This window comes from Caloenas nicobarica, chromosome 1 (assembly GCF_036013445.1).
Source record: "Caloenas nicobarica isolate bCalNic1 chromosome 1, bCalNic1.hap1, whole genome shotgun sequence".
NCBI lineage: Eukaryota > Metazoa > Chordata > Aves > Columbiformes > Columbidae > Caloenas > Caloenas nicobarica.
In genome coordinates, this window is record NC_088245.1 from 126,904,668 (window position 1) to 127,048,846 (window position 144,179).

Sequence of the window (144,179 nt, forward strand, 5' to 3'; positions counted from 1 at the left end):
AATGTCCTCAAAATATCACTTGAACAGAGAGAAGAGACAATAATGATTAATATCTGGTTGTCCAGACTATTTCACTGTAGCTTCTTCAGTATTTTCTCGAGTGGTCTTACCTCTATTGGCTTAGGTTAAAGTATTGAAAATGTTTCAGATGTGCAAGTTATTACTTCTGCTAAAGGAAAATTGAGTCTGTTATTTGAAGGCTCCTTCCTATGACTTTTTTACCAGTCATTAAAGAAAAATACAGGCAAAAGAACATAAAGAAAAATACTTATGAATATAGCTCCAGAATACAAAACTGAGTCTAAATACTTGAATGAACAGAATTAGATGTTATGATCTCATTTTTTAGCTGTATGTGGATTTCTCTATAATAAACAGTCTATCAAACTATATTCAAACTGTCTTTTTTTACAAGCATTATGATATGGACTTTTTTCAAAATGATTGGGCTAGCACTGCAACATAATAAAGTGCAGAAATATGTGCAGATTATCAAAGACTTTTCATAACTGGGCATAAATAGGGCTTTTGGAGAAAGTAAATGGTGTCACAACCATGTCAGAATTTACTGATCTGTCTCTTAATTTTTATCTAAAAATCAATTTTATAGACAATAAGAAAATCCTTGCAGCATACATTTGTAGTAGTATATGCACTATCCTAGTGAGAAAAGCCAGCCTCTAGTCTTGCAGTAGGATAGTATCAGAAGTATTATTTGATTTTCCAGAAGCGCCTCTGTATATCATCCCTTGATGTCTAAATATAACATAGCCATTTATGGTATTGCACACTTTTTCCAGGAGATACTTTTCCTTCAGGGAACTCTCTCTGACATTATAAAGCAATGATGGATTAACCTTCTTCCATAGTGTTTCTGCAAGTAGCAGACAATGTGGTTTCAAATATGGAGAACTGGTATTATCCAACCACCCCCTTCTTTTCAGTATGAGGAAAATTTGGTTTTGCTTTTTTTATGAAGAGTTGCATAATAAGAGTGAAAAGGAGAAGAACAGTATTTGTGTGAATGCAAAGCAGGCACACAAAATATTAGATTTTCACTGAACTCTTCCAGTGAAATGATGCATGACAAAGGGGTACTCACATTTTAGTTTGTGGTCAAGGTTCTTAAATGCCATGGCTTTGGCAATTTCTTTAAATAGGGCTGTATACACATCCTACATTTCAGATAGCAGTCGGTCACTTTTTGAAATTTGAAGGGAAGGAGGAGGTTATTACTCTACCATTTCTTCTTGCTTTTTCTGTCATACCTCTTTTCTTTTTCTTATTTTGCTATGGAAGTGAAGAGAAAGCGAGCTAGAAGAAAAACAATTAAAATGGACCAATACATAGCTAGCACAGAAGACTTTGAGCCAGCACTGTGCCCTTGTGGCCAAGAAGGCCAATGGCATCCTGGGGTGTATTAGAAGGGGGGTGGTTAGTAGGTCCAGAGAGGTTCTCCTTCCCCTCTACTCTGCCCTGGTGAGACCTCATCTGGAATATTGTGTCCAGTTCTGGGCCCCTCAGTTCAAGAAGGACAGGGAACTGCTGGAGAGAGTCCAGCGCAGGGCCACAAAGATGATGAAGGGAGTGGAGCATCTCCCTTATGAGGAAAGGCTGAGGGAGCTGGGTCTCTTTAGCTTGGAGAAGAGGAGACTGAGGGGTGACCTCATTAATGTTTATAAATATATAAAGGGTGAGTGTCACGAGGATGGAGCTAGGCTCTTCTCGGTGACAACCAACAGTAAGACAAGGGGTAATGGGTCCAAGCTGGAACACAAGAGGTTTCACTTAAATGTGAGAAGAAACTTCTTCTCAGTGAGGGTGACAGAACACTGGAACAGGCTGCCCAGGGGGGTTGTGGATTCTCCTTCTCTGGAGACATTCAAAACCCGCCTGGACGCCTTCCTGTGTAACCTCACCTAAGTTTTCCTGCTCTGGCAGGGGGATTGGACTAGATGATCTTTTGAGGTCCCTTCCAATCCCTAACATTCTGTGATTCTGTGATTCTGTGATTCTGTGACTTGGTAACTCATTTTGTGTGAGTATTTGCCTCCCCAAAATGTTCACAAAGATTAGATTAAAACTAATTTTACAAAACTATGAAAAGTTGGCGCTCTTAGTTCTATCTGCTATGGTGGGGAGTATTGATATTATGAACTTGCTCCAGACGCTGACTTTTCATTCCTGTGTTTTTCTCAACCCATTTTGGAGGGGTTTGACATACATTCTTTAACAGTCCACTGCAATCAAATATGCAGATCTGTTCAGAAGAGAAGGAAGAGTGCAACTTGTGTGACATATTGTTATGTTCTTCCAGTCCTGGTACCCTCCTCTCTGAGTGATTCACTTTCATTAAAAGAGGAAAGTGAGATTCAAGTGGGTGAGATGATGTGGAGCTTCAAGGCAGCAATGTCCACATCTGTTTACACATTCTCTTCAAAGGTCTAGTGTGGAGACACACTGGAAATCTTAAAAAGGCGTGAATGAACCTATGAACTCATTTCTCAGGCCCTAGAGATGTGCAGTAACTCTTAGCATGCTCCAGATCTCCACCAGCAGAATCACTGGTGTCCATGTGGATGAGCGCCATGTAATAGCACTGGGCGAACCTCAACAGCATCCCAGACCAGAGCTCCTGTCAACAGCAAAGCTGCTAAGACAGCCAGGTCAGCAAATTAGTGCCTGTGAGTGCCTAACTATTACTTATTTACATGACTGAAAATGTAAAGTTCCCAAAGCTTTTTAAAAAGCTACAGAAAGAGAAAGAGCATTTCTAGACACTTGTTTGATAGTAGTCAGGAAGGGAAAGGAAGTTTCCTTATGCAACAAGGATTTATTTTATTTCTTTTCTTTATTTGCTCACATTATTTTTAAGACAGCCCCATAACTGGGACTGTTACACAAAGCAAAACTATACAAGGCCACCACAACACAAATAAAAATACTAAGGCAGTCAGAGAAAATTACTTTTTAATCTGATTACTTTCTTTTTCCTCTGCTGGGTCAGGTTGTCACTATAATTCTGTTTCTCCCTTTCTCTGTCTCAAAAAAAGGGCTTTGCTGGTCACATATGATAGGATCATCAAACTAGTGAAAAATAATTATGTGAACTTATGCTATCTGCTGATAAATTTTACTTGAACCTGAAGTGTTCCTTAAACAACTTCAGAAAGTCAGTAGGCACTGGGTACAGATAGGTCAAGAAATCTTTAATAAGAGCTTAATAAATCATTGTTAGCTCATAGATGAGGCTTGATCTCAGACAAAAATCTTCTTCCCTTCAAGTAGATTATTTCATGCTGGTCCAACAACACTTCAGTGAAAACCTGCTCTTCCACTTCTTAGGTGTGCTTCCATCCTAAAAGCAAGGCCATGTTGAAAATGTAAATTTTCTTTTCAAGTTCTGCCATTAGCACTTCTCAAGTGAAGCAGTTCCAGTGAAAAACCATCATGTTTGACCTCACAGCCTCGCTATGCAGACTCATCAGTACTCGAGAAAGAGAGGGATTGATTTTAAACTTACAGGTAACAAGTACTTGAAAGCAGAACTGAATGCTGATTTGAAGCTTCCAATTTAGTTTCCTAAAAAGACAAACTTTAAGCGAATGCCAACTGGCTTGCAGGATTTGCTGATAAAATCTATAAATCACTGATTAGAAATATTAAGGTTGGGGTTTTTTGTTATTTATCTCTGCACCTCATACTCAGAAATTTTCATGTTCTATCTATTTGGGAAAGATGAAATATCATTGTCCCATGTAAAAAATGATGAAGAGATGTTATAGAGCCTCACTTCTCTCTTGTACCTCCCACTCCCAGTCCAATAAATAGAGTGGGGGGGAAGTGTGATAATCACATCAAATGCCATAAATTTGAAAAGAAAAAAAAGGAATTTATGAAGAGGGATTGTTGACCCTAATGTGAAACCATGTGCATCTAAGGCAATTTGCAAACCTGGAACAAGCAAACACAAGGATCAGTTGAGTGCCATTTAAAATACAACCACCTGGTTTTACATTGCCCAATATGGTGCCATTTGCTTTGGCTTTTGTTTTCCCAGCCTTTAAGTAGCTCATGTGTTCTGCTTGAATTGTCTAGAGTTCTTGTTTTACTTCCTCTTCCATCAAGAGCTTTTAATTTAGGTCATTTCGTATAGCTTGTACTGAAAAAGAAAGATACTAGGAAATGAAATGCTTTGTTGCTGTAGGCTAGTGTTTGCTGTGTGATCTTTTCTGAAATCAGTGCCGTAATTATTATTTGTGGTATCATGCCGTGTTCCAGAAATGAATGTGTTTTAAGGCTTAGCTGTCTGTATGACGGTGGCATAAGTGAGTATCAGGCACTGTGTTTTTTTATGCCTTAACGTGAATGCAACAGAAGGGTAATGAGTATAAGCAGAGAAGAAAAGACTCAGATCTGAGGCTGCAGCATTATAGTGTTTCTTCTTTATTCCTTTTTCCTTCTGAATCGCTGTGGCAGAAGTTATAGCACCAGCAGATACTCACACAGCTATATAGCCTATGAAAGGCCAAGCTGTAGGCTAGACAAAATTTTGCATGTGGTCATAATGAGAAATAAAGATTAGTGGCTTAATGTCAAGTCTGCGCAAATCTCTCTTTGGTAAAGAAATAATTTGGCTGTTTAGAGATTTAGTCTGCTTAGCAATAAAGAGAAACTGATAAATAGGCATTACTATTTTATTCTCTGCACCAAAAATGGCACATAGGGAAAGCAATGCTAAGTACCCTCCTGCTGTTCCTCTAATGTCTCCTCAGAAATAATTTCTTTCACTTCTTTCTTTCTTTCTTTCCTTCTTTCTTTCCTTCTTTCCTTCTTTTCTTTCTTTTCTTTCTTTTCTCTCTTTTCCTTTCTTTCTTCCTTCCTTCCTTTCTCTTTCTCTTTCTTTCTTTCTTTCTTTCTTTCCTTCTTTCTTTCTTTCTCTTTCCTTCTTTCTTTCCTTCTTTCCTTCTTTCTTTCCTTCTTTCCTTCTTTCTTTCCTTCTTTCCTTCTTTCCTTTCTTTTCTCTCTTTTCCTTCCTTCCTTCCTTCCTTCCTTCCTTCCTTCCTTCCTTCCTTCCTTCCTTCCTTCCTTCCTTCCTTCCTTCCTTCCTTCCTTCCTTCCTTCTCTTCTCATTCTTTCTCCTACTGCCCTTCCTTACCCCTGTGCGATTATAATTTTCTACTGTTCTGCCTTTCTGTTACAGCAGCCACCCATGGGCTCTAATTGGTAGTGGGACCTCCCGTGCTGGGCACAACATGAATAGTGAAGAGCACTGACAAAGCAGCCCTTGCACTGAGAAACTTCCAGTGTGTAGAACTATCTGTTCTCTATTTCTGTTCTTGACTTCATTCACTTCTTTAAAAGTGGTGGGCTGTTAAGGATACGTGAGATGAGTTTAGCCCCATATCAGCTATAAGAGATTTTGGAAATTTCAAATATGCTTCTGGAACTCTCCTATGAACACAAGAGCAGAAGTAGCCTTTTTGAGCAGCCTTCATTTTACAGGAAATAATCATAACAATAAATCATTTTCTGCATCTTCTCTCATACACATTACCTTTTCTAGGCTGTCTTCCCCATTTTTCTTTCTGTCTGATATGGCTATAAACTTTCAAGGTATGGTTGGCATGATTGCCTAGGAGGCTGTGGGAGGTGCTTTGCTTATATAGCATGGAACAGATACTTGCTAGTAATAAAGTTCATGGCATCATCCATGGTCAAAAAGATCTAGCTTGATGATTTTCTCAAAAACCAAAGGAAGAAACAGTTGAAAACAGATTTTGCTACAGCGTGCTTTTTAAAATATGTATTCAGGCATTGGTAAGTACATGTGGAAAGCAAGTGTGGTCAAAAGAATAATTTTTTCATTCTGCAACTCTACAAGGTAAAGTCAGAGGGGAAAGCCACTCATCTCAAAGGGAAGTTCACACGGGAAGTGTCCTTATGTATTATATATCTCTCTGCATTCAGCCTGTGGTATCTCAGACACATAAAGCAGCACAAAGGCCTCATTCAGCCAATAGTTAAGAAAGCAAATAAAAATCAAATTATCAAAATAACTTCTAGTTGTGCCTGATGCCTCAGCTGACAGAACAGGATTCCCGTCATGGCTGGTTCTGGACCATTATGTGGCAAAGTACGAGGACCCACAGACATACCCACAATGACTCCGGTCAGCATTTGTAACACCATTGACCTGGTAGCCACGGGGAATTTTCTGGAGATGCTATGGTCAGGTCGGTCACACAGTAAGGGTTTTTTTGGACCACTTTCTGCTGGCTGGGCTCTGCCCAGCTGGCACACATGCCAAAGCTCCTGGCTGAGCTTGCCATGAGGCAGCCTCACCTTTGGCTGGGAATAGCCAGGACTCCTCTTAGGCAGGGATCACAGCAGAAGCAGATGAAAGTGTGCTTATTTAACATTACCTTTTGCTTCCCTTTTCTTATGACCAGCCCCTTCCACCTGAATGACCTTCTTGCCACAGTAGATCAGACAGACACCCTTATGCCAAGGCATCTGCCCACCCACACAAGAGCTTCGCTTGGCCAGGGCTGTTAGCTTCTGTAGAGCTTCTTGCCCTCCCCTCTCAGCTGTGTGTGCACCAAAGATGTTGGCTCTTTCAGATTTGCTCTTTTTCCAAATAATCAAACTAACATTAAAGTCACTTGCATAAAATGTCACACAGAATTGAAGAGATTTGACCACTGCAAAGCAAGTGAACAAAACGAAGACACAGCAAGTGAACAAAATGAAGGGGCAGGCATAGAGGAGAAGAAGATATGGCAATAATACGAATGTGTTAATCAGCAAGAATAGGTATGGGCATAAAGTGACTCTCCTTCCACCTTGCACAAGGTAAAATCTCCTTGGAGCCATGCTTTCACACTGCTGAGGGACCAGCTCATGCCTGCCTTGATCTAAGGTTAGTGACATTCAGTTCCACGCTATTAAGTAGGATCTTTTAAGATATTTTAATATTTTAGCTCTTGCATTTCCTAGATATTTCTTAAATTTCCTGTAGCAGAGTTAATGAGGAGGTCAAGAGATTTAATGTTTAGGTGCAAAATGCTGACTTTCCTCCCAGAATCACAGAATCACAGAATGTTAGGGATTGGAAGGGACCTCAAAAGATCATCTAGTCCAATCCCCCTGCCAGAGCAGGAACACCTAGGTGAGGTTACACAGGAATGTGTCCAGGCGGGTTTTGAATGTTTCCAGAGAAGGAGACTCCACAACCCCCCTGGGCAGCCTGTTCCAGTGTTCCGTCACCCTCACTGAGAAGAAGTTTCTTCTCAAATTTAAGTGGAACCTCCTGTGTTCCAGCTTGAACCCATTACCCCTTGTCCTATCATTGGTTGTCACCGAGAAGAGCCTAGCTCCATCCTCGTGACACTCACCCTTTATATATTTATAAACATTAATGAGGTCACCCCTCAGTCTCCTCTTCTCCAAGCTAAAGAGACCCAGCTCCCTCAGCCTTTCCTCATAAGGGAGATGCTCCACTCCCTTCATCATCTTTGTTGCCCTGCGCTGGACTCTCTCCAGCAGTTCCCTGTCCTTCTTGAACTGAGGGGCCCAGAACCAGACACAATATTCCAGATGAGGTCTCACCAGGGCAGAGTAGAGGGGAAGCAGAACCTCTCTTGACCTACTAACCACCCTGCTTCTAATGCACCCCAGGATGCCATTGGCCTTCTTGGCCACAAGGGCACAGTGCTGGCTCATGGTCATCCTGCTGTCCACCAGGACCCCCAGGTCCCTTTCCCCTACACTGCTCTCTAATAGGTCATTCCCCAACCTATACTGGAACCTGAGGTTGTTCCTGCCCAGATGTAAGACTCTGCATTTTCTCTTGTTATATTTCATTACATTTTTCCCCGCCCAACTCTCCAGCCTGTCCAGATCTCGCTGGATGGCAGCACAGCCCACTGGCGTGTCAGCCACTCCTCCGAGCTTGGTGTCATCAGCAAACTTGCTGACAGTGCACTCAATTCCCTCATCCAAGTCGTTGATGAATATATTGAATAATATTGGTCCCAGTACTGACCCTTGAGGCACTCCACTAGATACAGGCCTCCAACCAGACTCCGCTCCATTGACCACGACTCTTTGGCTTCTTTCCTTCCTCCCACATCTCCTAATGCTCACAGTAGAGTGATTGGCACAGTTTACTTTGTAGAGAGGGCTACTTTCCAGTGATAAGGAGAGATTAGCCAATGGCAATGATCTGGGACCTTCTAGGATCAGTGGCAGGATCAAAATATAATGTTGTGAGAGATGCATGACACAATTCTTAAAAAGTAGATATGGCCCTTAATGACTATATCAGATTCATCAGTAATGCCATGGAGGCCAGTGATGTAAAAAAAAAAGAGAAAAATATATTTGTAAATTACATCTTATTTTGGAAAAGGCATCAATATTCAACACTCTTGTGTTACAAGGTCTGTGGTAAAGTTTGTGCCACACTAGAAATTTAGTCAACTTTGCAACTTTCCTCAGTCACAATCAGTTTGGGGACAAGGGGTGTGAGAGTAGGTTTGAAAGCAAAAGTCATTGTCGCATTTACTACCTGACTGATATGCAGATTAATTCCAGTAAACATAGCAAGGCTGTGGGAGAAGACATGAAGTCAGGTATGACTAATCTGTATGTCTAGAGGTAATAACTTGTCCCTAGTTAGAGGAGCATGCTTTATACAATCCTGCTTATGTGGTGATTCTACATCCACCATTACGATTTACTGTTGTTGTTATTATTATTATACTTTTCTACGTCTGGAAACATACCTGGCACCTTATACTGTTAAACCCGCAAGTTGCTGCTTCTTGCTAATTCAACTGTGAAACACAAAGCAATAATATGAGTGATATAAAAATTATATTATATTTTCTATAATCTATTTATATGGAAGAATATAAATCTTCACATACAACATTCTGCTCTGATCCTTCAAAAGACAATGAGGATCCCTAGCCAGAGGAAGATGCTTGCATTAATCAAATAGTAGAAAGAGATAATTTTGAAGATTTACTAATTTAACAGTCTAATTTGGTTATTTTTGAAGTGAGAAAAAGGAAACAAGGCATTTAAAATGGAAGTAAGAATGGAATTCATAGCTCCTGAATTGCTTAATATAGCTTTTAGATGTTTTTAATGAGCTGGCACCTTTGGGGATGTGGCCCTTGTCTTCCTTCTTTCCCTCACATCGCCCACATCCACAGAAGCTGATTTTTCCCTGACAGCTGAGGCCCTTCCTTGCATAACAGCCATGCCTGAGTGCGGTGCAGGCCTGGAGCCTGGCCCAGCAGAGGCATGGAAGGAGAAGAAAGGGCAGGAGCCATTTACTCGCCACTCTCATAAGCTGGGAAGTTCAGAAGCAAATGCAGCACACAAAACTTTTGTGTAGATGGGCAGCACCAAGCCAGTTACTCTAGTTTTCCCATCTGTGGGATACCAAACATTTTGGTGCCTATTCATTGACAAATTGCTGAATGGAAGAGCTGGAAAAAATGCCTTTTAAAAATGAAATGGTGCTACCCGCATTCAGATGTTTGCAGCTGTGAACATTCCAGCAAATGGGTTTGTAAGTGGGAACAGTCACTGCAGCATTACAATTATACGCTGTTATAGAAAATATCCATGAAAACGATGTTTGAATTAATAAATATCATTAAGAAGTCAAAGAATTACACTTATCAAATACATAAAGAGCAAAGAGGATACTCATCCAGTCTAGACCAAGCACTGTATGCCTTGATGCTGCATTCTAGTCTCTATGGCCACAAATGTGCACCAAAGTGGTTTCAGTAGTGAGATCCAGCACAACTGATTGAATTTTGATTGTAAGAGAGTCACAAGACACTGCTTATAAACTGTCTGAGGGAAACCTGAATAATGAACAAATTCAAGCAAGTAGCATGCTGCTCTTAGGAAAATGAACCTTTGCTTCCAAGCTAAGGTACCCTCATGGCCAATGTTGCTTTCCATTGGCTCTGCAGAATAAAAAAAAAAGAACGAGTGGAGCATAGATGTTAATTAGTTATATTACTCCATGTAATGGAGGGTAGTGAGTTACTGGAACAGGCTGCCCAGAGAAGCTGTGGGTGCCCCATCCCTGGAAGTGTTCAAGGCCAGGCTGGATGGGGCTTCGAGCAACCTGGTCTAGTGGAAGGTGTCCCTGCCCATGGCAGGGGGATTGGAACTAGATGATCTTTAAGGTCCCTTCTAATCCAAACCATTCTATGATTCTATGTGATGTTTACAGTACATTATGAATAGCTTTTTTTATTTTACAGACATCAGTATTTCTAAAACAATATGAGGGCTCTTTCCTTTATCATGTTTTTGTATCCTTCTACATTGTCTCCCCTATTGTAACTCCAGGAAAATTGTCACTGATTTCAGTACAAGTCTCAGTGAGATCCTCCACATTCGGCTTTTGTAACTTAGGGTTTAATCTGTGCTCTTAGAAATAAATATGTTCATTTGCCCTTCATGTGGTTACCCTCACAGACTGAAAGTTGCAAGTAATTTTGAACTTACCATAAGTAAATGCATTTAACAATATGATTACCAAGCTGTTAAATCTGAAATACTAGAACCTGAAATTTTAGAACATATGCATGACTCCTAGCCTTGTCTACACTAGAAATAAAATGCATGTTACTTTATACTAATATGATGCCCAAAGATGCTGCAGGCTTCTGGTGTCGTAACTGTGTGAAAAGTGTATTATCTGCCTGTTCAGTTGCAAAAATGCAACATATTAATGCTGTATTGGATCATTTACCATTTTATTGCTTCCTTCAGTGATGAAGAAGTGTCAGGGTTGGTTTGTTTGTTTGTTGTTGGGCATAGTCATGCATGCAAACTAACTGAGAAAACAGGTTATCATAAAATTGTATAACAAGTATATGACCCACTCTGAGCTACCAATTTGGAAGCACCTCTGGCATCCTGATGTGATCGCACCTGAGCCACCTTTTCAAGTCCTAATCAAGAGTCCCATGCACTAAGGATGCAGTCCCACTCTGAAGGAAGAGAAAAAAGGGCAGCTGATAAATGTAGCTGGCCCTGTCTCTGCTTCCAGCTGTACTCCAGTCCCAGAGTCTTACCTGGCTTGGCATGACTGATACAGAAAAAAAAAAAAGGTCCTCACTTCTGAGGAATGTAGCAGGAGTGCTACAGCTGTACAAAGAAAGCAAACATTATGAATGTAGTTGACTTCAACAAAATGATAGTTCTGTCCTTCTTTGTAAAGCTCCCTGTGGTGCTAGGATGAAAATTGTGAAACACCCTACAAAAAATGGCTAGAGTGTCACTGATGCCTCTGGCCTATGCTCTGTTCTCACCTGGTGCTTCATTTTGAGATACTGAAAATCAAATCCTGCACACACACTAGCATCTGGTTCAATGTACAGTAAGGGAAGGGTTAGTTTAATTGCTGTTCAAATCCCTTACAGTAGAACTTTGTCATATTTCTCAGTGAAATTGGTCCGGCTCTGCCCAGGCTAACCACATAGCTGGGCACCCAGGGTACTGTGCTGGTTTGACTGAAAACGTGTTAATTTTCTTCCTGCAGTTAGAAACCTTTCTTTTTCCTAGCTAGCATGGTTGCTGTTCGCATTTAGTATGAGAACAAGAAGTTAACAACCTGGGTCAGAGTTAATGTTTAGTTGTTGTTATCTGGGAGCCAAGGACTTTTCTGAGCTCTCTGCCCACAGGTGTGAGGCGGCTGGAAGAGGGGCATAGATGGGGCAGAGCTTGACTGACATCCAGACTGATCAATAAGAATATTCCATGCCATTAGTGTCATGCTTCATATTTAAGGAGAGTTGGGTTTTTCTAGCCGGGGAGACAGAGAACCCGTTCCGATTTCTGCTCCGTTTCTGTTCGGGAATTCCTTTAATTTGGCCTTCTGCCATCCTGCCATTTTGCAGAGGCCTCTGGGCCTTTCTGCCTTTTTCTCTTTTCACTCTCAGGAATCAGCTGTTTGGGACCAGGTGCTGCTGCCTGTGACTGGCTGCTCGGTGTGGACAGAGGTCATGAGGAATTGCATTGAATATCTTTTATTCTGTATTCCATTTTCCATTTTATATATAGTAGTAGTAGTGGCATATGAGTATTATTTTGTTATTTTATTAAACTCTGTTTATCTCAGTCCATGAGTTTCTCCCTTCCCTTTTGATTCTCTCCCGTATTTGGAGGTGGCTGGGGGACAATAAGCAAGCAGCTATTGTGTTTGCAATTGCTAGTTCGGGTTAAACCCCAACAAGGGGCAAGAGTCTGTGATGCCTGAAGTTACTAAATATGATGCAGTTCAAGTGTAAGCAGACATTTTTATTTGCTGATTGGTTCAGTCAAGGTGCCACATTCTGTCTTAATTAACGTTCATTCACACTACACTGGTATATCTGTAATATCTTTATAGCATATATGAGCTGATAACTGCTCTTAAAAGTAGCTGTGTTTGAAGGGCAATATTTGCCTATAAGAAGAAATAGCCTGGAAATCATGCTGAAGTAGCCTCTCAAAGTAAAGGAAGCAAAAGTTTTAAAATATTTATGTTATGTTATTTTAGTCGCGAATCATAAACATACAAGCAACAATACTGTACTCTCCCCAGTGTCCTGCTACTTGCCCAGTTATGACAGCCCTTCACTAGGGACTGCGCAGGGTGTGTACAGTGAAGTGATTTCTTACAAAAAGGTATATTATTATGGTTTTTAGGTTCATTAGGCAGCATGTGACTTTGAAGTGTAGGAAAAAGTTAAACTGAAGAAGTGTCTGCAATAGAAGCAGTAGAATGGTTCCCATAGGGTGCATTGCAATAATGAAATGTCAGAATACGTTATTCCTGTCTGTCCTTATTCAGTTAAGCTAGTCGATTTAGTGGTTTTAAGGTAAAGCTTGTAGGCCTGGTCCAGCTTTATGCGCTCATAAGGTAGAAAAGAGCATGAAGGGCACTCTTTCTACCATGGCTATTACAAAGCCTTCCTAGTCTCAATCACAAAGTCTTAAAAAATAACCCCAAGATCACAATAATTTCAGCTGAACCGATGCCTACAAGTGATGCCAGTTCAGAGTGTCAGCAACTGCCCTCAGAGATGGGGCTCAGACCAAGACGTCGGCTGTCCCACCTGGGGCACCCTTAGTGCACGGGGCTCCTTCTGCACCAGCCTGAGATCTGCAGCCCCTGCCCGCAGGCCCAGCGAGAAGGTGGTGGTGTAGGAGGTGCAGATGGTCCGTCTTGGGCAAGCAGCACCACACTCTGACTACAGCAGAGCGGCATTACCTTGTCTTTCTAATGCCTCCTATTTCTTTTCAACCCCTAAACCTCCCTGATATGTATGGGAGTTAAAAGGGTATGACCACGCTGAAAAAAAGCCATTCTCAAAAGTTACGCTGACAGGGGTGTTAAAAATACAATGCAAATAGGCTGAACACAGAGAAGCAAAATGAATGAGGCTGAGAGTTAGTATTTTTATTTTTTAACGACTCACTCCTAGAGAGTTACGTTACAAACAAGCCCAAGTTTGATTCAAGGATGGGCAGACCCATAAGCTCTTCTCCCAAGGCATTAGTTGCAGATCACTTCCCTTTGAATGCACCCAGAGGCACATTTTATAGGGACAGACCAGCAGGGCTCTGGCACTCTTCTTCTTTGATGGCTGGGTTCTACAGTCTTTACTCATCCCAGTAGTCCTGGTGATGGATCAGGGCTTTAAACATTTTCTTTCAGCTAAAGATTCATTTGGCACCTAAAAAACACATTGAATGATTTATGTATGCCCTTCTCTTCACATCTTAAGGGTAGCAAGTGCACGAAGTTATCCAGGGCCTCTTTGAGAGCATCTTATTAGCATGAGTGTGTAATATTAAGTATAGTTTTAACTTTGATGGACTTGCATCATTAGCATTTACTGGAATTTTATAAGCACTTTATCAGCTCATATACAGGAGGGTGACAGGGCCTTCTTACACCCAGATCGATATTTTCAACTCACTATTTCCCATGATTTTGTGTCACTCACTGACCTTGTAAGCACAAGTAATGTACAGACTCCTCAACTGTGAAGAACAAACAATGTGTCAACAGTTTCAGCAGGAAAGAGGTGTTTTTGTTGGACAGTTCGTTTCTTTCACTCTATGAAATATAAACTGTTCAGCTTGGCAGATTTGGATTTGCAATCAGAAACAAAAGAGAAGACAGAAAAAAAGCTCACACATGGTAGTAGGCAATGCATTTGGGTTAAAAAGCAGGTGGGGGTGGCAGGAAGCCTTAGATTTCTTTCATTTTATGGCTTTTTTATTCTTTACTGCAGGGTTCAAGGCAAGCAGGGGATATCAAAAGCTGTATTTTGTTTTCTTATAGTAAATTTTAACAATAAGAATCTGGAAAGTACCACAGAGCAACATGTGGCTTCAGAAAATCCTGTATTGGAAGTAGCAGCTGAAAAGACTCACCTGGCAGCTGGAGTTATGAGAAGCGGGCTGGAAGGATTAGTCCATTTCTGAGATGAGGCACAAAACAATTTCACCTTTTAACCTTCCTTCCCCTTCCTCTTCTTTCAGTGAAGAATAATGAAGCAGATAGAAGGAGGCAGAGAAAGGAGATTGATAGCATTTTTTTTAATTGCTCTTGGAACCAGATAGAAGAGAGTGAGCACTGCAAGTACATACTTTCTATGCTTTGCTATATTTGCTCCCTGGTTTTCAAGCAGACAGTACTGCACATGATTTCTATCAGAATTCATGTGACAGGAATAAATGCAGCTGTGGCAAGTAATGACAAGGCTTGTGCTGCACAGCCATTCTTTCCCAGGTCCATGCTTATATTAGCTAGTCCTCTCTTTTCACCAAGGCCTTTTTGTTCCGTAATTCGTGTGACTACATGAAATGTACAGCCTTATATTTTTTCTTAATTAGATAAACAAGGGCTTTTTTTCAGGGTGATATTTGATGTGTGGATAGTGGAGACAGAAAACCAGAAGGTGAATAAAAAAAATGATAAATTTATTTTATTTTTAAACTCTTACATTCTTGTGGAGATATGTTTATGATGCCTAAATAGTTTGGTTGGCAGAAGCAAGAAAACTCCAATGATTTTGAATTCTAGTCTATTGGCTTTAGCTTTACTTTGCAAATACTCTTTACTTTCCAGGCGCAATCTATATGGCAAAAGATTGCAGGACTGAATCATGACCTGATGTGTGTGGTACGATCTGTTATTTCAGATGGAAATGTACACAGGGGAATTGTGGAGGGAGCAAGATTCTTTGGGAGGCATTTTCTCTGTCAGTTCTATATAGGACGGTGATTAAAAGCCAGGCTGAACCATGTGGACTCTCCAGGCAGGAGCCGTCCCCTCCACTCTCATGGCTAACACTTTAAAATGAAGGTGCCAGCCTTCATTTTCTAGTTATTGACCTCCTGAGAAGTGGCTGATGCTGACCCATATCATCCTAGGGCCCCATCCAGACACTGAATCCGCTCTAGTGAATATTGCACCCTCCATTTCTGGCCTCATCAACAAGTTCTTCCTTTTCCCTCCCCAGTCCTTCCTCAGTTTTAGTCCCAGGCTCCTTCCATGCCAGTCTTTCCCCCCCTTCAGTTCTGACTTTGTGGGTCATCAGCCAGGTGAGAGTGTTGCTGGGACCAGAGTGGGGATTGCTGAGAGCACAGGGCAAACTCTCATGTAGCATCCAAGTTGCAGTGGAGAGTTTTGTGCAGCCCTTGAAGTAACTACACTAGGCCGTAATCCACATCAGATGGAACAAACAGAGATTAACAGCTGCCAGATACTCTGATGAGCAATACGAACTGAAGTTTCCAAATGCGCATAATTTGGCCAAATTTGGGTAAGACTTTGGAGGGGACAACCCACAGTGTATGAATCTTTCTCGCCACATTTGAACTTGTAGCTCTAAAAATACTACAACTGTCACATATGGTATTCTATAGGAAATTTGTAGTATAAACCAGGCAACATGTTTGTTTTTAATCTCTGAGTGATTCTAAATGATCAGGTGTAGGGAACAGGTAGACAGCACAGCGTGTTTCAGCCCAGGATGTTTAAATACGCCAATACTGTGGTGCGATATTAGCTTATACGTAAAAATCTACCTACCTCTGATACCCAGACTACTGAATTAAAGTTCTTTACTTAATTACAAACTTTATCTACAGGGTCTTTCTGCAGATAAAAAGTATTAATGTTTAGGAAGCTAATGAGGTGGGATCCATCTGTTCATCTGTCAAGGAGTTGGGCATTGAATCTCAGTCGAGGGAGAAACAGGGAGACAGGCATCCTCTAGCAGTATGTCGTGTCTCCACAGCCAGCATCTCAGTCATGTGGAGTAAATCATCCTTGAGCACTGCCTGTCTCTGTCAACTGACCACAGCAGGAATCTAGGCAGTGGCTACAGTTAGACATCTAATGTGCAAGTATCTGAAATAAGATAAATCCTGTCAGAGGAAGCTTTCTATTGACAAATCGGAGTTGGAACTGGCACTGTAATACATTCTGGCTTTTCATCTAAGCTTATAACACTTTGACTCTCAGTCTCATAACTAACCATAGTAAAACCCAAAGCAGATTTTAAGAGGAGAGTGGAAGAGGCAGCCTCGCTGTAGCAGAAGAAGCTTGATACCATCTTGTGTAATGATAAACCCAAGCCAAGATCTGTATGAGTCCTGATGGTTTGGCAGGAGAAAGTGTGGAGAGGATGTAGAGGCCTGTTTTTTCACTCTTCCACTGAAGAAGCTAGTATGGCTGAACCAACAGGAGATGTTACAGCTTTCTCTTGATATAGGGCCAAAGCAAATTACAATTCCTCAAGCAAGTGAGAAAGCAAGAAAAGAAGTTTAGGATTAGATCCAAGAAGATAGTCACCACCCTTCCCACACAGCTGTCACTGTGCAAAAAGTGTTGGTATGTAGGACTTCAGGGTTCAGGTGTAGTCAGGATGCTAAAATGAAAAAGACCCTTTAGGATGACACATATTCTGGGTGAACTATAATATCCAATTTCTCAAAAGACTCATTTTTGTACTTTGGGTTTTGGTCTATTTTTTAAGTTCAAAGCATTATGAAAGAACATTAATTGAGTCCAGAATACTTAATCTCTGCAGGACGGTATATGAGTCATGTTTATTTCCAGCTATGAGAAGCTCCGTCTCACTATGACCAAAGATCAAGTGGTCTCAAATGTACTGCAGGGAATACAATCTTATTCCAAGATTTTTTGATAGGTTAGATTAAAACTCTTTTAATCTGTAATATTTTTTGCATGTTTGAACACTCCCAAAGACCATGAAGAGGGTTCTTGCCTTCTAGTTTTCTTTATTCAGATTTCAAAAGAGATTGAACTCCAAGTAGAACAGATCTACGAAGGTTTGTGTTAGAGCCTTCAGAAAAATCAGCCCCACATTTATGTCATGTATTGTAATGGGCAGTGATTCGGCTAACATTTAGCAGAATAGTTATTTCCTTTAGATTAGTTATAATTCGAGAATTACAGGCCATCAGCCATTGATTGCTCATGTGTGACAGGCTGAATGTCTTGTTGATGTTTAGTGGCAGACAGTGTCTTCAATAGTAAAACACGATGATATCAACATTACTGTGATACAGTTAACTGAGCTGAGCACTTAAGCATCACAAAATAGAATCGAGAGCACACAGTTTTCACTAGACTAAGGTCAATTATCACTAATAATCTTTCCTAGAGGTTTAAGTGTTATAAATTGTTTCATAAGGATCCTAGGCTTTGAATCAGAAACATCCAGTATTACTAGTATAAATTATACCCTTGCTGCAGTAGTAACACTAAGTAAGGTAGATGGAGTGGCTGGAGTATGGGAGATGTACCTTCACTATCCCCCACTGCCTCTGCGGGGCAATCTCGAAAGGAATATAACATTGGCCGTGCTCTGAGACTGCAACAGAGAGAAAGTTCCCCATAGTTCTAATGATTTTTCTCCTCTTCTCTTGAGGACCTGAGGAAAATGTTGAAAAGTAGAGGGCTTTTGTCCTTCCTGAGAATCTCCCCTGCATTCAAACAGATCATTTTAATTCTTCCCTAAGAAGGAAGGAAATAGTAGTGAGTACTAGTTAGCTCTTTTGCTCGGTGTATGCATCACTAGAATCACAGAATCATAGAATGTCCTGAGTTGGAAGGGACCCACAAGGATCATCGAGTCCAACTCCTGTCCCTGCATGTGACAACCCCACAGGTCACACCATGTGTCTGAGGCCTTGTCCAGTCTCTTCTTGAACACTGTCAGGCTTGGGGCCGTGACACCTCCCTGGGGAGCCTGTTCCAGTGCTCCACCACCCTCTGGGGGAAGAACCTTTTCCTCATGTCCAACCTAAACCTCCCCTGGCACATCTTCCTGCCATTCCCTCGGGTTCTGTCCCTGGTCACCAGAGAGAAGAGCTCAGCGCCTGCCCCTCCTGCTCCCCTTGTGAGGAAGCTGGAGCCGCGTGAGGTCTCCCCTCAGTCTTCTCTTCTCCAGGCTGAACAAACCAAGTGACTTTAGCCGCTCCTCATGTGGCTTCCTCTAACTTCCCTTCATCTGACTGGGTATTGGTAGGTTATGTTTTCTTGAGGTTTTTTTTTATATACATATTAAGTTCTTCTGAATTCCCAGATTCTGCTTTATTTTGTAGACCAGACTGGTTCATCTTTTCCCTGCTATGCTATCGCAGACCATGTCTAAATTGATTGTTTTGAATTTTGAACAGCATTACACTTAAAGCGTATGAACTTAACACTTTCTTTTATAATTCGTGTTACCGTTTTGCAAAGAAATACAGAATTTTGAAGGCAAGTGGTGTGACTCCCCTTGTAGTTTTACATGGAAGGGAAGGTTTACAATATCCTCCATTCACATCATTAACACAGTAATATTAGAGGTAATTATCAGGAAGGTTGGTCAAGTTCTGGAAGCAGGCAACCATGGTAGAATAGAGGACCATGTGTTACAGTTTGGTTCTTTCTTGTTTAAAAATAGCTAGTGTGTCTCAACATTATGCTGCAACTTGTTGTACAGACACTTCCTTTGACATCTGAACCTCCATGCTAGATTTCCATATCTCAAAATCAAATACAGTAAGCCTGTGTTTCCTTATAGATTTTAGAATTTAGTTCTAATCTACAAAATCTAGAAAAGGTTGCCATCTTAACACAAGATAATAGGATGCATTAATAAAGCAGCGAATAGGATGCTTTGTCATACAAGATGGAACAGACTTTTGGTTGTTTGGCAGGGTTTATTTGATTTTCAATTGAATATTGGAAGTTGTGGGGTAAGAAACTGTATTTTTTTCTAGGTTGGTTTTAAAAGAAGAATTACAGGGAAAAAGAATGTTAAAAGTAATTAATCTAGAACTATTAGTCTTACATGTAATTCCTGGAGTTTCAGAACTGAAACCAAGAGCAGCAAGTCCAGATAAGGTGATTTAATATAATGAATTCAAAATATCATTATTTCCTCTCTGGATTACAGCTCTATACTTCAGCAGATTAATAGGAAATATATAACTGAAATTAATCTCAAACTATTAAAAATGGATTATGAACTTCTACATCCAGTGAACTGTATTTTTCACATTTTAATCTGACTTGCATTTTAGTGAAAGCCTGGAGTCTTTTGCAATTTGCTAGATGTCAAGGGATTTGGAACAGTAAGTATACAAGTAATCTTTTGGACTCTTCATCTCCTTTCTTATGACAATTAATAAATTTATTATGTTTTGATTTCTATTCCATGAGGGAATTTGATAATCCAAATGAATAGTGATTCTTTTCTTATTTTTGACCAGTCAAGGAACATTAATCGAAACTATTCAGAATCTCTTAACCTGCAGCAGCAATGAGCATTTTCTTCATAATGAGTCAGTGGACATGAGCACATTTCCCCATGACAGCACATGTATGGGTATTTTGGCAGGACTGAGGTTTGCATGGTTCTAATTCTGTGAAAGATGCCATTCTAGATATGGAAAAAATTTGAAACAGATTCTGAACTTTCAACCCAACACATGCAAAAATAATAGGACAGGGAAGAACATAAGTTTCCCATCTTTCCTATTGAAATTTCTTTAGCCCCAGTGTTGTGGAGGATGTTTTTGATTACTCTTCTTACCTTGTTTCGCAGGCTGCCGTTGTAGACTCTAGTTACGAACAGAAAGCCTGAACAGGTGATTTTTGTACAAAACACCTATCAGGAGCTAATGTGGTTCGATGTTTATGTAGATTGCATTTGCTGCAAATTTTGAAAGAGCACCGAGCAAACAATTTCATTTTAGAGAGTGTGTCGAGAAGACAAGCTTGGAAGTTACAAACTCTGGATTCTGTTTCTAGATCTGTTATTGATTTTGTTTATTATCTCAGTCATGTAATACTTGGTGCTTCCATTTTTCTGCATACTTACTTGAGATATTAAAGCATAACTCAGAAAGGTAGTAAAAGGTTAGAATACTTTTGAGATCTCTGCCTAGAAGGTGCTGAAAAACTTGTAGTTATTGTTAAGGCCCACTGTCCTATTCATGTTTCATTACTAAGATGCTATGAAAAGTCATATAGATGGTGTTCTTAGGGACATGGTTTAGTACTAGAGGGAGGTTATGGTTGGACTTGATGATCTTGAGGGTCTCTTCCAAGTGAAATGATTCTATGATAAATTCCCATCTGTTCTTTTGTGGTCTAACAATCTGTTGTTATGGTGGAGGTACATAATAATTGGTTTGAATCTGTAGGGATGTATTTACCATTGTGCAGTTGCCATTTCAGTCTCTGAGTGATTAATGAGAAAAAGCAGGAAGAGCACCTACACTATTTTCTACCTGTGGTGCATGCACTACCATCCATGTGTGGAAAAGGGCACCATGCTGAGCTCTCAAAATAATAGTGCATCATATGTGTTTGTAATGTGGAAGCCGTTAGGCATTTCCCTCTCCAAGGCAGCGTGTTCCATGCCAAGCACACAATGAGTAAACAAACAAAGCATGAGTGTGACTCTGCAATAAAATTATGCAGTGTTCCCACAAGTGAATTTCTCTATGTTATAGGCCTGACCTGTGTGGAGAAATGTAGTGCAATGTAACAAATTATCTCTTTCTGTTTACATGTTTAGGCTTTTCTTAATGATATTCATCATAGAATCATCACAGAATGGTTTGGGTTGGAAGGGACTTTCAAAGGTCATTTAGGTCCAACCCCCATGCAATGAGCAGAGACACCTTCCACTAGACCAGGTTGCTCAAATCCCCATCCATCCTGCCCTTGAACACTTCCAGGGATGGGGCATCCACAGCTGCTCTGGGTGCCTCACCATCCTCATGGTGAAGAATTTCTTCCTTATATCTAGTCTAAATTTACCTTCTTTCAGTTTACAGCCATTACTCCTTGTCCTATCACTACATGCTCTTGTCAAAAGTCCCCTCCAGCTTTCTCGTAGGCACATTTAGCTACTCGAAAGCTGCTATAAGGTCTGCCTGGAGCCTTCTCTTGTACAAGCTGAACAACCCCAGATCTCTCAGTCTGTCTTCATAGTAGAGGTGTTCTACCCCTCTAATCATCTTTGTGGCCCTCCTCTGAACTCACTCCAATAGGTCCAAGTCCTTAGCTTGCAGACCTATGAGCCGAACACAGTACTGCAGGTGGGGTCTCATGAGAGTGGAGTAGAGGAGGAGAATCACCTCCCTTGACCTGCTGGTCACACTTCTTTTGATGCAGCCCAGGATACAGTTGTCTTTCTGGACTGCTTGTGCACATTGTCGGATCGTGTCGAGCTTTGCATCAACCAACACCCCCAAGTCCTGTTCCTTGGGGCTGCTCTCGATCCATTCTCTGCCCAGCCTTTATTTGTGCTTGGGATTGCCTTGACCCACGTGAAGGTCCTTGCATTTGACCTTATTGAAGTTCATGAAGTTCACACAGGCCTGCCTCTCAAGCCTGTCACAGTCCTTCTGGATGGCATCCCTATCCTCCACCATGCTGACCACACCAAACAGCTTGGTGTCATCAGCAAACCTGTTGATGGTGCACTCAGTGCCACTGTCTGTCTCACTAACAAAGATGTTAAACAGCATCGGTCCCAATACCGACTCCTGAGGACCACCACCTGTCACTGGTCTCCACTCTCCATTGAGCTGTTGACCACAACTGTTTGAGTGTGACCATCCAGCCAATCTCTTATCCAGTGAGTGGTCCATCTGTCAAATCCATGTCTCTCTAATTTAGAAACAATGATGTTGTGTGGGAAATTGTCAAATTCTTTGCACAAGTCCAGGTAGATGATGACAATTCTTGTGGTTGCTTTTCTCACTCAGATATCTACGCTCCACTGTGTTTTTCATCCAGCTGAAGTTACACATCATTGACTGCAAGTTTGCTATTAGGTCTTTTACTACATGGATGCTTCTCACTTTATTAACAAACCCATTGCAGCATCAGCTTCCAGACAATACTCTGCCCACACAAAGTCTTCCCTTTAATCTGTGATATACTTATTTGATTCATGGAAAGACTAATACACAAAGTTAGAAATTGCTGAGCTATTGAAATGTGCCCTATGAAAAAGTTTGCCTTGTCTCCAGGGAACTATAAATCTGTGGGGAAGGGAGAAGTTATTCCATACAGGGTTTAGGCCTTATGAAGATTAATATTCTAATAAGAGATGGCTGTCTATATAATCACAACTGTTCTGAAGGAGATTTTGCTTTCTTTATGTGTCTCTGCCTTACTGTCTAGAAGGTTTTTATTGAGGAATAATTTTCAGTGTTGGTTTTAGTTGGGGGAAATGGGATTCCTCTAGCATTGCTCTGCAGCAGTGATCCCAGGCCCTGCTCTGCGGTCACCACACACGTATGTGAGCACACACATCTCAGTGATGAGGCACAAACTTCTGTTCACATGCTTCATAGCTGAGATGTTATATTCCTCTTTACATGTGCAGTGTTTGCATGATATATCCAGAATGAGTACACTTACTAAGAGACTGAAAAACAGCCTAGCTGGAATTTCCCTACACAGTATGTATTATTCTCAGAGGGACCACTTTTTTCCATATTTATGGTTTCAACAGTTCAGTGGCGAAGAAAATTTTTTGCAAATCTTCTTTAGCTTTGAAATGTGACTCTGACCAAAAATTGCTTTTAACATAGAACTTTTGTTCAGAAAGTTGACCCTAGGCCTACACTGTCAGGGGTCTGCCTGGGTCACTGACTCCCTGGGGACCAGGGTACTGGGAATGGCGGGGGCTGCCCTGGGATGTCAGGGACTGTCCCACTGCCCCAGCCAGCAGCAGGGCAGCTGGAGGGCATGGAGCTTCCTCAGAAGGAGCAATCACTTTGTAATCATTGCACTATGACTCAGTTTTCTGCATTTCGTGTCCTTTGGAAAAGTTTTGAAGAGATTTTTTTGAAGAGATTTTACTCCCACTAAAAATAGAATTACAGTGCTTTTTTCAGTGTTGTTATTCTCATGATTCTCCTTTTGGCACATGCTGATACTGTATTTGATACGACAACAGCTCTGTGATAAAAGAAGTTAATATTAGCCCTAAAATTGCATTTCTTTAGCAGCGTACCACACAGCTCAGGGATCACGCTAAAGCCATAGTGGGCAGAACTCTAGCTGGAGGAAATTGTCATAGCTCCTCTGACTGACAACTAACTCAAACTGAAAACTTGATTCTCAAGTTTTAGAAAAAAATGGAAAAAAAAAAATCCATCAGCTCTCTTCCTCTGTAGAAACATGCTAATGTACTGTTCATCTCTGCTAGTAGTGACTTACGGTCTTTTATGGATATTCTGCCTGTCCATCTTACTATTAAAGAAAGATGCTGGAAGGCTTTCAGACCTATTTGGAGCCAGATGTTACAAATAATGGATCTTTGATGTGTTTTCTTAGTTTGTTTTTTGGTATTATACTACAACTGGAGGTCTCTCTGCTTAGCACTCTGCCAACAAGAGGGAGGCAATATTTATATTTTACTCGCACAGCTGGAAAACCAAAGCATAGGAAGATTCAGTGAGGTCCCCAAAGCCTCCAGAATGGGGGAAAAACAGATAGGAAATCCAAATCTGCATCCAAGACTAGTACTTCAAGAACTCAGAGGCAAGAGAACAGCATGTTGTTACAGTAAGGACAAGCATTTTCTTCTTCCCAACCCCCTTTTTCACAATTATGGGAGAATCAAGTGAAGAAAATTATTGGAATGGCTTCTGAATTATGCCAGGGCACTGAGCAGCTGTAATAAAACAAACCAGAACGTTTGTGGTCTGATAGCCTAATTTAGATAGCTACAAGGATTTGTGTGTGGCTGTCCTGTGCTGTCAGGAAAAGGGAAAGTTTTCATATATCCTAGTCTGTGACCCATAAAATACAAAAACATAATGCATTAGAAAAGGATTACGGCATGCTGTCAGAATTGAACTGGCTATTAAAAGTAATTTTGAAATAAGCATTGTACAATCTTTGTGATTCATAGAAATAAGTGGAGTAAAGATCTTAAAAAATACTTCTGTGGGAACATTAGAAATTCAGCTCTAATCCTTCTGGGCTCCATCAATGACTTGAAACAGCCAAAAGTGTATTTAGCAGTGTGCGTTTTCACTGCTTTTAAGCCAATCAAATAAAATATACTGAAGTTCAATTAGCAACATTATTTTGTTATTGCTTTGTCATTGACAGTGTTTTGCACTACCCAGTGGCTGCTCAAAAAAAATTCTTCCTTGAGTCTTGGAATAAGACCTTCCCATGCCACAGGGGCTTGACTCTGCTATTTGTCAGATCCAACACCCTCCTTTGTCCTCAGCATCAGAGACTGCACAACTGGATCCAAGCAATGGGATCGATTACACATATTTCTGAAAAGCCCTGAAATGAAAGAAACCCTGTTTATTTCAGAGTGTTTACCAGAGCGGGGAGCTGAAGAACAGGACCCTGTTAGGGCAGACACCTTTCTCAACATACTTCTAAGTCGTTTACTCTGTCAACAGTTCATTTTGTTCTACTAAAACAACAACTTCCTAGAAAATAAAAAGATCTGGTTGCCAAAGAAAGCAGCAGTTAATGGGGAAATTCATGGTGAGAAGAGCAAACTCATCCCATTTTTCATTGTGGAAGGTTCTCATTTTAAAACCATAAAATGCAGTGCATAGCTTTGGGAAAACATAAGATCCATATTGGATTTGTCTGCCTGGAAGCATTGTTAGCTATTAGAAACTGATTTTATCATTATTTTTTTTCTCATAATTGTTGTTTCTGCCATGGCGAGAGCTTTACTCCTGTTTTTTTGAAAATATTCTGATGCTATAAAAGAAATCAAGCAGCATTAGGAAATTCACACTCTCATTGATTTTAAAGCACATGGTCTATAAGCTTCAACAGATAATTTCAGAAGTGTTCTTCAGTAATTTAAATTCAGGGACAGAGACAGAAAAACTTCGAGGAAAGCATGATGGTTTCTTGAGAATTGACCCATCGAGAAAGAAAAAAATGTTATATCTATGATAATACTCATCACTTCTACTTGTTGTTGGACAGGTAATGCATTCTTGCTGTCATATACTTTCAAAACAATAGTTCAAATACGATATGTGTTCATATACTTCTACTATTTAGAACAAGATCCTGACACTTTTTTCTTGCATTAAGTATGCTCTTAGTCTGTGGATTCCCCACGAATTCAAGTAAACGCTTGAGGAATAAAGTCTGAGTGTGACTGAAGGTAGCAGAATCAGGATTATACTTTTTGAAAAGCAAAACCAAAATATTCCAGATCTTTCAGATAACTACCCCGTGCATGGGAGCTTATTATAGGTATATACCACAAAGTGATACTAATTCCTTAGTAGGAACATTGTCTTTAACCCATACCAGAAAAATGTGGTATATCTGTTATGTCTCTTTGAAGCTGTGAGACAGCACACCAGCTTAGACACACAGATTTCTTAAAAAAAACTTCTTAGGACATTATAAAGATTGTTAATAAAGGGTGTATATGGAGGTAATGTGTTTAGGCTTGTGCAGCTTGCCTGAATAGACATTATTCTGTATTTTGGTCAAGAAATGAGAATGGTTCAAAATCAGCTTGGTCTTCACTAAAGGGATCTAAACTGGCTTAAGTGATGAAAAAGGACATGCCATGGGGTTGCTGGCTCTCTGTCGCTGGCCTTGGTTTTGTGCTATTTACCATTTGAAGTGTGACCTGTAAGTCTCTATAAAATCATTGCTAACAAAGTTTTCAGTGAGCACGAGTGCTAGGACAGCAGCCAAGAGTGGAAAGGATGAAGTCACTGGCTCAGAGCCGTCCTGGTAAGCGGGAGACAAGCCAGCAAAACACCTTCCCGTCCATTTGACATAGTGCAGCCACACGCCTGGGAGCGGGGGCTGGAGGTCACGCTCCAGCAGGAGGCCATGGTCAGCAGAATGTGCAATCACGCGACTGAAGTAGCCAGCGCAATCTCTGACTGTATCATTGGCCATAGAGAGGAGTAGGAGATACACATGATTTTTGGGTTTTGCTTTAATGCTGTGTGGGAACAGTGCAAGAATGGTGAGGAGGATAATTGTAAATACGCTCAAGCGACTGCAGCTGGAGTGTAGAAAACCACATAAATCACGAGTAGAACCTCTGTGCCTAGATAACAGGCCCGTGAAAAAAGTTGTAAAGGCACCTTATCATACATCCTGGAGAGTACTGCAGGCAAAGGTCAAAGCAGTGGGGTAAACTGTGCCTGCATGAATCCTTATATACAGGCTGAAATGAGCAGGCTCATTGATCTTCACCAAGGGCTGAATTCTGCAGCGCCTGTGTCTCCGCTTGTGTGACCTCTGACCGGGAGCTTAAGTGCTGTTTCAGAGATTCCCTGGTCAGAGAGGTAACAAAATTCAGTCTGCCCTTTGCGTCGCATCTGTGGCTTGTGGTTGTTCCTGCAACTGGTCTGTGTTGCCTCATTCAGATGCCCAGTTTTGGTATCAATGATATCCGCAAATCTGAGGTGGTTCTTCCTGATTAGAAGAAAAAAAAATAAAGCGCCACACTTTACAGTTACAAAGCCAAATACCTTGGGAGTTTTTTAGATTTAAAATAGGAAAAGCAATGGGTAACTTAAATACCCTCAGTCAGTTCCTACACGGGGAAGAAGCGGGCATGCAGGGCCATCAAGGTGGCATGGTGCCGTGCCCTCCTTCTCCAGCCATGCCCCATCAGGGCAAGCCCAGCCTGGCTGGGTCACCAGTGTCCCCCAGGGCAGAACTGACAAACTAACAGCAAACGAAGATGGATATTTTCCATGGCGGGGCATTTGCAATGGCTAGCAACATTCCCAACTTTCTTTCTAAAATATATGGTGTGCTGACACAGGGAACTGTGCAGGAGAACCTCACTCAGGATCAGACTGAGAGCAGAGTGGAATGAGGTGCCACATGCAGAATATAAACCACATAAGGAACAAAACTGTGCTTCAGGCAAGCCACAGTCTTTCTGCAGCCGCATCTGATACTGACTTCTCACAGCAGCCTGTATGGCGGTTCTGGTTTCTTGCTCACTAAATAAAATTTGGCTGCTGACACAGGCTTCCTTTTAAAGTGCAGCAACATTACCTGGGCATTTGAGGTGCGATTGCCAACAGGCTACTTGGGCACTGGCACAGCAACATTCCTTCCACGCGGCGGTGGTAGACACAAACTCTTGCTTCTCCTTTGCATTCAACTTCAGTGAGCCAAAAATAACACAGAATTAATTATATCACATGATAATCCCTGTGCCCCAAATTGAGCTCACCACCTGCAATGTTTGGACAACAAATGCTGTTGATAACCTTTCTGTCTAAACATGTGACAAGAAGATCTGCTTCTATTGGCAACATTTTTCTGTAAGTGAAAATGAAATCTTAAAACTCTTGTCAGTAAAAAACCCTCAGATAGGAAAGTCTGTCCTATCTCTTGTTCCATATGGGTCATTGTAACCCATCTCACTAGAGGTGCCAGGCACTCTGTGGCTGGTTCTGGTTGTTTACTGGATCATTTTGTAATTACTTTCAAGAGAATTCTGCAAAATAAGACAGAAGGACCCTTAGAAATTAACCCAAAGATTAAATGAAAATACAGGGTATGTACGTCTTCTGTGGGAGCTGATTTACGACAAGTTGTGGACAGGTTCCAGAAATGTGAATCTGATGTTTTAGGTTTCTTAATGGCTACAGCAGAAGAGCATTAAGAGCAGACACAAGCCGTATGTCTGGTCTTTACCTCAACAACACTTCAGTCACAGAGACACAGTCATGGTTGCAGAGACACTCCTCCTCTCCCTCTCTCTCTCTCTGTCTTTCTCTTGCTTACCACTGAATGTTTCCACAGGGGATGTAGCTATAATACTAGGGTCCAACACACCTAATGCAGCCCTGTGTGGAGAGGTCTGACAGCTCCTAGAAAGGTTTGTTTCCATTTTTTCTGTGCTCTCCTCTTTCCATTGACGCAGGCAACGTAGAGTCCCGCTCAGATGGCATGAGGAACCCCTCTGGGGCCATCTAGCTGACAAGAACTGCGATGAAGACAAGGAGCAGTGTGCCAGCCACATCATCTGTGGGCACATCGCATCTACTAATTTACCCATAACATGAGAGCAAGTTGTCAGTTAAATAAGGTGCTCAATAAGGTACGGAATAACAGATTACTCTCTCAGTTTTAACTGCAAGGATGAACAACAGGTTGAAAGGAGGAGAGTGAGGATAGACTTGCTGATGGACAGAGAACTCCAGGCCATTGTCCTCCAGGTCTTTGGTCACCTCTGCTCACTGAATGTCAGATCCTTGAAATCCCTTTGAATACATGGGCCCCAAGAAGCTTGTGAGAGAGCCACAAAATGAGATCACATCCTCTGTTTTCCAGTCTAGGCCCTGCTCAAAAGGCTTCTGGTTAGGGGCTAGATGTTGCAGGGAGCAGAAGTGGAACGTCCTCTGAAAGTATGTTTTTACCAGTAGCCTGTTGGTTGTGCTCTGCCCACTGCAGTGCTGTGGCTTGGTCTGGCCTCTCCTACCTGTGTGCTACCAGAGACTGCTGCTCCTGAAGTCCTAAAGTCTTCCTTTAAGTCTACTTGAGATCTTCATTGTAGGTGTAAAACTAGACCATGCGTTGAAGGGAAAAGTGAGGTTTTCTTACCTCAGTTAGTCTCAGAAAAATAAAGTTACAAGGACCAAGTCGCATGGCTTTTATCAGTAGCTCTTTCTCCTGTATTTCCACTTCAAAAATAGCAGAGAGAATGGAAGTATACAGGTGAAAAAAACCCAAATTTTCTGACTGCTAGAAGCTCTACTGAATATCTGATGGAATATCAAAGAGTTTGAAAGGTGACGTTTTCTATGTTTTTCACCATTGTCCTTAAATTCTGCCTGATTTGTACCTTGGTTTATATCTCCATGAAGAAGAAAAGACCATTAGCTAAGTTCATCATGAGAGACTATCTTTCAGCATTTGAGATGAGTTAATTAACATGAATTGAGAACATATATTACTTTCTACTGACAGCACACCCTGGAATATATAAAATCAGAAATAACATGGGGGTTTTTTTGTTGAGAGACAGCCTAATGGTTGTTTATTTCAAATTCTTAAGTGAAATGCTAGCAGTGTAGAAATTTTAACAGAACCTTGCTGAGTTATACAGAACATGAGGTGCTGAAATTAAATAGGTGCAAACAAAAGCAAAACAAAATTGTGTTGAAACACTATTTTGTTGTAATAGCTCATTTTCTTGTCTCTCCTGCAGCCATGGTTTCATTAGTTCTGTAGTGAAAAGAATCATCCAGTCCAGGCAGGATCCGAATCCCTAATGACAGGCAAGATGAAAGGAAAAAACCTAAGTGACCTTAATATATAAGGCAGCCTACCTTTGGTCCAGTCTTGGAGAGCATCCCAAATGTAAATAAAGAATTATGCAGAACTGCAAGAGAATATTTCTTCTGACTTAGAGCCAACATCCCTTTCATCATCCCATAGCTCTTAAATATGCAGCTTTTTAAAATTATTTTTCCTTTTTCTGAAGCATTACATTGTCAATGCAACATGTTGCTTTTGGTGATAATCTCCAAACAACAACACATTTACTTCTGCAGTGTCAGGTAAAGGAAATTTTCCAGGTCATATTTTTGTACGTTGGATGACTACTAAGGTATCAATGTATTAATTAAAGCGATATCTCCATATCATACCTGACAAATTATTAGTGATGTGACAAGGAAGAGAAGTGTCAGAGGGGAGCTACCATTTTGTGATTCATCATATTCCTGGCTTTCCCTCTGCTTTATATGGATCCTACTGCACATAGCTGCTATTGTGTTGTTACCGATGCATTTTTCACACAGGCTGTAATCTCAGTCTTTGCTTGCAGTAGCAAACATTGTATTTCTATATTTCTGCATTGTTTCAGAGGTCAGGAGACTGCAGATTTACATGCCTTGCTCTGTTACACAAAGCATGCATATTCACTAGAAAAAAAAAAAGTCAACAAAAAAGAAGAGACTGTCTTGTAACTCTTATGCCGATAAAAGAAGCTGAATTCTTTTACATTAATTACACCAGTATTCAATGATGAGAAGTCTCCATGGCAACCTTATTGTCATACAGCACGCATAAAGCTCCAAGTATCCTATGAAACTACTATTTACCTTTTTAAAATACTGAAGGGCAGGGGAGAAGACATATTAAGGTGTGCTTCAGTAAACATCAATACATAGCTGTGTCCATAAATAACCAGAACAAATCTGAGGTCTTTACTGGTGGGATTTTTTTACATCAGTCTTAGCATGTACAAAACCTTTATTCGTGATAGTGCTCTTTTGGATCTTCATGAGGACTCCAAAGTCAGTAATGTCCTTACATGAGGACCTTCCACATTCTTCTCATTAACTGCCTCTCAGATTATCACTGTAAAGGGAGAATAGCTGTTGTAGGACCCTATTATACACTATAGCAGGGAGTATATCTACTGGGACAGAGAACTTAGCAGAGGTGAGTCCGAGCAGAAGACAAAACATGGCCACTTCCTTTCTCCAAAAGCTTTTAGCAGCATCATTTTTGTTGTTTCTTTTTTGTATATACTGGCAAATTAAGACCTGATATCAGAATAGGGCAAATTGACAGAAGCTGCACTAAAGAATCAAATTCATAAATGCACAGACAAATATGACACTGAGGAACATCACAAGTCATGCCGCACAACTCCGCATGGGTCCTCTGAAGTGGATTGAGTGGGCTGAGCACACAGACAAGCATCACAGGCTCATGGTCTACTTCATCTCCAGAAGGCTTTCAGCAAGATTTCCTTCTCCTCCCCAGGCAGAAAGCTCTTCAAGAGACTCAGTTGCTGCAGACAAAAAGGAAGAAGTCCCCTCATGGGTTAGTACTTTACTGAAAGGCAAGAAACAAACAGTAGGAACGATTGATATTTTTGCAAAGGGGAAAAGGTTGCAGAAATTGGTGCTAGGACGTATGCTATCTAACATATCCCTAAATGACCTAAACATGAGTAGATGGTGCAGTGTCAATTTGCAGGTGATACTAGATTTTTCAGAGCGATGGTCAAAAGAAAATTAAAAAGTTGACTGTGACAGGCTGCAGAATGTTCTTAGAAGAGTGATGGATGAATAAAACAGCATATGGATTTCACGGTTTGTGAGGTGATTCACAAGAGGAAAAACAACCCTCACTTTGCATACAGAATGATGGGCTCTGAACTAGCAATTACCATTCAGAAAAGAGGTCTTGGAATTATAATAAATAGTTCTGCGAAAATGTCAGCTCAAAGCTTGGCAGTGGTCAAAAAAGCAAATAGAACAGAGAATAAAAGAACAAATATCATTGGGCTGCTGTATAGATCTAGATGGTAGCTGCATCCTCAGTAGGCTACATAACCTTCATCCCTTATCTCAAGAGAATACAGTACTATTAGAAAAGATGCAGCAAAAGGTAACACAGATGGTTAAGGTGTGGAGCTTCCATACAAGAAGAGATTAAGCAGGCTAGAACCCTTCAGTCTGGAAGATTAATGACCTTTATGATACCTGTAAAGTTATGATAATGCAGAGGTAAATAAAAGATGATTATTCACTGCTTCCCAGTATAAGGACAAAGGGGCATCAAATGAATCATAAAAACAACAGGCTCAAAGCAAACAAAAGGAGAGACCTTCTTATACAATGCATAGCTCAGGTGTGGAATCCTTTACCGCTGGAGGCTGTGAGCACCATAAGCTTTCTCAGGGGTTCAACAAGAAATTCAGACACATTCATGCAAAAATGGTCCTTCAAGAATAATCAAACAAAACAAGTCTGAGTCTCAGACTGAAGAAGCACTGCAGTGTAGTTTTGTCTTTTTCTTATGCTCCACCTTATGCATCACTTCTTAGTCACCGTCAAGAGACATAGTACTGAATAAAGCAGACGTCCTCCCTGCCCTGGACTAGGCATTCTTATGTTAAACTATTATTTGACCACATTAGAAGTGGGATAATACACACATCCAGCAAGATTTCCTCGGTAGCACAAGTCTGTGCTTTGTATACAGACTGCTAGGCCATCCCTGAGTTTTGTATATGCTTGTTCTTAAGATATACCAGCCTTCCCTAAAGAGTCTTGACCCTTGAGTGACAAATCCAGCCTGTTGCCTTTCTGACCATTGAAGGATATTCCTGAGCTCCTGATGCAATTCTTGACCAAAACAAGGAAAATTCTTCCCTTTCAATTTCAAATTCTCAACAGATCACTTGCAAGCAGAGAAGCCAATCCTCCATCCATTGCCTCTAACCAGCTACTGTCAGTGTCATACATGCCGTTTCACAGCAAACTCTCGGGAAAAAATAGTCAAAACCCAGCTGCAAATATAGTCCCTGTATTGTCTAAATGCATCTGAGACTTGGCACGATCTAGATTTGGACCAGAACAGGGATTAAAAACTCTTAATGTATGCTTTCCCAATGATGGTGGAAAGCTATTTTCATCATTCTGAGCTTCTGTGCAGGAACTCACACCCTGGTTTATGCAGTACTGTAGTTTTCCATCAGCAAAATGACATATGCCCAAGGGTGTGCTCTTAAACAGAGAAATGTACTGAATTCTTAGGGAGGATGGCAAGCTGCATTCTGCGATTATGGGTTGCTACAAGAATAATTTCTTTCTCTCTCCTTTCAGCATCTGTATTAAGTCACAGTATGGGCTCCAAGTGCTAAAGTGTGAAAAACTTTTGTTATTTCTCATCTGTATAGCCAATTTCAAAGTATGGACTGGGTGGGTTGACTGTAAAATGAGTGAAAAGCTGTCAAGAGCATTGGGCTCACATTTTAGTACTTGGAGGTTCAAAATCTAGTTAACAGCTGATCACTGTCAGCATTCCTCAGGGTTGAGTACTGGCCCCACGTATTCGACATTTCTACCTGTGACCTTGGTGATGTGACAGAATTCGACCTTGTGGATAACAGCAAACCAAGGGTAAGTGGTTGACAAAGCAGAGGGGAGAGCTGCATGCAGAGAGACCTCAACAGGCTGGAGAAACAGGCTGAAGAAGGCCGCCTGAAGTTCAACAAAGACAAAGACAGTCTTTCACCTGGGACTGAACAACCCTGTGAAGCAGCACGGGCTGAGAACTGACTGGTCAGGAGGCAACTTTGCGGAGGAGGAGCTGGGGGTGATGGTGGCTGACAGATCGAACATGAGCAGCAAGTGCATCCATGCAGCAAGGCAGGACCACCACAGACTGGGCTGAGTTAGAAAGCGTATAACCAGCAGGTCAAGAGAAGTGATGCTTCTCCTCTATGTAGGTCTTTTAAGACTTCAGCTGTAGGACTGGCAAGAGAAACACCGGCTCACTGGGGCAAGTCTGGGAACAGACTTCTAGAACAACAAGGGGCTGGTGCAGTTATGTGCCAGGAGAGGCTGAGGGAGCTTGGTTTGTTCAGGCTGGAGAAGAGATGGCTTCAGATTGCCTTCCTCAGCTATCTTCTGGGGTTTATAGAAGATACAGACTCATAATGGCTGGAGGTGCACAGCAAAAGGACAGGATGCAATGTTCACAAGTCACAAAGAGGGAAATACCAACCATAATGTAAAAAGATCACAATTATGGTGTTTACACACTGGCTCAGGTTGCCCAGTGAATTTTCAGAACATCCATCCTTGGAAATGTTCAGAACATGACTGTACAAAGCCTGACCAATCTGATCCAACTTTGAAGTTATCCCTGCTTGGAGCAGGGTGTTGAATTAGTCTTGCAGTACCTAGTTGTCCTGGGATGCAAAGGGTGCAGAGCATTTCTCTAGCATATTCAAGGAGAATTGGGTGCACCTGATTGTGTGTGCTGAACAGGTTGGTGTGGAGCTGTGCAGAGCATCTGGAAGGACTGTCTCTTCAAGGTCTCTCTTGATGTCTACCACGCCCCACAGAACATAAATACCTCGCAGCTGGCAGGCCCATGTATTCTCTGCAGCACAATTTGTCCTGCAAGGAGGGAAATTACTACACAGCTGTTGGCATTTTAAAGATGTGAGGGGAGTTTCTTTCTCACCTGTCAATATTTATAGCTGGACCACTATCTGGAGAGAGACTGGAAAAGTGTTACTTTAATGCTTTATTGTCTGATAAATCTTTTTCATGTATTTATTTTTAATGTAGATATTCTAGTAGGCAAAAATACCTTATTTTGCCATTTTTCTGGTTTTGGGTTTCTTTTAATTATTGTTCTCTCATGTTTGAGTAGAAACTAACAATTCTTACCTTTCATTCTGGAGACTAGGAAGGCTCCATCTTGGGTAAATACATATTTATTCATACTTAATAGAGCAAAATTACTCCCACTGGAGCTATTAGTCTATCAGCTAAGTATGTAATTAAGCCTTTTTAAAGCATATTATGTACTCAGCAGACCAGAATGACAATACAGAAGTTACTCTAGTCTATCTGGTAAATAGGCAATTATACCTATTATTCAAATTTTTATTTACCATTTAAGAGAGTCATTCAAGTCTATGACATTTTCTACAGACAGTACTCTTATTCATCTCTGTATGTAACAGCGTTTCATTTATTCAGCTGAACTGAACATATATTTTGAGTCGTTAGTGTGGTGTGCATGGAGAAATAAATATCATCCAACATGTCATGAAAGTCATGGACATAAAATATTGCATCAAGGGTGCATCACTTACCTTCTGCTTGTTGCTACCTCTCTTGGGGTTTCACCAAGCTTCCCAAATCCCTACCATGAAACATATAATAGGATTTTGAGTGTCATTAAAATCTGCCACAAAAATAAGATGCCTTAACATGAGAATGGTATATAAATATATGGTATTCCTGTCCTGACTAATGACAGGATAAACATGCAATACAGCTAATAGGAACTGGATTGTGAAAGTTTTACACTATAGGAAAAGGACCATCCCAGCTTTTCCATTTGTTTTTCAGGAAAGCTCATGGAAGCTTTTATGAATTAAGCTCATACTTCTTCAGCAAATACTCCCACACGTTTTCTTCCCTTGAAGTAAACTAACATTAAGGACAGGTTTAAGCACCCTGCTTAAGCAGGTGCTCAGTTTACATCAGTTTTGAAAACAACAACGCTGAAGAGCGATCTCTTTTAAATAATTTCTAGAGACTTCTAAAATGTTTTTACTATACTTTTGTGTGTTACGTAATTTAAATTGCCTTAAAATGCCACTTAAATAGTGTAATATTCTATAAAATATATAGGACCTCCACTGTAAACAGATCAGTCAATGAGCAGGGATCTGCAAAAGTAAACAATCTGGTAAAATTACAACTTTTAGGTGTTGATCCAGCAATGCTTATAAGCACAAGCTTATCTTTTCCAAACAGGTAGTCCCATTCATACCAGTGGAAGTAATGAGACCATCCCTAGAAATATAAAAAATGAGGGGTTTTTTATCTTTTAAGTTTTGTACAGAGGAAGAGTATGCCTGAATTTATGAATGTCCAGATTCATCATACCCTAGATACCTGTAAATGGCTTATAAAAATTAGACAAGCCATTTACTGTCAGGAGTAAGAAAAGCAGTTATTTTTGACAAACATGTGAAATACTGTTGCAGATTATTAATATTGCCATCTTCCAGCACAACCAACTGCATTTTTACAGGGATTTTCAAAAGGCTTTTGTGGAACATAGGATTTAGGCAAGAAGCATTTCTGCAACTAAGAGGATGATGGTGGTGGTCTTTGTTGTAGACCTTGAAGAAGAGACTGAGTAGGAATCCCTGGGCTCGAAGTAATGTTTCTTTTTTTCTTTACTTAACAGAGAGGATGACAATAAAAAAGCAGCTCTTGTAGGAAACAGACCTTTAAAATCCAAGCCTATTAAAATCTGTTAAATGACCTCTGTTCTTGAAAATGTGGATGATGCTGATTCTCTTTCTTCCTCCAAATAACAAATGACCTTGGATATATTCAGCCACGTTCCAGCCTTCAGACATGGATGCTACCATGAACCATGCATTCACTTGCACAGCATATTAGTAAAGACTTCTATTGTCCGTGTATAATAATGGAACAAACAATAAGAAAAGTTTTAAAAGCCTCATTTTTACATGCTCTGTTGGCAGTAGGTAACTAAGATTTTTCTTTTCTGAATTTTGGTTATGGTGTTTCTTACTATAGCACAAGTTCATCAGCAATCTTTGTGTTATCAAAAATTCCTTCTTTCTTTTACTGTCATGCTAGCAACGCTAAAAGTGTTATACATTAAAATTTCTTACTTATTGATTTATTGTACCTATAGAACTTGAGCCATAAGATATAGCTTACCTTCTATTGCAGATTCTCCTGATGGTTTTCAATCTACCCTACAAAACAATAGTGAACTAAGTGCTGTGTAGGTAGCTCTTATTGTCCAATTTAATTTATGGTTTGATAAACAAGGAATACAAAGGTTAGGGAGCTCACAGAGGAAATCCTTGCCACAATAACTCTTATTTTTTGCTTTCAGCCCTCTCTTCCTGTTATTCTTTCCATTTCTCATTGTGGCTTCCAAAAAGTAATTGGGTTTTGATCCTGTGGTTCAACACCTCTTCAGTTTATGAGTTTGCATTTATGCTTTCTTGCAGTTTGTACTTTCTGCAAGCTTTGTGCATGAACACCATGAACCAGACTCTTATTTGCTGTAGACTGGTGGACTGCTCAGTTTTCAGTGGCTTTCCTGCAGTTCACAACAGGAGAGGCTCTAACCATGAATTCCGAACATAAATGGCATGTTTCAAATATCTTTCATGAATTTAGTGGTGTTTTTTTTTTTTTTAATCTGAATGCTAAAGTAGGATTTACCTAATCCTGAAGAACACTGTGTTTTTATGGGCATTTTCCATTTTTTTTTTAATTACCTCAAGTGCCATCATGCCCTGTAAGGACATCTCTGTCAAATAGGAGTTAGAATATCACTGTTTCCTGAAGAGGTCACTCCTTGACTGCTTGTCATATGGGCACAGATATTATTGACCAATAGTATTGCCTTTAGGAAGCCAAACCAGTACTTCCTTTGAGAGTTATGGTTATGAACACATACGTATTATATGCGCCAGCTTCTTTTTTAATGCTTTAGTAAAACCGCACGTGGCCAGCTGGTGTAATAAAGCGATTATAATTAAGATGTCAACTTTTTTTTATAGGTAGAAATATTTTCTGTTCTGAACAGAGAAAATATCAATCATTGTTTGATAACTGTGCACAAATCCTAATTTTCATTGACAATCACTTTGTTGTAACTAATGACATGAAAACTTAAGCACAGAATGTGAAATATCTTTGAGATTACTCATATTCACTGCTACTTTTTTTTTTAATCAGTGTTGCATTACTAGCTGAGTATACAAGCAAAAGTAAGAGGACTTTGGAGAAGATTTTCAAGAGAGGAATTGATTAAAAATTACCTTTCATAGTTTCAGTTTTCCAGCTGATTTCCCTGAAGTGAGCCTCGCTGGTCAACAACCACTTACAGTTATTACCTCTGATCACCATAAACAGGTGAATGGAATTCTAAACTTGTGCTTTATCACAGGAATGTCTGACAGGGAGAGAAATAATTACAATGTAGAAGGCTGATATCTTAGACAGACTGGCACTCTAGATAGAACAAAGGAAATGAGTAAGGAAAAGCTCATTGTATATGTTGGACCTTGTATAGACATCTGGCCCCATTTTGTTCCCAAAATATCACCTAGACAGAAAAGTTAAAAAAAAAAAAAAAGAAGCAATGGTTAACTCAGAGCAGTTTCTCAGTCCTCCTCACCAGGCGACCCCACCAGTTCCCAAGCCGGAACATGAGAAGGGGGTACCAGGAGCGTTAACGGGAGTGCGGGTGCTCAGTGAGGTGGCTTCTTTTGGAGGTAGATGTGGTATGTGGTGTTTGCAGGACCGAGTGCAGTTACAGCTGTCCCTATTGACATAATGCCACTGGTTTTCATGGGAATTGCCCCAAGCTGGTAGGAGATTCTCAGCAGCATTCCTGTTAGTGACATGACTGCATTGGTGAGCTCTTAGTAAAACCCCATACCCACCACGTTTGGCACATGGAGAAGCTAGGTGCCTCTGAGTTGCAGAGACACAATTTTCCAACAGAACAGATTTTTAGTCACTCAGTACCAACACATGGATACAGAGTTTTCCCTATGCCACTTCCTCTTCCGCCTCCCACCTTCCTGGGGCCCAAAATAAGTGTTCACAAGAGTGATGCTTTCATGACAAAGTGAGGGCCAAGTCCTGTGCTGCAACAGTTTTCACAAACTGACCCATTCTGGTATCTAAATGGGGTCTTCAGAAAGAATGTCCCTACAAGGGTGGGCTGAAGTCCTTGATAAAATGTTTTCCCTACTTCATCCAGTGCATATGGATTAATACAGGAGGGAAGAGCTCACTTTTTCCCTACCCTTTATAAAAAATAGTTACTATTGTATACCAGGTAATCCATTGCATGACCCATTATAACAGGTTAATTCTGGATAGATGCAATTATTAATAAATCTAAAGGTACATGGAGATGTCTTCTCTTCTGATTGAGTTAGAAATCTCTTGGCTTAACTCCTACAATCCATTTTACCAAGTCTTTCATCACTCTGAAAAGATAATCTTTTCAGTTCCAAAATGGAATGTATATGGCTTGATTGTAATGGCTCCCGTTATTATTATATGCCTGTGCTGTTCCAGCCCTTTGCTTTTCAGTTCCACGTCTTGTGTCACCACATGACAAACTCTGCAGAATACAATTAACAGCTGTTGTGCTGCTGGCAAGGGTGACATTGCATGCAAGCTGCCTCCCAATTCAAAAGAAAAACCTTAAAAAAATGGTAAAAGATTGAAAACCATCCACCCACAAAGTTAAGGCATACAATGAAAAGTGGGTCACTGCTTGAAAAAAGATCACCTGAACTGTTATGGTAGCTGGTCATGAAATCTCTAGAAAATGTTTTTTCTCTTCAAAAATTATTCCTCAAACAAAAGCCTCCCAGCCTTGATCTCTGTAGGAGAGAGCAAGTCTTTCAAAGACCCAAGTGTCTGGGAAGAATAAAGATGGATTTGTCACTTGTTAGATCTGTTGTTGTTAATGCTATTTTGTATTTGTGTTAACAGCTCCTTGATTCCAGTAAGACCTCCTTATGGCTAGAAGTCATTATGAGATGTCTGTGGGACGTTTCTCAGAAGGGTGAGCTTTTATCTTCCACTTATTAGTCCTTGGCACTTAATTCTTAATCCCCGTACTTCTTCTCTGTCTCTAGCCCCAGGACTTGAAGACTGTCAGATCTCAGGGTCTGGGAGGAATAAGGGCCAGAACACGGTGCCACCATGGAAGAGCGTGGAGAGCAGCTCTGAATACTGCACTTTCCTCCCCTGAATCCAGTGCCTGCTATGGACGTTGCCTCTTAGCCTTGTCCAGAAGCACTGGTTCTCCACAACAAGCTTCTTGTGCGGCTGGTGTACCCAAAGGCCAGACAGCCAAGAACCAAACCAAACAGCTCTGGTTTTCTGTGCTGGCCGCTACAGAGGAGACTTACCACTACGCAGACTTCTGAAATCCTGCTGTAACATCCTGTGACGCTTGGAAGTGAGGGGCAAGGCTTGGGGTTACCCACTGTCTTAGCTAACAGAGCAACAACAACATTATAAGAGGATGGCATTAGGCGGTATCCTTTGTCCTCTTTCTGAAACATCCAACCATTCTTCAGTTAGGACATGGGTGTTATGTATGAACTTCAGGTTCACTAAACTTCTGAATAGTTGGGTATTTTTGTCTGCTTGCTTATCACAACCCAGGCTCATTGTCCATTTATATATTTACATATACGTGTGTGTGTGCGTGCGTGTGTGCATATGTATGCATGTAAAAATATTTGTATATACACACATGTATACTATACATATATATATGCATATATGTGTGCATTTATTGTATTACTAGGAAGAACAACATGTTTATAGCTTTTAGATGGGGTTACACAATCTCTGCATTTTGAACCAGAGCAGAGTTCTTGAAACAGCTTTTTTCATTTATTTATGTAGCCAGAGTGTGAAGGCCAGATATGGCCAGTTTTGTCTTAGCTTTTTCACCAGAATCTGTTGATGAAACTAGTCTATCTAGTATTTCTAGTTCTATGACTGCACTTGAAGGAGGAGCTTGGGATCATTTAGATTCAAATCTTGACTCCGTCACTAACTTCTCAGAGTGGATTAGAAAAGCCATGTAGCGTCTCTGTTTCCTCACAGACCAGGGAGCAGAACACCACTGTAAGAATACTGACAACATTGTTATTCTAACATCCTCTGCTTCATGAGGTTTGATAGAAAGACACTCACATAGAGCATTGAAAATAGGAGACCTAAATTGTTCAGCTGAGGTTTTTTGGGAAGTTGAAAAACATCTAGCAATTGTGAGGATGTGTTTTTTCCCCATAGCTTATTAATACAAATCACTTGTTTCCATTGACAGTTCTGGTGAACTAGCAAGCTGCCAAGGTGGTGATGAGCGTACAGCTTGAATAGTAATTCCAGCACCACTGGCCATGATGATTAGGAACATTGCTGAATATAGATGGTGCTGCCTTGACCCTTCTGTCTGCCTCCAACTTGAATGAGTTCTGCCCAGCTCCAAAACAATTGTCATCTTCTTTAACTGGAAAGTTTAGAATATTTTGGTTTGTTTTTCAATGAAAGCACACTGACACTTCTGAAAGCATCCTAATCTAAGACAGAGAAATAGCCAAAGATTTGCTTCCACATTCTGAAATTGCTCAAGGAAAAACAACTGCATTCTGACCAGAGTAATTAAAATACTGAAGCTAACAAAAGTGTCCACCTTCAGAAATGTGGCTTTGAGCCCTTTCAGAGTTGCAGAATTGTGATTATGGTAACTGAGTTTCTTTCTCTTCTCCATCTCACCAGCTCCTCATTTACCACTACTGTCCTCCATATCAATTTATGTGAGAATTTGATGAGTAGACAATACAGGCCAAAAGAATTTTGAAAGGCAAGGTGTTGAGTCCAGCTAGTAGGGACTAGGTTCTTTCTTGCGTGAGAGTTTAATAAAATAATGTTATCAAATACCACTCTCCTGTTTCAGTCCTGGGATACTGATGGGCGTGGCCAGGGCCCATTAGCATGGGGTATCTGCTGGACTAGTGACATTCCACCACTTCCATGAACAGCATGTCAGACTGCCATCCCTTCAGACTGACAATGTCTGTATTCCCTTAGGCTTCCAGAGCAAAAATCAGGCTTTCTCCAATGTAATGGTTCCTGTCAAGTCATGCAATGTTGACAAGCACTGGCAGCCACATATATTATGTTGCAACTATGAGGATTAAAAGGGTATTATACAAAAGATGACCCTTTAAAAATAGCAAATAGCTATCTTTGCCCAAGCAACTATTTAAGAACATGGCACTACAGAAGACTACCTGTTTCAACTCTTACAACTAGGATGCAACTAGGAAAGCTGAGGCCTCCTTAGAGTTAAATGTGGCAAGAGGGGTCAAGGACAACAGGAAGAGGTTCTTCAAATACATGGCAGATAAAACTAACACCAGAGGCAATGTAGGCCCACTGATGAATGGGGTGGGTGCCCTGGTGACAGGAGATACAGAGAAGGCAGAGTTACTGAATGCCTTCTTTGTCTCTGTCTACTCTGCCGGAGGCTGTCCTGAGGAGCCCCATACCCCTGAGGCCCCAGAGGAAGGCAGGGCAATGGAGGAGTCTGCCTCAGTTGATGAGGACTGGGTTAGGGAGCAATTAAGCAATCTGGACATCCATAAATCCATGGGTCCAAATGGGATGCACCCGCGGGTGCTGAGGGAGCTGGCTGAAGTCATTGCTGGACCACTCTCCATCATCTTTGCCAAGTCTTGGGAAACAGGAGAGGTGCCTGAGGACTGGAAGAAAGCAAATGTCACTCCAGTCTTCAAAAAGGGCAAGAAGGAGGACCTGGGCAACTACAGACCGGTCAGCCTCACCTCCATCCCTGGGAAAGTGATGGAACACCTTATCCTTGGTGCCATCTTAAGACATATCAAGGATAAGAGGGTCATTAGGGGCAGTCAACGTGGCTTCACCAAGTGGAAGTCGTGCTTGACCAACCTCATAGACTTTTATGAGGACATAACGAGGTGGACAGATGATGACAGAGCAGTGGATGTGGTCTACCTTAACTTCGGTAAAGCGTTTGACACCGTCTCCCACAGCATCCTCACGGCTAAACTGAGGAAGTGTGGACTGGACGATTGGGTAGTGAGGTGGACGGCAAACTGGCTGAAGGAAAGAAGCCAGAGAGTCGTGGTCAATGGAGCGGAGTCTGGTTGGAGGCCTGTATCTAGTGGAGTGCCTCAAGGGTCAGTACTGGGACCAGTATAATTCAATATATTCATCAACGACTTGGATGAGGGAATTGAGTGTACTATCAGCAAGTTTGCTGATGACACCAAGCTGGGAGGAGTGGCTGACACACCAGAAGGCTGTGCTGCCATCCAGCGAGATCTGGACAGGCTGGAGAGTTGGGCAGGGAAAAATTTAATGAAATATAACAAGAGAAAATGCAGAGTCTTGCATCTGGGCAGGAACAACCTCAGGTTCCAGTACAGGTTGGGGAATGACCTGTTAGAGAGCAGTGCAGGGGAAAGGGACCTGGGGGTCCTGGTGGACAGCAGGATGACCATGAGCCAGCACTGTGCCCTTGCGGCCAAGAAGGCCAATGGCATCCTGGGGTGTATTAGAAGGGGGGTGGTTAGTAGGTCAAGAGAGGTTCTGCTTCCTCTCTACTCTGCCCTGGTGAGACCTCATCTGGAATATTGTGTCCAGTTCTGGGCCCCTCAGTTCAAGAAGGACAGGGAACTGCTGGAGAGAGTCCAGTGCAGAGCCACGAAGATGATGAAGGGAATGGAGCATTTCCCTTATGAGGAAAGGCTGAGGGAGCTGGGTCTCTTTAGCTTGGAGAAGAGGAGACTGAGGGGTGACCTCATTAATGTTTATAAATATAGAAAGGGTGGGTGTCACAAGGATGGAGCCAGGCTCTTCTCGCTGACAACCAACAGTAAGACAAGGGGTAATGGGTTCAAGCTGGGACACAGGAGGTTCCACTTAAATTTGAGAAGAAACTTCTTCTCAGTGAGGGTGACAGAACACTGGAACAGTCTGCCCAGGGAGGTTGTGGAGTCTCCTTCTCTGGAGACATTCAAAACCCACCTGGATGCCTCCCTGTGTAACCTCACCTAGGTGTTCCTGCTCTGGCAGGGGGATTGGACTAGATGATCTTTTGAGGTCCCTTCCAATCCCTAACATTCTGTGATTCTGTGATTCTGTGAACTGTAGGCCAGGGATGAAAGGATCAGCAGAATAACTATTTCCTCTCTCCTAAATACAAGCTACAATTCCTACGCAGTGTGTTCCTCTGCATTTGCCACCAATCTTAGCTGTTTTCTGCTACTTGCTATTTCACCTTTATTCAAGTAAGTGTATTAATGTGTAATCCAGTTTATGAACAGACTGAAATGAATCATTTGCACTCTGGTGTTTGTTTCTATAAAATGTTTTCCTATATAGATCTGTTTAGCAATGAAGAAAAGTAAATTTAGTGATACTTTTCCCAAAGACAAAGTTCTCTGTAGGTCACAAATACCAGCCATGCATCAGTAATTACAACAGACACTGGTATGGGAACTTGAGGCTACTCACCCCATGTGCTGGATGCTGCAGGGAAAGGTGACATTTGACTGTTTGCACTGTACATTTTGCATGGAAAAATAATTTCAGTAGGTTCACTATATGAGGAGGGAAAAAACCCCAAACTCAGAGACCTTCTACAGCTGCCTCACAAGGGGAGCAGGAGGGGCAGGCGCTGAGCTCTTCTCTCTGGTCACCAGTGACAGAACTCGAGGGAATGGCAGGAAGATGTGCCAGGGGAGTTTAGGTTGGACATGAGGAAAAGGTTCTTCCCCCAGAGGGTGGTGGAGCACTGGAACAGGCTCCCCAGGGAGGTGTCACGGCCCCAAGCCTGACAGTGTTCAAGAAGAGACTGGACAAGGCCCTCAGACACATGGTGTGAACTGTGGGGTTGTCCTGTGCAGGGACAGGAGTTGGACTCGATGATCCTTGTGGGTCCCTTCTAACTCGGGACATTCTATGATTCTATCCACCCCTTCATTCTGCTCTTATCACAGGTGCCACATAACAAAGACAAAATGAGATAAATACATTATGTGTGGGAAAACAGAAGATAGAGTGGAGTTTGTAAGAGAAAATGTAACATACCAGACAGAGCTGTTCTTTGGACTTGAATGCATCCTTCACCAGCACTGCCGATCCAATGAAACTTTCATCTACCCGTCCCCAACATAAGCTTTTAAAATCCCACTCAGCAATGAATGGTGGAGGCATCATGACTATGATCTAAATTATTCTGTTTAGGTTTTTTAAAAAAGTTCTTTTTGGAGTAGAAAATTGAAGAACACCAGGTTCATTGTTTCTTAAGTATTCATCTGATTCTCATAAGTAGTTCTTTAATGTTAGCCACTGACATGTCTTCAGAGGTCTTGCTTTGCTTGCATTGAGTGTGACAGAGGCAAACGCTTCCTATGAAGTTTGGAGCACAGTAAAATATACTTGTAAACAATCAACTTTATTAAGAAGAATATATTACTTAGACTTTTATTAATATATTTCTACAAGTATTTTATATAATTCAAAAATTCCAGGCCAAATTCTTAGGTGTGGTATTTCTGAATCAATGTGAGAGAGAGCTTTAAGTCATATTCATGGTTCCCTGAATCCTGGGCTGCTGGATTTTTCCTATGGCACAAAACTAAGTATTGGAATAATACTAAATCTTAGCTGCTGGTAATAGCCCTTGACAAACTATGGGGATTTATTGCTTTCTGGGGTACACCACTTTTTCTGGCACTGACATAATCTGCTACAGAGCTCTCCGTAGTATTTCAATGCTTTCCAACATAACTGAAAGTCTGACTGATCATTTAAAATGCTCTGTAGAAAGAATGTGAAAAATAACAGTGACCAGGACATTGAGACCACATTTTCACTTGGTAATCTCCAGCTTCTTGCTCACCCCCTTACATACCTTCCTCGCTGACTGTCATTCTACAAAAGGATGCTGTTTACAAAAACTTATCATTGTCCCCTAAAACCACATGCAGGATAAAATTTTCAGAATAAACCCCCTGAAATTTAATAGTTAAAAAAAAAGAAGTTTATTAGTCAGATGATAAGATAGCTCTCAATACCCTTTAGTTTGATAGTTAACTCACTTTGACCACGGATTTTATGTCATGAGTATTGAATGGCTAATGCTTCATTTCAAAAGGAAATAAAAGTCTAGTCTAGATTAAGTTCTTATATTTCTGATTTTGAGGAACACAGATATTTAAGAAAGACTATTTAATCATTCAGATTCTGAATTCTCACATTGAATTACGAAATAAAAATGATTGTTTGGGAGGGAGTCTGGAAGAGAAAAAACATCAGTGCCTAAACCCAAGACTGCTGTGGTTAGTGAATTTTCTGCAGGTGTTGTTTCTGTTTGCTAGGCTTCACCAAGCACTACTGATCAGTTTTGTTAAATAAATGTTTAATTAAGGAAACTAATAACGCACACAAGTGCCTGTATTTTTAAATGGCGTTTATCAAGTCTGAATGAAATTCAGCCTTTCAGCAGATGCCTACTGTCAGCATAGGTTTATAAATCACTTTCTGGTGCTCTACCAGAAAGGATACAGCATTTTTTAGACACTCCCTGCTCTTAGTAGAAATAATGCTAAAAGTGTTCCACTATTTCCCTTCGTGTTGGCAAATGCATGAAGATGGTTATGAACAGGGAAATTTCTGACTTGCAAATAACTAAAAAACATCCACCTACCTTCTTGTCTGCTGCCTTGAGCTTTTCTGTAGGCAAAATGTAGGTAAAGATTTCAGTAGCTTTCACACAAGTTTACAAAAGTAACGTATTTCTACCTGCAGAAGTATTCTATTCTGTAGAATATAACAGCTATACTGCAGAGATTACATCTACCTTGAGATAGCAGATATAACTGAGGGGGCTGTAAGATATGTTGTTTGCTGCCTAGGAATAATGGCATTCCTGCACTGTGCTTTTTGTGAGCTTTATACGGCAACACGCAGGAGTGCTCAGTACATTCCTCATGTGACAGAGACCGACAGTCTGTGCAGAGAAGAACAAGACTGTCTCACAGCCTCCTAGCAGCTCTATGATAAATTCTCCAGTGTCAAAGACAGTGGCAATGAGAAACCCCAAAGGAGATAATAAAGTGGCTTGTGTGGAGATAAGTACCAATGTAATCATAGACAACGTTTTGGAAAAAGAAAGCAAGCATGTGGGGTTTTTTTTTGTGTGTGTGTGTTATAGTCATTAATAGTGTACGTGTAACTATATGCCAATAATACAATAGCCCTAATGTGTGCTAATGGAGTGGTCAGGAAAAGACGTGGCACTCTGTCAAAGGAGGACAGAGTCTGACACTGGAAATCCATTTTAAATATTGCACTTAGTATTCAGGCCATCCTCAGAAAAAGATTTAGCAGAAAGAGCATCCCAAAGTGGCAATGAACTGATTAGAAGTGCAAAAAGAAATTCATTTAAAGGAGCAGAAAAGATTAAGTCTTTTTGACCAGCAATAAGTAAAGGGAGATTGGAGGGAATCAGAAATTAAAAGCGTGGTCCAGCTAACAGTGGAGTTGTTGGGAAGCCTTTCATTAACCTCAGCAGAGGTCAGAGTATGCCCTCTGTCAGCTAATTCTGCTTGTTCTTTCATGGTGAAGGAAAAGAGGAGATACTAAACGAAATGTATAATGAAATTATATTTGCCGTCTAAAGTACGGTGTATCTTCTTCACTCCCTACCACTGGACATCGACACAAGGAACCTACAGGAAAATAAGAGTGAGGTTCACACTTCTCCCAGGTACCAGAGCAGATACAGCCACTGCTCCTGCCTGAGAACCACACATCCGAATCTTGCAGAGCCAGGAGAAGATGGTGCTCAGAGGTGGCTAATGCTCAAAAGATGAGACTACTCCTCAATGCCATTACAGGACAACATGGGGCAGAGCTGAACAGACATCCTTCCAAGCCTCCCCTCTTTCCAGAACCAGGGGTTTGCCCCACTCAGCTGCTCCTGTGCTGCTGCAAATTACGTCCAGGCTCTTCTGGAGATGCTCTGAAGTTGGTTGGCTGGTTACATGCCAGAAAACATGTAGAAAATGTATCATTCCTCATCTTGAGCCAGTTAGCAGCTTGAGTTCAACAACAGACACCTTTAGTACGTACATAAGAGATCCTGTTAACTGTTTTGAAGTGATTTCTCTGGAGGTAATCTAGAGGTAAAGAAATTTAGATGCTTGCCCTAAGCATGTGTCTTTTTCTCTATTAAGTTTCCTCTAGCGCTCTATGCATGATAATTACTGTTTCTAAACTGCTAATTAAACTTCTGGAGACAGAGATGCCTGATTATAGTGAGTTTCAAAACACTAATGCACTGGGAACGAGATTTTATCCCTTGAACTGTGACTGAAGAGTAGCACTTCAGGGCTTGTACACTTAACATAATTTTATCAATCCTGCATGCTTTTCAAAAACATCTTTCGAAAAACATTTCTGATAAGATATGATTTTCCCATCAAATGGTGCCGATATGGAGATTTCTAAGGAGCATCATTGTGGCCAGGACCCTAGCTCTGATCTTTTGTTGTTCTTTGCTATGAAGTAGCCTTCCTTTAAAATCTCTTTCTGAGAACAAGAAATAGCTTTGGTTCCAGAAGGTCCTTACTCTACCCCAGCACAAGCAGATGATACCACCCTGCCATCATTGTACCTCTTCTCAGCCTTCTACACATGCCCTCCATGATGCTGGGAGCAGTGGAAAGAGGACAGAGACATTTCTCTTTCTCAGATGGACCTTTCAATCGTTTGTCCAAAGGACAGTACTTGGGAAGTAATTAGGGCTGAGGAGTGTTAGAGAGGTTCAAAGGACTTGTCTCTTGCTGACAGAAAAAAACTAACAGCTACAGAAGGTCTATAAGGTTGCTGTACGCAAATCAGTACTGAAGGCAAACGTGCTATGCTGGATTACAGCTACTGGGCAATTTTACTCGACATTTTTGGGAAATACTGAAATATGACTTGCCAAGAGAGCTATGAAGGGGAGGGGACTGCAAGGGAAGGAATCAACAACAAAAACGGAAGAACAGAAAATAAATACCAACAAAAGGCTTTTCTAAGACAGGCTGGCAAGGTGATTGAAGATGATTAACTAAAATTAAAAACCTGGAGATGTCAGAGTTTCTGGAAGCTGCCTACCAGATCTGAGTCTCCTTTGTCTGATAAATTATTTTCCTTTACTACCAATGCTGTCTATTGGCAAAATCATATTATTTTTTCAGGGATTTGTTCACAGTGACAAACCGCGGCCTGCAACGAGATGAAGACACAGGGAGCAGGTGCAGTTCCTTTGAAATTAAGTTACTGACCTGGTCCAAGTTTTACTCTCAGCAACTGACATGTAACTGAGATTTCCTTTTATACCTTTAATTCAGGCTGTTGCATAAACTAAGGGATACACACTACGTGGTAGTTAAAAGCACGAAAAGTTGTTTTTTCTTTCTCGATGGTCAGATTCTGGTGCACGTTTACAAAAACACTCAGCTGTGTGTTTATAAACCAAACAACCAGCTTTCAAGTGATTTGGCTTGGTGGTTTGGGGGTTTGTTGTCATCAGTGCAGAACAGCTAAATCCTTTAAAAAATTTCATTATATGTTCCTGTGTCAGCCTTCCCCTCTAAGCTGCCAGCAGCAGGAAACCCTTTATGAGCAGAAACACCTGTGGATGTTTCTCATTTTTATGTGCTTACTTCAACCTTTCAAGGGGAATTCCTCGACTTGCAGCTTTTCATGCAAAGTCAGAGCTAACCCTTTTGTTCCGTGAGACCACGGGGTGAATATTTTGGCCTCTGGGCCCTGTCTGTGGGAATTCTCGCACACAGCAGCACTTAAACAGTTACCAAAAAGTGACTCTTGACGAAATACTTCAGAGAATGGTTCTGGCCTGCTCGTGGAAAATTCTTAACACTGAACAGCATGGCCAAGCGTGTTTGGGGTTTTTGGCCAGCAGCAGGGTCACGCTGTGGCTGCCCGCGGCAGCAGAGTGCGGAGCCGGTGCTGGCGCAGCGCGGCGGGCACCGGCAGCCGCAGCCGCGCCGGGACAACTCCGTTTTTGCCGTCGTTCCAGCCACCAGCACGGCTGGCATCCCGCCTTCACCAGAGCGCACCCCGTCCCACACGCCGGTTCTGCTCTTGCGTTTACAAACAAACCAAGACTTTAATCTCAGTTCACCGGTTTTAATCCCAGTTGAAATCCCCTCGACTACAGCATCCGACCGGGGCAGCGGGAGGAGGGCGGGCGCCGCCTTTCACGCCCCTTCGGGACTCCCCCCGCATCCCCGCGGGCCCGTCCGAGCGGGGCCCAGGCGGACAAAGGCGGCGGGAGGCGGGGAAGCCCGAGGGGCCGCACCGCGACGGGGCGGCCCCGCCGCCGCCACCCACGGCGCCACCGGGACAGCCCGGGGGCGGCCCCGGCGCGGCGGGGGGCAGCGGGCCCGGCCCGGCCCCGACGGCGCCGCCCGCCACCGCCATCCTCCCCACCTCGGCCCGCCTCCGCGCCGCGACGGGGCGGTCGGCGGCTCCGCGCCCGCCGCCGGCATGGAGGCAGCGGGGCGGCGCGGCTGGGCCGAGGGGCGTCCCGCCGTGTGGGTTCTGCGCCCCCCATTCCTCCTCCTCCTCCTCCTGGCAGGTCAGCGGGGCCGGGCGGGTGCGTGTTTGGGGGGCGGCAGCCGCGAAGCCGCGGGGCTGGGAGGGCGGGGAGGGCCGGGGCCCGGCGGTGGCCCCCGCGCTGTCCCCTGCCGGCAGCCGCCGTGGGCAGCGGGGCCGCGGCGGTTCGAGGCAGACGCGGGGTCTTTGCTTGTTCTTGTTGGCGGTGACTGAGTTGGCAGCCGGACCTGGAAGAAGGGGCCGGGGTGTCCCAGCAGACGCCCCCTCGGGCAGGACGTTCCGTGTGCGGGTCCCTGTCGGGCTGCAGGGCGGTCACATCCGAGCCCTTCGGGAGAGGTGCCGTGAGATGTCCCGGCCCCCGGGCAGGGCGAGGGCACCCCCGGTACCTCCGGCTTTGGTGGGAGAGCGGGAGCGGGAGCCAAGGGCGGCTGCGGCTTCTGGTCAGGGAGCTGTGCCCACCGGGCGCGTTAGGGGCACAGCCGGAGACACGCGTGCTGGTGCCAAAAAACGGGTAACGGTGCAAAACCCTGAAGCTGCTGGCTTGGGGAGCCCTGCATGGGTAACAGTGCAAAAGCTTCGGCATCGGGAGTCCTGTGTGCAGTCACCCTCCGTTGCTGCTCCTTCACAGCGGGGCGCACGCCAGGCGCTGGCCTCCCCTCTCCTTCTGGAGGTTGCCGACCTTCCACCTGCCGTGATTCACTTGCTGGGGTCTTCAGACCGATGCGTCAGTTGTTCCACTTTTTTGTGCCCGTGAGTTTCTTTAATACAGGGGTAATTACACAGACCTGTCCTCACTCTCAGTTGGTGCTTGTTTTCAAGCAGAGATCAAGCATGAGCAGGTTCAGAGAGCCGACCTGCTAAAATCTGACTAGCAAGATTAAGGTTTTGGGATGGATCAGCGGCGCCAGCTGTTCGCTACGCAGTCAACGTGCAAAAGAGCCTGGGTGCAAGGTGGGAATTGGCAGCCAAAGGTGGGGAGGTAATGGAACCATGGCAGCAGCTGCCATGAGGTGGGGTTGCCCAAATCCTGGCACACCAAAAGTTGGGCCAACACAGATTTAAGGCAGTCATGGGAATGGGGGAGTGGGAACCCCTTAGCATGACCTGCTGCCTGGGGAACAGGAGCCACAGCGTATCAGGGATGCAGAAGCATAGTTTGTCGTCTTCGCTTTGAGGTCTTCACTGTGGCAGCGTGCGTTTGTGTGACCAAAGAAGTGACCAAGGCTGATGGTGTGTGGGGCAGGGAGTCCATTTGGGTCCATCCAGGCTGCACTTGAGGTCCTGGCAGTGAGGAAGGAGAGACTGGGATGAAATATGGGAAGTGTGGGACTCATGAGGACACTCCTACAGCGCATTGGCAGTACCTAGAGACAAGTGGTCGATAGCTTTTCAGGTAGCTTCTCACAGCAATAAAAGGGCGGGTGTTCTTACATGTTTCTTACTTATAAACAGCTCTCTCACTGTTGTTTCACAATTTACGTTGTTCCTCAGTCTGGCAGAACATCGCTGCAGGAAACAGTTGGGTCCCTGGCTGGGCAGGACAGTCTGTGGCCCGGTGATGGGGCAGAAAGGGCACATCTGGCCCCCATGCTGGGCACCACCGTGCCACACTGGCCATGGCCCTGGAGCTGCAGCAGGGCAAGGGGAGCCATTGCCAGCTGGCAGGGGATGAGGGAGCCCCAGGCAACTCCAATTTACAGCCGTCTCTGGGGCTGGGCAGGGGCTGGGGGTCTAAGCCAGTTCCCTGGCAGCTTCATTCTCCTCTCCTGTAGCTCTGCAAGACAGGCAGCCCAGCCTCAGGTTTCTCTCTGGACTTCTTGCTGAAAAGGAAGAAAGGTGATCTGTGGCATCTTGATGTTTCAAAATATCCTTTTTTTAATTTTAAGTGATTAAATATGAGAGGGAACTGATACTGCCAGCTACAAAATACCCGTACACAGAGCACCTGACTCTGAACTTCCTCCTGAAATGCAGAATGAGTGGGAATGGGCTGCCATTTGGATTACAGGGTCAGGTCGCACCTCGAGTGAAGTCCTGTGATTCTATAAAACTGTTAGATTGCATTTTCTTTAAAGCTGTGCTGTACAGCATTTTGTTGTTGCTGCCATTTGACCGCATGCGTGTTATTTTTATTCAGCAGAAGATTGTCTGGCTCAGTGTGATAATGACTGCAAAGCTTACTGCTGTGATGGGACTGCTCCCTACTGCTGCTCATATTATGCCTACATTGGGAATGTCCTTTCGTAAGTATATTTGCACTTCAGAAAAAAAATGACGTGCTGTGTTCATGGACTTGATGTAAAATCAGGTTGCAGGAAGCTGTGTTTTGGCAACAAACAGTGGCAGAGTTTAGGGTTTTTCGGTTTTGTTTTGGTTTGTTTTTTCCTTGCTGGTAACAAACATCGGTATTCCTCTGAAGTCTCATGTTGCATGTATTTCTGAAGCATACCAGAGAGCTTTCTAAAATTGAGGGTTATGTCCTTAGCTCGTGTACAATAATATAATTTGTGGACATAAGCTTTAGAGGTGGTGAGAACTTTGTTTCAGGCTCTTCAGATGAAAAGGACTGTGAGTCTTGTGGGTTTTGTTGAAATGCTTTGTTAAAATACCTGAATCAAACCACTATTCAAATAAATTGGATTTGAGATTCTTTTTGCTTTGAGTAATCTTTTTTTTCCTTTTATTTTTTTTACTAGTTTGTTTTTGTCAAATGGTGTTGTTTGGCTTTTAGTGGATTGAATAGGTTCTAGGTGAGGGTAACCTGACCTTTCAATGTTGTGGTATGAATAGCATGTTTCACAGTGCTTAAAGAAACACAGCAGGTGAAATGGGGTGGATGTGAATGTTTCCCATCCAGAGAAAAATGTAAGAGTAAACTCTTGATTAAAAACATAGACTTCACTGCAGCTGTTACCTCCACCTTGGTGAGGAAGAAAGGAAGCCTGTGTGCTAGTGGACCTGACTCTAGGCTCTGGGCTTAATTTAAGTGACAACCTGTAAGTATTACATTCATGTGCAAAGACAAACTTAAACAAAACATGAGATGTTGTTCTTCAAGATAGGTCATCTTACCATCTGTTTCATCAAGCCCACCAGTAATTTCCATAACCTTTAGCATGCAGTCTGTCATGTATTTTGGTTTGTATTCTTGACTAAAACCAGAAAAGGAAAAAGAGGTGCATCGTATGGACTGTGTGGTGCTTGGGGAGGAGTGAGTGGGAAGGCGGTAGTTGCTTTTTCTAAAAAGACTCCTCTCTTGCAGGTTTTATTTGAGCCATGGTACCTGGGGAGCATGGCAGTGTTCCCTTCAGCACATTTTATAGCACTTTGAAGGAGGAGGCAGAGTAATGGTGTTTTAATACAGAATTGATCAGACAATTCCTGGGCTAAAGTAAATAAAACTATGCTAGAACACCAGAATCCTTCATTCCTCTGGAAATAAAAAAACATGTACTTAAGATTGATTACTGTTGGAGAAGGACAAGTGATTTTTTTTTGTCTTTTCTCATTGCAAAATTGCTTACCCATTTACATGTGTGGAAGGTGGTGCTGGTTTTGAGTATCTTACTCCATCTCACATGTGCTTAGGAACGATGGACACAATAGCACAGGATATCACATTATAAGAAGGAGGCTTCCCATAGAGCAACAAAGCAAGTAGATTTTGTGTCCCACTTCCATGTGAATATCACCAGCATTTATCTAGACTAATGCCAGAGCTCTACTTTGGAAAGGTTTGGCCAGTGGACTCTTTAGAGTGACTGCTGAACTGTTCAAACCATGCCTTCAGTGCCAAGTTGATACCTAGTCTTTTTTGTATGTTTATTTAACAAATGTAAACAGCTATTGAATTAGAGCTGAGTGCGAATGGCTCTGACACATGGGAAAGGTTTATCTGTGTCTGGATGGTTTTGAATACTGAAGGGGATCTTACAAGTGCTGTTTGCCTCAACATGTCTCGAAGGAGACATTTGATTCTTCTAATTTTTTATGGTTAAGTACTTCAATTCATAGACTCGAAGACCAGTCAGGAGTTATTATACTCCTCTGACCTGACATTTTGCATGATTGAACCATAGTTTTTTTTTTTTTTTCTTTTTTCTTAAAAGTTGTTTGGAGTGCGTCTTCTTTAAACGTATCATCTAATTTTAAAACTTAAGGCATTAATGAGTTGACCATGTGTCCTGGTAAACTACTCTATAGTTCATTTACTAACACTGCTGGGAAATGAAGGTTGAAATTCTTACTGCCAGCTCTTAACTTATCTGTGAGTTTGCGATGTGGCCCTAAATAGTCATCATGACAGCTCTCAACCTTATCGCTGAGCTGCGTGAACTCTGTCAGCCTCACATGTAAGATTTGCTTTGTTTTGCTTTGCCCTGCCCAGGGGTCAATTCTTTGGCCATGCTTTGAGCTCCCTCTGGTATTTTCCCTTCGATCTTGAAGTGTGGCTAGCAGGGCTGAGCACAGGGTTTTGACAGAAGCCTTGCTAGGAGAATTTTTTCCTTTTCTTTTAGAACCTGTTTTGAAGGAGCTATCTGTGATGATCACAGAAGACAGAAATGAACTTAGCAATTTGTTCCAGCTATAAGTCCTTAAGTCATGGTCTTCAAAGCATGTCTACTGCTTTAAGCCTGAAAACTGTTCTTTGCTAGGGTTCCTACCTTGCATTTAGTTGCATTGCAAAATATATTATTGTGACCTTGACTATGGTCCATAAGAATAACCTTCCCTTTTTATTATTTGAAACTATACAAGCCTTTTTTTTTTTATGTGCAAGGTTTTCCTGCAGAAGTTTCATGTTGCCTCACCCCCAAATGACAAACCGATGAAATTGCATTAGAAGACATGATCCCTGGAATTTGGAAATGGTCACTAGCGACCTATCTGCTTATGTCTTTCTGTTAACAACTGTGCATTGGAATCTTTTAAAGAACTATGTTTAATCCAACAAACGATGTCCTGATAATTCCATGTAGTGCTATTCTTTAAACATCCTTCTTTTCCTGTGTCATCGTTTTTGACCCTACTGTCTGCACCAAACAATGGACTTGATCTGCCTGGGTGCTTTCAGAGTGCCTTTTTACTGTCTCCACCACCATTAGTAGTCCTCAGGGTTGTATTGGCTCCTCTGCTTCTTTAGAGGTTGCTTCTTCATTTGTTTACACTAATTTCTCTGCTCTCTCCATTCTTTGTAAATCTGCATGTCTTTCTGAAGTGTCTGCTCTTTATCCTCTCTGGGATGTTTTTTTTTTAACAAGCATAACTCTTGCAGTTTTGGAAGAGCCTTTTGACGTGCACTAGGTTATTTTTAAACAATTATCTGGTTTTTTTCATGCCTCTTCTCTTTCTAGCCCTATATGCCAGCAATTGTGCAAACAGACTATACACACCAGGCAATAATGTATATACTGATTCTAAAACAAAGTCAGTGTGATTAGGTCATAATCATTGATACTTGAGTTGCTTGTAGCTTTTAGGTGATTAATTAAGTCTCTTCACTCATTAAAATGCGATTCAACATTGAGATGTTCAATGTAGGGTTTTAGAATTTTCTGTTTTAAGAAATTGTCATCGTTTCAGGACACTGGGGATTTTTTTTTCTTTAGTCAGATGATATTTTCAGCAAACATCCTTCAGGCTGTGTGCATCTGTGATTAGCCTGTTTTTCTTTCCACACATGAAGAACAGATGCAAAGTTATTGGCTCATGCTAGTATTAGGATTTCAGGGCCTGTAAGAGATGTTTCAGCGACTCCATCTTTAGTTGGACTACAGGTATAATCTGTAAGCATTTGAGGTCTGTGGTTGAGTCGTCTGTAATCCCATAAGCATCTCTAATGTAAAGTAACACATCCTTCCTCCTCCTCCCCCCCCGCCCCTTCATGATGCCCTTTCAGAGCAAGTTGTTACAGCATTAATGTTCCAGCTATATTTCCCTTCCCACTGGTTTTCAATAGCTACAGCCTGTCATTATTTCCTCTGATGCATATGCATTTCCTCCTGCTTATTTGTTCAGCATCTAGTGCTTAATAACGCTTCTAAAAATGTGAGGTTTTTTTTCTTGGACAAATTACAGATTTATGTTTGGACTTGTACAACATAACGGAGCTTTGTCTGTGGAATGAAGGAAAAGGTGCAGGGATGCTTGCGTGCTCAGACTGTTTCTCCTGCCCACCTTCTCACTCCTCACCAGAAGCAAGCTTGGAGGCACACTTCCCAGCCTTCAGCATCATCCCAGCCCTTTGCATCAAGGAACTCAGAATCTAGTTCCTAAGCTGTTGAATCATTTGCGACCGACCTTTTATCAGTTTCCCTGTGCTGCGTCTGCTTCTGCAGCTTGCTGCCAGGCTAGGGACCGTGAGGACTGTGAGAGATGCTCCAGGTTTGCCTGCAACAACAGTATCTCCCGAACTAACCAACCCAGAGCATTTTGCCTTCTGTGACTCCGAGGAGCTGGAGACATCAGGTTATTGCCTTCAGCTCCAGCCTCCAGCTCCAGAGCTCCTCAGAGGTGGGAGTCTGCACGGAAGGGGTTTCTTCTGCAGAACCCAAGTTTTTATGCGTGTTTCTGACAGTGCTCTTTGTATTTGCTTCTGAGAGGCCCCAAATTGTCTGAACCTCAGGCTTATCCTGGTGGCTGTTGGATTTTCTGAGGGCTAATTTCCAGTTTAGTCTTCTTTACTACATTCTACATTGTGATTATCATTACCCACAGGTGATTTTTGAGCTGTGGGGAGCTCTGTGGGCACAGATGTCGGTCATCAGGGCTGGTTCTGGATGCTGCCTTTGCTCTTTCACAGCACTTGATGACAAGCAACTGTGAGTTGTTGGGAAGTAATCCCAGAATCCAGGTAAATAATGGAGCAAAGAGGACAAATAGTCCAGCTGTTCTTTCAGATGAATACTGCCGGGCCAGTTGACTATTCAGTCAAAATTAAAGGGCTTACATACAGATTTGGCCCACAGTATTTAAGAAAATTCATTGATAAAAAATTCAGCCTTGGTGATTTGTCTGTATATTCCTGGGAAAGTAGTAAACTGCAGTATTGGCTTAAGCAGAAGAAGAAAGCTAAGATACAGTGATGCTACATTACATTGCAAAGTTTCTTGGTAAATGTCTTCAGAATGAGGTACTCCAAGGCAACTTTTATTTAGAAAAACAAAATAAATCACGTGATTCCAAGGACTTCAAACGTGACTGGAGGAAAAAGCAAATAAAAACTCAAGAGAATTGTGGTCTCGTTACAGGTAGTGGATGGTGATGTGCAAGAGAGTAGGTGGAAAAGTGTCTTACCAGAGCTAATGAGGAAGCAACAGCCTGTTCAGTGACTGCTAAAATATCAGGTGTTATTTACATGAACATGTATGTTGGAAGGGGTGAGGGTTTTGGGGTGTTTTTTTGTTTCATTTTGTTTTGTTCCAAGTCTAGAGGTTGCACAATGTGTCCAGGAAGGAAGGAAGGCAGGCAGAATGGGAGGAAAAGAGGCAGAGAATACATTTCGCATGAAAATTGTGTGCATGCCTCAGCCTGCAAAACTGTAGAAAAAGCTGTGTGTAGTGTATCTAAGTGTGGCATTTGACATGAAGTACTTTATATCCAGTAGCACTTTTGAGAAAAGCAGCTGACCTCAGAGAATGCTGGTTTTGTTCATGAAATCAAGAATGTCCCTTAAGCTGATTTACTTGATATAAGAATATAGGATGGAGGAGGAGTGCACCAAAGGACAGAATGAACATTTTAAGAGTTGGGAATATAGAGGTGTAGCCTCTGGAGTTTATAGTGAATGCAGAAAAAAAAAAACCAAAACACCACAGGAAGCCTGGCATTTGCTGAAGATTCCAAATAATTAAAATTAGACACTTTCAGGCATCCCACAGTAAATATGTGAAGCAGCATATGGGTCGGGGATGGTTCTGTGTCTGCACTACAGTTGTATGGTACTCCGCTTAAAATAAAATTGTGTTCCTCTTCGTCAATGTGATGTTAAAAATTTCCCATGATTGAAGCGCTTTGGGACAAAATGTAAAATGGCAATTTACTTGGCAGTTGCCATTTCTTGTCTCTGGCTCTGTGACTTCTGATACGATGCCAGAGGTGTGCCGAAGGCCTGGTTCAATAAGTATTTTTTCCATTTGGTTTGAGTAGTGGCTTCCAATCAGGAGAGCCTTCCTGAATGAGCACGTAGAGCAGAGCCTGAGGATGCTTGTGCTGAGTGCTGGGGGCTGGCTATAAACCTGTCATCTGTAAGGGCAAGACTCTGATAATTAGACCAAAACCATTTTCCTTTCATTCTAAGAGGTGAATAGCAGTGCAGGGGATTGATTAACCACAGCTTAGAGGAGCATCCAGGACCACCTTTTCATTGTGAGAGAGAGCTGGTATTCAAAATCTGACCTTTGCAAAGTGTTTGAACTTCCAGGGGTTTTTTTGTTCCATGCCTATCGTCCCAGTTCATATCCTTCAGCAGAGAATGTGCGATCAGATTTACAACCATAGCGGTATCTGCTCCTGATGATGGCTGCAGAGGAAACCCTTGTCAGTGCCAGAATTAAAACACAGGGAGCCTCTTCTTTAGTCCTTTCCTTTTCATTTCTGACCCTGTGTTGTGACAAGCAGCTCAAAATGGGCAAAAACTGGTTTGCTTGCCAAACAGAGGCTCTCAAATGATAGTTCCCACTTCAAGTCTTCCACTTTTTTTTTTTGGGTGTCTGACTAACTGTTTTGAAATGTTTCGGACTAATGGGAAAAGGTTCTTTTGTTTGATTGTTTTTGAAAGTTTTGGGTTCTTTAATTTAGTAGTTAGCCATCAGAACTACAATACTTTTTTTAGTGAAAACTGGAAGTCTTTGTAAACATGCAGGTTCAGTTGTTCATAAGTAGAAAGGATAGCACAATTTTGTGCTAAACCTTGAGTTGTTGACATCCCCGTGGATCATCTGTTTTTCATCATTTGGAAGATTGTTAGAATTTGGCCTGAAAATGGAAGCATTAAGGTATAAATCACTGAAATACTCTCTGTGGCTCACAGAAAACTCACTAAGGGGGGAAAATAAACATTCATAAGGATTTCAGTGAAATTGGGTTCCTTATACTGCACCGTTTATTTTGAAAAGAGTTTTCAGTGAAAAGGAGGGAGAATTTTGTGTTTATCACTTGCAGTGGTCTCTTTTGGAAGCCTGTAGGATTTTCCCGTAAGGTTTGGTCATGTAAAAGGTAAATGTTTTCTTAACACTTAGTAAGACTGATGTAAAGACTGAGCTTGGGGATTATGTTGATCACGAGAGGACTGTCCTTTCTTCATAAGAATTTTACTTTCTGTCTGTTATTTTATACCACCTCATCTTTTTCCTTTTTCAAGTGGGGGAAAGGTCTACCTCTGGATCTGTGATTTTGTTCAGTCATCTGTACTTCCAATGTTTTTGAGAGAATTCAGGTAGCCTGCTAGGCATCAGTTCAGCAAAGGAGTTAAATGCATTTGTAACTTCAAGGCGGTGAGTAGATGCAATGGATAGAGTCTTCCTTCTGTTGAAATCAATAAGCTAATTACTTCAGTGGGGATTTCATGCACTGGTTGTAACGGCTCAAGTACCTTGTTGAACAAGTGTCAGAAAAAAACATTTTTTACTTTTTTTTTTTTTAATCACCATGGTACCTTCCACGTTTACTGCCACTTCGTGCTCCCTTGCTCCCAGTTCAAGCGCTGCTTAATAAGATGTGTCGCTTCTGGAGAATCAGGAGATCCACAGGACGGTCCCACCTCAGCGGACTCATCCTCTCCTTCCACATCAATGCACACAGGGCTCCCCAACCCCCAGCTGAAGAACTTCTGTTTAATTGGCTAATTCTGAGATTTCACTGAGCTCGCGGGATTCTCAGGGGGTTAGTCTGTTGCATTTTGTACTGGGTGCTCTGAAGTAGGTAATATCACACCAACTCAGAGCAGGGTTATTAATGAAGATACTTCTGGGTCGAAAGCTGAGCAAGAGGTCTATTCAATGCTCCGAACAGTGTAATTGCAGCCAATCCAAATAAAACCCGTAGCACTGATTCAATATTGGAACAATATTGTCCTAGAAAGAGGAACTCCCATTCTAATCTTAATGCGCCTCTTTAAGGGCCAGAAACAAAGTTTGGTGTATACAAGTGAGTTATTAAAAATTAAAGGAAATGAACTATTAATTCACAGGGCAGGCGCATGTTCCTTCGAGATTTATAACCACAATTAGATAGAAATTCCACAGTTAATATAATCTTTAGAAAATCAATGACATTTTCTGAATTATTTTTCCAAAAAAGAAAAAAGTTGTGATGTTTACTTTCAGAGTCACTTCTTCTGAAGAAAAAACCTTTTTTTCTTACTGTAATGAATTATTTTTGTAAAATACAAGATTTGTCTTGGGGCTTACTCCGTATGTAAGTATTTAGAATGGGATGGAGAGGCACTAATACCACAAATAGGGCAGGCTTTTTTCATCATCGTGTCTCCCTCTGTTGACTCATCTGCACAGATAAGAGATTTTTACTGCTATCATTAAATGGAGTCATTCCTTTTGCTCACAAGAGAGGCTTGGCTTAATGCTGAATGTTCCAGCTTCTCGTTATTGAGGCCCGTGGCACAGTTTGTCACAAGCACAAGAGGCACTAAGGATCTGCAGCTGTTGTTGAAATGTCTGTTCATCAGCCAAGACGCAATGAACCTTATTTTTAGGTGCCTCGTGGACTTGCTACCCTGCTATTGAAGCATAAAGGGGCTGTACAAACTTTCTCTACTCCAGTCCTTCATGCAGTCCCTGGTTAAGATGGTATAATGAGGGTGCTGCAGCCCTGTAGCTATTTCCAGCTGCTGAGCAGCCCATAGGGCACCAGTGTTCGTAAACCAGGAATGACATAAAATACAGGCCCAAATGTGTGTGCTTATGCTATCACATGATTTTGGTCTCTGATACTATATATGGCTATACGATATACTGCTTATTGCTGTTGTGCCCATGCATTCGACTTTTCTCTTCCATCAGCAGGGTAGGAGAAGGCCGGGGTGCAAAGAGTGCCCCTTCCTTCCTTTCCCTCCCCTCACCACTGGTGCTTCCTCCTCCCACTCAGTAAAGGGAACAGAATAGAAATAATCATTTGGTACAGGAGGGAAACAGCGTTGGGGAGTGGCATGTCCCACCATGGAGGGGGAGGCAGCAGCTTCACCAGTAGATGCCTTGAACTGCAGAGGACAGAGCCCCCAGGAGCAGTTTGCAGCCCACTGGGTACAGCAGCATAAACTGGGCAGAACAGGAAGGTTGTAAAGGAGAGGACAGGGAATTGCAGCTGCTGCCTATTATCTTTTCTACACCATGTGTTTTCGTGTATACATGAGGGAGAACTTTTTTCCGATGAGGGTGGTGAAACACCAGCACAGATTGCCCAGAGAGGTGTTGGATGCCCCATCCCTGGAGACATTCCAGGCCAGGCTGGACGGGGCTCTGAGCAACCTGATCTGGTTGCAGATGTCCCTGCGCATGGCAGGGGTTTGGACTAGATGACTTTTGAAGGTCCCTTCCAACCCAAACTATTCTATGATTCTGTGTGTATATATGTATCTGTATACACACAATTATTAACTTATAAACAATTTTCTTCTGAAATTCCACTTTCTTGTTTTCCTACAACACTAAAATAATCTAGAGAATCATCCTGTTCTGCTGTCTGTATTGCTGAAGCACCACGTCAGTGGTGCCTGTTGGCAGCACTCGGTGTTTGGTCTTCAGGGCGCCGTGTGGGGCCCATGAGACCCCCGTGCCAGGAACGTTCCGGGCTGGCCTCTGCGGCTTTGGCCGGGGTGGTGACCGGGGGGAAGGAAGGGCGGTGCAGAACTCTTGTTCCCGTATGGCAATGCCACTGCAATAGACCCCTAAGCATGGAGAAAGAGAAATGTTCCAACAGCAGAAATAGCAGACCAAAATTAATTACCTATAAGTAGCACTTACAATATGATGGTGTGTAAATGGTACATGACAGCAGCTCTTAATTCTTTTGTTTGGGCCAAATCCTTCAAGTCTCTGAGCTTTTTGGCCTCTCCTTGTCTGCTGCTTTGGAAATGTAAACCAAGAGGAGAGAAAATAAGCAGCCAGCATAAATTTAACACTGACATTTTCATTGTTGGGACTAAACCCACTCTTAATAGTTTTTTGTACAAGACCTTGTTGAAATGCATCTCTTGGAATCTTTGAGATTTTCCTGGAAGAGTAACAAGAATTTTGTTAGTGCAGGATTTTGTATAAAGAATACTGCTGCTTTTTCTCTGTAATCATCTTTGCTTTCCACTTGTGTAGCATATTATCTTTGGAGGGTTTCAAAACACTTAACGCTTGTCAGTCATTTCAGTCTTATGCTCACAAAATCCTGTCAGGCAAGGCAGCAGTGTCTGGGCATTGCCTGTCTGCCATCCACGTGGATTGTGCTCCTGCTGGTGGTGGGCTCCTCGGTTCTAAAATCACTATTAACTGCCATGAATAAAGATGAATTATTTGGGTTATGGGCAGAATTTCAGTTACTTGGAGCCAAAGTCTGACGTCTCAATATAGACATTAAATATACCATGGATGAGCATATTCAGATGAAAACCTCTTGGGATGGAGAATGGCATTGCATGCGAGGAGTCCCTCTGTGCCACATCCAGCACAAAAGCTCTCTTAATTGTCACTGAGATGCCCCGGTGTTAATCCCATCTAAGTAATTAGTAACCTTCCCACAAAACTCTTTTGTCAGAACGTCTCATGTGCAAACGTTGCATTCTTTTAAGACAACAGTTATTTTTGTCTGCCTTTGTGTTTGCTGACACCTGTACTCTGGGGCACAGCTTCTGCACTGCAGCGTGCCGACCGCTTGCTATGCTGCGTGGTCCTGGTCCCCAAAGACCTCAGTGAGGCTGAGTCTGATGATAGCTAGTATATTTGCATGGCTGAAAGCTAATATTATTTCTTCAGTCCAGGGAGGTAACCCTGTGTTTGGCTTGGAAATAGATGGCCTGTTTACATAAACCGAAATTATGAAAATGTATGACAGGATCGCCAACCTGCTTACCTCGCATTGCTTTCCTCCGGTGGCTCCTTGCAGGGATAATTTGATATTAAATTCCAGTGGAGAGTGAAAGAAAAGCTTCAAGGGGAAGAGGGATGGATGAAAAGTTATGGCCCTTGTTCTCCATTTCAATAACATTTAAAATTGTCTGAAATAAAGCACAATACGTCTTTGTTCGTGAGCCTTCAGGACTGTTGAATGAAACTTAGTGATTGAATTAGCATGTTTCCAGAAATGTAATAAAATGTCAGCTTGACAATAATGCTTTCAAAATTGCTATATGACAGGGGTGCTGTAAACATAGTGGCATGTCAGCTGTATGTTTCAAATTTGCTACATTAAGATAATGTGCTGAGATTAGGAGAGGAGCTGTGGTATTTAACATCTGCATTTGGTAAGTTTACGTTGTTAGTGTCTTCTAACATAATTTATTTTGCATTAAAATCCCATATCGTCCTTCAGGAGTGGAAATTTTTCCTGCTTGCTCCCCACACCCCTCCCTAGTCATCCTTTCTGCTGAAGTAGGTGTGTGATGAAGTGCGATCAGCTCATGGCCTCTGTGACACAGCTACCTGTGCTAGCAGGGGGTGGATTTGATGACCGAGGAAGATGACCCTTTCACATTAGCCACAGAAGTAAGAACTTGTTCCATTTTGGGTCTGGGTCGTTCAAACATTTTGAAGCTTTTGGCAAGCTGCTTGGTACGGGGTGTCTCTCCCGTATTCCTCTGCATTCACAGACTGACAGCAGGTACTTACAAGCCCACCTCCAGGCTGGCGTTTGCGTAGCAGACAGTGGTCAGTGTTGTTTATCCAGTGGAGACAGTCAACTCTGCATGTGAACTGGCCCCTACACTGCTGAGGAGACAGCCCTTGGTTTACAGCACTCCAGTTTGGCAAGTTACAAAGCAACTTCGGTTGGGTTTTTGAGCCGTGCATCCTTGTTTGAAGGAGGGAGGGTTTTTCACCTCCTACAAGAGCGATTTTGTTCTGCGTGTCTGTGAGTACTTACCCAGAAGGACGCCCCGGTAAGCACCTGAAGAGCCCTGTGATCCCCTCTGAAGGGCTGGGGAGCCGTGTTGGGGCATCCCACTTGGGCAAGTGGGCAGTGGGAGGCTGCAGGGAGGCGGCTGTGGCTGCGAGCCCCGGGCTTCTCCCTGGGCTCTGTCGAGTGTCTGATAGATCGTCAGGTATTTTTAAGAGTCCAGAAAATTGACTCCTGCAGTTTATCTCCATGTCACTTGAAATCTGTCAGGTACAGGTACAGTCAGGTACTGTTGAGACAGCATCAGTTAAGTTTCTGCATACTTATGGTTTATTTTCCTTTCAGGGATTTGTTGTCATCACAGAACTTCTCGTAATCCTAAATTACCCCAGGAACTTGTGATGACGAGGTTATGCTCTCATTAAAGGTTAACTCATCTCTTCCATGAAGATGCTGGAAGTTCTTATTGCTTAAAAGGTGGGGAGGTTACTCCCTGGGGAGGCGGGGGGAGGCTTGCTGGCTCATCCAGAAAATTACTGGGAGTCCTGAGGAGCTTCCAGCTGCCCGGACTGCGTGGGGGTGAGCAGGGCTGTGTCAAAGATGGAAAACTGCTGCTCAGTACTCTCTTGCTATGCCTCGTCATATACTGGGGTTTAAAGAAGAATTGTTCATGGTATTTGTGCTCCATAATTGAAGGGAAAGGGCAGGTTGCTCTCAGTAGTTGAGGGAAAATGCAATACCTCTTTTAGCTAATATTGAAGGAATTACTACTCCGTGAGACCAGTACCTGGAAAGCAAGTTACCAGTTAGCAGCCATTGTTTAAACCTGAAGGAGCTACCCCTCAAATGAGGGTTTTCACTTTGGCTTTGTTATGTGTCAATAATTTAATGTATGTTGCCGTTGCTGCTAGGGCTTTGTAATGAGGTGCTGCTGTTTTTCCAGGCTGAATGCTTGCTATGCTCACAAAAACACTGGATGTGTGGATAGGTGAAACAAGTCCACTGATTTATTACTGTTATCTGTCACTCGCATTGGATTGTTTTAATAACTGCCAGATCTACTAGCTCCTTCATAACCACTAGTAGCACTGCTATAGCTATTGCTATATTTTTGTCACTCTATTTTTTTTTCCAACTTGTGTCACGAGATACAAACTGTCAATTAATTGGGCAAAATCCTCAAGTCACTTGATTTATACTGACATGCACTGGCTGAAAATATGGTCCAGCAAGAGAAAAGCTATGATATTTTCCTCCGAAACCAGCAAACGAAATATTTAGAGCTGTCTCTGGCCCGTCCAGAAGAGCATTACAGCACCTCCGCCACTGTAAGGATTCCCTCTGCTCCTGTGGCCATGTTCAAGTGTGAAAAGTACCTCTTTTCTTGGTATTGTTAACAAAATCCTCATATTGGCTTCGCAGGAGCAACACAGACCTTTCCATCCAGGTGCCTGTGCCATAAAGCAGGGATTGGAGGTTTCTCTCACTGTGAATTCAAACCTTCAGCTTTATCTTGTGTGCTCTGACCTACTTAAGAAGTTGCTTGAGGCTGAGCTTCAAACTGGCCTCAGTTTTGTAGCCAAGGGTTTCCAGTCCTGTTTTATTCTTGTGGTTTTTAGATGCTTCTTCCTCAGAAGACAGCCAGCTGATTCTACCTGTTGTCTGTCCCACCTGCCTGGCTGGGGGATCTGCGGAGCCCTTACGGTGGCTGCGGCCACACAAAAGCCTCGGCCGCGAGCACGTCGCTTGGCAGCGCTCCCCTCGCCAGGCGCTTGCTCTTCCACTGTTGCACCTCCAAACAGGCCCAGCAGCCAAAATAAACACAGTTTGGGATAGAAAGTGCAGCAGTGTCATCACTGCGGTTCCCGGGAGGAGGATGCTGTGCCTCTTGTGCTGTGGGGACGCACGTGGGCTCGGATCAGCCCTCCCAAGGGAGGTCAGGCTGCAGCCCCAGGCTGGGAGCTGTCGCTGCCCGGGGAGCCAAGCTGCAAGCAGGACATCTCTTCAGAGGAAATGTTTGAAGAAAAAACTTCTTAGCAGGGGCTGTTGCAATAGAAAAAGGGGTAATTGTTTTGAACTAAAGGAGGGGAGATTGAGGTTAGACATGAGGAAGAAATTTTTTCCAATGAGGGTGGTGAAACACTGGCCCAGGTTGCCCAGAGAGGTGGTGGATGCCCCATCCCTGGAGACATTCCAGGCCAGGCTGGACGGGGCTCTGAGCAACCTGATCTGGTTGCAGATGTCCCTGCTCATGGCAGGGGGTTGGACTAGATGGGCTTTGAAGGTCCCTTCCAGCCCAAACTATTCTATGATTCTGAGATTATCTGAAATTATGCGTTGCCGGGGTGTTACTCCGCAGCCCTAAATGCCTGCTGCTGCTTCTCCCAGGCTGGGAGCCCCATCCTTCCAGAAGGTGTGTGTCCCAGAGCTGTCCATCCCCATGGGTGGGATCCCAGCCCTTTCTCCATACCTTGTGCCACAGAAGTGCTCTCATGGGACAGATTGGTGACCATCCATGGCTGTTGTGAAACTGCTCCTTCATTAAGAATTTAAAAGGATTAAGAAGTGGCTGATATGTCAAAAAGTGGAGGCAGCAAAGAATTATTGTGTAATGAGGGTTGTTTGCAGTGAGGTTCCTCAGGGATTAGTACTAGCACTGAAAATTTTCCAGTGCCAGTCAGGACCTAGGATGTGAATGCAAAATCCCTGCTCGTAGATGTGCGTGTGAGAAAGATACATTTGAAATGAATGCACTTTGGAAGTTCTCAGATGACAGATTTAAGGGTGTTTCTGTGACCTTAATTTGTTCCTCTTTTGTGTACTTTGTGGTGCAGCCTTCGATTACATGGTTTTCACAGAGCAGTGGGATTGTAATATTCGTATATGTCTTCCATGGCGATGTTTTCAATGTGTAAGGGCATGTACATCTCCGTATCGATTTAAACTTGGCCCCTTAATTCATATTGCATGTAGTAGTGCAAAAGCCCCTCTCTGGTCTTGATATGAGAGATTTCAGACCTGTAAGTGGCTCAGGCCTTTGATGGCCAAAAGTCTTTACCAGCTCATATGAAATATGTTGCCAGCCTGATTCCAGCTGTTGCTGATTACAACCAAAATTCATCACAGCTGGTGCAAGGTGAAATTTTAGTTGGATAGCTCAAACCAAAAGCACAAGGGCCAGAGAACTGAGTGTGTCCTCTAGTTGGAGAGGCTGCACCTCCTGGCCAGGACAGACAACAGTAGCAAGGCAGTGGAGGGATGCTTTTTTTTCTTGTTTTCTGTGGCATAAGTTATCTGAACACAAACAAGCTGTGTTCTACTGTGATGTTAGCACATTAAGAAAAACCAATAAAAATTTCAGCATGCTAATTGTCATTTTTATTGTGGTGTTTCAGGAATTCAGTGACAATACAATGAGAAATGATCTATGCAACCTAATTAAAAACATAATAAAGTGTTTTCCAGCCCCGTTTTCATGGGAATCCCATTTTTATGTATCCAGCAAGAGGCTTATTTCCAGAGGAAGGGTTCTGAGAAGCCACAAAAGACTCAGACTTTCTGCAGATGCTCTCCTATGGAGACATATGGGACATATGACCAAAATTTTACCTCTTGTATTGGAAAACTGCATGTATTTGTGTACACTGACTTCAGTGCACTTTTCCTGGTTTTTGGGGAGTTTGGTGGTGGTGGTGGTGTTGTTGGGTTTTTTTGTTTGTTGTTTGGTGGTGGTGGTTTTTGGGGGGGAGTTGGTTTTTGGGGTTTTTTTTTGGTTATGGGGTTTTTTTGGTTGTGGTGGTGGTGGTTTTTTGTTTGTTTTTGTTGTTGCTATTGTTTTGTTTTTTCATTCTTGGCACTATGACTCTTTCCTGTCCCTTAAAAAAACAAAACACACGTACACCTCAAAAAACCCCTGCATTCTCTGCTTGCTCTCGATCCTTCATACTTTCCACTAACATCTTTACATTATTTCTGATAAACCATGAAATATAGTAAATAGATTCTTAATCAGATGTGCCTGCATTCCAGTTTTGGAAAGCTGTCCAAGATGGTGAATTAAATGAGGGAGTGAGGGGGGCTTTGGATTCCACTGTGATCTCTGATAGTTGAATATAGGTTGAAAACTCCTTTGAATTAGTGCCATCAGATGTAATACAAAATACCTAGAGTTTCAGGGCATCTTCTCAAATAAAGGTCAAGAAGAGAGTGAAAATAAGCTCTATCCCATTTGAAATAGATTTCAGTAACAATTCTCTTAAGCTACTTAGCATATTTTTCATAGCAGTGTTGTATTTAATCTATGAAACAGGATTTTTTTTCAGTAGTATTTTTAGCAAGATATTTTCAAGACTGTCTTTAAAAAAAATTAAATCTACCTTTATATGTCTGTCTGAGGCTTAATTTCTGCAGCCTGAAAACAGATTTCCAATGTTTATCAAAATGTCAGTGTGATTTATCTTGAAGTCAATCAGAATCCTGACGAGGCTGTAGAAGTGGACTGGTAATAAGTGCCTCTGGTCCATGTGCACAGCGATGGTTGATGTGTTCATGTGTGCCACTTTAATCACTGAAATAAAATAGATGGAAATAATATCTGGAGCCCAATCGTCACAGCAATGCATTATCAGTGTAGAATCTTTGTGGCATTCTTCCGCCACTTCGTGAACCAGGATGTCATACCATCTGACTCTGTACAGTAAATGGGATCTAGAATTTTGTCCAGAGACTGTCTGCTGAAGGGGCCTACACTTTCTGTGATTTATTGCACAGATCTAGCAACTTTAAGACGACATTCCCTCAATTTAAAGCCTCTCCCACCCAAAGTCAGGATGAATTTACTGTTTTCACAGAATCACAGAATGTTAGGGACTGGAAGGGACCTCAAAAGATCATCTAGTCCAATCCCCCTGCCGGAGCAGGAACACCTAGGTGAGGTTACACAGGAAGGCGTCCAGGCGGGTTTTGAATGTCTCCAGAGAAGGAGAATCCACAACCTCCCTGGGCAGCCTGTTCCAGTTTTCTGTCACCATCACCATGAAGAAATTTCTTCTCATATTAAAGTGGAATCTCCTGTGTTCCAGTTTGTACCCATTGCCCCTTGTCTTATCATTGGTTGTCACCAAGAAAAGCCTGGCTCCATCTTTGTGATGTTCACCCTTTACATATTTATAAACATTAATGAGGTCACCCCTCAGTCTCCTCTTCTCCAAGCTAAAGAGCCCCAGCTCCCTCAGCCTTTCCTCATAAGGGAGATGCTCCACTCCCTTAATCATCTTTGTGGCCCTGCGCTGGACTCTCTCCAGCAGTTCCCTGTCCTTCTTGAACTGAGGGGCCCAGAACTTGACACAATATTCCAGATGCAGTCTCACCAGGGCAGAGTAGAGGGGAAGGAGAACCTCTCTTGACCTACTAACCACCCCACTTCTTTTTAAGTTCCCAAATTGTTTGATTATTCCCTGGCAAATCAGTTGTTGCTGGCATCTTGCCATTTAATAGCTCAACATGTCAAATGATAGGTTTGGTTTACTTTATATTATTGTATTAGTTTGTGGTAATCTGTCTGTCTGGAGGAGCTCACAAAGGTGGCAGGAGGACTCAGCAGGCAGGTATGAGAAATTAAAGGTGATGGTGGAACATATCTGCCCCCTCCAGGGGTGCTTCGTGTTCGAGGAGGCAGGAAAGGGGTAGCAGAGATTGTCATCCTCCAAATGTAAGTGCCAGTTCCCAGCGACGTTTCTTCTGTCTTGAAGAGCAACCTGAGGAATGTGGGAGCTGAAAGGGGTTGTGGAGGAACATCATCCACCTAACAATCCCTTTCCTTCTGGAAGCCCAGCCTGTTTTCAGGGTACGAGAAACCAGCCACAGTCGTTCCATGAATCTCCTCCTCTTTCTAGGGGGTTGCCGGTGCCCTGGCTGCATCAGCAGCACGTAGAAAGGCCGCTCGCTCCTCCGCATGCCTGGCTCAACCATGGCCACCCATGGAGGTAACCATCCATCCCCAAGGTCTCCCATCCCACCTCACCAAGGCAGCAAGGAGGAAGAGGAGGAGGAGTTGAAGGCATTTTACTCTAGTGCGGTCAGCAAGGCAGGAGGACATGTGTTTTCAGATAGCCCACTGCGCGGGTTCTCACGAGGAATGGGGCATAAGAAAGAAACCTCTGCTGCAAAATACGTGATGATATCTGAACCTAAGTGACCTTTCCAACAGTGGTACAAGTTCCTGAAAGCATTGGTGTTTAGTGCGAATCAGAGCAGTTTTATGCTAAGGCATGTTGTAGCATTTCTTGACCCATTTTATGAGAGCCAAATTGTTGTTTAAAATACTGTTTATTTTGTAAGTACTAATCATTGTGCTGAGACTATATGGAATGACTGTAACCCATGTAGATGGCTTATTTTTTTGTTTGTTTGTTTCATTTGTAATGAACATCTTTTAAAATCTGCTTGCTTTGTAACCTGTGTCCCAGCTCAGCTCACAGGGAATCAGCAGAAAGTTTCATGTTGTGTTTCATGGCCTGTGGTGGTGGAGGCTGGAGGACTGTCGCCTTCCTAGCGGTAGTACTGTCCTCTCCTCCTCCATCAGAGCAGAAATGGCATTTGCTTTTCAGTCCTACTGCTGACTCAAGCAGTCAGCATCGTGGCTGGTGTCGGCTATGGAGGCTTAATAGCCAGTGACGGTTGTAGGGAGCTGGATCCCTTTCAGTTCAAAAAGTGGACCGAAGCTATCAAATCATTTCACTGCTGATCTTACAGCAGTATTTCTGAACTGATCACATGGATGTAAATTTTATTACAGCTCCCCTGCATGGCTCAAACTCTCAAGCAGCACATTTAAAAATCAGTGTAATCTCCATTTAGAACCTGAAGCAAAGTTGTATACTAAGCACAAGATTGCAGAGTTTGGTTCCAAGAGAGATGCTTTGATGTAAAGCTGATACATTTTGAATCTATTCACTTAATGCCAGGAAGCAAGACGGTGAATATGGCAGTGTATAATCCATGTCTGGCAGTTTCCAGTGAATTAGTTATATTGCCACGAAGAAGGTGGTGTGTAGCAGAGCCAATGCCTGCAAAAATAGCTAATGTGCTGTCAGCTTCAGGGCTCCATTTAAAAGGCAGGGTGATAATGGAAGCACATAATGTTGCTCAGACGTGAATATCTACTGCCATGGTCTGCAGGTCATGCTGTAACTCCTCTCTAAATTTAAAGAGGTACTTACTGTGTGCGCCTACACCAGATGGCATAGGTTTAGCACAGCCTGTGCTGCACTGAGTGAAATGGAACCTCTTTTGTTGATGGCAGTAAGGATATGTCCAGCAAGATAGAAACAGATTAAATACAGAGTTTTATTCCCCACATAAGTACCTTCCACTGCAGTGTCTGACAGTGATGGAGATGACAGTGTGAGCTTGACGGTTGGGCTCAATGATGTTAAAGGTCTTTTCCAACCAAAATGATTCTATGATGCTCCGTAGGAATGAATGACCAAAGGGGAGTCATGACCTCAGATGGGAAAAAAATTATCAGCCTGAGCAAATGGTTGATTTCCTGGAAGATTCCTTGTACTGAGATAAGTGGTTAAAGCCAGACCAGCTACCTTTAGTAAATTAAAAGCATAATCTTTTTAGCAACTCACTTTAGTACTCTCCTATTATCACTTTAGTAAGGGGATGCAAATGTCTTGTTTCAGAAGATTTGTATCTGCTAATTTAGCTGTGAAGCATCTGTCCTGATGTTTAAACTGTGCAGTTCCCAAACCAGGAATTTAAAATTCCACAGATGATCCAAGTTATAAATAATTTTTAGTCTTCTGTCACTTGACTTAAGGTTTTTTTTGTGATCTGTTCAAACCAGGATGCTTAGGAATTGCCCATTCCCTCTGAAAGCTGTGATCCCCTTAGCCCATGGAGGCTGCGTGGTGTTCTTGGTTGCTCAGCTCCACACACGTGTCTTGGCTCCCTGGGCTGGAGTCACAGTAGTCCTGGCATTTATAAGGATCTCTGCACATGTAGTACCTCTGTGGAGGTCTATTTATATTGCAGGCTTGAAGGAAATATAAATTAAGGTATCTACCAGCAGGTGACAAAGATAGGACATGTTTTAGGGCTGAGGGGAGGCAGGTCAGTTAACCTTTGTTTTGCCAAGTAGGAAATATGAAAAATATATATGAAATCGGTCCATGTTTCATGAAAAATAAAAGTAATTAGTTATTCTGTAGTCAAATTACTTCAGAAATGCTAGGTAGTAGCAACTGCTGTATTCCTGCTTGCGAAGTGGTACGCATCTGGAATGATTTTTCTGATGTTTCAAAGGAAGTAAAATTGGGGTTGTTCTCCTGAGAGTCAATTAGCTCTCTGCTGGTAAATATTTCTAAATCTGCAGGTAAAAAAAGAGCAAAGCTTCATCAGTGCTACAGAGAACAGGTCAATTGTGTAACTGCTTCTGCAGAATTCGTTAGCAAAGCAACACGTCAAAGCGGAAGGTTAATTTGCAGAGATTTGTGCTCTTCAGCCCCAAGTCCTCCAAGCTATAAGACTGCTGCACTTGCTGAGGACCCCGGTGCCCCCAGGGGACCAATTTACCTGAAGCTTTTTTTAAGTCCCACCTTCAGGTTTCCAACTAAAAGAGGAGGTGCGTTTTGCAGGTGTAATCTGGTAGAGCAAGGGAATCTACCTGTCAGTGGCGTTTTCCACCAACTGCTTTGTATTATGGGAATACTGGTTTGGCCTCAAAGTTGTCCGACTTGCCACTGTCTGTCCCCTATGTCTTTCCAAGGACCAGTTTTGTGGATGTGTCACTGTAGACTGTGTAGATCATGTTTTAATTTCAGAATACAAACTGCTGCTGCGGGAAAGATAATTATGATACAAATGCTGTTATTCTTTCTTTTGTACAAAAAAGTATACAGGTGTGCTGTTGACAGCTAAGTCAAGAAAAGCAAAATTAGCCCTAAGATGTAAAAATACCTGCTTTGTCTAAGTTCAATTTTTAAAGATAAATCTGTTACAAGGTGAAATCTTGGCTCCTTTTGTATGGATGAGGAGTGGGGACTGGGCTGTTAAACCCAAGATGTTAAACAAGTTGCAGATTATTACAAGTTGCGCTCATACATTTAATAAAAATTCATCACGCTTTTTAAAGAAGGAGCTTGCCCCTGTTCTCCAGTTTATAAATATTTCATGCTGAAATAATGCATGAGGTAGCAGAGCTCACACCACGCTGCAGGGCTGGAATTGCTCTTTTCAGATTCTGATTGAAGTGGATCACTGGGGAACTGGGCGTATGCTGAAGCCAGCGTACCCAAATCTGCCACTGCAGGGTTTGCTTCTCAGCAGAAGGGTACGAGGGGAGCAATTTGGCTAGCAGGGACTGAGTGCGGTCTATGTTGTTCATTCTCTAGGTTGGTACAGAGGTTGAGCTTTAAGAAAACAGGAAAAAAAATGTTATGTCTTATGTTATTCTGTAATGCAATTACAAATGCATTGCCCTTTTCACCAGGTAGCAAGTAAGTGAAATCAGTGCATGACGCATTAAGAAAAAAAGCTGCCTTTTTTTTCCCCTTCCTTTTTTTTTTTTCTCCTTTTCTGGCCCAGAGGTTGATTTTGGGCTGCTGGTGGTTAAGTAGGGTAATTAAAGAAGTAGTCTCAGGAGACAGTTATGGGAAAGAAGGAGAAAACCTCCTTTCCTCTTTGTGGCTTCGGGTTGGAAAGGTAGATTCCCTGAGGATCGAGTTGGGAGTGCTTTGCGGAAATGGGTTTGGCTGCTGCAGCCTGTGGCGGTGGAAACCACAGGGGGGTGAGCTGCCCCCACCCCAATCATGGAGGTGGTAGCCAGCCCGATGGCTTCCGCTGCCTTCGCAGAGCTGTCCCCGGGCTCCTGGGAAGCGGCAGCTGCCGGCCTCTAAGCATAGAATCGCAGAATCATGGAATAGTTTGGGCTGGAAGGGACCTTCAAAAGTCATCTAGTCCAACCCCGTGCCATGAGCAGGGACATCTGCAACCAGATCAGGTTGCTCAGAGCCCCGTCCAGCCTGGCCTGGAATGTCTCCAGGGATGGGGCATCTACCACCTCTCTGGGCAACCTGTGCCAGTGTCAGCAGGTTGTGGGGAGAGGCAAAATGAAGTTCTGGGGATGCCATGCCAGGAATGCCTGAATGCCCATTACAGATTGTCATTTGTCATGGAAATTAGGTGTACAGGGCAGACTATATAGTGTAATGTGGTACTGTTTGTATTCCCCAAGTCAGCTCATTTTATGTACGTAAACCACTTAATTTCCTGTGCTCCGTCTCTCCTAATACTCAGTTTTGTCATGAACCTCACAGAATATGGGGATTCCTGGAGGTCATCTGTTTCTAGTTATGAGAGGGAAGATGTAAAAGAACTGGAGCTGAAATAAACACTCTGTCAATTAAAATATTATATGCTTCCTTTTCGGAATCACTAGTAATTTGCATGATCTAGTGAGAACTACTGGGAAAAGGCCCTTGGAGACATATTACAAAATGCCCAGATGATTTGCATATTTAAACAATTTATTCAGCAATCTGTTAAATCTTACATGATCTGTTGAAACAGAAAATATAAATCACCCAGTATTTTAGTACAAATGAGGTTTCTTCATTGGAAGATAAACCCTAATTGTACGTTGTGCTGCTATGTTAGCAGGATTTTTTATCCTGTTAAACCTTTATAAGGTCAGAAATTAATCGTTTTACCAAGCCATTGGTTTGTTGGGAATTATCTGCATCATCCCTGTTTCTGATGCGTGGGAGAGAAACACATGTTCCAGCCACACTATAGTTTTTGTGATTCATCAGAATTAACTCAGCTAATAATGGGATTTCCTCCCTCTTCGTTCATTCTGTAAAAGTATCAAGGAGAGAATTCAGGTTGCAGTGCTGGATTAGGACGAGTGAAAGTCAGAGGTAAATTCTTGGCTCTGGCACTGACATCCTGGGCAGCCTTGGGCAAGCTGTCATCAGCTCGGCCAGTTAATGCATTGAAGGAATTAAGTGTTGCCAAATCTGTGAGTGTGTGTGTGTACAGTCTTTTTTATTTGGTTTTTGTCCTGGCTGAGTAGGTTCATAGTCTTGGTTGAAACCCTATGGTACTCTCAGTCATAATAAAGAATATTCCCTGTTTGCTGCATGCACTTTGACAGAATTGAAGAGTGAAATTAAATCAGAATTACCTCCACATTTTATATTGCCCCCATTCTCAAAGCTGCTAGGAACGAGATACTGCCTTACAGCTCCTTTTGGAAGTAGCAGAAAATCATTTCTTCCTCCCCCACCCCATGTTTGCAGTGAGGCACCGTGAAATGAAGTAAGTTGTCTAAAATATTTTAAATAGGCGAGAGATGGAATTATGTCACCACTCACAACCCATTTCTCCTGATATCTGGTCCCTTGCTCCACTTACTGCATCTCTATGCGAGTCCTTATCAGATGCAGATCAGCAGGGTCTGGCTTAGCTAATGGAGTCGGTCCCTGATCTTGCCCTGCAGACAGTTGGCCCTAATGTTGGAATTTGGTTTCTTTCAAAGTAGTTTTCATTGTTTGAGAAAAAAACCAGGCAATTCTGGCTGCTGACACAGGAGACTTAGAAACAGATTGGCAAATTTGAATGCAGAAAACAGGCTCTGGTTAAAATTCAAGTGCATATGTGATACTGGTTGTTTTTAGCATTACAGTAATCAAGTAATTTCTTGTGGATAATTAAGTACTTGGAACTCTTTTGTCTTGCATTAGCTGTTTCAAACATCAGGAACAGGGTGGTTGTTGTTTCTTTCTAAAATGTAAAGTCATAATTAGGTTAACAAGTAAAAATACTTATGGACTGGCAAGGAAGAATTATGAGATGTGAAACTTTAGCCATGGAAAAGGATAGCAGGGGTGCTGCTACCTCAGCAGCCTGAATTGTGCCAACATCTCCTGTGTTTCTGGGGTGGGTTAACCTTGGCTGGCTGCCAGACACCCACCCAGCCGCTCTCTCACTCCCTCTCTTCAGCAGGGGGACAGGCAGAAGAAAATAAGATGAAAAAGCTTGTGGATTGACATGAGGACAAGGAGATCCCTTACTAATTGCCGCCATGGGCAAAACAGACTTGACCTGGGGAATATTAATTTAATTTATTGCCAGTTAGAATAGAGTTGGATGGTGACAAACAAGGACAAAAACTAAAACACTTTACCCCCACCGCCACCCCTTTTCCCAGGCTCAATTTCACTCCTTCATCCCCAGCTCCTCTGCCTCTCTCCTCCTCTGAGCAGCGCAGGGGGATTTTGGGGAATGGAAAGTTTCAGTCCATCCATAACAGCTCCTCTCTGCCACTCTTCTCTGCACACTTTTGCCCTGCTCCAGTGTGGCCTCTCCATGGGCTGCAGTCCTTCAGGACGAACCTGCTCCAGCATGGGTCTTTCCCATGGGCCACAGTTCCTTCAGGACATGTTTTGCTCCAGCGTGGGCTCCTCCATGGCTGCAGTGTGGACACCTGCTCCAGCCTGGTCTCTGCAGGGGCTGCAGGGGATCCCTGCTCAGGTGCCTGGAGCACCTCCTCCTCTCCTCCTTCTCTCTCCCCTCAGGGCTCACAGGGCTGTTTCTCACATTTTCCCCTCACCGTCGGGCAGCATTTTTCCCTTCCTTACACAGACTGTCCCTGAGGTCCTGCCATGGTGGCTGTGGGGCTCAGCCGTGCCCTGCGGTGGGTGGGTTGGAGCCGCTGGAACCAGCTGTGTCCGGCATGGGGCAGCCCCATCCCCTCCTCACAGAGGTGCCCTGCAGCCCCTGGGCATCTGAGTCCGGTAGATTTTCAAACTCTGAATCTATTTGGGATCTAAATTAGTTTAGGTCCTCAAAATAAGCCCTGCAAAGATGATGCAGTATATCTCCTCCACTTGGGAAGGCTGGTGTTTCAAGGATTAGCAGTGTCTGGGTCTTGGTCTCTGAGGTAGCAGTAAGCTTGATGGTATCATCCTTAATGAAGCATGAGCCTCCCTGGTGTGAAGATGTGCCGGTGGAAAGCCGTGCTGTGGGTGCTGTGAGCTCAGCTGGCACTCTGCGTGTTTGGTGCCCTGACCCAGGCAGGGATAGATGCAGAAGAGAAATCCACCAGGTGTCAGGAGATATCATCGGGTTCATCAGCCTGCAGACTGCCATGCTCTGCTGACAGCTGTCTCGGACTTTGGGTTGATCACCCACCAGGTCCTTTCCTTCGCTTATATCTGCTGCCCTGGTTGAGCTGGTAGAGGGGACAGAGCTGGGTCTGAAGGAGGAGGAGGTCGTCTCCCGTCCCCCTCTCTGGGGCTGAGAGCCCCGGCTGTTTCCCTGCTGTGGTTCAGGACAGGTGGTGATGAGCAAGCTAAGAAGGTGCTGAGAAAAAAGTTGAAGACCTCTCTGCCATCAATGTTTTTTCTTCTCCAGCACCCGACTGGCTGGAAACCATGCTCTTTGTCACCCCTGTCTCCATGGTAGGCAGCTGAGGCTTTTCCAGACAACCTCACTCAATGGCAGGACACCCTCACTATTCCAGTGGCTCTCACTGATGAAGATGTGACATGGTTCGAAATTTGGGGGGCAGGGTTGCCTGATTTTTAATCGTAACATTAAAGTTACATTAATTGGATTTGCCACATAAAAATCTTCAAAAGCTTTTTAAGTGAGAAATTAGATTTACAAATCCTTCCATGCCTTTACAGGACAAATCCTGCCAATAAATCCTAAATAGGCTTTCAAATATAAATCCTTTCTTTACCCTTGGGATGGAAATCACTGATTTATGAATCAGAACAGTAAAAATCCTGAGGTTGTATCAGGTTTACAAATCCTAGCACAATTTTTAAATGGAAAATTCTGGTCTTGAATTTCTGGGGTTTGTGCCACTTTATCCCTGGAAGAACAATGCATGGTTTGCATCTGCTTCTACTTCTGCATGTGCTGGCATAGGTCCTGGTGTTTTATTTCAGCCTGGGTCGTCAGAAAGAAACGTCCTGCTGGACGTGGTAGGAAGGAGAGGTTTTTTCTTTCTCTGGAGACTGTAAACGGTTGCATGTGAGAGGCAATGGAGTGTGATTTATTGCTGACCCTTCTTGGCAGTGGCGTGGCTCCATTTGGCTGGTGCATTTAGAGGCTGGCTTCTCCCAGGGCTGATGGTCCAGGCCACCCTCTTGCTTCTGATTCTGAGATGAGAGTCAAGAGTGGTGGAGGTCCTGTGAGGATCAGAGGGGTGGGGAGCTCAGCAGCAGCCCTTGGCAGGAGATCAGCCTGGCCACATGCGGAAACCAACAGGATGAAAATAATCCTGAAAGGCTGCTCAGAAGGAAAAGTCACTTTTTCCAAAACGGTAGGGGAGACTGTCACGTATTTAAAGTGATTTCCGGTACAAGACTAAATGTACTTCTGAATAGAATGAAAAATAACTTTTGCATGTAAGAGAAGCTCTTTTCTCCTTTGCTGGCAATCATGTTTGTGTCTTCCTGTGGACTGCCCTGGTCTCCATCTTCTCCACTGTTTTCCTTCATCCTTGTTCCCCAAGGCAGGTTGTTTAGGTCCTGATGAAGAGAGAAGAAAACACAACTGTGCCAGAGAGCTACGACTGCATGTTCACTCTGCACTGATGCATGCTGTTGCTTGGGGTTGCATGGGTAGCCTTCTCCATGCATCCGTCACACTTGACTTTTCCTTTGGCAAGTTTACTCCCCACAGCCAAGGGCACAGCCACAGCTCGGGTAACGTGACTGGGGGACGCTGGTTTGGCAGTACCAGCGCTCGCTTTGTTGCTTCGCGCTTTGGAAAACTGAGAAACTTTCTGGAACAGCTCCAGGGGCTCTGCACGAAGCTGCTGCCTTTTCAGAGGCGTCGCAGAGGTGGCAGGCACCTCAGTCAGCAGTGGCTTTTATTGCAGCCCGTCCCTGTACGGGAACAGATGCTTTCAGATGCTGACTCCCTTCCTGTCCTGTTTCGCCCTATTCGCCCAGGACCCTCACAAAACCGAGCACGGGGGCTTCCAGGGTGTGCAGCGCTGCTGCAGCCTGCAAACTTACTTAATGTGGTGCTCCTCTGGTGCAGACATGGCCCTCCACAGCTGCAATGTACAGGTTCACTGAGTAGCTCCTGTGAAATAGCCGTATCATCTTTCTGTCTTAGGCTTTAACTAAGCAAACACCTGAGCACAGGGTTATAAACCGGGAGGAAGGAGGTATAGTGAAAGAAATGAGAACTGAAACAAAGCAACAAGATAATCTTTGAGCCCCTGTCATTTGAGGTTCCGAAGTGAAAGCAGACTGGAATTTGAGAATTACTCAGTTTAAAAAAAAATCACAATGGTGATATGAGAAAACCAAATACTTCCTTCCATCAGTGGGCTTACTGTCACTAATGGAAAGGTACCCAAAAGACCTCTTAGCAATATTTCCTTATTTTGAAACTGCCAAGAAATTGTCACGTGATATTTTGCGTATTTGCTAGTACAAATGTTGCCATTGTATTCCTTTCACATAATCCTTGAAAGAAATAATTGACTCAGATGCGATTAACAGTGGGGAGAGAACCCGATACACCTGAGTCAGAGGCTGGAATGTTTGTCCATGCCAGCAGCCATTGCCAGCTTGACTTCTGCTCCACGATTTAATTCTGCGTATTTGTTATGCTCACCGTTATATTTTCTAGTACAAAGCCAAGAGTGTAAATCATACTGACTTCCTCAGAAACACCTTATTGGAAACATCTTAAAAATAACTTTGATCAGGTGAATAGTCACGCTCCCAAGTGGCCACTGGGGCAACTTGGAAGAACATGGTTACAAGCTGTCTTTAAGTATCCCAAACACCGACTTTCTTTTACATTTGACCAACTGCTAACCTCCAGAAAATATCTGAATGATTTTAAACTAAAAGAGAGTAGATTCAGACTAGATATAAGACAGAGTTTTTTTACAATGTGGGTGGTGAAACACTGGCCCAGGTTGCCCAGAGAGGTGGTGGATGCCCCATCCCTGGAGACATTCCAGGCCAGGCTGGACGGGGCTCTGAGCAACCTGATCTGGTTGCAGATGTCCCTGCTCATGGCAGGGGGCTGGACTAGATCACCTTTGAAGGTCCCTTCCAGCCCAAACCATTCTATGATTCTGTGATCTATAAAAGCCATCTTTGGCCATTCTTCTGTCATGCTTATGGAGATGAGAGGTAGGGATGGGAGATCTCAGTGCAGACCTGATGCCGGGTCCTGGGACCTCCCATAACCAGGAGGATTTCCATTGCAAACACCCCATGGGTCAGACACTGATCATCTCTGCCCAGAGGTAAGAACTGCACACAGTAAGGCAAAAATTTCCTTGATCTGCAAACCTCATGAGCAGGCACTATTACCATTGACACAGAGAGTTAGCCTGGCATGGTTTGAAGTTGTTTTTCCTGAGTATCTGCAGCCCTGTTGTGTGCAGGATGCACTGCCCTTACCACATCTGTGTAACACAGCACATATGCATATATTTCTTCCTGGGAACAAATACTTGTTTTCAAGAGGGTTAATGAGAAGCTCAGGTTCAAAAAGATAACAAACAAAGCTCAACTATGAAACTATTGCCTTGTAAAAGTACGAAGAATATTAGCAGAATGTAGACTTACAGCTTTCAGAGGAAAATTACAGGCTTACCTCAGAGTTGCTTCATTTTTTATTTTGTTACAGCTAGAATTACCCCAAGAATGACTGATACATACCTTCTTTATAACACATGCCGTTACTTGTACTGTGGTTGTGCTTGTTGTAAAGCATGCTCTCTCTTAATGTCATTTTGAAGGTCGTTTATGAACAATGCAAACAAATTCAAAACTTTATGAAAAAGAAGAATGGGAGTAACTCTTATACTGATGCCAAACTTTGAGTCAGTACTCAGAAAAGGTAAATAAAAACATAGTTGAGACGTCTTTCTTTATGAGGGATGTAAGAATTTTTTTCTGTTTGCCAGGAATGAAGAGCTTCCACGACGAAGGAAATAGGGAGTAAAATAATGTCAGTAATCTTGTGTCCGACTCTGAGATATGTATTATGCATGAATAGTTTTGCCTGGCAGGCAGTGAATTTCAAAAAAGGTTGGATTTACACTGCATTGATGACATTGAAAGAATTATGTTGCCAATGCCATCATGGCTTCCAAAGCATTTTATGTTCATGCAGACTCAATGCTGAGGCAAAATAGCTGTTTCCGATCACCAAGTCCAGAGCCAAGAGCCTGCCTGGTTCTTGAAATGAAAGAAAATGCATTAATGGTTCCTGGTTTATTTGAAGCACAGGAAGTTGACACAAAGATTAAAAGAAGTGAAATGTTGAAGGGGCGGAAACACATTGGCGGGAATTTTGATCAGACTTGTTCTACAAAAGCTCACTTATATTTTATTACATACCTACTTGACTTTTCTTCCTGGTTCACAGGGGCATAGCAGCACCGTTGAGATTCCCAGGGGAGTGGGTACTGTCTTCCTGGATTACATTTGTGCCACCATTTCACTCCTGGTTTCTAACATCTGAGCATGTAATAATGGTCTGAGAAATGCATGTTGTTTGTCAGATAACTCGCCCTCTGCTATAGCACCAGTCGTGTGGAAGAAGGAGCACCACGGAGACTGCGAGGGGCTTGGAGCCATGCATGGCTGGTAGGGCATGACGGGGTCCCAGCAAAGCGAGGCCTCGGTGTTGTGCTTAAAAGGCTCTTCTACAATCTGCCGTGAGGATTTAATGGAAGCATTGCAATGTGCTTTCTCCTACCTCTTCTACCATCAATGCCCAATTTAGTCTCCCCTCACCCCCCTCCACTGTTTTGCATTTTGCGTGTTTATAAGGGAGCCAAGTGGGTGTAAACTCCTACCTTTCTAATTTGCAGGCTTTTCCCTCTCATTTCACATGAATGTAAATGGCCACACTAAAGCGGAGAACACTATGAAGAGTGGGATGTGCTACCAGATTTTTTTCCTGTTTCCTAACAGATAGGTGAGAAGACCTATGTTTTTTCTGCCAGGGACTGACTCCGTTCCACCCAGTTTCTTGCCCCATGACTTAGTGCCAAGTAGAAGAAGTATTCTGTATTTACCTGGACCTTGGGAAAGCTGGAGGCGTTTCCTTCCCTTCTGCACAACAAGCAAACCTACAGAACTCTTTGCCTTGGATTCACTCATTCCATTCATCCTCCTGTCAACGGGGGAGAAAAAGTCTAAGGAAGGGTTACTGTACAAAAAGGAGGAAAATGCCTGAAATTTCCTACCTCCATCAGCTGTGCTCAGCTTATCTGCAGCTTTCACCGCTTACCTATTGAGCACATCAAGGATTAGTGTTTTGGGTAAGCGTCGGGTGTGCCGCAGTGCCTGAGGCAGGAGAAGCGCCCAGTAAAGCCCAAGTCTGATTTTGACTCAAGATGCCTGAGTGAGATTGAAACTATCTGTAGTAGTTTCTGATGCTGATTTTCTCCATTTATTGCCAGCCTTGCTTGTACGTCAGTGCCCTGACCTGTAACTTCTTTGGCTTTGGTTCATATTTAGCCCAGATCCAAACTTACGCATCATGGAAATTTGCTGGTAGCCACAAACTGCTGTACATTTATTTATGGCTGCCAGCCTCTTCGGGTGAGAAGTCTTTGCGAATAGTGAAGGAAATTCAAGCCTAGAGTCAGACTGAATCACTGGAGGGCTCTTCAGCTCGGCAACCATTTCTGGAGCATGTTCTTTATGTGTTAGACCCTTTGAATGCATATGCTAAGGGAAAGGAAAGGACCCTCCAGCCTGCATCGAACTCTGCAATTTCTCTACAGATATCTGTGCTCTGACTGTTGAGGAAGCCTCTAGTGCTGCTTTTCAGTATCTGCACATCAGTGCAGTAAAACACTTGGAAACGATAAAGCTTTATTTTGCAACAGGGAGATGGATGCCAGTGGGAAGCAGCTAATGTGTATGAGGACTGGAAATCCTGGGTTCTTTCTCAGGAACTGCTGCGGTTAAACCTTTTTGTGCCTCCTCTTCTTTCGTGAAGTGGTTGGGGTGGTTGTTTACTTGTCTCACAGGAGTGCTTTTATAAAGCTAATTTGCTGTCCTAAACAAGTTTTTTAAAACTCAGGTACACCAGCATCAACCTCCACAACTTAAAAAATGTGATTTCTAGTGTTTATCTTGACAAAGCAATCTTGCTATATAGGAGCGAATGTATAAATCCATTTGTCTTTTCAGATAGTGAAGAGAAGGCAGGCAGTGGAGGCAAAATCCAGCCTGTGACCTCTATTTTGTCCAGCCATGCTATCCCTTCCAGCACAACAACTCTATTTTATTTGATCGCTTCAGTCACTTACTCAGATCCTGACCCTGACTAGTAGCATGAGAAGGGACTAAATAACATCCAGTTCTCCCCGTTAGCCCCAGGACAGCAGCAAATCTTCTTTCTGCCACCACTGTAACTTCTAGGCTATGATTTTCTTGGCTGAGTCTCCCAGCTTTGCCATTCTAGCACTGACTAATTTCTTTACAGCTCCATGTAATAGGTTGCTGCACACATCCTAAAAAAAACACTTAAGATTTCTCTGCGGAAGGTTAGTAGAGTGGGCACAGGTATTTGTGAGAGGTGTGACATAGCTTTATCTTCATAAATTTAGATGTTACACAGGTGTTTGATGAGTTTAGCCTTAGGGAATGTGTTTCCTTTTGTAGTACTGGGATTGTCTTTGTTTTTCTCTTTCCACATTAAATCATTGAGATTTTTGTTTTTCTGGAAATGATAGTTAACCAGTTATTATCAAGTCTTTTAAAATGTTATTGGACTGCTAAATAGGGATTTTTTCCCATCATTCTATTTTGCTTTCTATTTAAACTGTCGTCACTTATCTCCAGGTTTTCAGTATGACATTTTAATGAATGGCCTGTTCCCTCAGCTTGGTTCACAAAAGCTGTTCTACCTCTGATTTTATGTCATGTCAGCTTGAGACCAGAATAGGTGAGCTTAACCTCTGAGCACCTGTGCATTACATTTTTAAATACAATGTATCCTTGGTGGTTTGTGCCAGTTCTGATATCTCTTTATATTAGCTCTCACCAAGCAGAAAATTTTGGAAAAGGCAGAACTTTTTACTGCCCTGATTCAGAGGTCACATTAACATTACCAAAACAACAACAACAAAAAGCCCAGACATTCAATGAAAAACTGTGCCCCCTGCCCTAAAATGCCAGTCAAGCTTTATGCAGTTAAGGTGGATTTGCTCCAGTTTTGTGTTTTCTTAATACATCAGACTGCAATTTGTGGTAGTTGAGTAAGTAGTTAGCAGAAACCCTGAATGGTCTCTTCAGTGTGGTTGAGAATCTCTGGGAGGATGTGGAGTGGGCAGCTAAGGGCCAGTCTGGAGGGTTTCTAAGACAGATCCTCCCTTCTAATTCAGCTAAAAATCTGACTCCTCCTGCTGTAGGCATGGGGTTCTTGGATATCGTGGAACATCGTTCTCTGAGAGCTGGAATCATTGAAGAAAATTAGATTTAGGGCTCTAGATCATTTGTCTGCTTGTGGTGGTTTCACCTTGGATGGCTTCCAGATGCCTACCCAACTGCTTTCTCACTCTCTTCAATAGGACAGGTGGGGGGAAATAAGATGAAAAAGCTTGTGGGTTGAGATAAGGACAGGGGGATCACTTACTCGTTACTATAATGGGCGAAACAGACTCGACCAAGGGAAAAATAATTTTTTTTTTTGCCAAGTAAATATAGAGTTGGATGGTGAGAAATAAAGACATAAACTAAAATACCTTCCTCCTACCTCCCACCCCAGGCTTCATCCAGGTTCAGCTTCACTCCATCCCCAGCTCCTCTGCTTCCTTGTCCTGAGTGGCACAGGGGAATGGGGAATGGGGTGTCCGATTTGTCCCTAACAACTCCCCTCTGCTGCTCTTTCCTCCTCACACCTTTCCCATGCTCCAGGGTGCACTCCTCGGTGGGCTGCAGTGTGGGTACCAGCTCGGTGCGGTGCTGTAGGGGTTGGAGAAACTATTTCTTCTGTCACTGACCATCGTTTTACACGGAGGAAGTACAGTAAGGGTCATTTGAATGCTACTCAGGAGAAATTATTCTAAAACCCTCTGAGCTAAGTCCTTGGCTGGTGAATATCCGCATTAATATTTGTCAGCTTTCATAGACCTACATCCTCTCAAGCCAGCTGGGGATCTGAAACAACTTGTTTTGTCCTCTGGAAAGAAAGGAGAAGCTAGTTTCCATATTGTGAATATTGTCACACGTGCATGGTGTCGATTAATTAAAACTAGGTGAGAGATCTCTCTCCCCACCTCCTGCTTGCCCTCCACCTGAGTTGACTGGTTCACCTGAGGCTGAAGGTTGAGTGGTGGGACCAGAAGCACAGTGCAAAATGCCAAAGACAGTCAAAACCCCTGTCTTGGTGGTGCACCTCTGGAAATCCATCACTGCTGTAAGGCTGGGAAGAGCAGAGTATTTGATCATGGCTTCTGTATCGGATATGCATTTAAACTCTCACCTCGAATCAGACCTAAACTGCTTGCCGGTAGTCTAAACTGTCATTGATTGAGCATGATTTACATTTTGTTTCTGTAGAGTTTAATTCTGTAAGGAATAAGCTAAATTAAACAGCTTTCTGTGCAATTAGTAAATGAGGAAAAGACAAAATTAAAACATGGCTGTTCCCTTTGACAATTAAATAGGAAGAAAGGAACACCATGGTTTCAATCATATGAGCTCTCAGCTAAGCCTCTCATTAGTGGTGAAAACCTTTCTCTCTGAAATCTCCCAAACCCTGTTTTTGAGGGAGGGAAAAGCACTTTATCAAATTGCTGTTTTGAAAGGGAAGAATTTAATTTATCTATTTCTCTGCTTCCCAAAAGTTAGTGTTTACAACAGGGTCCCCAGACCACTCATAATCTGGTGATGGGTCTCGCGTAAACTTGGGTCACTAAACAGATTGTTTATCTGAGCATTATCAGATTCCCTTGTGGTGAGAGGGTCTGTTCATAATCCCCAAGGCCATTAAAGAAATGAGGGAGTTGTAAAAACATTTTAAAATAGATGAAACACCTTTCAAGATAAGTTGCTGATAAAGGAAAGCAAAAGCACAGTGGGACTGAAATGGTTCCTTGGATACTTTGTACTACTTCTTTGGCAGCTGCAATATTTGTATCTTGCTCTGGTGACTACTACGAGGCATGTACTGAACAGTAGTTCCAAAATAAATATCTTAGATGTTATAAATACAGAGATTAATTTTTACTTTACTTTCTTACATTCACTTTAAAAAATGCAAGTTGCTTCTTAAAAACGATGGTGGTTTGTCATTGACACAGTCCTGTTAGAAGCTCTGTTGTCTTTGGTGAGTGCAGGACATGAAGGCTGAAAATCAAGTGATATCCTGATGTTTGAAAACAAGGTATTATAAAACATACAAGCATGTATGTTACTTTATCCATATGAGTTCTCTGATCAGAAAAAAAGCAGCTGTAAATCTCTTTCTTGTAATTGTCTGTGTGATAACACGGGGTAGAAACACAATGTGGAAAAAAAATTATTAAATAATTCCAAAGCAAAACCAAACTACAGAAACATTACAACAGTTAAGTAGCTAGAAGATTACATACTTCATTACTCACAAGCTGGCAGGTCATAGGAAAGGCATGAGTGCATTTTTATGTCAGGATATGTGTCCGTTACATTACACCATTAAGCCACATACACCAGTTATATTCTCTTGCTTGATGGGTTTCATATCGATTTTACCTTCTATTCAGTGCTGTAGACAAGAGGGTAGTATTAAAGACAGGCAGATAAAAATACATTTACCTGATTGCTAAGTCATGTTTTTTGTTCAGGCAAACATAAGTAGCTGAAGTTTGAGATAGTCGAACTGCAAAAAAGCCACTCAGAGTGTAAGCTATCCATTGCAAAAGCCTGAAAATGAGAACTGTGTGATAAAACACCTTCATATTTTCACCTGTTTTTTTCTAGTTCCTTCATTATACCCACTAAAGTTTTGCTTTCCTCCTTTTTTTGAAGTCTTAAAATTTTTCTTTAGTGTTCCTGATAATGTCTGGTTGAAATGTTCACCGTTCATGTGACGGGTGAGAGGCAGGAACGCTGTGGTTTGAAAAGCAAGGCGCAATACAAAGGTAGAGCACCAGTGCTCGTAAAACTCTGATCCGTTTTAGGGAGATCAGTGTGTGTCATTAGCTTCACTTCGGGATCAGACCTTCTCAGCCATTATGTCATCTTGGCCGTTGGTACTCAAAACTCTGTCAATTCTTAACTCTCTTTCCAGCCTCCTTCATTTTCAGCTCATGTCACGTATTAGACGCAGTGTGTTCTGCAGCTTCTGCCAAGTCCAACATACTGCCACTTATTTTTCTGTTCCTGCTTTCCCGTTCTCCTCAAGCACTGGTGTCCCAGTGCAAGAAAGCATTTAAACGTAGCTCAGCCCTAAGTGATGAAGTGTTCTGTTAAGTCAGGACCTTTGCTCCGAGTGTGAGTAGCCTTTGAAATTTGAAAGGCACAAAGACATCCTCAGTGATGTGGAGAGGACCAGTTAATTCTTTCATTTGTTAGTCTCTTTGGTTCTTCAATATAATTGCTCTTAGATTCCCATTTTTTACTTTCTCTGCCTTATCGTACCATCCGCCTTTTTGCTTTATATCACTCTGTTCTTCTTTCGTTTACCATGTGTCTTCCCCTGAGCTGGGAAGCATAATTCTACTTTGTACCTCAGAAAATTTGTTGTACAGTACAATCATTAGTTTAATTGAGTTGGCAGTTCAGATTGACTAGTCCATGACATGCTTCTGATACCTTTGGCAGGAGACCAAGGATGCCACTCCTATGCCATGACAAGATCTGTCTGAGGGTGTTATCTCACCTCTGTTTGTTCCGATGGGATAAAAATGTCTCTGCTGGACTAAATGTTTGCTTAATACAAGAATTTTCCTGTGTTTTGTTTGGAAATAGTCGATGCATGCAGCTGCTTCAGAAAGAAGATCATTGAAAGTTTGGAATGGAGGCTGCTAATTAGATGCTTCTCTCAATCTTGGAGCCCAGAGCTTTTCCAGAGCTTTGGTGACTTAGCACTGACTCAGAGATGTGAGTCCTTTTGATGTCTTCGCATATTTTTCTTTTTTAAACCTACTGCAGCTTAGCTTTGAATTCAGAACTTTTGCTTGCATTGCACTCCCAGGTCACTGCGACCAGGCTCGCGCTGTCACAGGCAACCCATCACGTGATTGCTTTTATAAACGTGCCAAGCTCAATATTCACACCTCTCAAGTAACTAACCCCTGCTGCATCTCCTGGAAAGCTGTTCAGAGCCATACTCCTCCAGTTGTTGAGAATCTTTTCTTTTGCAGGCTTCCTCTACAAGTGTGTATCTAGTGGTGTGTTTCTAAATTGACCTTGCATATTCCATTTTGATATAAAAGTGTGAAATAGCTTTTTGATCCCGTCTTAAGTAATGATGTTTCCAGACTGGAGTTGTTTTGGGGAGATGCTGTGTGGCAGAGTATATGTCCTTGCACATATGACAGCGTTCTTACCAGCTGTGTAAGCTAAAGTGCATTCCTTGATTCAAGAGTGTAACTCTTGTTTAATCAGTGGGATGCATGGTTTGCTTATGCCAAGGGACAGAATTCTATTCGTTTTCCTGGGGAAACATTTTTCTGTGATACTTCACTGTGCTGTTGACCAACCTGTCTGCTCTTTCCAACAGTTGCACATACATCTGAAGTGACTGTGATGGACTGTGACACTGGGGAAGAAAATTCACCCCACAAGCATGAAAAACTGTATTAATATGTGGTTTACTGGCTGTGGATAATTTTGATGTTAAATATTTTGCAGGTGGTATAATGGCATTCAGTCACTTCCTTCACACTGTTGCAAACTGGTGTAAAGTTTAGATTAGTAACAGGTCATGACATAACAGCAGTACTTAAAGCCTCAAGGAAAACTTTGCAAAATGCGGTTTTTACAGACCGTTCCGTCAAAATCGCTCAGATCGTCACTACGTCTCTATTTTTGCTACTGGAGATATTTGCATGGATACGAGCCCTTCTGTCGTGCGGATGCTGTCGCCGTTCCACGGAGCCGTGACGAACGCTCAGCCCTGTGACAGAGCAGGACTGTACCAGAGTGTGCAGTATGGCAAAGGACACCTGAAGGTTGGCTGCGCTTTGGTGTTCCCGCTTGTGTTTAACCACTGTCTAGTGTGATAATCACAGCATGGGAGAGCCTTCTGCCAGGCTTCCTCGTGTTTCCGAGGGGAGAGAGCAGAGCGTTTCTTTTCAAATAGTCGAGCGAGCGTCAAAGCTGTTACCTTAGGCAAAACTAAAATGGAAGGATAACATTTTAATTGCCTGAGAGACAGTGGATTTAGGCTTTTATTTGGCAAAGCACATGGAGTCTGTTGACTTCATCGGGAGTGTGGTATTTAAACCTAAGCATATGTTTAAGGTCTTTCTTGGGGTTTCCAAACGAGGCCCTTGGGGAGAGCGGTTCTTAACCTTCCCTGCATGGGAGAGGAAAAGGCGCCGGGCTCTGTGCCTAAAGAAATCAGAGCACTTTATTTGCTACACCTCATTAGCATGAAAAGCAAGGTAAAGTGACACCAAAACTGTGAGCAAGGGACCAGGGCAAAGGGGTGTCTCTTCTGCACATCTCTACAGGAATAAGCAATGCCCCGCTGCCTGGGAAAGGGGAGAAGGGGACTGGGTCCCGGGTCTGCTCTCCCTTGCTGCTCGGTGGGGTGTCCTGTCCTTTGTCTGGGTCACACAGGCAGATCAGGATTTCCTGCGTTGGCGAGGGAAGTTATTGCTGATTCATCAGTAACTGGCTCTTTTCCAGCCCCCAAACAGCTCCTGAGGTGGAAGAGGTCAAATCTAGCTCAACGTTACTTAATGTAGCGTGTGCACACGTTTTTATCGTGCAGTGACTTCTGCATCCTCAGCACAGCTGCCTTCAGATACAGCAACTTGCCTCATTTTATGGAACCTGTGAGAGCCACAGCATGGTTTTGTAACTGCAGTTTAATTTTCAGGGTTTTTTAGTTTTCTGACTCATAGTCCTTTTCTCCAGAAACATAAAATGATTCATATACCCAAGCACTTAACTCCTTTTACATTTGTAAATGGCATTCATGGATGCTTAACGAGGGTGTTCCAAACCACTAAAACCATAATTTGCTTATGCTACATAATAAGGTTTGAATCCCTCAAAGGCTTACGTAAATACTTTCAAGTTCATTGTAGGTTTTTGCAAATGGTGACTTAGAGCCAGAATGTCCACTGGCTTAGACTCAGTGGATCTTCATGGTCATCATAAGCTCTGACACAGCACCTGGGAAGAGAGAATGAGAAAGAAAGATGGAATTGCTGCTATAAATCTGAGAAGAAAAGAATGCAGAAGAGGCTGTTTTATTGCTTTCACAGGGATAAGAGTTGAATATTAAAGTACATTAGAAAAAGAAGATGGAAAGAGAAGATGAAAAACATTTTTTTTCTTTCACTCTGCTCCAGAATTTCTAAAATTAAACTCTAAGTGTCTTATTATTTTTATTGGAAAATATGAGGGAAAAATCCCTATGCTGGATAATTCAAAGCCCAGATAGATTTACTGAGACTCAAAATATACAGTACTAGCTAGCACTGCCTTTTTAAAAGCTATCGCACTGTTACTCTGGCAATGCACATAATTTATTATTTTATTTTCAAAATGGAATAAAATAATTTATGATGCTGGGGTTTTAATCTTTTAATCTGGATATTTTCTTCCAGATCTTCCAGGAACCACATCAGATTATTCCATGTCCAAAAAAACCCTACATATTTTTCATTTGTCTGTCTAACAGACAGAATTCTAAAAGCAGTAAAATCTTCCGATTTGAGATGAAGTTTAATGGATCATGAATGCTTTTTGGAGCCACAGTTTCTGTTCTGAGAATCAGAGTTCTGAAGAAGTCAAAAACCTTTTTTTCATATCCATAAAGTAGTGTTGCTTGCAGGCATCTGTTCATTTTCAGATATGTTATTGCTTTGTCATATTCTGTGTTATTTTCACTTCATTGTTGTTGTTGTGAAACAGGATTTTTGGTTACAATCTTCCTCTTCTTTGTTGTATAAAAAGGCAAAATTCTTTCCCTTCTTCCTCCCTCAATTTCCAAAAAGAGAAAAAAAAATAATTTAAAAAAAAAGAGTTAATAAGCTTCTGCTCTGGCAGTAATTTATATCTCACTAATGTCAGTTAGTTAGGAAAGGGTCATGAACTGGCTGTCACGTGCATCGAGCTTTGCAGGAACGGGAAAGTGTTTGGCTTTTCACCATCAGAGCTGTTTTCTAGTCACAGATGTAGTCGCTGGGTAACTGGCACCAGCCCTGACACAGCTTCAGCAAGAGGGTCCCAATGCTCCCTCCCTCATGGTGCTGGTGTTCACGCAACATTCCAGTAAAAGCAGCAGGAGCGTTGCTGGGCTTTCCAGAAGGTATAGCAGGGAGCCAAAGCTTCTTCAGATGCTTTTCCAGTGGTGTTGTGGATAAATATGGTTTGCACTCTTGGCATTGCTGCGTTCAGGTGTCTGCTGATCTCTCCCGAGAGAGTACTTATTTCGGAGAGAAGCAATTGATGAAGAATCAGTGTGCTCATGAAAAGAAGTTACTATGGGTGATCTGAGCTCCCATTCAACTTTTAAACAGGTGGTGAGGGTATATCCTAGGCTGTCAGAGGAAGATCTGTCATCCCCCTTGAAGGAGAATGATGGACTCCTGCAAAATGGGCTGAATGAGCAGGGAGCATGTCAGGGATGAGGGTCTCTATAATGTTCTTCCAGTTCAGTTTGCACAAGAAAGAGCTGCAATTGGTTTTGTAATATCTGGTCTGTGGCATTTGCTTGTTGGCTTCTCTGCTACGTGGTCTTCATTCCTCTGAAAGCTCAAATGTTGCTTTATTTAGGGGCTACATTGCATCTAGGAGGAAATCTTTCAATATCAAAAATATGTCTGTCTTGGCAATTTACATGAGCTACTAGATTGGCATCTAGGTTACTTTCATCTTCAGAGCTGACCACTAGAAGGAAAAAAATGTTTCTGTTGGCCTCAACTTTTCCATAATTGGGAAGGAGATCTTCAGTCAGCAACATGCAATTTTATTTTGAGACCGAGCGCTTGAACCACAGCCTTCTTTGGGAGCCCCTCAGGGGAACCTATAAAGTCCAGGGCTGCAGCCTTGAAGAGCCACGTTTACATAATACAAACAGATTTCTCATTAGCAAACCAAATAGTAACATTGTCTTAGAGTTACGTTAAGTGGCATTTTGCTTCTCGAAGACAACCCTGTCATGGAAGGGATTTAACTGGCAGCGAAATAACGTGTTTTTACCTCTATTCGCTCAGTCACTGAATTTCAGCCAGAGATACACGGTCAGTTGAGTCTGGTATGAGTTTGTTCCCTGCCAGCGGGAACAGGCAGGAGAAGACTTTTCCAGCACTGCCTTGCTGAGGCGCCCGGCCCTGCTCTCTGCTGGAGGACGCCTTGTCCAGGAATCAGGTCCCAGCTCTTAACAGCAGAGGAGGGTCACCCTGATGCCACCCAAATGAAACACAGCGAGGAGAGTGCTGCTGCTATCTTTTTGTCATCGTTTTTGTTGTTGGTTTTCAGAAACTTCGATGAAAAGGTATGGTCGTTGTGTTAGGGAGTTGGTTTTGTGCCAACAACCAGTTCATTCTCTGTCATTGGCGTGTTTGTTCCAGCCAAAGGAGATGTGGCAGAAGACGATGGGTATTAATTAGCTCAGCCAGCACCTCCAGCTTGTGCCGCGGCGCTCTGGGCAGCGGCTAGGTGGCACGCACAAGGCCGTTGAGAAGGCAACAGTCTTATGTGGAGAAAATCATTAATAAATACAGTAAGGACCAGCCTTCACTGTGCACAGCTTTGCAAGTGAAGTTGACCGGAATGGGCAGAGTGGTGTGAAACTATGAAGACAGACATCAAGGCCAGGGCAAAGAAATGAAGAGAGGACATGGAAGGCATCCTGGAGCATGGCAGCGCTCTCCTTTGGTTTCCATATGTAGCGGTTGTTTCTCTGTTTAGCACATCGCCTTGGAAATCAGGAGGAACTGCTCTTTTTAATTACAGCCATTGCCATTATTTCTCTTTTAAAATTAATCTGTGGATCTCCTCCATCCTGCCTTGGTGCTCCTCTGCCTCAGAGAGCCCTGTCTTTGGGCCCTTTCCCATAGTGCCTGCTCCCTTGTTTCACTGACCAAAAAACAGTTAGCCCTGTGCAGGATCTTTCCTGGTACATCAAAATCACATCACACATCGCTGGGTTTGGGGTTTATTACAGGCGCAAAGCAGGCATGCAAAGAGGTGCTGAACTATCAACCTTTATGGCAACCATGACTTTACAGGCTTAGCTTCAGGTTGGGTGAAAATACACTCTAGATGGATGCCTGGGTAAAACTAGGCAGGTTTGACTGTCTACTGCTCAGAGATTTCAGGATCTGACAGGCAAGATGTCCAGAAGTCAGAATAGTAAGTCAGGCTCCTACAGCAAGAGTTTCCCAGGAGGGAAACTGTGGGATTCTCCCGCACTGAGCTCATGAAGCATGCAAAGTTAAGCATTTGCAGAAGTTGGTATAAATAAAATCGCTATCAGGAAGAGTATGTTAAGAATTACCAGAAAAAATAATATTTCTGGGATTCTCCCAAGTGTTTATATGCAGTAATGCAACTGCCAAAAGTGAATTATTACTGGGGGTTACTAATTTCGTGGTATTCTTGGAAGCCAGCCACATCGTCCTTACCTCGCACACTTTGATGCTCAGAGGGCTGGAAGCTGGGCAGGAATTTCAGCCTCTCCTGTTGCTGTTGATTCAGAAAGCATTTTAAATTGCAGATTCATCCAGCAATGCAAACTAAAAATCCCTGAATTAAAGCAAAGGCTACATGAGGTACAATTGTGCCATAATTTTCTGTTTAAGTCAATGTCACGTTGGGCTTTGGATTCAAGAGCACAATGAGGAATGTTTTGGAAAGTGGAGATTGCATTATGGCTTGTGTTTCCTTTCCAGGGAAGCATGTGAAGCACATTACAGAGCGAGAGAAGGTCATGGCTGCAGGGAACAGGACAGGATGTCTGAGAGGGAAAGGTGGGGTGAGAGGAGATGCTGTGAAACAAGGACAGAGAAGCAGCAGGAGAGCACGAGGGTGAAAAGCAGTAACTGGAAACCTTGCAATATCTTAATCAGAATTCCTTCACATAAAAGGTCAAAAAAAAAGCTTCCACTTACCCACTTCCTCCTCCCCAATTAGTTCTGTATTTCTGACTTAGTGTTTCAAAATCAGCATCTGCATTGGCACGTATTAGTCTGATGAAAATGCTGGACAGGACGGAACTGATCAAAATGTATCTGCTTAGCCCTGATCAGTTAATAACACCACTGTGTATTAAGTATTGTGCTCGCTATACTGCAGCACACACCTCCCGGCTATATATCATGCATCATTCTCTCTGTTCATAAAACTGAGTTTCTGAGGCAGACCTGCACTGAGTCTGAAACAGGGTGGACGCTGTGCCATCCCGCCCTCCACCCCCTCTGTCTGGGGCAACAGGAGGATCTCAGGCCTGTTGCACACAAGCAGGGGAAGCAGTTTGGGATCTAGCTAGAGGAAGAGCCCACTTTCTGTACTGTAGCAGCTCCACTGCCCTTCCCAGCATTGCTTATTTGAAACAATTTGCAGCACTGCTGGCCAAGCAGCACTTCCAGCAGCGTGCTGGGAAGAAAAGCATATGGTTTGGCATAAAGGAAGTAAGCATAAAACGTCTACATATTTCTCAAAAGGCAAATTGTCTAAAAAGTCTGTCTGATGATAGCCCAAACCAGAACAAGCTGTAATTATATATCCTTTTGGTTTGCAGTTTATATGATTTTCTCTCTGGTTTTGCAAGTGTGCCACAGTTATGCTTCAGTGGCTCAGCAACATTTGAACAAGCTGTAGAAGATACTCTATTGCTCAGGCACTGGCAGTACCAAAAGATAGAACATATGATCCTTTAACTCTTTGCAGATTATGTATCTTAACCACATGGAGGAGTCTCAAAGTGATGAACTGTCGGCAAGGAGCTGGGAGGAAGGAGGTCAGGAACCTCCTTCAGGTAGTGATTACTCACTACCTTTTCATTGTACATCTGCTACTCAGGATATTTTGGTGCTTGAGTTAATAATCTTTCAAATACAACAAGGTAGAGAGGGAATGACACAGAGGAAACTATTTGGAAGGAATTAAACATTAACAGCTCACCTTGAATACAACCAAGTAGGAGCAAAAGAGGGGAAGTATTGTCTAAGTACAGCCGGTACCCAGTTTTAACAGGCAGGCAGGATTTGTTTACGGAAACAGACAATCATCTCCATCCTCCCTGTGGTAAATCATCTATTTAAAGGAAGTACTAGTAGGAATTTTGTCTAAGTGCAACTTGCAAAGTAAAACCTCAGAGTCAAGCCTGGTCCATTTGAGTTGCTACTATGTAAACTAATTATTTAATTTAAACTGGGAGGCAGCAGCTAGCTGACTGTTTAACTGATTCCCTAGTTGGATGGCTTTTCAGTTAACACTACCCTGATGTCTGCGTTCCAGGACTGTAAAACTCTGTGTTGAGAGGGCTGCTGGCTCAGCCATGGGGTACCCCAGCTAATTCAGTCACTCCTCCATCAGCTTTTGCCACAGAGTACCCCAGCTGCCAAGCCAAAATGTCCTGGATGGCAATACCAGTCTCTTAGTGGATCACTTACTATGTGTTTTTGTCCTTATGAAAATAAAAGGACAACTGTAGAGACTAGTGAACGCCCCAGAATGGGTCTGCCTGCCTTGGCAGAGGCAGGAGAAAATGGGGCACAACCCCACTGCACTTCTGCTGATGGTCCAAGTAACCCAGAGTTTGCCAATCAAATTAAATAAATAGCCCAACACCCCCTCCCTCCAAGTAACATCAAGTCTGATTAAGAGTCCAAAGAGTACATTTTTCAAAATGTCAGTGGCTGGATCAGAAGATCAAAGATCATTGATTTTTTTAAAATTTTATTTTCTCTTAGAGAATGAGTTTTAAAAAATCCCTTATCAGCTTCTTTTTTAATGCCTGAAAGGGGAAATAATTAAAGGGTGTTTATTAGTATTAGGACTAGTATTCCAAAATGCATTGCATGCTTTATTATTAATATTATTCTAGAGATGCAGAGCCAGCAAATCACAGATACAGACACTTGGCAATAAATTAATTGGAGAACTAAAAAAGTACTGGAAATTAGGAAAGATGATGAGGTGGAAGAGATCAGCTGAGCAGAGTGAAGACTGAGAGCGGCACGTCTTTCTTGCACTAATATGGTAATGAAATATAGCGAAGGCAGAGTGGGAATACTGATCTTCGCATGCTTCTAATGACTTCTTGCCATACTCGGTCAAATTTCTGTAAAATTGCTAATGTGAGCTATTACAGGATGAAAAGACCTTTATGCCCATATAAATGCCTCCCTGGTGCGGAGCTCCGCGACTTCTGCAATGATAGTTTCTAAATTGATACAGCGCTCTGGAGTGAGCTGGGTTTTGGAAAAACTGATGGCTGCAGGCTGGTGTGCTAGAGCTTTAGCTTCTGTCCTCAGTGGAGAACATGGGTCCAGGCAAGAGATCCTGGACACATAAACGCTACGTGATGTGTACAGGGAAAACCAACCCAAACTCCCACATGGATTGATGGGTTCTGAGCTGACATTACCTGCCAGAGGAGACAGTTCTTCAGATTCACTGCTTCAGGAGGATTGGACTAGATGATCTTTCAAGGTCTCTTCCAGTCCCTAATGTTCTGTGATTCTGTGATACGTAATTAAGCTGGGGAGCTGTTTGCCACGTGAGGCTGTGAATACTAAAATTTGCATGAGCTCAGGAGGAGGCTGAGCGTATTTGCAGAGGAGAAGTCTACTGAGTGATACAGTTAAGAAACAAACCAACCTCTCTGGGTCACAAAGCTGCTGAGCTATGAAACATTGAAGGAGGTCAGGAGAGAAAGTTTTCTCTCTTATGCTTTTCTGGAGGCATCTTTTTGGCTACGTGCCCCTAGTAGCTTCTCCAGTCAAAGAAAGCCTCTAAAGGTGTTCCAGGGAGGAAAACGGGAATCAAGAGAAACCATCTGCTTGTAAAGGACAACAAATGCAAAATGGGCAGGAGTGTGAGGCTCACAAGACTCAAAGCTGAAGAGTTGGGGGTGCGGGGAGAGCCAGCAGAGTGCCAGGCAGCACCCACTCCCTCCAAGGCACCCAGGGGGCAAGGGGTGCTGCCAGGTGGGGACTTGCAGATGGAAACTGTCCCCATGGCATCCTTGGAGGAGAATGCCACCAGGAGCTGGGACTGTCCCAGCACACTGAGGAGGTGCAGGTGTGGAGGCACGAGTACAAACGTGAGGGGAGGAGGGCAACCCACATCTCAGCAGGAGAGTTTTGGGGAGAGGCTGAAGCAGCACTGGGATGCAAGGATGTGGCTGGAGGTCTCTGGTGCAGCGAGGCCAGGCTGGTGGGCGTCTCTTCCCCTCTGCATCGCCTGATTTGCCCTGACCCTTCCCTGGAGCCAGACCCGTGTGTGTCCCTGTGCTGAGAACACCTCAGAGGCAGGAGGAGGGCAGGGGGATATGCTGCACAGCATCCTTTGACCACAGTGGTGCGGGGAGTTTTTAGGACATGCACTTTACTGGAGATGGGATCCCTGGGTTGGAAGCAGGGGCAGAGGAGGCAGACTCAGGAGGGACTGTCTTGGTGGTGGTGGGATTAAAACAGTTTGCATTACAGTCTGTAGGCTTTCTGGAAAAGCTGACTGAAAGGTTTTCTTATGTTCTTTGCAGTTTTGTACTAATAAACCAGGCTCCCTGGCAAAGTTTTATGCACCTCACCATACCACATGTGAAGTTAGGGCAGAACCCAAGAAGGAAAAACAAAGGAAAACAGACTACAAAGTCCCTGCCATACAGCCATGAAGGTCATATATATACTTGGCTCCCAAATTTTGGCAATACATTTAAAAATTGGTGCCTATTCAATAGTCATTCTTCCTCCAGGAAACACTGACCTATTGAACCAGAAGATTTTTAGGCCTCTGAGATCTAGTGCCCCTGAAGTGGAGATGACTGCAGAGGCCATATACGTCTTGAGCAAATTTGACATCCACTTTACTTGCCTAAACGCCAAATTAGTAACCTTCTGGAAGGGGAAGAGGCTCTGAATGAAGTCCATTCCCACTCATTAAGACCCAAAGAAGCAGGGCTGCTCTTCAGTCTCTCTCCTTTTCTCCAGTCATCTCAACCCTAGCCATCACAGGCCGGAGGAACCACTGATGACTCCTCTACCACTTGCGCAAAACACCCAAGTTACCAGTTCCCCAGAAGGACAATTCCTCTGACTCTGGGCACCTCAGCTGTGCCAGCTTAAAGAGCAATGAGAGCCCTGCCTGGCTCCGGTGTCACCAAAGCCTCAGTTCCACCCAGCAAAGGACCTGATCCCCTGCACAGGCCGCTGCTGGGCCAGAAATGTTAAGCTGTGAATGGGATTTATATTCTTTCCAGGGGAATGTTGCTAAAAGCAGGTGGAAAGCTGCTTCTTCCAATATCTGATTTTTACCCTGACAATGTCTCTTGACATTTCCGCAGCTTTAAAATTAGTTTTCCCTTTCTCCATCTTTACTTTTCCGTGCAATGTTTTTCTGTGGCAGTCTTTTTCTCTTCATTGGCTTTGCTTCTGTAAAGGACTTTGAATCATGTTTTCCTTCAAACTGTTCCATTTCAAAATTTTGCCTTTATTTCAGACTTCCTAGTTGCTATGTGACTCTGCTGTGTGGTTTCTAGGTCTTCTTTTGCTTTACAGTATCCTTTTTCTCTTAGGTATTTTCCCTTGAGCAGCTCTACAGTGCCGATAGCATGAAAAATTGCTCTATCCCTCTGTGTCTCTATACGGAAGTCTAAAATATCAGTGAGAGAGAGAGAGAAAGCAAGCATTTTTTTAATATAAAATAAGGGATATCTACTTATAGAATATTTATTTTCAGAAATTCCATAATAGCACAAAGAGAAACTCTGCCATATTTTATAAAAAAGTACATGCTTGTTTTTCTTTGTAAGTTCTAGTCATACCACAAGCTTTCCACAAAAAAACCGAGAATTTATTTTTGTGCTGTGTGCCCAGAACAGCTACTGCATGACCGTCGTCCCGCCAGGATTTGGTGCTGAGAAGGTGCAGCCCGATGTTCAGAGGCAGAGCGCTCCTCATTTTACTGGGGGCTGTTGTGAGTGGCAGGGGCTGCAGGTCTCTGAACTGGATGGGTTTAAGCTTTAACTCACCATCAGAGAGTGGTATAACGTTACATATGTTCTATTATATATATTTGGCAAGATACATCTCCTGAAGTCCTCTCAAAGAGGTCCTTTTCAACTCAAACACTTGATTCCTGGAACAGTTTCACATACGTATCACTGGGTCTGGTCTGAAGCCCACTGAGGCCAGCAAGCGCTTTTCTGCTGGTACTCGGTCAGGCTGCAACTGGATTTAAAGAGTGACCTACATCTTTTGCTCTATATCTCAGGCTTTCTTTGCGTAACCATCCATAGGTGGCCTAAATTTATCACTGCAGTGTGAAAACCTGAATCCATGAGCAGCGGTGGGTCTAGCTATTTAAACTGCTTTTTGTCCTTGCTTGCACTTACTGGTTTTGTCAGCAAAGCTAAAGCCAGTGAATATTTCCTTTGGTGACCATTTTTGCTTCTGGTTCATGGCTATAGCAGCAGGAGCTGTGGTGGGGACCAGCAAAAGAGTGCTTTAGTGGATATTTGTTATTTTGCTTGCTGACCTAGGTTTGCTAGCCTGGCTGAAGTGGTTTTTGCTTTCTAGTATAGTTGTGTTTAGACTGAGAGGCCTTTTCCAATTTGGAAGTTTTGCCAGTGGATGTCAGGTCTTTTTGAATTTCAGATGCAAGCAGATGCAGAGGGGCTTTCTACAGCTGTGTCTTGCCCTGATGCTGTTTCTTTGCAGAGGTAAGACAGTGCCAGTCAGCCAACACCTCCAAAGAGTCACTAGGAAAAACTATAGGACTGCAAGTAAGTCCTCAGATCTCAGCTCTGTCACCCAAAGCAGGCTGGCAGGTCCTCTTGAAGATGGTATCGGACCTTTTATCGTCTTTTTTTCCTTGTGAACAGTCTTCCTTCTTAGGCAAAATATCACAGAATCAACACTTAAATTAGCGGAGGGGTGTTGCTTTGGAGCAGTTCCTGTTCATGCAGAAGGGGAGGGTGGGGTTTGGGTGTGAGGTTGGGGTGTCCGGCAGGCACTGGTGCATGAAGGGTGCAACCCATCGCTCAGGGCAGATGACTGAATGGCATCTGACTGACCACTTCTGGAACCAATGCCTTTGGAGACAGCTGAGACAAACACTATTTAAACTGTATTTAAAATGGCCGTTTTTAATACAGAACTTGTAATTTAGCACTGGGAAAGTAATGTGTGCAGTGTGTTACCCACTTCTGTCAGCCTCTAGGATGGGGTGTTCCTCAGGGTGCAGCTGGTTAGAAGTACAGGAAACTTGTGGTTTCTGGGATTTGAGCTGATCAGCCAGGCAGAGCGTACCCAGGATGCAGGAGCTGGGCAGCAGTGGGCCATGTACAAAGCAGAAATGCAATGCTGGACCCGAGGCCAGTGCTTAACAGCGGCTGGTTCTGCTTCTTCCACTGGAAGGGGGATTATTTCAGTGAAGCGGAGTTCCCTGCGACTCTGCGATGCAGTGCTCGCAGTGAAGGGCACAGCGATTCATCCACTAAATGGATGGAGCAAAAGCAGTAGCAGTTCACTGTTTTTTATATTTGGGGTACTGTGCGTTATGCCTGATTTTTCAATTGTGGCATTATAAGGAAACTTTCTGGAATGAAGAGAGTATTGTCGTAAAATGTCTGCTAAATCAAGCTGTTTTCTCATACGGTAGTTTCTCTCAAGTTAGTGATAATGTTCCCAGAGAGAGCAGCATGGCAAAACTGGACATCTCTTGGTCACATCTTCCAAGAGCATCAGACTATCTTTTTTTTTAGATCCAAACTATTGGGAACGCAGCAGGGTGAGAAGGCTGTTTCTCAGTTACTCATGGTGGTTAATACTGAAGCACTTGATCACATCAGTGTTTTGAGTTACTGCCTTTATGGCCAGGTGCTTGCTGCCAAGAGTTAAGGTTTCATAAATTAGGCCTTTATATATTTTGCAAGATGTTAACAGGTTTACTCTCCCTGCACACTCTTCACTCATTGCTGCATAACAGCAGAGAGCAATTTAGCTCCCTGGCAGTGTATTTTAGTAAGACAGCAAATTGTCTCAGTTTACTTATGCTATATAATTCTGTAATTGTACTGCAAATCTTGACCAAGTTGCTGAATAGTTGGGGTCTAAAACCAAACTCTTAAATTCATGTTTAGTTTCCTAAATAGAAGGTCTGATTTTTCAAGTATTGAGTCCCTCCTGACTCTTGCTGGCTCTTTGGAAGCCAGGAGGCTACCAGCATTTTGAAAACCAGGCCTCCTACTTATTCCCACACCTGTATGGGGAAGCCAAACTATGTTTTAGACTCCTTTTCGTACTTGTCTTTGTAGTATTGCAGTGCCTGTTTTATTTTCTGTGTTGCAATAATTCCTAGTGAAGCTTATTCTTGTTGACAAACTATCAGTTTGGATTGATTAAAATGTCCAGTAAAAAAGTTGCCAGCAAGGTTGCTATTTGAAATTTTTGCTGGAAGATGAAGAGATACACAGAGTAAGAATATTTCTGGCAAGTCACTGGGGTTTTTTCGTAAAAGCGCAGGCTATAAATACCATCTTTCATATAACATATGCTGCACTGCCAATGCCTGACAACAAACCTGAATGAACTAGGGTTCATCAAAAAGGCTGATTTTGCCCTCAATATTATTGGGAGCTCTTCAGTGCCTCTTGGTAAGGTTTTTTTCCTGTGTGTCAGGGCAATAAGGCTTCCTTTCCTTTCTCTATATGATTTCAGGAAAAGTCTGATTCATTACTTCAGGGGCTGAGCTAAATTCTTTCCTCTGGACCGTTTTAAAAGAAATCGTTTAAGCCTCAAATACTTATGCTGGCTGCAGCAGCAGATGTGTGAAAGAGTGGGCATTTGCTTTGCTTCTTGCTGCTCATCCTCAAGAAGAGGAGGCTCTCCTTAATCTGTGGGCTCAGAAGCACAGCAGAAGGACTTTTTGACCTAAGATAAAACAATGACAAAACCATTCCTGTGAAAGCACAGCATGCAGGCGCTTCAGGATGCTTCTGGAATATATTACTGGGAATAACTTAGTCTTTCTTTTGAAAAGAAAGTCATACTAATGCCTTTGGGGGAAAAAAAATCTTGTGTGATGAGGGGAAAAAGAATAAATTATTCTTGGTAATATTTAAAAGTTGTTAAATTCTGAAGGCCCTGGAATGGGAGGATTTAACATAGGGCAAATCAGCAGTGTGAGCTGGCACGATTGCAAAGGCAACTTTGAAAGAGTTTCTCATTTTGGTCTCAGAGATCTTTCATTTCTTCTATTCAGATGCCCTGATGGAGCAAAATTTGCAGCATTTTCAGTAATCAATATGCACTTTTTTGCTTAAATGGGCGCCACTCCTGAGAAAAGGATTTTGTTTTGTAAATATTATTTGGCTGAGACTGACTGCATGTTTTCATTCCCCTCGCAGAGGCACAGCAATAGCTGGAATTGTTTTCGGTATAGTATTTATAATGGGAGTGATTGCTGGGATTGCCATCTGTATCTGCATGTGCATGAAGAACAACCGTGGGACTCGAGTAGGGGTCATCCGAACTACACACATCAACACTATCAGCACGTACCCAGGTAAGGAAGCAAAATGACAACCCTGCAAGGGTGCCTGCATTCATGGGAGGGGTGTATCTTTGGATTGTGATGGCTCCACAGTGAATGGGGGATGTGGATAGAGCAGGCAGCTCTTCTCAGTCCAGGGAGGATCGGCACGACTCCCTGCTGAGAAGCGCAAGGCAGCTCAGCGTGCGCAGCGTTCGTCAGTGCAGCAGTCTGCCTGGGCTAATTGATTCAGCTGCTTGGTGGGCTAATGAGGTCTGGCCGGGTGCCACACACACACAGCTGTACGGCTGGTGGTGCCCACAGCAGCACGTTGAGACCTCGCTCGGGGCAATGCTGCATTGTGCAGGACAGACCTTCTCCCTGCGCCAGAGGCTGTCTGGCAGCAGATCAGTTGTTCTTCTTTTGTGTTCTGGTTCTTGTATTTGCTCTCGTTCGTGTGCAGTCAGCTCCCTTTCGTTGTCCGATACAATGGGGGCCTGGCATACCACATCAAGGGGAAAACCTGGACAATAAGGTCTGTGGATTGTAGCGCAAAGGCTTCGAGTAGTGCCGTGTGGAGTCTAATGCAGCCCAAGCTTACTGGTGCTCATCCGGAGCTCACAGGCACTGCTGGGTGCTGCGAGATCCTGGATGACTCCTACAAAGGCACAGAGGCATCTCTGCAGTGTGTTTGCTGCTGTGTGTCCCAGGAGGGACCACTGGCTGGCACGCACCACTGGACCCGAGCTAGCTCTCTGCATCTGCCTGGCACCATGCCTGAACTGACAGGAACGGTGCAGAGATGCCTGTTGTGCTTAGGTCAAAGTTAGCTGAGATCTGGCAGTGCTTGTTAGCTCTGGCTTAGTGTTGGACCTGCTCAATACAGGCCTCTCTGGAGGTTTACATTGTTTTGGTGTAATGGTTTTTTAGGTGCAGGGCAGCAGCAGGGGAGGCACAGAGCCTAAGTCAGATCTGGCGCTGAGCTCATAAACTGTCACAGGCTCTGGGGCATCTCAGGAGACAGTAGGGACCCCTGATGGATCTGCTGCAGTGGAGATGTGCCCACCATGAGTGGAAACTGGTACCTCAGTCTGTACCGGAGCTAGCTCTGTGCAGATGCACTCCCTGTACCACACTTGTCACAGAATCACAGAATAGTTGGAGTTGGAAGGGTCCTCTGGAGATCATCTAGTCCAACCCACCTGCTAAAGCAGGTTCACCCAGAGCAGATCGCACAGGAATATGTCCAGCTGGGTCTTGAATGTCTCCAGAGAAGGAGACTCCACAGCCTCTCTGGGCAGCCTGTTCCATTGCTCTGACACCCTCAAAGTAAAGAAGTTTCTCCTCATGTTTAGATGGAACCGCCTGTGCTCCAGTCTGTGCCCGTTGCCCCTCATCCTATTGTTGGGCACCACTGAAAAGAGTCTGGTCCCGTCCTCTTGACATCCACTCTTGAGATATTTATAAACATTGATGAGATCCCCTCTCAGCCTTCTCTTCTCCAGGCTGAACAGACCCAGCTCTCTCAGTCTCTCTTCACAGGAAAGGTGCTCTAGGCCCCTACTCGTCTTCGTAGCCCACCAATCATCTTGTCAGCTCTCACCAGTCTAGGATTGGGGTACAGGAGCCCTAAAGGTGGATCTGCACAGACCCAGCTGGGGTCTGCAAGGCTGATTTGTCTGGACTCCTTGCCACATGAAAGTGACCACATTTTTGAAGAGCAAAGCTGACCCTGGAAGCATCATAACAGTGTTTATGCAATGCAGCTATGTCTCTGCTTCAGTGACACTGTTAATTACAAATACAGGAACAATTGCCTTCAGATAACTTGAGAGTTCACTGTAATAAAAGGTGATGGTGTTCATGGATGAAGTGCCTTCATCCTACTCTTAGAGGTTCCCTGGCTTTATATTCCTTCCTATTTAAAAGGCTGCAGCAAACCATGGGTGCATTATGTACGCTTATAGGCAAGCCGTGCAATATTTATTATCTGTTCCTTTAGCACATTCACTGCTCTGAGTATGTTTTCTCCCTCATGCTCTTACTTTCCAGTTAAACTAAAACCATCTATAATCAACCTTATCATTGCAACATTGTTTTGCATAGAGAGATGAGTAATGAAAGCAAACTGCAGTATTCTCAACCGTGAATTGCTGAAGAGCTACTTCAGAATCTAATAGTCACTGCAGGCTGTGAAAACAAGAGCAAAATGAAGACTCGGGGGCTGTAGCCTCTTCCTCCCCAAGTCTGCTCCTGCAATGACTCACCCCTCTCTCTCCAGCTCCAGGCAGTTTCACTCTGCACGCTCCCCATTCCTGCAAACATCAGTTTGAGCCGTTCTTCCTCCCAGCAGCAGCAGTTTTCTGGAGGGTGGGGAGGTTCTGAAATTATTTCTGTGTTCTCCGCTGTCATGAACAACTTGTGGAGTAACGACTGACCTGGCTTTGGCTGCAGAGTTTATGACCAGCTATCCCCCCACCATTACCTGTTTTGGACAGGAACCATGAGTGCGGGGCTGCCCTTCCTTTGGCCTCAGCCACAGCAGCAGCTGGGTTTTCAGAGAGCAGGGAGTGCTTTTCACAGCACACTGGGATTTGACTCTGTGTGAGCCAATGCAGGCATGTCACAAGAAGAGCCAGAGTCCACGAAGGCATTTGCAAAGAGCAAATTTATTTGAGTTACCACTCTACTGGGGGATTTCCGAAGTAGCACCTGAGCTCCTGGGCAGAGGTGATACAAGCGGAGATGCAGGCGCTGCAGAATTCAGCCCTGGTAGAAGATCACTGGGCCTGCTGCATTTGCCTGTATTTCAAGGCTTCAAGCAGGCGCAGCCTTTCGCTCTTTCTCACAACAAAGCAGGAATCTCAGACATTAGAGTTTCTCACAAGCCTATGTTACCTAAAACAGAGGTTCTACTTGTCAAGCACACAAGGTCAGTAAAACAATTAGTGTGATGTGTGTGCTTGTTCGACACCCCAGCTGCAGTCGCTTGAGCCTATTTACAATGATCCTCCTCGCCATTCTTCCACTATATTCCCATATAGATTCTCTTCCCCAACCTCCATCACAAGCATTTGAGGTTTCTGTTTCCTCTCAATTCCACTGCCAGTCTGTTTGGGACATCTGGAGGAGGGGCATAGGAAAGCATCCATGGTGACATGAAGAGAGACATGAGCAGACTCTGGACCTTAAAATTTGTAGAGACTACTCTAATGGGGTCTTGATATGGAGCCTGCAGTTCCTACCATGCTATCATTCTGCAGCATTTGCTGTCTTTTTGATCACTTCTTCTCTAAGGTTAGTGGAAGTAGCTGAGAAAATGTTTTCAGATGTTTGTGCATATTTTTGTTGTTTCCTAAAGGCCTGACCCAGTTTACAAACACTGGGCTCTCCTCAGATGTCTCCAGGGGGGTGAAGAAGGCAAAAACTCTGCTCTTCAGTCTGTGCCCTGGGAACACCCTGGGAAGATGTTCAGTATTTGCCCTTGGGGCTCTGGTGCTGCAGTGTTTGGCATGGTGTGGCATGTCACACATCTCCTGGGGATGCAGAGGGTGTTTGAGAGGTCTGTGAAGATCAGGAAAAGCCCTGGCTACCCCATCATTTTGGACGACATAAATCTGTGTTGCTGCTGAAGGAGGTGGAAGGGAATGGATCTGATATAAACCCAGCCTTCCTCCTCTGAAAAAGTTTAGCTCTGCCACATCACCCTGGTATCATATGCCATATGGCCACTCAAACACGGCTCCCAGCACATGTCGGTGGGCACATGGCTAAACAGTGAAGGAAAGGGCAATAAGCAAGGACTTGCATTGACATAAAGTGATTGTATAATAACAGTCTGAAGAAAAAGCGAGCGCATTGCCAGGAGACTTTACATCTGCTGTATGGAAGTCTGAATGTCAACTAGCAAATACTTTGGGCCCTGCATCTGAAAAAAAGATTTTTAACTTTGTCTTCCTTTTTCTCCCATTTCAGTGGCTCCACCACCATACAGTTACGAATACGAAATGGAGTACCCAGCTGACCTACCTCCACCTTATACTCCAACCCCACAGACTTCAATACAGTATCCCCCACCCCCTCCATACCCTGGATATTCAGGGAAATAATGACATGGCTTCACACAGATATCAACTGCTTGTTGAAACAGCCAGCACTGTTGGGACAAATATTATCAGCTCAGGGACAAACACGAAGGGGTCTGCATCAACACATGTGGCCAGGTGTTGAAATAACCTGGGAAGGTTGCCATGGCTCAGGATGAAGAAAAATCCTGTCCGCTCCAGATCATCACGTTTCAGGATTAAACAGTGCGTGACCAAAGAAACAGTTCTGTAACTCAGTACCTGATGGGCAGCACTTAGCGTTGGCGCTTTGCTCCAGCTGCAGCCTGTTACAGCGCCTGGGAGTGGGGGTCTTCCCATGTAAGAACGTGCGAGTGGTGCAGATGGTTCGAGAAGCTGTTTTGAAAGCACAAGAAGCAGCTGCTGGGGCTTATTCTGGGGAAAAACTCGAATTGTTGTCTTGAAGAATGTGTTACAGCTTTCCTTGAAATGAGGGGAAGAAGGAGGAACAAGGAAGACTGAAGCTATTTTCAATTTCTACTTCAGGCTGATAATAGCGGACGATCAGCTGTGCATATTGGTCTGACAAGCATATTACAAAGAGAAGTGCTGTCAGATTTATTCAATAACCAAAAAATGATGGATATTATATTTGGCAAAGTGCAGGTTGTTTGAAGTGCCTACTTTTAAACCATTTGAGACTAGTTTGTGGCCTAAAATGTAAACATAAAGAGGATCTGTATATGTGAAATACACTAATTTATAGCTGATTTACCTGGGCTTAAATACTATGTACATTGGAAATATGCTACAATGCCTTCTATATCAGCAAATGATATTTTGAATTTTTTAAAAAATACTGAATTGGGAGAACTCACAAATGAGAGAAGAAATATAAACCAAATATTAAAATAGCATAGATTTGTCTTCAATTGGATTGTGTAAAGACTATTTAAACAAACAAACAAACAAAACGCAACTTATTGTTTTATCAGGAATAATGATATTCAGCCTAACCAAAGAGATGAGCATAAAGACTGTGAACATCAGATTGCTTTTGAATCTTGTCTTTGGCAATTTTAAAACTGTAAGTCACCAAATAATACTTTTTGCATTTGTCACGCGTAGTGTTCAAAATTGTTTAATCTCTACTCTGTGAAGTAAAGACCTTTATGATTTAAAATGTTCTGGATACTTATGAGGCTAACTGTAATTCAGCAGCCACTGTTTGACTACAGAATAGAGTATCCCATGACCTACAGCATCATCCTTTAATGGTGAGACTAGTCTTTTTCTCAGTTTTATATGCAAACCACAAAGACAGCATTTCTCTTTGGAGATTTAAAAGTGCTGAACGCCCTTAGTTTGAATTGGGTGGCTGGCCAGTTTAAGAATGCTACACCAAAATGGCAGAAGGTAACAAAAATACAGCACAGGACAGCCTTGGCATCAGGTTCATTTCAGAGGGAGAAGCTGCAGGTTAATGCTGATTCCCGGAGATCAGATCACATTTAAATGTTTTCCAGTGTAGTCCTCATCTTCTTTTCAGGTTTATCGGTGTATTAATGAATAAAAAAGCAAAAGGTGCTGCCACATCCCCATGAAGTCAACTGACAACCTCTCCACACTCCCAAAGTCTGCTATTTTTTGGCATTCAGTCCTGATTCAGGGAAGAATGCAAGCAACCTTCCAACTTTGAGCACACGAGTTATTCGGAGGCCTCATTGACTGTTCTTGCTCACATTTTGTAATTGTATTTGTCCTTTCCAGGCTGATTAAGCTTATCCTCTTGAAACCCCACTTGAACATGCAAATGGCCTCAGTTCTTGCCACTGTAAGTTCAGAAGATGTGTGTGGTGGCCCTTGGCCAAACTGAGCCTCAAGTCACAGGCCCATTAGCTCTACTCAGGCATTTGTAACCCAGTCAGAGGAAAACTGAGCTGCATCACAGGTTTTGCTTGCTGCTGGTTCCATGAGGTCTACTCTGAAGAAGTTGTATTCTCGTTTCTGTCCTGAACATGTTATCTTTACAATTACTTTGGCTCTGGGCTATACCCTGTGATGTTTCAGCTGGTACCACGACCTCTCAAGAGCGAGATGTTCCTCAGCTGAAATCCTCCCCTAAAGGGTGTCCTTCTGCATGCAGTGATTTGGCAGTCCCTACTCAAAACCATCTGCTGGGGTATTGACGTGCTTGCCAACATGGTGGCCAGTACAAAACCAGAATAAGCAGAGTTTGCTCTGTGGGAAATCCTGTTCCTTCCACATCATTCTATGCTAGTACCTCAGCACTTTTCAGTTGATCACAGTGGATTATATTCCTGTGCCAAAAAGTTACCTATAGATAAAGAGGATTGTCATTTTTCCCATTCTTGTATTTCATTTCTTTGTGCTGAACATGCAGACACACAAATCAAAGTGCAGTTTGTCTTTGATGAATCCAGCCTCCTGAAAAATACAGAGAAAGAAAACTATCCTATAGATCGTAAAGCTTCCCTTAGAGGAAGAATTTCTCCAGCTGTGACATTTGTCAGAACAAGTTATAAAGAAGATTTCTTAAGTAAAAAGGCATTTCTGGAAAACCAAAGTCTTTGATCACAGAATCTTCTCTATTTCAGCTTTGCGATTGCATGTTGCCTCTGATGATATTGCATAAAGGTCATAGCAACCAAAGTACCTACAAAGTATACGTGGCTTATTCCAGGGGAAAATTGTGGAAATAGCAATTGAGAATTTCAGAGTGAGAGAAAGCTATTTGTTTGCTATGAAAACACTGGTGAGGATGTTGATTTTGGTATGTTAATTAATGTTCTGCAGATCCATGTATATTGGGCCATAGCAGACAGTAATTTTCATCCCAAAGGACACCACATCTCTTGTCCTTGCAAAAGGCATAGAACATGAAGGTGTGGCCCTTCCAGCAAACCAGGTAAAATTAGTAGAGAGTAGCCTCTTTTCAGAAAGAGGTGATAATAGCATTGAAAATAAATGAGCAAACTGAGAGAGCCAAAGAGGAGGAGAGAGTCGGAAAGATCTATAGAAGTAAAAGAATAGAACAAAGAGGTTGCTGCATAAACAAATGGGAGCATTTGCTAGTACTAAGGTTTTATTAGTCGAATTTAGTTGAAAAAGTTTAAGTGTTGTTATACCTTAATTATTATTTTCTTTGTGGGGAAACATGTAATTTGTTCAACACCTCCATATTCAAAGTTCCTGCAGTGCAGATGCTGCTGGCCAACAGTCATTTATTCTGTTTCCCATGAATAGCTTGCAGATGAGTGGGTTAGTACAAAGAGTTTTTACTTAGTCACACTGACTTATTTCGGTCTCATGCCCTACATCATTCTGTAAAGTAAGAGAAAAAATATGAAAATGTAATCTATGGCTGGAAAAGTCCACATGATCTTTTGCTTTTCTGGCTTAGCAGTGGACATTATCACTAATTTGGTTGGTGAATGTAGCGTTGCCCTGGGCGGTTCATATTCTTGGACCAAAATGCTACTGATTTTCTTGTGGTCTGAGGTTGCTTTCCCTTTGGCTCATGATTTCAGGGCTGAGCTGGGGAGACAGAGTGGGAAGGTGGGAGTGCAGGAGCTGGTCCCATAAAGCCTTTCTGCTGGGTTTCTTAGTTTAGCACATTAGCTGACTGCCTGGTTGCACCAGGGCTGTTACAGGTCAGGAGCAGCAGGAGTTGCAGGTGCTTACAGGGCCACATATGCTTGCAGATGCTCTGATGCCAGTCCTCTTTTGTGGAAAAAAATAAATTCTGTGTGATGTCTTAGTTCATCATGTATCGGGGATATTTCAAGCTATGATTCATTTTGCAAACTTAATTTCATCTGGCATTTCTTTAACTTTTTTTTTTCCCCAGAAGGAGCTACTTCCAAACGAGTTATCTCTCTGACAGCCTACTGTTTCTCGGGTATACACCAAACAGCAGGAGAAATGTATTTAAGAGCTAATGACCCATTTGGGAGACTTTACAAATTAGGTAATAATCAGTTGGAGGAGTTAAAAGGCCAAGGCAAAGCCAAGGGAAGTTAATGTGCTAGGCCGCCATTACCTAAATGATACACTCCAATGCAAGGATCGTTAATGCTATTATAAGCCTTTTTTAATTAATGAAAAATGTAACAATTTGCTTTTTTAATGTTGGTAACTTTGAATGATGCCGTTTTACCAGTGTACTAGACCAGATTTTCAATAGTGTCACAATGAAAAGATTAGATTGCTCCATAGAGCACCTGGATCGATATTAACAATGTTCTTGGTATAGCAGAAATAGAGCCTTCAATTTAAAGCAAATGTTCTCAAGACTCTTTGTGAAACCACAATGATATTTTTTGGATGTAGTGGGATAGTTCATAAAGCACTGATGGCTATCTATTAGAATAGTAAATGTTTGTCATTTCTGTATTCACTTTCATCCTGGAAGCTCTCCAAATGCTTTAGTAACTAGAAAAATAATTATTTTAGTCACCTTGGAATAAAATGCAACAGACATTGAACAGCACACAATAATAGTATGTAGCACCCTGAGGTGGAAGAATTAAGGGAAACTGAATATATTTCTTCAGTTTCACAAAAATGTCAGTGCTTGGACAAAACACCTTGAGAAAATAACAACCAGGATCTTTTGACAAGTGGCCCCTATTATTATTTTCTAATGTGTACAGCCAGTCTAGTGCTGGTTTTTATATTGCAGCAATGTCTGAGGTCCAGAAAGCAGATCCCCGGTCCAAGCCTGGATTGCAGTGCACTCATTCTAAAAACACCCCTCCTCCTCTGTCATGGTTTTGGTGTGCAGCTAAAAGAGATGGACAAACAGAGGACTACAGAATGGTCCTTCACTTTACAGAGGTGGGGAAAACCAAAATGCTCAAGGCTGTTTGATTTTGCATGACCTACAGGGATGGTCCGCTGGTGCTGTTGCTCGTGACCGTCACTGTAGGACAAGGAAAAAGGTGAGCACGAAGCGTGCTGAAGAGCTGCCAAGGAGTCGGGAGAACAGCCCAGAGAAGGACCCAGGGAGCTCTGGCTAAGGGGTCACGGATGTCAAGGTGCTGAGGCAATAACTAGAGCAGAAACGTTTGTCTGGTGTGCTGTGAAGATTAGATGGTCAGTATTCACACAGCAGTGCAAATAGAAAATGTTAATTATTTTTGTTAAGCTATACACCTAAGTATTTTCCATCCTTAGTGGAAACTAGAAAAGGGCCGCGTTGAGATGCCATTGCTATCGCAGTGGTGACTAAGAATGGTCTAAAGCCAACAGAAACAAAAGGAAAGCCAAAGACCTAGGTGTTTCTGAAGAAAGCGTGGGGGTTTTTTGCCAACATGGCATATGGAGCTGGTTCCTTCACAGAGGCGAGCTGGCCTGCTGCCAGCACAAGCAGCTGATTTTAAACAGCTGAAGCCTGCAGGAAGGAGGCTGAAGTGGGAACTGGATGATGCTGGTTGTTCCCAGGCCTGAGTCTTCACCTGAGCCCTCTGCTCACCCACCTGCCAGGAGGGAGGCTTCATGGCGGTTCTCCTTGCTTCCATAAATGCCAGGCTGGCTATCTTGGTCCATAGCCTTCACAACACATCTGTGATATGTTTATTTTGAAGAACATGGGCAAAACCATTTTTTCATGGCCACTAAGCAATTCCCAACTTTCTCTCAGTAGATCCCATGTTGCATGATAGGAAGTCCTCCATTACAGGAACTGCTCTGGAGACTGGTACGGCCTTTCGCCAGTTTATCCAAATTGCACTGTCTTTTTTATATCACAGCATATTTACCGGCGACTCATCTCATTGCCCTTATTTTACATGCTCCCTCAAGATCCCTCAGGGCTGCATCCTTATTTCACTGCTGGTTGCCAAAGAGCTTTTCCGAAGAGCGCTGACCACAGGAAAACATCTTCCAAGCAGACCCTTCTCCTGCCTCCCTGCGTCACCACTGCTGGGAGCTGCCGGGGAGGCTGGGCTCTGCAAGAGTCGTCCCTACCCTGCTTGTCAACGTCACCTCCTCTGCAGGGGACGGAGAGCAGCTGTTCGGCAGCTATCCTGAGATCACCCTCAGCCCAAGCTTCGCTTGTGGTGAAACTCCATTCTCTCTCTCTCTGCTTACAAAAATCCAAATGTGGTCAGTAAGCTTAGAAAGAGGAAAGGGAAATGGAAAAAGAAGTCATGCCCACACCTGCTTTCTGGTTTAGCTCAGCTCTGAGGGACGTCTTTTTCCCTGCGTATTGCCAGCGATCAAGCTGATAGCTTGTCTCTTTTCTGTTTTCCTTCGCTCAGAGCATCTTTAGCATGAGGTGAGCTATGGGCATCTGTGCAACTGCAAAGCCCAAACATTCCCTGGGGCTGCCTTGTGATTCTGGTACCTATAGGTACCCTGCTTTGCATCCAGACCTCTATGAGCAATCACTCAACTGGGAAATTCTTTTAACCCTTTTTGTTGAAGTATAATACACTTCCTGGCTTAATTTTTAGATATCTCAGGTGCCTTGGTCTTGTAATTTATGATGACTAGGCTGTGCTTAATCTATGGCTCAGCATCCAGAGAACCCGTGTAGTGGGATTCAAAATCTTTCATTATACCATGGAACGTGAACAATAACTCAACAACTACAGGTTATATAGATTGTATGGCAGGATATGCAGAGCATGCATGTGGAATAAATCTATATACTTGTGCCTGGCCCTTGTTTGAGGATGATTATCATAGCAGTGAGCTGCTTCGTTATGGTAATGGGCTTGGGGTGGCTGGTTACTTGCCAAGGCATAAAGGGATACCAGGGTACCTGCCATTTATTGACAGCTAGAAGACAAGGTTGCTTCTGTACCTGCTACCTCACATAACAAGAATTTATTAAATCAGCTGAGGCTGCCCTTGTCAATTATCATCATCATTATTTCTGTGTTTAGAAAACAAGGCAGAGCTCTTGTGGGCATTCATTAAAGAAGTGCTGTGGTAGTGCAGCCTCCACTGCTGGCCCTCAGCTGAGACCTCATCAGGCAAATTCTTGAGATTTAGGAATGAAAAAAAAAAAAAAGTATGTGCTGCATTGCCGTTCCTCATTTGGTGGTGCTCTTCCTCTGAGGCGGAGGGTGAGGCATCAGCCATCTGATTCAGGATTGAAAAATCAGCTAATGCATGTGTGTGCACACAGTGATGAACTTGGAGATAAACCACCCCAGCTGGGTGATAGATGTGGGCTCTTTATGGACAAACTGTGCACCTATGTTTAAGAGGTCTGCTGCAGCCCTTGCCATGCTTTTGCTGTATATTCATCTTCATAATCTACAAGAGTCTATAGCAAGGTATAAATGGTCCCTGAGACATCTGAGAGACTGATAGGGCAAAACAGAGCTTCCACGAGCTCTCACTGTGTGATACAATAAAACGAGGGCACTTACTCATCCTTCCCTGCTGGGGAGGGCTCCCTCTCCCCAGCCATGAGTCCAAAACAAATAGGGGACACAGCAGTAAGTCAGCTTGGCAAGAGCCCATGCTTAATTTCATTGAAAAAAAAAAATCATTAAAATCCTTCTGGTTGCTGGTGTTTATTGCTGATTATAATTTCTGGTCAGCTTCAGTGAGTGAAATTGAGAACAAGCTGTGACTAGTGATGTGGTGCAGAGAGGGGATGCTGTATGTCTGAAGGGTTGAAGTCCTGCAGAAAGGTAAGATTGACCTGATAATCAAGAAACCTAGGAAGAGTCACAACATTAACATGTAAGTTTATTGATGCTTGTCTTTAAAGAGTAGCATCCTGATGTTCTTATGCTTTCCACATATTCATTTAACAAAAAAAAAAAAAAACACAGAGAAAAAGATCAGGAGCCCAACATATGCTCTTTCTCTAGCTGATGAGTGCAGAGAATTTCTTTTTTAAGCCTTATCTGCTCAGTGGTATGCATGCACGGTGATCTGACACCAGTTAGGATAATAAAAGGGAATGATTCAGATCTTAGTTGTGGGAAGTGAGGGGAAACAAAGCATCCCACTAGTTGGAGCTCAAGGTTCACTGAAGTTTTAAAGCACCTCTCCATCCATGGATAATAGACTTATTTTGATCATGATAGTCAAGGTACCTGATGAGTTTTCATAAATGAAGCAGGACAACAGTGATCAGTTCTGTCTGTGATAGAAGAATAATTCTGGTCTAGACAGAGCAAAGTGTGTGTTTCACCTGGTGCCCCATTCCCCATGACCCTCACATAAGACTTGCATGATGAAGTTGGATTAAGCAAAGTGAGATCTACAACCAGAAATACTCTCACTCATTTTATGTCAATTTGATTACATGGTAATTTTGATCTTTGCAATTGAAAAGGGCAATTAAATCTTTGCCATTTGCTTCTTCCGTGCCCCAAGAGTAAGAAAATGGAGTCCAGGCTGACCTCTGCCAGTAGCTCTGCAGGTCCTTGCCCTCCTATGGACCCCAGTGACAGCACGGATGGAGGGAACAGGCACAGCTCTGAGCATCTGCATCCAGCCTTGGGAACTGCTGGGTAATTACATGGCCAACTCTGCTATCTCTAGACTGTTAATTTTTGAGATGGTATAGCTACTTTGCATAAGTTGTCCATATCTGGGTTCCCATCCAAGAGCTGAGAATATTTTGTTTGACTTTCCAGCTTCTGAAAAAAAAAATCCTCCTTCCTGTATGAATGATATATTGCTGTGAAAGACCAATTCCAGTGGATCTAAGGGCTAAACAAACAAAATGATATATTTTCCCTGGGCTTCACCTGAAGACTTCCTCACTTCAGTTAATTAGCTCCAGTCCACTCTGGGTGCAAGGGCTGGAAAATGACAGCCAAGGATTTCTGCTAAGGGGAATTTCTCATGCTGGACAGTGGGAGTGACTTCGTTGCTACTTCTTTAAAATATGCATAATGCAATCTAATTTAGAAATATTTCATTTCTCCTGGTTATGAAATGGAAGCAGAACAACAGGAGGTAAGGGAAATTTCCAAGTGCAGATAAATCTTTCTGTTCTTCATACCGTGGAGGTCAGTGTTTAAAAGTAAGAAGCTGTAGATAAAGATCTTCAGCAATTTTCAGTCTTCTCTTGCCTATATATTCCCCAAGTGGCTGTCAAGTGTTATTTCTTCCTGGAGTTGTCAGTTTCTATTGCCTGGTACATGATATATATTTTAATTGGCAGCCAGTAACAGCCATTCCAATCACAGTGAAAACGGTATTTTATAGCCAGTGTGGATGGAAGTTGTAACTTGAGGATGTGTCAGTTACTTGTTGGAAATATGAATAATTGATACTGAGCATAATACCTTTTCACAGTCTCTATTTATTAGAGACAATGCAATCAGAAAATAGCTGCTTTTTAAAAAAAAAAAATGGTTTCCGTTATGTATGATTTGATGGTCTCTGTGTAATTTGGGAAGAAAATTACTCAACATCTAGTTGGGGTCTGAGGGAAGGCTTGAACTTCGAAATGTAATCAGGCATGACAAAATATTCAGTTTTGCCCAGGGAAATATTGAATACAAGGTCGACAGTTAAAGTGTCTTGCTAGTGTCATTCATTGAAATGTGCTGGCAAGACTTTGCATAGGTCTGTGTGGTGACATGGAAGTGTGATTGTCGCCCATTGTAGCACACCTGGGAGGGCAGCAGGGAGGACACAACAGTCAGACCCACGATGGGGAGGTACAGAGGGGTCCGGAGAGGCTGCACCACACCCCGAGAACACTGCTGTAGGCCCTTTGCCTTCCCGTCTTTGATGCTGCCATTACTCCTGTCATTCCTAGTAAATGTGAGTTGGGTGTGTTGAGGTGAGTTGAGTGAAATCTGATACCCCACAAAGGCAGCATGAGAACAGAGTCTGGTAGGAGAGGTAATGACTTTTAAAGAAACCTTTTGGTCTGAGCATCCATTTACATGGAAGATGAAGCTCCCATGGTGTATTTGGCTTCACTGGTGATTAATCTGTTTTGTGTTACCTGTGTGGTATTGCTGAGCTTCACTAAGGCTCATCATTGGCTTTCCTCACTGATCCTGAAATTTAATTTTTCCTGGGCTGAAGTGTGATACAGAGACTTAACAGTCTGAATTGTGGGGTTGTCATATGCAGGGACAGGAGCTGAACTCGATGATCCTTGTGGGTCCCTTCCAACTCAGGAGGTTCTATGATTCTAAACCTTTCGCTGTGACCACGCCAGCGACATCAGCTCTTATGGTGACTGCAGGACACCGCGCCTGCCCTCAGCCCCTTGGTGGAAGCAGGCGGCGTTACTCTTGTGCACGCTGCAAGGGTGTCATCAAGACAAGGAGGAATTTAAAACCTTCTCAAGGAGTTGGGAGGTGCCTCTTTTTTCAACTTTGTACATGATGTTGTAGGTTATAATTTACTTCTGACAGGAATCCTAGGGGGTTACCGTTTGATAAATGAGGGGTGAATATGAGTTGGATAGGACAGTTTTATTTAATTTTGCTTGTTTAACCTGAAATGGGCAACTGGCATTTCTTTGGGAAAAGAAGAGGCTTTTGTCTCCGTTTGTTTTTTGCACGATTGTTGAATGCCAAATGAACTTTCACGACCCGGAGGCAAAAGCAATGAAATCCCTCTAATATAGGAAAGTTTTCATCGACTCTGGTTTTGTAGCCTCCTCAGATGAAGACAACCTCTTCTCCAAGTTTTTGTGGGTTTTTCCTCTGTCTTCCTTATACACTCAGGTGTTTTTTCTTGGCAGATTTTGAAGACTTTCCAGAGTTTTGTTGGGAATATGCAGCAGGCCTGTCAGAACCACCACACAAGAGACCCGGGCAGGAAGGCTGCCGCTTGTTTGGCAGAAACGCTGCGGCCTGCAGCATGGCCGCCCACGCTCCCTGCCGGCCTGATGGGCCCGGGAAGGGGCGGAGGGGTCTCCAGCTCAGGTGCTGCCAATTGCCTGCTCCTTGTGGTAAATTAATTTTATTTTTGACATGTAGTAGGTTTACTGCATCTTCACAGAGCCTTCCAGAAAATTCAGATTTATTGTGCTTGCATTCATATTTCATAATCTCCAGGCTTAAATGAAGGTTGCTGAAATAAAAGGAATAATAAAAAAAAAGATGTTTTACCACAGGAACCAGTCCTAGTTATCTTGTTGCAAAAGCAAGTGGAAATAAAAGTCAGAGTTGTTTGGTTTAATATTGACAGCAACTTTCCTTTCCAACCTTCCTCAGCCACACTATGCAACCAACAGGAGTCACTCCTCCCCACACAATTTTTCAGTGAGATAATTAGCTATCTCACAGCTTAAAAAAAAAATAGGCAAATACCCATTTTCACATAGGGAAGATACAGTCTTAAAAATCTTAATGATTTTAAGAAAAGCTCCCTTGCCGTTTAATCCCAAACTAAAGCTGTAAATTCAATATTTATGCACCAAATAGGATGGATCCCGATGGCTGCTCGGTTGCAAAAAGGCGCAGCGTGCCAGCGCCTCGCTCTCTGTGACAGTCCCATCAGCATCTGCATGTGGTGGGGACCCTCTGGGGCAGGGGGAGATGGCGGAGCTGGTCTGCGCTGTTGTCACGCAGCCATGGGGTGGGCTGGGTGCCCCTGCCGGCCCCTTTCCTTGGGCCGCCTCCATCCCTGGCAACTGGCACCTCGTATCCAGCTGGGATATGCCAGCTTCTTCATGAAACATTGTGGGAAATGTGAGTTTAATGAGACTGAAGTCAGCAGGTAGTTTGGTAAATTATGTTTTTATGTCCGTAGTTGGTTTTCACACATCAGTTCCCTCTCCCTTCCCTCTGAAAGCTGCCTGTTGAGCAAAAGTATGACTGCGGGAGTAAAAGTCTCTCTGTCCCAACTCTTCTGGTCAGAATGTAATTCCTTCTCTCGGTAGGGTGAGCAGCAGCTTCGAGCCCTTCGTTTCTCTTTTCTGAGAGAGAATGGTGAATGCGCTGACAGGTGAAATCCCAACACAAGATGACTGGACCATCCACAGTTGTGATCCCTCATTGTGTCGCATCAAAGCAAGCACAAGAAAATACCAAAACAACCCTTGCAGGTGGAAATATTGTACAATGAGATCTGTGCTCATTTGCTGTCACCAGGCAGTCTGCTCATGGGTGCCCAAGCCCAAATCATGGCAATCCGCAGAAGAACTGACAGCCAACACAGGTTTGCTCTAGCAAAGAGCTCTCCTCCTCTGCAGAGCAGGGACCACTGGTCTGTGATTTGGGCGCTACCCGTCATCCAGCATTCGGTTCTCCATGCCATCAAATATCTTCTTTCTGATTTCATGCTTCATCTTGAGCTGAAACATTCCCATTTTGTTTTAGTAACTGCTTTAGTAACTGAGATTTTTTCCCCTGTTTCTCCACTCCCTGACATATAATTAGAGTTTCTATTGGCATGAGGATGCCTCATTTGGCTACATCGCACTGTTCTTCCTGGGTAGGAGTAACTATATGGGAATTAAGTACTCTATACCGTAGTTACAACAAAGGAAAGTTGTACTGTTTCACATGTACTGACTACCATTTACTTGTATTAATAAATGCTTCTCAGAAAGGCAAGAAAACTGTACATGGCTCTTACATTACTCTCCAAGGCAGAGCCCTTTCCCCTTTTGGGGACCTTGCAGACATAAACCTAAAAAAACCCAAGCTAGCACAAAAGCCATCTCATTGCCTTAAAGGTTGTTTGACTCTTCTAGTGAAAACAGCGAAGAAATAACTAGGAACTATCACAGAATTTCAGAAATAAAGGACTGTATTTGTTATCACTAATAGCAATTTAATGTGGATTTTTTTCTGTAAGGTCCCCATTCGCAGAGAGTGCTGTTAGAGGCCTTTGCTGAGGCACAGTGGTGCTGGGAGACAAGGTGAGTAGGCAGAATCCATCCAGTCCTCCAGAGAGGTGCTGGCCTTGTTTGGAATTCAAATTCACATGGTTTATCTTCTCCCAGAGCCAGCTCAGCCACCAGTGGCTTTGGCTTGATACAGACCAGATGATATCTTGCCCCCAAATACAAGGTAGGGCACTATTATAAGCACAGTATAAGCCAATCTCTCCCTTAGTAAGAATTTAAAGTTTTGGTTTGTTTTTTTTAAAAAGAAAATAAAAATATTCTCTTACCCATTTTCAAAGAGCAGGTAAATTCTTATTAGGTAGTATTTCCCAAAGGGCAAGATGTTACGTCATTATGTCTAGGCAGCTGCTATTTCTCTGTTGTATGGAACTTTGGAGAAACACTTAGGCTAAATAGAACTTAACTGTGTCATAAATGGGCACGGGCAAGCCTTGCCCACCACAAGGGTGCCTTTTGCACGGCAGAGAGTGCACAGCATAGTCTACTCACTGGCTCTGAATAAAAACCTAGTACATTTATCTTAGTCATCTTTCTAGGACGGACAGTTCACTCCATGGGTTTAAAAAAGCACCTCTAAAGTTTAGAGGATGAAGAGCTTCTCTCCTGCCAGACCCTGTTCTTGTCACCAAATAACAAGGGTGCATTTCAGGATCTCTGCAGAGCTCGGCAAAGCAAAGAGTTTTTCAGCAGATGAAAAGGAGACACATTTCTCTAAAATGCCACATAGGCATGAGGTGGTGTAACTTCACTGCATTTTAAGAAGAAAGTTTGTATTTCAGAACTTCTTTTCTTTTTTTTTTTTTTTTAATATGGATTCCCCACAGGGTTTCTAGGATAGGAGAGATTCTTACAAGTAAACTGCTAATGACAGCTTTCCTTGGCTCAGCACACATGGGCAAGAGTTTTTGGCATCCAGGGTAGGCTGGTGGTGTGGTACTCATCTCCCCATCCCTGGTACATGATAGCTCTGGTGACAACATTGCTTCTCCCTGCCACCAAGCTAGCATTGTAACAGGGGCCGCCTGGCCTGCTCGTGGTCCTGCCAGTGCCCCCGCTCTCCATGCTGCCTGCAGAAGTGTCCTTCATCTCTCCCACCTCCCACCACCCCAGCGCTGGGCCATTGCCCCAACACCAGCAGTCCTTCGGGTGCTCCAGCCTACGTAGGACGTGTCTCGGCAACGTGGACCCCTCTGAGGATTTCTGGTCTGTTCCTCGCTCTCGTCAGCAGGCTGGAGAAGAGTATTAAGGTTGAGGCATTCAAAGGCATGAAGCTGGGGTAACTACTGGATTGCTGGTGACTTCAGGAGAGGCTTGGGAAGACACATGCAGACTGGCAGGCTCCGGCACAATGGACATTATTAGTTGTCTTGTCACCTCGGCAGGAAACGGATCTTTCTTCAGAGGCAGCGTGCAACAAATTCCTCCAGAGCCCAGGGCCTTCACAAACCTTGTTTCCATTAGGGATGAAATGTGTATACGTGAATTAAAGAACCGGCTCTTAGGCAGCGAGCCCTGGTGACACTGGCTTGTGCTGCCCTGGGGGAGCTCCACTGCTGGGGGCAGTATCCTGGTCTACAGGGGAGAATGGCTGAGTCCACGAAAGTTAGTGGAAATATTCTCACTGCAACGTATGGAGCACATACCTTGGTCTTTCATGTATGAGAACCTCTGGTTTTTACATTGCTGTCTTGATGGCAATCTTATTTTACAGCAATTATTTGAAATATATCATTCCTCCAGCAGTAACACACAATTATTTGTTACACACACATTACATGCTGATGTGAAGCCTAATTTCTCTGCAGCACAGAGAAGAGGTGGAATAGTTAATATCCCCTCACTCTGAGAAAGGCTGTGGAAGAATAACACGGGAAGCTGAAATAATCATTCTGCCATTAGTTGTTGTCCCTTGGGCCTGCCCACAAGAAGTCATATGAAGAACTGTTAGAGGCGGGCATCGCTGAAGAATGCCTGCTAATTTTGCTCCCTGTAACGTCATCTGTTTATTCAGAAGATGCACTATATCTTCTCTGGTGTGATTCAGAAGAATCTTAATCTGACATGATTTCTTTCACTCTCTCTCCTTAGTAATTAATATTGCTGCATGAAATCCGAGGCTTACTCTTTATTGCGAGCAATATATTATGAAGTGATTCTTTTTGCTCAAGAAAACGTAATCTATACTTTATTATTAACTCTCAAAATCTGCTTTTCTTTTATAATAATAGAGTTGTCTCGGGACATAGTAGTTAAATGTCTAGTTTCTTGTTTTTATTGCAAAAGAAAACTTGATTAAATTGGGAGCAGGAATGGTCTAGAAAAGTATAGTTTATACAATTATTTGAATACAGCCTTTGTTTGAGTTTCAAATAGCTTCCCAAAGGTGAGTATCTGTTGATAACCCTATTTATGAGCTCCCCAAGGGACAGTGGCTCCAGTTCAATTTGCAGAATGGCTGGATTTCCTTTTCTTATTTTTTTGCTCCTTTTTTTTTTTTTTTTTTAATGTTCAGATCGAGTTTGGCCTGAGTTTCTGAAACTTGAGTGCCTGAAGCTCTGAGCCGTTTCCCCAGACCAAAAATCTGACTCCAGTTTGAGTAAGCTGTACCCGGAGCTGCATACGCTTGCGATGTTTAGAAGCAACTGACCAGTGATCAGCGCTTAAACTATTTACAGGGTGCATTCTCAAACCACTAACCAGAGGTTTTCCTCTCACCGTCCTGTTTTTCTCTTTTCTGTTTTCCCTGGGGAGATATTGCTCCCTCATCCAGTGGCCCTTCTCATTCCCATGCATCCCACACTCACAGCAGCACTAAATATGAAAACTTGCCTCAAATGCCATTTTAGTTACGCGACAGGGGACACTCTCAAGCAGTTAAAATGGAGAGCAATTGCCTGATTACACACTAAAATTAGTTGACGATAAATCTTGCTTTCCTGTGGTTTCTTTCTTTCTATTAATGTCTCCTTCCCTCATTATTTTACCCTCATTTTCCTTTCCAAATATGTAACTATTAACTGGATAGTTGAATGAATAGGACACTCACCTAGGATGTACTTTGCTTTTGCTCGTAGCTCTGCTGCAGCTATTATTTTTGACATCTAATCTTTGCCATGCTTCAGTTCCCTGTCTCTGAGGTAGGGATGACATTTCTCCGTCTCAGAGGGACATTGTAAAACAGAACCACTTGAAGTCAGCAAGTAATTGAGGTATGGTTCTGGTGAGGCCATTAAAGAACTTGAATAGATTAGTGGAGTGGTGTGCTTCTGTCCGCTAACCAAAGAGCTTTTAGGAGATTGCCACTCACATTGTCTGTGCTACCTGTGACAAGCAGGGAAACAGGGCTGTGGAGGTTTATGTGTGTGTGTGTGTGTGTGTATTCATGAAAGACAGATCATATAGAGACCTTTGCAAAGTAGAAAAGACCTGTCTCTTTAACCACAATAGTGGGTAAATCTCGGTAGCAATCTGGCTGTGGGTATAGACAAAGACAGAATGATTCTGACAATTTTTTAAAATTGCTTTTGACAAAAAAAATTGTGAATTCCCTTGCCTTGGCTTATAGATGGTGGAGAATTTTTACGGAGGAAATAATGTTCTCCAGCAAAAACTGACCAACACTCTGCAAGCCCCATCTTGCCCCAAGGTACTCCCCTCTATGACGGACATGCCCAAAGGCCAGGAGAGCCTGGGTCTAAAAAGGCTTGCCTAGGCTGGCTGTGTAGAGAGTAAAATAAAAGACTTGTGTTGGAAGAAATAACTGAGACTCCCGTCTGTGCAAAACTGGGTTGAGCTCATAGCATAAGGAAATCCATCACCAGCAAGGCTGATTCATGGGTCAGTTCCCTGGGCTATATAAGTCCCTGCCATGGTGAGTTGTCTCCTGCTTCACTTGAGATCAATAAGGTCATGTGCCTCTTCAAAATGCCTTTCTCTCCTTCTCAACACTTCTGACACACTTAACTGTACACAAAAGCAGTTGTCCTTCCACGTTCGTGGTGTGTTCTGCCTAAGCATCGTAGTGGCAACACCAGGGACTTAATATTTCAGCCAATCCAGGAATAAATTACTGTTCAGGACTATGAAAGGGATGAACATAGGTGATTTAACAAAAGATGGGACAGCTCTGTGGGCCTTTTGGGAGAATCACTTGGAGGGTAACCAGAGATATCCTTGTTTTGCTTGACCTTAAGAGTCCTACTGGGGCAAACATTTTCCTCCTTACTTTAGTTCTACGTCATTATTTTAATTTTCTTATTGTCCCTAATCTTCCTTCAGAAATAAAGCACTGTGCATAAATGATGCCAGGGCAAATAATCATAAAACTGTATTTTGTGGGACATGCATCCTAATGAGCTGGGGATTGTCTGTAACTGTGTATTAGCACTGTAAAATGGTTTGTTAAATGACTGTGTTGACTTAAATCACCTAAAGATTCTGAGGAAATGGGCAGGGAGGGGGAAAAAAAAGCCTCTAGATTCAGGTTCAGTCTCCCTTTGAACCTGCAGGAACTCATTCATTGATGGTCCAGAGAAGAGAAGCAGGGAAGAATATGAGAGTTCTGACAGATGCTAAAAATTCATCTTCCCTCAAGGAAGGTGATCAGCTAAGGGACCAGACTGGTGCATCACCAGATTATGAGCTTCTAAATGCAAGAGAGCGATTCATGTGGATGGTTTGTTCTCAAGTATTTTTGTATATCAAAATGGGTCGATCCTACTTTTCAAAACAATTCTTTGAGTTTTACCATACCGTATGTGGGGTCTTGTAGGGAGGACCAGGATGTGCCTCAACTCACGCAAATCCTCTGGATCAGCCTGGTGAATACGCACCGCACTCATGTCAGCAGCACGGCCAAAGTGGTAACAAGTGTGAGGTTGCTCTGGGAGCAGATCTCAGCAGCTTGGTGGAGAAGAGAGATCAGAGGGCTCCGAACCAGAGGGCTATGAAGATGATTAAGGGGCCTGGAGCACCTTTCCTATGAAGAGAGACTGAGGGAGCTGGGCCTGTTCAGCCTGGAGAAGAGAAGGCTGAGAGGGGATCTCATCCATGTTTATAAATATCTCAAGGGTGGGTGTCAAGAGGATGGGACCAGACTGTCTTCAGTGGTGCCCAACGATAGGATATGGGGCAATGGGCACAGACTGGAGCACAGGAGGTTCCATCTGAATCTGAGGAGAAACTTCTTTACTTTGGGGGTGCCGGAGCACTGGAACAGGCTGCCCAGAGAGGTTGTGGAGTCTCCTTCTCTGGAGACATTCAAGACCCAGCTGGACACCTTCCTGTGTGATCTGCTCTGGGTGAACCTGCTTTAGCAGGTGGGTTGGACTAGGTGATCTCCAGAGGTCCCTTCCAACCCCAACCATTCTGTGATTCTGTGATTCTGTGAGGGAGGTAATGCTGAGGAGGTGGAGTTACATACACGCCCAGCCATACCACACAGTCACTTGGCTGTGCAGGTCGACATAACTCCCATGGGACCTCATTTCCAAGATGAATGTTCTCGACAAGAAATCTGAAATTTGTGGAAGGCAGGCAGAACCGGTGTAACCAGCTAACAGCTTAGAAAATAGGAATGAATATACATACAGAAAAAATGTTTTCATTGTTTGACTTGGCCAAAAACCTTGCTCTGACTTTGTTGTTCTCCTTGTTGAGAAAAACGGTTTGCAGTTTGCACAGCTTTTCAGAGTACAGTTTCCTACATTTGTGTCATTCTTTGGACTTGTAATTATTGAAGAGACAAAGGAGACTTGGCAGGCAGTCATACTCACAGCAGTCCAATGTCATACGGTTTCTCTGAAAGAAAAATGTTCTGAAACAGATGAGATAATATACTTAACTTTGAAAAAAAAGCTACTAAGCACTCACGGGACAAATAGTCACATAACATTTTATGATCAGTACAAGAAAATCAACACTTCTAAGCCATCTGACTGTGGCAATGGCAGCTGAAGGTCCACGTTAACATTAGACCAGATTTTTGCAGTGCAATGTGAGGTTTTCAAGGGCCGCTATTTTTCTATTTCTCTCCAATCAAATTAGGCTCAAAGCGGTTGGAGGCCAGCTTGCAGACGTCTCTTGAACAGTGTGTTATTTTTATGCAGTCATAAGTAATAGGTTTTTTTCAGGTTCTCCTAGCTTTTGGTGAAAGGCCATCTTTTCTTCTCCCTCCTATTATGATTTTCAAAAGAATCTCCAATAAAACTGTACAAACAAAACTGCAGGAATTGCATTTGTCTTGGTAAAAATAAAGGGTTGCTGTCTGCTTTTCCCAGAAGAAAGGATAAACTCAGCGCTTTCCTGAAAGCTTTGTATTATTATGCATCTGTGTATCCCTGACCTCCCGTTTGCCTTCAGCTGAAGATTGTTGAGACTGAAAGAATGAATAAATAAACTCAAATTTTTACAAAGTTTGCAACTACTTGAAATGCTACTGCCACAGGCAGCCCCCAGATAAAACACTATGACAGGAAAATTGTCTCTTATGGTCTATTCCATTTAATTTGTCTAATTCTTCATACGGTTTAATCAGGGAGTGAATAACTCCAGAAGCTTAATTCTAAGTAAAACATAACTTATATTTGCACAAAACTTTCTTCCCTGAGATTCAACAAGTTTACGTTCTTGCTAGTTTGATGGCTTTTCTCAGAATGGGTTTCATTCAAAAGGAAAAATTGTGCTTCCTCATTCCTGACTGCAGGAACCAGAGTCAGACCTGCATAATCACGCACAGCTCAGCTGATGTGCCTGCAGCTAAATGCCTTCCCAGTACAGGTCTGCCCCGTTCTTTCCACGCTAAAGGCTGCCTTCCAGGCAACACTAGGGAAAAATCCAACTTCTTCCTCTTCTTTTAGATTCTCACTAACCTGAACATCATTTAATGGCTTATTTGTATGTTTACTATGTACTGCATGGAGGTTAAACCACTAAAAACTCAGCTGAACAGGACATTGCTTACACTGAAGCTACTCGTAACTTTTAAATGATTTTAAGGTCAATTTTTTGTGTTGGCAACATTAATTAACACCACTCATGCTGATGGAAGTGGCTAAAGTTAATAATGTTCACCATTTTGTTTGTTTGCTTGTTTTCCTGATTATCAAACCTGAAAGTCTTTTATTTTTCTTTACATTATAGAAAATTCATGTCTGGACTCTCTGAAATTGTGTCAATTGGACCTCTGCACTATAACTTGTCAGTACTTTTGTGAAGAGAAGGTTGCTTCTTTGGGGAAACAGGGACAGCCATGTCTCTCATCCTCCCTACAGAAAGAAAGACAGACAACAAGATCCTAGTTCATGCTAAACCAGAGACAAAAGCCAGGTCTCAGGTTTATGTCTGTGGATCCAGAAGACACGGACCTCATTGTAACAGCTCAGCAACCTTGACCCTGACAGGGTCGATCTCTGTACGATGCCTCTGGTAGAGTTGATGTGCTCTGTGAAACTATTTTCTCATAAACCAAATCTAAGTTTGAGCTTCTTATACCCTATCACTTCAACTGTCATCTGAAGAGAAGACAGTGTTTATGTGACTTCTGTGCCATAAATTAAAACAAGACAAAACTCAGAGTCCCATAGCTGAAATGACATACAGTATTTGTAGTACTCAGCAGTAAGGAAAACATTATTTCCTCATTTTCTCCTGTCTTCTCTGATTCAGCAAATTCCATTTTGGAAGCTAATCATATTAAGTAGTTTAACTTAGTATAGGCATGACGGCAGGCAAGCACACATAAGTCTAATACCCAAATTATTCTCAGAGAGACAGTCCATTGTGTCAGCTAGTGATCAAAGTGTCCATTTATATTCACAACACTGTGTACAAAATGATTTAATTCCAACACCTAAGGATTTTTAGCCATAAATTATTATGTGATAAACAAATCATTTGGAACCTAAAGGAGTGGAATCATTGTAAATATCCGTGTCTCAACTTGCTTAATGACATATGTTGAAAATCTGAGACGCTATAACCCAAAATAGTTCCCTTAGCTGCTCGAGAAAGAGGATACAGGACATCTTTACTACATTTTCAAAGGCACATATAAAGAGGGAACATTATTAGAAGTGATTCTGCTGTTCTCTGTTCTCCCTGAAGTTGTACTCTGAACATAGGTATTTTTATATTCTCGCTTTATACTGTAAGCCTTGTTTTAAATAAGCAACCCAAGGTAACAAGAGCTCTTCTGGCGAGCCTTTGCTTTGTATTATCTTGCTACAATAAATAACTGGGCCTATTTTCTGAACAAGATTTCACATTTATAGCAGAAGAAGGCATCCTTTTCATGGGACACTGCAGAATTGATTGATGTTTCAGAAGAAGATTATTTCTGTGAATTCTGGGATAAAGTACTGTAAAATAATACTCAGTCATTTTCTAGTTAAATAAAACATCATCTGTGCTAAAACCAACACTTTGTTAGTCAGCATTTGCCCCCAAATCCAAGTCTCAATGAGGAAAAGATCAGTCAGTACGGCTCATGCATATAAAAATCTTATGCAGGTTTAGGTAGTATCTTCATGCTTGCCTATAGCAAGAGTTGAACAACCCTGGGATTATTAATGTTAAATAAGAGAAGCAGCTTCACGAAAAAGCTTGAAACAATTCAAGGTGTTCTTGAGATACTGGCATTTCTAGAAAATACTGAAGAGTAACATGTGAGTCTTTCTTCAACCCAGTCATAGATTTCATTCAAAACTTCATTTACTTTATCTCATTTGTCATCTTGGAGCAAAGGCAGTGTCTGAGGTCTTTTTTGCTGTCTCATCTTCAGCTGTAGCCAACACTGAAAGTCTGAATACTGACACAGATCTTGGATAGCACCCAACTGAGGCACAGGGTGTGAAGAGCCTCCTGTTTCCCCAGCATACAACTCTCTACCATTCGCACAACTGGATCCTCGTCTCCCTCAGGAAAAATCTCACTGCTCTGTTTCCAGATGCTCCTGCAACGGCTCCCTCACTGCTGCTGCAGACGCCCAGCTCTCGTGGGGAGCAGCCCTGCCAGCACCGGGGCTCAATGGCTCACTGCCAGCAGTTTGGGTCCTCTTCACCCCCGCAGCCTTTCCTTCAATGTGGTGGCCAGAGGGGCACTGAGCTTCACACCAGCCCCGGTGAGCAGTTCCTGGACGTGACCACAGGAGTTAGGGTGGACCAGAGAGCTCATCAACAGCCTGGCAGCAGCCGCGGCTCAGGGTGCTCTATGGCTGCTGGCCCCAGCGCCAGGGGACAGTCATGGGTAGGTCTGAGTTACTAGTACGTCTCCAAGCTACACGTGTTGGTGCTGATTTCAAATATTGCCATAGATTTCGGGTCTGTAGCGGGCCTTTTCTCTGGTGTATATATGCACTGGAGCAAAGAGGCATTTTTGTTTCCTTTCTTTGTTCGAAAATCTCCACAAAAATTTGAGGTTTATGTACCCAGGGATGTATGATCACAAAAATCTAATCTGATACTTGGTAGCAGAATAATTGGTTACTGCCTTTTGTTCAGGCCACTGTCAATTTGCCACCTTGTTTTGGTTTTTTTTTTTTTAAAGGCCAATGAAATGGTCTTCATGCAGGCAACATGTCACTCTGATGTCATTAAAGTAAACAAGAAAACAAATAAAAGCTATATCTGTCAAGTTGCCTAAACTATATTGATGAGAAGGGAAACCAGACCATAGAAGTGATTATGTGTATCAGATACCTGACAACCTATGCTGTCATTGTTCTCTGACTTAAATACTTTGCTAGAAAGAGGACAATACTGCCTATAAAAAAGAAGATTATCTGAAAAATAAGTATGCCCTGCTTTTTTGAGAGTCTGGGCTTTTTTGCTTAGGCGTTTTTGTTCTTTTTTTCTTGTTACTATCTTTAAGGTAGAGAAATGTGAAATTTACAGATTTTCATAGCAATAGCAAGTATTGGCATATCTCTTTAAAAATGCCTTATTTAGTCTAGCTGAGACTCTGAGCTCCTAAAGGAGCTACCCATTACAGAAGGGATGTTAGATAGCTGTTAAGTTAGACTAATCGCCTGCTAAAGACACCTCATTCTCTTCATTGCCTGCAGATGGATCCTAGATAAAACATGTAATCTAAACACCTGGGACAGGATTCAGTAGCTTAAATACTAGTCCTCATGTTATTTTAGTTTCTTCATGCTCCTTGGAAGGGCAGTGTGAGGCTGGCAGAGGTGACCTAGAGCAGGTGGCTCCATACATCTTCTGAAGTAGCAGGTAGGTTAGGCTGGGGGCACCCAGGTGATACTGGATGTTTGTGGTTTTGTTATGGAATTATACCTAGAATGCCACAGCAGAGAGGAGTGTTCCGCTGGTTTCTCCCTGCATGCTGTTGGGGACTATGCCTTGATAAGAGATCTGCAGCTCTTGAAATTTCAAGTGAAAGACAAGAAAAGCAATGTAAATCTTTTCTGGCTATTTCAATGAAGAGAAAAGGCTTTCATTATGTGATAAAAAATAAGCTGTAAGCCACAAGGAATTATGGCAACTTCAGGAGTCATTCTTAGCACACCATGTAGCTCTGGGTAACATCCATTGAGCTCTACTGTTGTGACAGCATTGAAATCAGCTGAAGTGGGGGGGTTATATTTATAAGTTGTGGAGGTTCTCTGGCACCATTTTGATGACAAGATTTTCGGACTGATGAAATTATTGAGTTCCCAGTTCCTGTTTCAAAAAAAGCAACAAATCTTTTTAAATCTGTCCCTTTGCTGGAGCAATGACACTAGGGGTATCCTGCCAATCCACACTTTTGTGTCTGGAGTTTCTCAGCCGTATACCCTCTGGCTGTGGTATCCATTAAGATTTCTTATTTACACACTAGTATAGCAAGTCATTCATTTAGCTTTAGACCTATAATTGCCTGCCAGGTTTTGTTTTCTGATATGTAACAGAATCTTCCTGCTTTAGTGCCACAGGAACAAGACCTGCTTTGTGTGTGAGCACGTATTTGTATACGTGCATGTGAGCAAGCAGGTACCTCGGTATGAGTGGGTAAGAATCCTGCAGGGAGAATGGAGGGAAGGAGGAGAATGAATGATTCCCCATCACAACACCCCAGTAATTCCAACAGGAAAATCCTTGCAGCTGGGAGGTGAATTTCTCACCAGAACAATCCTCAGCCTGTAAGACAGAAGGTAATATGAAGTCTGCTCTCTCTCCAGCATGCAAGGGTAAGAAAAAGTTAAAGGTGTGGAGAAGATAAAGGGATTTTTTTTCCTGTGTGCTGGTTTGACTGAAAATGAGTTAATTTTCTTCATGCAGTTAGAAACGCTGCTTCTTCCTAGCTAGCGTGTTTGTCATTTGGGTTTAGTTTGAGAATAGGAAGTTAACAACCTGGGACAGAGTTAATGTTGTTTAGTTGCTGTTATCTGAGAGCCGAGGACTTTTCTAAGTGCTCTGCCCACAGGTGTGAGGCAGCAAGGAAGAGGGGCATAGATGGGGCAGAACTTGACTGACATCCAGACTGATCAATAAGAATATTGCATGCCATTAGTGTCATGCTTCATATTTAAGGAGAGTTGGGATTCTCCAGCAAGCTCACACAGAAGTGTTGGAGACAGGATGGAGACCTGTTCCGGGGAGTTCTGCTCGGGACTTCCTTTAGTTTGGCCTTTTGCCATCCTGCTGTTTTACAGAGGCCTCGAGGCCTTTGTGTCTCTTTCTTTCTTCTCTCACCAGGGTTGGCTGTTCGGGACCAGGGTGCTGCTTAGTGCAGACGGAGTTCATGAGGAATTGCATTGAGTACCTTTTAATTTTATATTCTATTTCCATTTTATATATATTAGGAGTAGTATATTAGCGTTACTTTGTTATTTTATTGAGCTGTGTTTATCTCAATCTATGAGTTTCTCCCTTTCCTTTTGATTCTCTCCCCTATTCAGGGGTGCTAAGGGGAGTGAGCGAGCAGCTATCATGGTTATATTGCTAGCTCGGGTTAAACCATGACATGCTGTCAGTACCTTTTCCTGCAATGTTTTTTTTCATGCTTTTGCATTTCTGATTTAAACAATGCTAGTGACAAAAAGAGCAAACAAAAATCACAGGGAGGGATAACTGTGGGATAAATCCAGTACTATTTCAAAAAACATGGGGCAGGAAGATGTATGCTGCGAGAATTCTTCCTTTCCCTCCTTCCTTAATTCTTCAACTACCTAGTATTGCCCCCAAACATCCTTAATACACTCATAGCCCAATTTTTGTAATTAAATATCTACCGTGTGGCAAAACTCTGACGACCTCCAGAGAGCTTAAGCACTGTGCCCCGTTGCCAACAGGCAACGTGGATGTGAACAGGGATGAGTCCCCAGCCGTCGCGACCTTCTGCCTTATGGATCTCTGAAGTGTTGGGTAATTCAGTTCCCTGTCTGATAATCGCGTTTTGTTTGATGTAACTTCTTAATTCTACCATGAATATGTGAAGAAACTGCTCATCTGTTCAGAGTGTGGCGATTAAAATTAAAACTCTGTTTTCTCTGTTATTGTGTGGGTGTTGCTTCAACAAGCTAATATGGAGCAGACAACTATCAACTGAGATGTCAAAAAAGGCAGTCATTACAGCAGCTGGAAAGGTTGCTATTGACCTTATTGCTGAAGGAAACATTTGCTTAGTAGATGTCTGCAGGTAACAATGCATCTATTAAAATAAACTCTGGATTAATTTCCTGGCACTTCACATTTCTCGAATGCCTAATCTCTCTGTGGTAAATAGAATTGTTGTTTGGATTTCAAGGATGAAACATGAATAGGTCTCCAATACATGGGTATTTTTAATATTATGTTTATTAACAGTAGCAATGATGGAAACCTTTCATCTTCTACTTATTATTCTTCTGATTAGCCAGGAGTTGGTATAAAGACTTCAGATCTGTCATGTTTCAGGAAGCCAGTTAGTGCATGATAACTGCTATTTTGGTGTTTCTGGTATGTACGGGACTAAGAGGAAAAAACACTTCTTGGGTTTAGTCGTTCAACCTTATCATTCCAGAGGCAATGGCATGTTAATTCAAGTAGAAAAGTCATAGATAATAATTTTATTCACCTGCTCATTAGAGCACAAACTGCTCTTCCATGGTGAGGTTTACCCCCTTGAATAACAAAAAAAAAAAAAGGGGCAATACATAATTGTCAGTATATTTTGAGCATTGTCTGGAAGGCAAACAGGACATATCTTTGTCAGCTGGCATTCAGCACCACCAGTTTTATTGATGCTTACTGATTAGTGTTTTGCACTTTATTTCATGTAAGAATGAGGCTGAATTATAAGATTGGTTAGGAGAAATACCAAGTGTTTTGTTAGAGATGCCAGATGTTCTCAGTATAAGTTGTCTTATAACTAGCCAAACCCCTTACTGCTAAAACACCTCTGAACTACCAGACTGTGCTTACTACAGTATATCTTAAGACCGTGTCTTTCCTCCCATTCTTGACAAACAGCTGTTTGTCCAGTGAGTTCTTCTAGATGACTACTGGAGTACATGAGTCTGGGTTGTAGCTTGTATTACTAGAAGGTAAATCTTCCAGAGATGTGAAAATCATACTTATTGAGTTTTCTGTATTGATGGCTATTCTGGAAAATGCGTGAGCAGCCAAGAGTATCCATCTTATTACTGTCGAAGTGCTGACAACACCCTGAAGTGCAGGGTCACAGTCCTGCGGGTGGAGGAGGAAGAGGAGGCAGCCTCCATGGAGGTGCCCCAACCTACTGGAGGCCTGTTCTGAGTCATCCCTGCTGCTTGCTGGAGAAGCAGCAAGAGGTGTGTGTGACTTGGGTCCTGATGGGTTTTTGCCTTGGCTGCCTCTTCTGCCTCTGTCAGGGCCGCTAAAGGTCCCTGTCCCCAGTCCTGGCTGCCTGATGCTCCCCCACAGCTGGGGGCTGCAGGAGACCTGCAAGGTCACTGATCACTTACCTGGCTGTCTCAAACTGCTGGGGGATGCCCTCTGAGATGCCTCTGCTGTTTTCTGGTCATCCTTTCAGGATGCTTTCTGGTTAAAGGTCACCTTTTACTTCTGTGCCTTTGTGTTTGGCATTTCACTGTTTCAGCCCTTTATAATGACTAGTTTGGATACTAAATTGGCAGCTAAAGACTGGATTAGTCCAAAGGTATTTCTTTTTAATTTGAAATCATCTTGAAATTGGCTCTGATGCACAGACCGTTAACCAGCTTTAAACACACGAGGCCCAGTCCAGCCCTTTACTTGCTGTAGGATGTCTCTTGTACATAGGCATAAAATACACAGGTACAGAGATCTCACTTCTAACAATTGTACATCAAAAATTTTATGTGACTAATGAAAGAGGCAAAGAAACTACTGCGATGCAAATAACGGTTGGAGTACTTAAATAAATGGGAATACACCCTCTAAATACTGCCTATACACAGTGCTGATAATCATGGCTAGATTTAAAAAGATGTGTATTGTGAGTCTGAATTCTATCCTAGCACAAAAACTAAGGATTCTTCTGTATGGCTGGAGGAAAAATCTGTTCTTCTCTAAAAATAAACTTGCAACTGTACATCTTTGAGTAAGTGTATGGCGTCACAAGTTTGTGGTGTTTTGTTGGTTTGTTTATTTTTTAGGTTTTTTTATTCTTTTGTGTGTGTGGGTGGCTCTTTTCCCAGACACTGGTTAAAGAAGTCTTGTCACATGGATTCAGTTCTCACAATGCATGCAAAGGATGGTGTCAAGAAGACTTTCTAAATCTATATCTCAGATGATGTACTGATCAAATGTACTTCATGACATGTTGTCTTAGAAGCTGAAGAGAAGCAGCCAGTATGCTGGTTTGAAGGACTTAACTAGGAAATATTCTGAGCCATTATTTCTATACAGAGAAACAGACCTTAATGAGACTTAATAATCCACTCAAAGTACATGCTTGGATGTTGACCTGGCACTGTGGAAGGTTTCCCTATTTTTTCCCCCATCCAACCATAGAGGCTTTTTTTGTGGTTTAACCCAGCAGGCAGCTAAACACCACACACAGCTGTTTGCTTACTCCCTTTCAATGGGATGGAGGAGGGAATCAGGGGAGAAAAAAGAAGAGGTGGGGGGGGAAAGAAAGGTAAAACTTCCAGGTTAATATAAAGATAGTTTAATAGGACAGAAAGGGAAAATAATAATAATAATAAAGGAATGTACAAAAACAAGTGATGCACAATGCAATTGCTTACCACCCACTGACTGATACCGAGCCAGTTCCTGAGCAGCAGCCCCCAGGCTGATTTTTTTTTTTTCCCCCCTAGTTTGTATACTGAGCATGATGCCATCTGGTATGGAACATCCCTTTGGTCAGTTGGGGTCAGCTGTCCCAGCTGTGTCCCCTCCCAACTTCTTATGCACCCCCAGTCCCCCCACACTGGCAGGGCAGTATGAGAAGCTGAAAAGTTCTTGACTTGGTCTAAGTGCTGCTTGGCAACAATTATAACATCAATGTCTTAACAACATTATTCTCATACTAAATCCAAAACACTGTACCAGCTACTAGGAAGAAAATTAAGTTTATCACAGCCAAAACCAGAGTATCTTTGAATCTGAACTTGAAGTTTACCCTCTCAGTGCAAATGGGGCTTTGGAAAAAGAGGAAATATAAGATTAAGCTGAAAGAACTATTAAATATTGAAGAAAACTTTGAATTGCAAGTGCCTGGAGGAAAGCCCAACCCTTTAGTAGGACAGTCATTAGAGAAAATAACACATTACATCCAAGATAATAAATCACTCAAAATAATCTTAGAGGCTGGATCTTCTAGAAGCAGATTAAAAGCAGGAGTTTAATTTAGACAATCTGAGTCCATCTTGGATGACAGATATATTTCTAGAGATAAAAGTTTGCTTTTGAATACTCCCAAATCAAGCTTTGGCAGCATTGTGGTTGTATCCCTTAACCTTGGTATAACTCTTCACTCAGGAATGCTACTGTTTTATTTGCTGCCAAGCTTCCAGTTGCTGGAAAGGAGATGGTGAGATTTGCTATTGTAACATCTGGATGCTGGGTTAAAATATTCAGTAAATGGGGCAGAAATTGAACATGGCATATGTGATGCTTTGATATACTATTGAGCTGTTACCCCAGGCTTTCACTGATGTTAGATGCTGTCTTTGGGAATGATAAAAGATGGCTAATTAATGGCTGATTTGCCTTCTCTCTCATTATGTGTACCACAGTGCTACATTAAATGTACTTGCATTTCATCTTAATCCACTTGGGATATTCATATTCTATGCAAAAAAATTGCTTCTGTCTGTCTACCACTATGACTTTTCTTATTTTATTTTGCTCAGCCTTTTTTGTGGGAGTTGATAGTAGGAGGAGATTCTGTGACTTTGATGGGCTAACATATTTTTAACTAGAGGCAGATTAAATCTATGCTGATACGGTGGTACAGCTGTGTTCTGCAGTTAACCCTCAAGCCTTACTCCCCAAGCTGAATGGTGGGCTAGGCGGAGGTGAGGGAGCACAGAGGGGTTGTTCTCCCTGTCTTCTCAGTCATCTGCACTGAGGTCTAACATATATAATGAACATGGGATGCAAGTGGAGTGAGCATCCAAACCAACGGCTCAGCAGATGCTCTTGGTCCCTCCAACTTGGGTGTAGTTCCAGCTGATAGGTCCTGTAGATCAATGGGTTCAGGGGGGTCCACAGGCATGTAAGTGTATTTAATACTGTTTTGAGACATTCTTCTCTTGAGATGCAGAACTATCTCCTCCCCACTTTTGGGTCAGTGTTACATCGTCTCCCACATGGACTGCGTGGGTGATATTAAAAGGCACAAAATACAGATAATGCACTTTGTGTTCTGTGAAAGTCAAACTGAATAGCCAAATAAGGCTTGGAAAGGGACTGAAGGATAATTTCAAGTTAGAATAACTTGCCATAATTGCTGGTTTGACTTTGTAAAGTTAATTGGTCAATGCTTGCTTCTTACCCTAGGTAATTTCCAGCCTCTCTATAAGCTCAGCGGAATCATTACATCTGTTTATACGATTCCATTTTAAGTTTACTTGACACCATATAGACAAGAAATGTAACCTAAAATTAAAGTCAGCTTGTGTACTACAGTGTATTCCTTTGGCAAGAAGTAAAATGGATTTTGTAGTAAATTTTACAAGCATGAAGTCTCATGATAACAGGCACTGAATATAGCATCCCCCCAGACTTGGTAACAAAGTGTGTTGTTGGGGAATGAAAAGGATATAATAGGCAAAACTCAGAAAATAAAAGCAGTTATAGCTGTGTTTGGGGTTTTACTTTACAGGCAGGAGAAGAGGCAGAGTAGCTGCTTTTAATTCATCCCTAAAAGATAAAATGTAGTGAATGTAAAATGGGGGTGGCTAGACAACTGTAAGGAGAATAACATGTAAGTGTTGAAATACATTAAGTATTGGGGTAAAACAGACTGAATCTTAGGAATAAATCCAGGACGCCAATTTATTTTTTATGATCTTCCAGGGAATCCTAAGCCAGTCTTAGTGATTTTTCTTTTTTCCCCCCCCTACATCCAAATGAATTCCTCTGTGCGTGTCCAAGTCCTGCCAAGTGGAAATGCAGGATCGCTGGTGACAGCTGTAAAGTTCCCCATCACCTCCTTTTCATGGGCCACTTGAAATGTTGTGCTACACATTTGCTGCCATCCCTTTGGCTAATACTATGAGGAGCAGCTCTAGTGAAACAGGCATAAACAACTACAAATTGGTTTTCAAGTGGCTGTCAGACACCTAAAAGCCCACAACTTCTGTTTAATGGAAGCACAAAGCCAACTGAGAAACCCTAAAGGCAGCTGGAGGTACAAATGTGACTGATGCAGATATTCCACTGAGATACAAAAACACTGTACTTAGAGCCAGGCTTGCCATCAAACTCACGGCAGAGCTTAGTGTTTCCAAGTTATAATTCAGAGGATTTAATCCTTCTGAAGGCATATTTGCATGATCGCAGAGAAGGGAACCTCTTACCTTCATTGTAAAATGTTATAAATAGCTTCCCAGAAAAATGAACCTTTGCTACATCCATGAAATCTAATAAGTGTAATATTTTAGTCTTTTTGACACAGCATGACTTCAGCCACTGATTAGATCTGTGTTGTGCATGTGCATGCATAGAAGCCAGTGACAGAGATGGATATGCTTTCTCTGTTGAAAAAACATCAGGTTTTCTTAACACTAAATTCTTCATTTGAAGCATATGGTGCAATAAGCCTTTGTTCAGTTTATCTTAATTGTTAAACCAAACAGATACAAAATGTGTGCCAATATCTTGCCTTATTCCTTTTAAAAATCAGTCTCTTGGAACATTAATCTTCCCACTGACCATGTCTGCAGCTTTCCTCCTGAGCTCAGCTGGAAAGCAAGATGCCCACTAAAGGCCTTGTAAACCTGCATGTTTTGAAAATGTCAGTTTTACTGAGAGCTTTCTCTTGTGAATTCTCATTGCAAATAAAATGATCCTGGGGAAAACAGGAAACACTGAGGAGCTGGAAAATAACAAAATCATAATCCAGCTTTCCAGTAGAACTCATAAAACTGAATAGAAGAGGAATTCTATAAAATAACACCTAAAAGAAGTATTTAATTACTGTGTTAACCCTTCTTACACATTTTTTAAAAATTAATCTATTGGATTTTTCCCAAATACCATAATGTAAAAAAATACTCAGAATGCCAAAGTCTTACACAAGCTGATGTTACTTTATATAACACTTTATACCTGATGTGTTGCACAGAAAACCTACTTTATAAGTTAAATGGTTTACATTTAGCATTTCTGATTTGTTGACATCTCCCTGCTAAGAGCCAAAGACTTTTCAACCCATTATGTTTAAGGAAAAAAAAAAAAAAGAAAACAAACCAACCAACCAAAAAAACCCAAAATACCCCCCAGAAAGCAGACAAACAAACTAATTCAGAATAAGGGTGAATATGTAGCCTTTTCACTAGTCTAACTAGACTGGTTTCAAGACCTGCTTCAGCTTGATCCATGGCAATTTGCTGTCATAGCCTCAGATATCAACTATTTCTAGAAGTGATCAGGCAAGAACGTTGTCGATCAGGCAAGAAGGCGTTGTACTTAATGGTCTGAAAATTATTCTTTCAAATATGCACGGTCAGCCTCCTAAAAATATGTTAAAAGATGTAACATAGCCATAATAGTGTTATTCTTTCTCAGTGTTTGTTTCTCTTGGCTTAACTGTTAACTCTTTACAAGCTGCAAAGAAGACAAATCTGATAAGCATGGAATTAGGGTTGACACAAGCTGAATAAAGTCGCTGAGTACTTTTGAGGGAGGAAAACCTCATAATACCATTTTCAGCTTGCATGAACTAACTTGCCGCACATGTATACCTTCTGTTCTGTGACTCAAAAAATCAGTTTAGTTTCTCGCTGTGCTTGTGAGGTGGGGATTCTTGACAGCTTGTAGTGAAGAAAGTTCAAGAACCAAGAGGATATGTGACTTAATGTTCCTGGAAATCTGTATTCATCAGCCATCAAAAGGAGAATCTCCAAACTTGTAGTCCTGTACCTTAAGAGAAACCTGACTGAACTTCTATGAATGTTACTTCATTGATTTTTGTAGCACTTGAGTAAAATATTTTTTTCTTTACGGCAAATCTGTGGTATGTTCCAATTTGCTTGATGCTTTTATAGGACAGCCCTGTATTAATATGTGAGCATGGAGTTAGGCTGGTTCTGATGCTGTCCTACTCTATACTGATGGGAGGACAAACTGGGGTGAAACCTTGGCTGTTCAAAAAATTCCTGGATTCCAAAGCTTTCCCTGCCTTTGCTGAAGCTGGACATTTCACACAAAAGTACTCTAGTTCTTTGCATGATGGCATGGTTAATCTAGCTGTAGGGGGGCATCTTCAAAAATCCATAGGTTTTCTAAGTAGCAATAATGATTAGATAATCTCGATTTACCATATTGTAAAGCAGTATGGAATCCACAACGTTCTGTGATACATAAATGCTCAGCCTACATAGTTTTTCTGTCATCGTGATAGCCAAGGAAACACTGTTCACATCTCTCTCGTTCTGTAATTTCTCTCATGTCTAAGAAAACAGTAGTTGTTAAAAAACTTAACTGCAAACCATGCTATAATTTTGCAAGAGAACTTGATGGAGAAAACAGAGTAGCAGTCCTCACGCAAATTTTGAGAGGCAGAGCTGTCTCCTGCAAGACTGAGATCTTTGGAGTTGTTGGAAGATTTACCTAAATGAAATCCCAGGTGAAATGGATAACTGAGGAATGCCACTTCCTGCTGGCAAGCAAAGCTGCTTCAGCATGTGGCCCGATGGAAGAAAGAAATGAGGAGATAACCATGAAAGCTTCAGAGAAGGAATTTCAGTTTGGGCTTTGGAGGAGGGGCTGGGGAGGACAGGCCAAAGCACATCAAAGAGCTGATCTAGAACACAAGTGTATTGTAGCAGTGTCTAATCTCTGGTCACATACTATATCATTTCACTTATTAGTTATGTCACTAGTCCTGAAAGACAAGTCCTGGATGTGAACAGTGTCGCTGAAGTGCAGTCAGGGACAGCTGGAAGAAGCCCCTGCAGAACCTCAGCTTCCTCTGGCACCCAGAGGTCTGCGGACTGAAGGGAATAACTTTGGTCAGTCTCCAGCTAGAATACCAAGATCCTTCACGTCTCTCACCTGCTGCTCAGATAGACCTGCTGCATGGCGCATCAGTGTGTTCAAAAGAGATTTTATGGCATTTTATGCACCATTTATTTCCTGACTAGAACTCCCGAAGATGCTGCCACGCAGCCAAACATAAAACAAGGCTGGAAGAATGCTGATAGCTTGTCAAAAAGAAGATGGATTCTGTGACTTGCCAGAGGGAGAGCTCCCGGCTGCTGAGATGCACCTTGCTGAGGGGAGGTTTGTCACAAGCATCATCTGTTCTTCCTGGGAGGTGCTCAGGTTGCGCTCGCCCTGGGATGTCACGCTGGGATGTTGCTGGCTGTTGATGCCTGGTCTGACACTGCCCTGCAGCAAAGGCGGTTAATCCATCAATTGAAGCTGGGGATGAAAACTTCACTGCAGCCCACAAATACAGAGAACTGGCATGGTCAGCCCCTCTATGTTGGCTTTGGGAGCCTGCTTTTTTTATCTGCTGAGATAGCAGCTGCTCTCCGACAGATGTATACTGGAAATAGAAGTATGATTAAGGAGACAGGATGTAGCCAGAAATGATAAAGGGCTTTATTTACTTCTCATCAGGTCTTATTTCATGAAGATTTTAATCTTCTCTTAAAGTAGATGTATAAGAATGGAGACAGCCAGCCTACCTACAGCCGACAATTTTAAAAGGGCTATGAGAACTAACATTTTTTTAATCAGTGCTTTCCCTTGCTATCCTTGAGCTCCTGGTGCACTGCTCACTTCTCTCATGAAGAAATCTAGAGCAAAATTTCTAGGCAAAGTTGGTGATCTTGTTTGCTAAAGTGCCGTTTGCTAATCACAGGTAATCGCAAAGTTAGAAGGGTTTCACTGATAATCGGTTAAATGCTTTTGCAGTCAGTTGGTTTCTGCAAGATCATTCTCATTAGGATGAGGAAAGCTCACTAAAAACGGAAATGCCGGACTTTCTGCAAAGCGTATTTGTTTTTTTATAAAAACAATTTATCCTAATCCCAGAGCAGAAAACCTAACTCTTATGCAGAAAGAAGGTAATTTATGTTGAACATTTGTTGCTCAGTAATCAGATTGTTGATATTTGATGATGGGATTATGTACCAAGGGTATCTCCAAGTTAGAGCAAGAAAATTTCAAGTGGCGAATGTCCTGTTTTTCCATCAGCTAACACTTTTGTCATAGAAATGACTTCCAGTATATCTGACGGCACAAAGGAACAAGGGCAGTTCCACAACTATTTTAGCCAATTATAGAATCATAGAATGATTTTGGTTGGAAGAGACCCTTAAGATCACTGAGTCCAACCATAACCTAACTCTGGCACTAAACCATGTCCCAAAGAACCTCATCTACACATCTTTTAAACACCTCCAGGAATGGCGACTCAACCACTTTTCTGGGCAGGGGAAGCCTGTTCCAGTGCTTCACAACTTTAAAACATGTGAGAAGCTTTTAATCAGATTTCACTGAAATAAACCAAAGAATTACAGGGTTATGATGTTTGTACATATTCTTGGCTTAACATATGTAGCTTTGAGATTTGTTTGTAATTTGCCAATTTTTGTTAAAACCACTGCTTTAATCATTTTCAAATTTAAAAAAAAAAGGTAGCACTAGAAAAAAATATAATTATTAAAAGGGTGTCTTTTCTTACCATGTAAAGACCTAGCATATGTTTTTAACTTGTAGAAAATAATTAGAAAAAAAAAATCACAAAACCTTTGCAACTCACCTTTGAAACGCCAAACTGCTAAGGTTCTCACTGGGATGAATGTTTCTGGGAGGGCAGAACAGTGACACTGGCCTAAGAGAATATTTGACATCAGACCCCACCTATGAAGGCATAGTATGCTTGGCTTCATGATGTGAAAATCACACTTACTTCATAAGTGAAGCTCATTAAATTGTGTTTTTCCTCTTTTTTTTTTTTCATGAAACATAAGCATTACATCTTTTTTTAAAAGAAATTGCTTACTTGAATGAATTCAAGTGAACTACTTTTCATTTTTTAATTCTGTTCAGTGCTTGTAGACCTCAGGCTGCAGGGGATTGTTATTCAGTGCTTTAAACTTGAGCTGCAGAGTTTAGCTGTGATTGATCTCCAAACTTTTACCTTGTTTCCTTACTGACCAGACAATGCCATTTTCTTTCTTTTGCCAGCTGCTTGAGTACTGATTCCTGTAGTCACACTGAGGGTGCTGCTGCTGTGTTTCCATTGGGGAGAGTATCAGATGATTAGAAATTCTTTTAAAATTGAAAATCACTTCCTTTGAACTCCCCTGTCTTTTTTTCTGTGCGGGTTAGGCTGCTTTAAGATTTCTTGGTTCAGGCGCAAGTTTAAAATGTAAGCAGGGGTCTTGTCACATTCAGATAAAGATCTTGGTGTGTGTGGAGGGGTGCCTGGAGGAATCCCCAGCTGTTTTGGGGAGCTGCTGTGAGGTTCTGGCAGGAGGCCTGGGCTGAGTGTCCCCTGCAGCCACAGTCTTCCCCGGCTGAGAAACCCTTGCTGCTCCAATCTGGTTTGATTTTTCTGCAAGCATAGTAGGCAATTTATTAATAACAAAACTGACCATTTTGCACCGCTTAGTGGAGGTAAGTCAGGAGGAGAGAAACAGCAAAAAGTCATCAATACGCGAATTCCCAGATTTACTCTTTGGCAGACCTAAGTGCCCACAAACATTCCTGATACTGGGATTACATTGACTAGATTAAATGCACCCTCAATCACCTATTCTTACATGACACAGTGAGGTGAAGAGTGAGTATCAAGCACAGGGTTTACTCTTATAGCACTGTCTGTCTGTAACTCCAGAACACAAATGTGATCTTCCATCTCGTGAACAGAGGATACCAAGCATTGGAGTCACAATAGTGTAACAAGAGCTATGAAAGTGCAACTTTCAGTGCCAGGTTTGTACCCTGAAACCTAGTGACTTGTTTCTGTCTACTGAAAACAGGCTTTTGTTCTTCAGAACCTTTTATTTAAATAGTGGGAAGTTGACACTACACTCTTCTAACAGGTAAAGCACAAAGCACAATATATTGTCTCTGTCAGCAAGCTTTGCGTGTTTCTCTTTCACCATAGAAAACAGTTGTCTCAACTTCAGTTGATATTGGTGATTTTTGCTAGTATTTCCACAAGTTTATATGTTTGGGAAACCATTTTGAGGCATGATATAGCTTAACACTACCAAGATTTCCTGCAGGTGTATTTCACATCGACGTGGTTTTTAAGTCTTTATTGTGAAGTTGTTATTGGTTTAGTGGTTGGGGCTGCTTTGATAGCCCCATGTTCTTTTACAGCAAGCACTCAATGGAATTGTAGAGCAGATAAAAATAAGTATCATACATC

At 42.7% G+C, this 144,179-nt stretch overlaps 1 protein-coding gene across 1 annotated transcript; it reads left to right on the forward strand.

Annotated features, from left to right (window-relative positions):
- Positions 1-50,280: 50,280 nt before the first annotated feature.
- On the forward strand, positions 50,281-108,700 carry CYYR1 (cysteine and tyrosine rich 1). The gene is made up of 4 exons (XM_065654636.1): positions 50,281-50,371; positions 52,487-52,592; positions 103,168-103,325; positions 107,268-108,700. Exons 1-4 carry the CDS (start codon positions 50,281-50,283, stop codon positions 107,399-107,401), a joined length of 489 nt encoding a protein of 162 aa, XP_065510708.1. The 3' UTR covers positions 107,402-108,700.
- The last annotated feature ends 35,479 nt before the right edge of the window (positions 108,701-144,179 follow it).

Bases quoted from the DNA above. Each gene is read 5' to 3' on its own strand.
- CYYR1 (XM_065654636.1), top strand. From the start codon at position 50,281: ATGGAGGCAGCGGGGCGGCGCGGCTGGGCCGAGGGGCGTCCCGCCGTG. The intron at 52,593-103,167 runs GTAAGTATATTT...TTCCCCTCGCAG, and splicing joins TACATTGGGAATGTCCTTTC to AGGCACAGCAATAGCTGGAA. The intron at 103,326-107,267 runs GTAAGGAAGCAA...CTCCCATTTCAG, and splicing joins CACTATCAGCACGTACCCAG to TGGCTCCACCACCATACAGT.